Below are 114170 nucleotides of genomic sequence, written 5' to 3'. Positions count from 1 at the left end.
TTGAAAATGTGTAGCCTCTTTAAGGGTCTGAAATTTCCCATAATTAAAACTGTAAGATTTATGTATTATTTTTATTATTATATATGCATTATGACTTATTTTATTGACATTTCTAAATTGTACCGCGTTCTTGACAAAAAAGTTTTCTTCTTCGTTAGCCGCTTTAAGCGTTTGAAGTTTGTCCTAAAAAGATCTAAAAATTGATGCATTATTGTAATTATTATTTATGCATTATGTGTAATTTTGTTAACACATATGTTTTCTGAATTCTGCCGCGTTTTTGACAGTAACGTTTTCTTCATCGTTAGCCGCTTTAAGCGTTTGAAATATCCCGCAAAAAATTCTAAAAATTGATGCATTATTGTTATTATTATTTATGCATTATGTCTTATTTCATTGACACATATGTTTTCTGAATTCTACCGCATTCTTGACGATAATGTTTTCTTGAAAATGTGTAGCCTCCTCAAGGGTCTGAAATTTCCCGCAATTAAAACTGTTTTCAGTCAGAACCAATATTTTAAAAGAGGAGATTGCCCTAGGTTGAGAAGGAGCCATTTTGAAGATGCTAACACGCTTTAAGTTGACTGATGGGACTTTCGTCGCCAGATAACCTTTTATGTTATCCACCGATGTTTCAGGTGCCAGTCTTGACACAAATATTGCTTTTCTGGGAGGAACTGCCGTCAAGCAAATGTCATTATTTGGAACAGGAGGGGGGTTCACAGTAGGAGAGTTTCGAGTTGGGGAAAATATAGATGGGGTTATCGCCCTTGTACCGGCAGCTTTTGAGACTTGCCCAGTCTGGTGACCAGCATTCACACGCGAACAGCCAGCAGGAGAGGATGACTTATGCGGACTACATTGCAAAAAGCTGCACTAAGAAGCCTCCTTGCATGTTCTGCCGGGAGACGCCGAATGTGGCCGCAGAGTACGTGGCGGGAAGTGGCAAATATCCGCTGCTTAAGCGGACACCGGCCGTCAGAGCGCGGAAATGAGAATAATGCAGATTAATGTCAACCACGGTGAAGCAGCTCATGATCTACTTCGGCGAACAGTCGCTAAGAACGAGGTAAAGCTGATACTATTGGGCGAACCATATCGAAGGGCAGGGCAGGGTACCTGGATAACCGATACGTCCAAAAAAGCAGTAGTTTGGGCGCCTGCACCTATAGCACTTTTGGACGTGGACTGCCAGCACAGGAGATTCGGTAGAGCGACAGTTAAAAATTTATGCTGCTACAGTTGCTACGCTCCTCCAAGCTGGGCACAAGGAGAATTCTAGCGCATGCTAGATGTACTCGTAGAAGACGCCCCAGAGAAACCGGCAGTAATAATTGCGGGGGTTTCATTGCTTGGGCCTTTGAGTGGGGCAGTAAGGCCTGCAATGCGAGAGGACGCAGCTTATTGGAGGCATTCGCCGTACTGAAAGTGACTCTTGTGAATGATGGGCGGAGCGATATGTTTCGTAAGGCATGAAGGCAGACCTCACTTTTGTCAGCGACGGCCAAATGACGAGATGCAAGTGGCCGTTGAGCGAAGAGTATACAAACAGCGATCACTAGGCCATCTTCCTCGACGTAGAAACCAGAGAAAACGAAGGAAATAGGTGGGCCAAAACTACCCTGCCGAAGTGGAGAGACTCACTCTTCGACGAGGACGTCTCTAACATCATTATGAACTCCTACGAGAGGGGTAACGGCGCGGCTGGCTTACTCCAGAGAAACGTGACAAGGCTGCTTATAGAAGCATGCGACGCGGCCATGCCTCAAAAAGAAATACAGGCAGAAGATGATGTCCGTGCTACTGGTGGACCGATGAGATAGCATCCCTGAGAGCGAACTGCTTGAAAGCCAGACGAAAGGTGAAGCGATTGGGGGAAGGGAAAACTTCAATGAACTACTTACACTCTGCAGGGACTTGCGCAGTGACTTAAAGAAATCCATAAGGGCTAGCAAAAGAGAGGTTTTGATGGAAAATGCCAGTACGCCAATATTGCTCCGTGGAAAATGGATGTCCTGAAAAAGGTCAAAAGACAGAGAACGCCGCAAGTCATGTATCCTCTCACGCTCCGGCGAATAGTAGCAACAGTCTCCCCGCAGAGGCCGCCGTACGTGTTGGTAGACTTCCACGGCAGAGAAGATAAAGCAATACCAGCAATTACTGACGACGAGCTTTTGAGCGCCTGCAAACGGATTGGGGGCAAAAAAACTCCTGGCCCAGACGGGTTCAGAAAAACGGCCTTCAAGGCAACGATACGAAGGAGGACAGACATCTTCATGACGATGCTGCGAAGGTGTCTGGAAGAAGGTATATTGCCAGATGAATGGAAGGTAGCAAGGTTGGTCCTCATTCCGAAGGCTAATAAGTCAGCGAACGAGTCATCGTCTTTCTGACCGATCTGCCTGTTAGATAGAATGGGCAATTGGAGAGGATTGTATACGGGCGACTGCTAGTCATGATCGGAGAAAGACGTGCCCTATCGGATAAACAGTACGGATTTAGAAGAGCACGGTCTGCGATAGATGCCATAACCCATTTTGCAGCGCTTGCCTCAGACGCTATAGCCGGAGACTGATGGAGAAGCGGTGATAAAAAGTACTGCGCCGTCATTATGCTGGACGTGAAAAACGCCTTTAATTCGGCGGACTGGGGGATTATTCGTAAAGCCTTCATAAGAATGCAGGTTCTAAATTATATACTTGAGATAATAACCAGCTACTTTTCGAAACGCACGTTAGTGTATGATAACACTTCTTGATCCTATCTTGTGGAACATAATGTACAAAGGTGTTTTTGAGATTAACCTTCCTGCCGGAGTAACGATTATTTATAGCAATCGTATTGGTTGCATAGGACGTTACCCAGGTAGAAACGAGTTTTAACGAGGTTATCGTTAAAATGAAGGCGTAGCTAGAAGATATGGGGCTAGAGCTAGCAGAGCATAAAACTGAGACGGTACTAATAAGCAGCCGGAAGCGCGTGGAAACATGCTGCACACGAGTGGGGCAACACACGGCGCAGTCATCTCCTCCCTGAAATACCTTGGAGTTATGCTCGACCATCGGCTGAATTTTAAGCACCACGTTGAGTACGCGGCTGAGAAAGCTGCCGGCATCTAGGTGTCGTTAGCAAGGATTGTGCCAAATATCGGAGGCCCGAAATTTACCAATCGAAAAGTAATAGCCTCGGTGATAACTTCGCTTATAATGTACGAAAGCCGGTGCACTTACAGTGAACGCAGTGTACCAAAAGTTGGCAGCAATATATCGTCTTAGTGCGCTAAGGCAGATATGCGGATTTCGAACAGTGTCGGAGAATGCTGTCCTCGTGATTGCTGGCGCCATGCCAGTCGACATTCAGACGGACGAAATGAGGCGCATCCACGAAAGGCGCCGCACCAACGCCTCCGCCCAAGAGGTTATCAAAACAGAAGACCGGCTAGCGGCGATGAGAACTTGGCAATCGCGTTGGGAAAGAACAACAAAAAGAAGATAGACGTTCGTTCTTATCCCAAATATAACGCAATGGATTGAAAAGCCACACGGTGAGATAAATTACTACCTCACCCAGTTCCTGACTGGCTATGGCTGCTCCCGAAAGTACCTGTTCAGGTTCGGGCACGACAAATCGCCCGGCATGCCCGGAAACGATTGAAGACGCAGAACATAGCATCTTGTGCTGCAGAAGGTTCGACAATGGCAGACCCCAAATAGAGCCGAGTGAAATATTAGAGCGGTTAACTGGCAGCAAAGAGGTCTGTTGCACCGTAAACTACTTTGTAGACAGAGTGCTGAAAGAACTACGGTAGCTTGAAAGACAGCGGGTGGAGAGCAGAGAGAGTGGAAGCCAATAGTGTATTCCACTGAGATCCCACCATCTTAAAAAATGTCCAGAAAACTTTTGACACATGATTTTCCTAAAGTTCAAAAAAAATTTTATATTATCTTTTTATTTACGTTAAAAACTGAACATTTACATTGTTTTCCTTAATTTTAGTTAGCTCAATACTAATAAATCAGTTTAAAAATTGTAAGAAAACGCTTAGACCTTTATATTACATCTTTCAGCTTTTTATTCTGAGCGCGCCACTTTCCCTTCTTTTTAACGCTGCAATCTTTAGATTTTTTTAAATATTGTCTTTTTTATTTAAAGAAATTATGCCTTCCAATTATATCCTTCTTTAAACAGTCGCAAAAGATGCTTCACCCTGTATCAAGATCGTCAGATTTGAAATGTAAAATTTTTTTTATTTTTGTTTTATGAAATTTCGATTTTATTTTCTCAGGTTTTATTTCTTAACTCACGAAATACAATATTTGCTTAAACACAAAAACTATCTATGTTGGCTATTGCTACAATTATAATTTAGAAAGGGTGTTGTTTATACAGTATGGTAATAATATAACAATAATAATAATAATAATAATAATGATTATAGGGTAATAATGTAATAATGTAAGGGATGAGGTGTAAGTCGTGTTATGTTTGATTCCCTATTCTGCTCGGCTTATAAGTGCCAAGTCTCTCCGTCTCATAAGATGCCAATAAATCTCGGCAAGAGACGGTCCCTAAGATTTAAGCTTGGGCGAATTGAACGCCTTGTATTTTAGTTTAGCGAGTTAAACGCTTTTGAATTGCTTATAAGATAACAATCAAAATTCTTTGTTCAAATTTACACTATTTATACTTAATTCGACCAAGTGACATTATGCTAACGTAATCACTAATTAATTGGGACGTCTGGCATCGCATTGCATTTCATAATGCAATACTCAGCCCGTTGAAGTGCGACGAAATTTTTGTTTTTCTTTTTTTTCTTTGCAAATTCAGCATATTTCTGTCGCACTTCAAAGTGAATGCATATGGCGGTATGCGATCACACCACAATAATAATAACTATAATAATGAAAATACCTTACAAAGTGTAATACTTTTAGTAGGACGATGTAAAGGCTGTATTTTAATTCGAAATATAGGTCAGATAAATTTTTAAACAAGATTGAACAAATGAAAAGATTCTACTACACGGTATTCTACAGATTATCGTCGCACACAGAATATCAATGCAAACCCTCCGCTACCTTTCTAATCTTAAAGTAATTTTATTTGAGTGCTTTAATAGAATAATTTAGCTGTTTATTTAACATAAAACGTCGGGCTGAAAATCTACGTAAGATAAATTTTCACGTAGACTTTAACAACTGTAAAGATTCTACAGTCAACTAATTTTGGATGTAATTTGAATTCAAACTCTCATCTTATTTAACAGTCAAATCCAATTGACTCTTAGGAGTAAATCACATATTAATTAATGTTAAAAACTAATACAAGGTATAAAAGAAGAAGTAAAGAAAATAAAAGCAAAAAATAACATTTCGTTTTTATATAAATAAAAAAGAAAAAAACATATACACGATTAGTACATGTGCACACCCACAACCAGTACACGTCCAAGCAGCAAGTGAACCCCTAAACCATTGCAAACTTACAAAGCCTTGGCATTGCAAGTTAGTTTAAATACGACATAGGCAAATTGCGTGTGTTAACCATAGATTTTAAAGGAGGCAGAGAGACAAACTTTTAAACGGATTCACGTGAATCTATAGTATTAGGAAGGAGATCAGACAACAGAGGCAAACTCAAATATTGCTCTAACTAAGCACATGCGTAGCCGTTTGTAAGGATCCTTCCGCTCTTTGGACCACGTCTTAGTGAAACTAAGTCCGCATCTAGCTTTACTTAAAGAGACCTCAATATAACATTTAAATCGACGAACGAATCAACATTTTCCAACTTGTGTGATTCAATGAATTCAGTAGCCCAATTTTTTTAAGTGAATTGGAAGCTGATACGATTGCAATCCCAAGCAGAAGAAAGAAAACTGTTGAACATTGTCAGCGTACATTAAGATCTGGCTGGACGTCATCACCGAGGGGAGATCATTAATATACAAATTAAAGAAGAGAGGTCTTAAGTGGCTCCCTTGAGGGACACCAGACATCACGGGCAATTTGTCCGAGAACTCTGAATGATCTGTCATGCACATAAGAGCTTATCCATTTCACGAAGTAGAAAGGTAGACCAGAAGCATAGAATTTAAAGATCAATAAGTTACGATTAAGTAAGTCACACGCTTTCCTGAAATCATTATACATAACATAGGTGCGAGAGCCACCAGAAAAAGCCTTGAAAACATGGCAAGTAAATTCTAAGAGATTCGTGACAGCACATCTTCCTTTTCGAAAACCATTCTGAAATGAAGAAATGTAAGATTTGATACCAAGAGCTAAATGCTGGGGAATAATTCGCTGAAACGATTTAGGTAAGACACTCATTTTCGCGATGCCTCTATAGTTCTCAACGCGGTGTCTTTTTTCACATTTGTCAATTAAAAATAAGGAAACTACCCTTCCAACACAAGGGAAAATGCTTGATTTCAAGTACTGTTTAAATATCATTGAAGTACGACCACGTAGCTCGGAGGAGCATCTGGTATAGGCGCGAAACTGTATTTTAGAGAACGCAAGCCATGTCATTTTCTGAAGTGTTCAAGTTAAGAGTCACAACCGAGTAATTTATCGGATACGGATGGTTTACAGTTAAATCGGAATTAGCAGTTGAAATATTCCGTCGGAAATATTCAGCAAATAGATTTGAGGTTTCAATATCATCAGAAGAGTCGTAAATATATGAAGGGAAAAGCGTGTTTTCTGTGTGCTGACGCCAATATTTAGTTACTCTGTAACAACATTAACATAGCAATCCGATGTAAGATATATGCCGGATATATTTTTTTTAATGGGCATATTCGGTCTTCTGCATATTGTGGCCGCGTTAGTAGGCAAAAGTACACAGAAAATCAATGCAAATGCTCCGGTATCTTCGTATCTCTGAAGTAATTTTATTTGAGCGATTTAATAGAACACCTTAACTGTTTATTTTGTAAGGAGCACAATCGCTAGACTTGTTTTAGTCCTTCAAGTGGGTTTAAGGGTGTCATTTTCGTATATTTTTGTCTTATCTTCTCCTTTCCTTTGGTGAACCATCGTGTCATTAAAATTTCTCCCTTTGAAATAAAATCCGTGATCATTCGCAAGTAACGCATTCGTAGAGGAGCCGAATGGTATTAATTCGCAAAATTGGCCGTCCGAACTCATTGACTCATAAAGGCGATAGGCTAAAATCAATATAAAGTTGAATTTGTTTACTTTAACTCGTAGAAATAATTTTACAGGCTGGAAGAGAAAATTCTATTATAGCGTTTAAACCAAAAATAGGACTATTTTGTTCTTGCGTGGAATATCGTTTTCAAAGGTACGACCGCCTGGAGTAGCCCTTGCGGCTTATCCCGGCAACAGAGTTTTATTTTAAGGATTAAGCCGATAGCCTTAGATGCTAGTGCTTTTAAGAGTTTAGTCTTAGAATTTATTTCTCTGGCGAAATTAATAATAATAATATTTTAAGGATTAATCTTTCCATTTAGGAAAATTTATGAATTTCTTTTGGCGCCTAAGCAGATAGATATGTGGAATAAATAGGTGGAAAATGGAAATACAGACAGGCAAGCGACAAGACAAACGTAAATTTATATAACATAAATTCCTCTATAACTTTAAAACCGTAAGTGTTAAAAAAGTAAAAGATGCTACAGAGACATAAAACGAAATTAAGTAAGGAACATTTTTTTTAAGAAAAGATAATCTGCGTGCGGTCAAGGTATTCAGACCATGGACAAATCATCCGTTCAGATGCGAAAATACGCGAAGGCGTTTTTCTTTTAAAAGAAAAGAAACTTGGTCGAAGAGACAGTACAATGGACACCACATAGTAACAACAAATTTCAGAGAAGATTTTCAACAGAAAATGGAAAAACCCGCTTGAAAGACAATAAAATATTAATTAAATTGATATTAATAAAACAATCATAAATATATATAAACGACCAATATTACAAAATTACAACCAATGACGCAATATTTAAACAAACAAAAAAAAACAACAAGGAAAAGTGCTTACCATATAAAACGCATTGAAACGGAGGAACTACGATGTTTTAACTCTTCGGGAAATATTTTCGGTAATGTGTATAACACACAGATACCAATCATGTAAAAAGAAAGACAATGACAGCGACTTAGTTATAAAAAGGGGGGAGGGAATTTGTTGGCATTGATAAATATACAATCACGATGAAATTGCAAAGCGGTGGTAAAGAAAAAAAAAGATTTTAAAAAACAGAAAATAAGACAATTTTTTTTAAGGAGAAAAGTATTTAAGTGAATTAAAGCTCCGTGTGGATTAGTTGTGATCAATTAAAAGAAAAAAGACGTACTAAAAATCCCTTTTTCGGAAATTTCCGTTTGGAAAAAGAAAAAAAATAGTGAAAGATCGGAAGAAATGCTTAGAAGAAAACGGCCAGCCACACAACAACGGAATTGGCTATGCAGATCGGTGAGGAATCCCCTTTTCAAAGAAGAGCTACGTGAAATAATAAAGTGCTTACAGCCAAAAAAAACATATATATTTTAAATTTTTATAATCGTGTATGGAGAGAAGCTTTTCAATTTTAATATACCCTCATTAACAAAACATCCAGTCGTTTCGTTTTCAAAGCGTTTAAAGATGAAAGCAATTAATAATTAAAATGATTTCTCTCCAAGATAAAAATTTAACAAATACTAATAAATAAACAATTTTTCTTGTGTGTTCAGTTAATCCATTAATTTTTTGTGTTTTATTTTTGCGTGAAATAGTAAACGTAAAGTGTAGGATGGGGGCTTACATTGAAACAACAGAATACAATGCCATTGTAGTGAGTGCAGTTTAAACAGTGGACACAAAATATCTGGCAAGGCCATAATAATCTTGGATTAGATTAACAGCTTGATTAAAGGCAATAACGGCGTCATAACTAAAGTTAAGATAACCATCAGAAGTTTTGCGAGTTTGACGAACACAAGAAAAAAAATTAAAAATTTTTTTCGTGGGGAAAAGTTCTATTGAATTCGTACAACACTAAGGCGCAGTAAAATACTAAATATTATATCAAAAATCAGGAAAACAACCGACTTTCATTTTATCTATCGCAGAAAAATATCGGCATGCGATTAATTTTCGTAAATTGTTTTCCACCGGATTTTAGTGGCTTGAAAGTCAACTTACCGCCATGTCGCATCAATTTCGGAGATTATCATTATTATATCAATTTAGTTATACATTCAGCATCGCGTTAAATTCATTTTTATAATTTTGCGTCAGGGTTTAGTTTATTTATTGTACATATTTATCACCGGGAAACTAATAGAAACATTTTGCTGACAAAATATTCCTTTTAATTTTTTTAATCTACCTGAGTTGATTTTGATGCACCGCCATAATACTAATATTCCAAAAAAAAAGAAATGATGGTATTTAAAAAATTTGTATTACTTGCGTGAAATAAATTTATTACAAAATCGATTAGTACACCAGATTAACAATTGATTAACCGCCGCAATATTTATCAATAATTTCCAATACATCGCCGTGTTAAACCGAATTGATCACAAAATTGTACCGCCGTGACATTTTGTTATATAAATTCCGTCGTATTTTAATAAGATAAAGGGAAAAGTTTTATCAACTTTAGAGAATCTAACCGTCGCGTTATGTTACACTTACAGAGAGTTTTGAGAATTAATACAATTATCCTCAAAATGTATTTACTATCGTATGGGTTTAATTGATATTAAAAATTTAGTTCCGCTTATCGAGAAGCCGGCCGGCTGGGAAATTGGTTAAACTATCGGATCACAATTGATTTACAGTCATTTTGCTCCTAAGGACTGAAAATTGATTTGCCACCGCTTCACTTATTTTCAAAACAACTTATTACTGTTTAATATTGAAGCATGTTGATTATCTATTATGCACATTTGTTTCTTAAAGTCTGGATATTGGAGTAGAGCAGGGTTCATAACGGCATTTCTTTGAAATGCTATTACACAATCGCTTGTCCATTTAAACTTTAGTCCGTTGCTAGACAGTCTTATAAGATGTCTTGAATACTCAGAGAAATTTTTAAAAAACCGTTGGTAATTGTTGCAGTATGTTACGGATCTTTTTGCGCTGTTTGAATCACTAGATCTTAGATAATTTTTAATTACCCAAAATTTGGTGTCGTCTCGACGAATTCCCCCGTCAATACATTAATGTCCTAGGTATGTTACTTATTGCATAAAAATTAAAAATTTTCAGGAAGCAATTTTAGGTTTTGTTTACGACATAATTCGAAAACATCTACCAGGTTTGAAAGCATATGTTTTTCGGAACAGCCCAAAACCAGTAGATCGTCCGCACAAAGGAAGGCTATTCCAGTTTTAATCCACTAACAGCAATTGTCATAATTGTTTGAAAGGAACTTAAGGCTATTTGTACACCGTACGGTAATCTAGTAAGTCTATATGAACCATTATTCGTTAAAAATGAAGTCTCTTTGTGTTCTTTCTATGAACGTGAAAGATATTTTGCTCTACCAAGATGATCTAACGTGTCATTTATCCCTAGAAGGGAGATTTTCCAACCACCAATTTCTTATTTATCTGTTTATAATCTATAACTAGTCCCTACTTTTCCTCTTTAGAATTTGGGAGGCACTTTTTCGGAACCAACTCATACCCTCGCATACGAATTGCGAGGGTATGAGTTTTATTAGACTTGACTTCGTTGTTATCAAAATTTTCGCTTAGAATCTTACGTTGTTCTATTGTGACTGTATTACCGTCAGTATTAAATATCCGTACAGATGCTCGAACAGATTTTGCCAATGTACTTGCTTTTGAGACACCAGGTCGAAATTCTTGTTGGAAATTAATACTTTGTTTGCAAAAGTTTAAAGCTTTACTTGTCGTCACACTTCTGGCCTTGCTGGTAAAGCTACATCGTCATGGCATGCATTTGTTATAGGTATTTTTATTTTCTGTGTAATGTTTCGGGCCCATTTGATTTCATCACATGATTTTGGGAAGTCGTTCAAGAACACGCTAAAGGTCGCTGGCATCAGAAATTTGTTGAGTGAGTGGCTTTTATAAGCAAAGTATGTGCACTTGTATGTACTATTATTGTTATTAGTGCGCTTGTATATTCTGAGATTGAGGTTAAACCTTTGTTTTCAAACAACTTGATCCTAAGGGAGCGTTGGAGTTTAGTTGGAGTCATTAGCATCATTATTATAACCATTTCTGCTATTATTTGCATGTCGTCCTTTATGATTGTTACTTTAATTTTTAATGCCGAACTAATTGTTGCTACGTTTATTATTGATGTGTTCATTTTTATTACGGAACTTATTTCCTTTGCGACGGTAGTTCTCTTCGTAAAGTTTGTTTTTATAACAGGCGACTGCGTTTTGCTGTCCGGTGGTATCGATGCAGCTATTCACAAATTTAATAATGACTTCATTCGTGTTTGTAAGTTGGTCTGCTTCCATGATAAGTCTTAGTTTATCACCGGTCCAAATTTTTATCATAACTTCATTGCAGTATGTACTTGCAGATTTGTTATTTTTTCAAATATTTAACAACTTCGCAAACAGAGCCTCAACCGATTCTCTTTTCATTGATGCGTTTAATTTACATATTTTACCTAGGATAGTGGATTCGTTACTAATGATGTTTCTGGCAACGGCGGTGTTCTCATTTGTGCCATTCAGGCTATCTGTTAATGTTAGTGCATCGATAAATTTGCGTAAATTCTCATACTTGCCATCAAATTGTGGTATTAGCTTTGAAGCTATCACTAAAAATTTTATTGATGGTTGGGCCATGTCTTGTTCGTTGTTTTCGTCTTCCGAAGCCTCTTCCCTTATGGAGTTTATTTCGCTGGCTTTTGCGGGAGGGATTATTATGTTTATGTCAACATGTAATGGCTCGCAAATAGAATAAGGTACGGCTTGGTGAATTCTGTATTTTGGTAATATACTTACTACTTGATCACTTAGTGACCAGAACATTCCTAAAGAGTAGTCCCTGTGTTCGCCAGTAAATTTCTTTGAGTGGTTGTTTATCAGCTTCTAATGATTTAATTAAGATTCCTAAATGCTTCCTGTCTCTGGACATATGTGCGCTTTTTTATTGTAATCATTTCTTAAAGGTTTCTTCTTCAGAAACTGTTTTATTGTTTATTGCCCCCCCTCCCCCTTATTCATTTCATTCTAAATTTTATATATATTAGCGGCTATACTTTGATATTTCTTTTTAACCTTCCTGTTACGCATTGTGTACAATTTGAGCATCAAATTTAGCGAGATTAATATTGTTCATATAATAAGTAGGGCCTCTATAGCGAAAAGATCTAGGCTGCCATTTATTACTTTAACCTCGGTTTTGACATATACTAAAGCGTCTATAATTTTGGATTCCTTTAAACGTGTTATATAAAATAGAATTGGGTTTACAAATTGATCATACGCTACGGAGATGTTACAAAATGTTTAAAGTTAATCTTCGAAGTAACCTTTGAACAAAATTGTGTAGACACTTGTAAAGAAAAATTTTAAATTATTCACAATTTGAAGATATCCTTGTTGTGCAAATATATAAAACGTTTCCTTTGTGGGTTTCTGCTGAGATAGCAGTAAAACGCCTGCGGCACTATATGTGCGACTTAATGCACATTTATTGTTGGTTTGATATACTTCGTTCTTTCTATTAAAAAGTTTAATTGGTTGATTGTATTCCAGAGGGCTGTTGCCCTGTCTTTACTGGGATCAGTGTTGGCTTCTTTTGTCAATATGGCTTAAGCAGATTCGTTGTAGATAAGGTAAGTCACTTGAATATGTTTGATGATGCGCTTGTCACTTGTGGCCCATTGGTATCTTTGAATAAACTAACCAAATAGGCTTAAAAGTTTTCCTGTAGAATTTCAATAGCCACCAACTGAATTCATTCTTACATCATGTGATGTCGTGCGAGTACACATCCAAAATGTTACATGAGTAAGTTTGTTTGGTTCAAGTTATTAGCACAACAGTAGTAAGATCTTAAAAGTAACTTAGTTGCATAAGTTGTCTGAATCGTAATATCATTGGCAATAGTGATTTTGGATTAATACTACAATTCTAATAAAGCACTCAAATAATTTTACTTCAAGGATGGAAAGATATTTGAGCATTAGCATTGATGTTCTGAGTATATTGGCCCACTAACACGGTCACAATTTGCAGTAGACTGATTGCGAAATACAAAGAAGGTTCGAGCGCATATATTTTATTGTATTGCTATATTACTGTTATTACAGAGCAATTAAATATTGGAGTCAGTTAAGGAAACATGCAACTTTCTTAATAGACATTTACTAATATGAGCGCGACTACCTGACGAAGCTCCAGCTAAATTTAAAAAAAATGAAAAGATTTTAATTTAAATAATCTTATCCATCCAAAATTAACTGCTGGTGGAATCTTTACAACTGTTAAATAGGAAAAGATATTACACAGAATATCACTGCAAAAGCTTTGGTATCCTTCAGTCTTTCAAATAATTTTATATAAATGCTTTAATAGAATACTATACTTTTTTAGTCAACATGAAGCATCGGGTTGAAAACTCAACAAAATAAATTTTCGAGTAGCATTTAACTACTGCAAAGATTCTACAATCAAGTTATTTTGGATAGAGAATACTTATTATTTATATTGAAGCTCCCGACTTTTTGGAAAATATTAGCAGATTCGTCAGGTAGTTGCGCTCATTCTAGTAAACATGTGTTAAGAGAAATATGTTTTTCCTTTGCTCATGCCAATCTATAATTGCTCTATAATAACAATAATATAGCAACAGAACTATAAAGGTCAGGAAGCGATTATACTTTAGCTATTCGTATAACATTTAGGTTTGTGGGAGAACAGTCGTACTATTAAAAGCACACTACTTTAACAAAAAACGTATAATTAAAATGTAAAAAAAGGTTTTTAAAATTTGTTCATTAAAGCCTACATCTAAATGGATACAAATTACTAAAAAAGCATTGGTAAAACGTAGACATCTAAATAAAAACATATTATTGAAATTGAAATTTAAAACTCAAATCCTATGGAAAATGGCATTATTAAAAATTATGGTCAAAACCTAAATTTAAGGAAAGTTATGTCATTGATGGTAGAAATTAAACTTAAACCTAAAAAAGAAAACACATTGCTTAAGTGAGAACTTTAAATCTAAGTAAAATAGCTATTATTATGCTATTAAAAGTGGTCTATTAAAAATATTTCGATAAAATTATGTATATACTTATACTTTTATATATATATATACTTAATAAAAATATATAATTGCTAAAACTGATTAGATTATAACACGGATACAAGTTATTAGTGTTTAGATATTTAACCAAACTGTATACTATTTAGAATTATAACTACGGACATTCTAACCAATGTATAGATTATACAAACAGAAGAACACATACGTGTAAAAATACATAAACATATTTACAAGACATGCGGTAAAAGTATCCAAAAAAGAACATTATCTCACATGTTGAAAACCAGTAAGAGAATAGAATGTATACAAAAATACGTATACATACATAGTCACATGCATCCATGGTGGTGTAAATAAGTGGATTTCTCATCCTAGACGAGGCACTCTAAACAATAAGAAGTTGCGTTGGACGAATTCAAAAAGATCTGCTTAACATTTGCAACAGGGAGTACCTTTATTAAAGTAAGAAAACCCGCAGTCGTAGAAATGAAGAGAGGGCACTGAAATACACCACATTCTTTGATCAGTTAAGAATATGACATTAAAAAAACGCAGCGATATTTTCAAAAGTATGCCTACAATATAGAAGAAACGAAAACCAACTCGGAAAATACCGACAAATTTTTCAAATTTTCGTCAATAACTTGAGAATACATTCCTGAAAACCAACTACCCAAACGTTGGGAAAATTCAAATGCATGTTTGTTGTAAAGACGTTTCCAGTCGCTCTATTAGTATCCGGATGGTTATATATATATGAATTTACCTATAAAAATGTATAAAATTTTAAATAAAATTACAAATCAATCCTAGTTTTTTATTACATTGTTACGAAATTCGCTTTTCTCGGATAGGACTCATATTGCTAGATCATGGTTTTTCTAAGAGAAACACGTTTCCACATTTTTACTTCAATATTCTTTTATTTACAATTGATCTCCTTAAGAGTAGGGTTATTAAAAATTTATTTTTGGCAATCTTCTCGACTTCTCAACCCGAATATTCTTGTTCGACTGACTCTGCCGTACGCAAATAGTCTATTTATATACATTTTTACAAGCATATTACTATTACCTAAGTTCATGGTTTAATTTCTAATCCCTTAACTTGCTTTTGCGTTAATCGTTCTCCACGGCCGGCAGCTGCATGGCGCGGCGAATTTGCACTTCAGTTTTCCCTCTGTAGGGAATTTATCTTTTGATAAAATCAATTAGATGGCATGACTGGATTTGGGATTTCCGTAACAATACAAATAAAACCAAACCTTTTAATTTTCACATAACATCTTAAAGCAGATTTATTCCTTACATCTTTTAATTCAATGGAGTTCACTTTGAGAGTGTAGGCGAAACGCCAATGCTGCCGTCGAAATCTGTTGGCTTGATCCATCAGATCGAAAGTTCACTGCCATAATTCTCATGTAGAGGGCAACCTTACGAATAAAATATCTACTTGTGTATAAGCAAAATGTATCTGTATGTAGACTAACTCACTACCTATCCATTCGAACTCTGCTTGGCTTTTTGGTTTATGAAACACTCTTCACTCTTTGCGGTCTTGTGAAAATAAATGTTGGTTCTACCTAAGCATCGAATTACTTGAATAAATATTCAGAACATTTCATTCACCGTTTATTGTCAAACAATATGTCACAACAACAAGAAAAGTACAACAAATGTTTCTGATGCCATTAATATCCCAACAAATCCGTTCCGCGTAAGGCTTTTCTTTCATTTTTTGTATCATTTTTGATCTAACAATAAAAACGATGCCCTAGGCAAAGCTTAAGTAAATATCGCTACCAACTAACCATTGGTAACCTCCAAACGCCAACAATGCCAAGGTAAGAGCTCAAGGGATCAGAGGTATGAATATTCTCCTTAGCCATCACTCGAATATTCTTTTCCTAAAATAAAAGCCGTTTTTGATTTCTGCAAAAATTTATGCGATGATGTATAAGTACATATTTTCATACACATAATCCAGAAATACACAAAATCGTTTTATCATTTTCGGGTAACGTCCCGCAGAGCTCTTCTACGTCTTACAAAATTCAGTTTTCGCCAATCTCGATATGCATCTACCGCTAAATTCGTCTTTTATGAATTTTACGTTATTTATTCAAATCATTTTTTAGAAAATTAGGAAATCTATTTACAAATTATTAAATGAACTTATATTTCCAACGCTTTAATCCTCATTCTGGCCTTCGCCTTTTAAAAACAAGTTACCATTACCTAAATTTATCGCGACATCTTTAACCCTTCTTTGCATGATTTTTTCTATTTTTTTTAAATAAACCAGGGTGATGTTATTAATGCTCTAGATTAAAGGAAAAATATTTAAAAAAATCCTAGTGTAAATAAAAATATGTATTATGTAAAAAACAATATGATGGAAATTTACATCATCATGCATTGTCACATATTTAGCTCAGTACTAAATAAATAAAAAAATATAGTTTACTCAATCTTCTTTATTCTTTATGATAATTTAAAAAACAATTATTATTCTTATTTAAGCACAAATTGACGCCACATTTATTACACGAAAATGTAGAATAGCCTTTACATTTGGGAAATTTGCACCGGAGTGACCCACCTACTTTTGGCAAATCTTCAGCACCATCTTTTCTAATGTCTTTTGGAGGTGGTGGAGCTGGAGAACCTTTTCTTTGTTTTGATTGTAATTCTTCTTCTAGTACACTGGTACTAGGACGCTCTTTTTTAGCTTCTTTGGTGGTTCCTCTGTTGCATAGCACAAAGGCCAATTCATTTCTGAATTGGCCCATTGTTAGCAGACTCTTTTTAGGTTCTCATCTTTCTTGAGCTTTTTTTTTATAAACAATCCAAGAGTTTATAATAACTAGATCAAATAGATGGAAAAAAATACGCAAATACCACTTTTTAGACCTCATTTTTATATGATTTCTGCCCAAAAAGCTATCCATAAGATCTACTCCTCCCATATGTTTATTGTACTCTTGGGCAATAAACGAGCAAGTAATATCAATTTTTCCTTTTGTTATCCTGTCAAATTGATTCATTGACACTGTGACAAACCTCTCATTGAGATGCTTGATAACAGGGCGGATTTTATAAAGCCTGTCATGTTCTGGATGACCTATGTGCTAGTAAATTTGATTACTGACATGTATAATAATATACCAAAGAACTTATACAAATCATATTCTGTAAATGTTATAGATGAACTGGGATTACTCTGTATTATATATAAATTTGTCTCCTCTACTAATGTTTTGATAAAATCTTCAGTAATAAAATGGTTAAAACATTGATATGGAGTTTCTAGGTGTGATAGACCACCTGAAGCAGTAGAACTCCACAAGAAAGTAATTTTATCTGTATCATACACCAGATTCCTTTTTTTCCAAATCAAGCTTCTTTTGTCAAATGGAAAACTTAATGAAGACTGCAAATTGGATGAAGTTGATGGGTGAGAGGGTTCTTGATCTCACTTACTAAGATAATCTTCAATATCTCTTTCATTCAAGTTTCGCTAAAAAAACAACATAAAATAAATATTTACAAAAAAATGTTTGCCATACATTACAATTGAAGTTACTGCATAGTGATGTAAATTTCCATCACATAATTTTGAGAAATTTATTCACAGTGTTTTGATATAAATTGTACATAAAATAACAAAAACATGAAAACAAACCTTTTTTCCACTCATTTTCACTTCTATTGTATTTTATATCTCCGTTTATTTCCAGAAAACAATTTAAAATCTCGCTCCTTTCTTCCAGTCACAACAAACAGCGGAATGACAAGTTCTAGGCCTAGTAATTCACAGTGACGTTTGCTATTTTTTGACAACTGCATTTTGTTGTACGCAATAGTCGCTTAAAAAGTTGCCGGCAACAACAAATTTACAGTACAAGGGTTTTGAGTACCTTTTTTTGTTGACTAAATATTATGATTGAAATTTCCATCATGATGCAAAGAAGGGTTAATCCATTTTTCCGCTATATATCTGGCATTTATTCTTAATACATTCGGCAGTCGCTAGCTACGCGACGCAGGTAACGCGCCATGAATGTGTATTTGACTTTTTCTTTCTTTAAAATTTAGTTTCTTAGAAAATCAACTAATTGTTATGAAAAGTAATTCATCACAAAAGGCATTTTTGTAACAATGATATAAGCAAAGAAATCATTCCGCATGATGTATATATATCGCTCAACATTCCTTGATTGTTTAATGACAACATCCTGCTTACCTTTTTTGGTCAGTTCTGTAAAATGAGTTAGGCCTATTGACGATAAGGCAAGCCAATATAATCGGTAGACTGAGTTTTTTATTATTGTTGTATATGTTGTTCCAGTGTGTTTTATCAAAGATAACGACAATGTATGATGATATATAGAGAGATTGATAACACAAAATTGATTACAAGGTTTGGCGAATTAACTGTAATGATTAAACAATTGGAGTAAAAAACATAAAGAAGTACTAATTTAGTTATCTTCTACAAATTTAAACCTTTTGTTTGGTTCCGCTGTTTGTTAGTAAACAATCTTCAACTTTTTTCACAATCCAATAAATCAACAACAGAAGAATTTCTGTGTTGTGTGACAAATGTGAACACGGAGTTCTTTGTTTGAACATTAATAAGATTATTAATAAGGCTTTTTAACTAATTCATTTTTGTTGAGTTATATGGTAAAGTTTTTTGTATTTGCCTCAACGACACCATAAAAACCTCTTCTATTAATTATAAAAATGTTATTTTATTGTTGTCTTTTAAAAAGAAAATTCTTTTTGTACAATTATGGGTGGATGTTATTTTATTTTCAATTTACAACTGTTTTCAACTTTAAAAACACAATGCGAATTCTTAAAAATATACAAAGACTGAGCTGTTTTGCTTACGCCATATTTGATAGACATGAGAGAGCGTTTCTCGCACCTATTGTGCATGTAACATTAATAGCAAAACTAATACCATTCGTAATCAGTTACCTGGTTCTGCGCTCCGATAAAATAAAGAAACCAAAAAACGAAAAGAAAGTGCAAAGTGCATAAACATTTGAAACTTTTAGCGATTTATAAATTTTATAAAGATTCTAATTAAGAAATAAAAATTACAATTTTTGAAGTAGTAACCACACTATCTATGAAAGCTGTGAAAAGTCGCAAACTAACATATGTATGAACACATATGTACGTGTTTGAGAAGATGCAATATAATAAATTTAAACTGCTTGTAATATTTTTGGTAATTGACAAAAGAACAAATCAAACTCATTTGATTTATTGATGCCCCATGCTGTCAGGTCTATTAGTATCATGGTGTGTTACTTTGAGGGGTGGTTAGTGGGAGTGTTGTCAGTTCCTGTAAGCTGGAACTTGCGTATAGTGTATTTATTTATACCGGACACCGATTATAGCAAAGTGCATTAAGTGTACTAAATGAAGCCGTGCCATACGTGGTGAAACTGCGCTTCCATATCAAGGAGTTTTTGGAAAAGTGTAACACTCCACACACGATTGTAAAGATGCTTGGAGTTGATTGGTTCGGTTTATATGTCATGATTGTTTGACGTATATCCATAATGTTCACTTGGCATTGAAGGATATTTATAGCGAGGTTGACTAGGTCGTCAAAAATCACAGAAGAAAATCGACAAACAATTAGCAATATGTTGGGAAAATAAAGAAATTGCTAGCAAGCTGCAGGAAATGACGGAGCGAAACGAAAAATAAATACAAAAACTTTCCGAGCTTACAAACAGAATTGATCGAAACGTTAAGACTAAAAACTCTCGTTTGCGGATGTAGTTAAGGTCAAAGTACCCCTCATGAAAGAACTTTGTATTTTATTGTCAAACCAAAAGTTAGTCAATGAAACGAGAAAACCAAGTTTGATTTAACGAAAAAAGTTGATCCCAAACCGTTAAAGATGTCAAATGTGCGGTCACGTAATAATGGCATTGTAGTGATTAATTGTGATGATGGGGATGAACGAGTGAGAACGAAGCAGTCGATTGAGAAGTCAATGCCTAAACGGAAACGATAAGTTGCGGCATCCAAACGCCATATTAAAGGATAGTGAATTAAGGTTTGTTAGAAGCTGTAAGGTTAAAAAATGATAAAACCTATAACAGTGTCATCATTGAGACGAATTCTGAAACTTTCACGTATGTACTAGCCAACGGGCGGATTTATATCGACTGGGAAAGATTTAGTGTCTACAATCGGTTGGAAATGAGAATTTGCTATAAACGTAGTAGGTTCAATCATATAGCTAAGAATGATCAGTCTTGTTGCTTGTGTCTAGATATCCACAAACCACTTGAGTGTAAAAGCGAATCTACTGGTAAATGTATGAATATTATTAAAATTAATGGAAAGTTTAAACTGGGAATTAATGCTGATCATTCAGAGTTGATTAAGATTTACCTTACATATTTAATAAATCAAACTTGTTTAAGGCAACTATTGTCATGATGATGGCAGGCCGTAACTACCGTGAACTGCAAAACTATGTCATTTAAATAGTAGAAGTCTTAATGGACCAAAAATTGATTGCATGAATTACCCATTGTCTGATGCTTCGATGGACTTTCTGTGTACAAAAGGAACGTGGTCGGGTATTGACAAGTGTTATGAGATTATGAGATATAATTTAATACGCAATCACGGAGCTCGTAACATAAAAGATAGTGGAATTACGATGTATATAAAGCAAGCTTTAAGAAGCAGAGTAGTGTTAACGTCTGATTACAGCGATACGGTTGAGCATCTCTGAGTCGAAATTTCCGGTTGCATTGCCAAATGTTTGGTAGTACGCGTCTACAATCCTAGCAGAATAAATAGCATAGAAGATTGTTTTCAGACGGTGAATGAACTGTCTACTTCTTATATAAATACAATAGTGTGTGCTGATGCAATGTTGACATACAGCTGAACGAATCGTGTGCCAAAAGTTTACTTGCTGCGATAGCCTCCTCTGGAGCAATTTTAGCCAATATCTGATCCACTAGGTTTGCACAAAATAGTCCACCAGCATTGCTATATATCGTATGTGTGTCTGACAGCCTGGTCCGATTTTACATTACAATCATTTCCCTATTGGACCATGAGATGTCTTTTGTAGCTTATAATATCGCGCGTTTATTGCAGGTGCCCGAGTTCAGATTGTAGATGTCGTCACCCATCTTACTATTTTTATTATTTTAATTTTAGACTAATGAAATAAATTCTTAGACTAAAAAAAGGACATTGAGCACTAGCAACACAGGCTATCGGCTCACCTCCTAATCACCCATCTTGTTTTTGACTTTACTCTGCATTGACAGCTAACAATCATACTAACTATACAAGTAGGAAAATACATAACATTATGAGAAAACTCTGGCTTTCTTCGTCCATTGTTCCTATTAAAACTAGATTGAGGTTGGTCAAATGTTTTGTTGTTCTACTAATATCGTACGGTGCTAACGTATACTGCAACTTGAGCTATGTCTCTAAAAATAAATTTCAAACTACGGGAAACAACTGTGCAAGATATGTTTATAAAAAGTTGGACTATGATAGCCTTTTATTGTATACTTAAACGTTAAAAATCTTATACTTATGAATAAAGTTATTAATACACATAACCCGGAATATTTCTTTGTCGACGTTCAGTCCGTCAAATCCAAGTTTTATACTGGCGGACCATAAATACCTTGCAAGACCGTTTCTTATTCACTGTGAAATTACGGAAATCCCTGCCTATGAGTATTAAGTCAATTGTCAATATTCGCAGGTTTGCTCTTGAAGTTAGACATTTTTTGACACCTTTATAAATGTGTGATTCTTTAACCCAAATGCATACTTCAATTTAAACTATCAGTAGCGCTTTAATATGCGAACCGCACGAAGCTGCTGCCGATGTAATTTTTCAAGAGAAACAGAGATATATATTTCGTTGTTTCTGATTTTACTTTACCTGCGAGGCAATTCAGCTGTTTAATTGTTGGATTTTGACAGTTAAAAATAAATATTTAGATTTGCTTTCCTTCCCTGCTTTTTCGTACAGCATGAATGTTAATAGTGAAAGCAACGGCGATGGTCATATGTGACGCAAACGAAAACCAATTTCAGCTTTCCTCTTCGTCGCAAAAAGGTTTGCTTCATTTAAAACAATTTCAACTATTATGTGATTTTCTTTTTTTTTACTTTGGTCATGGGTGTTCGGCATTTCATAGTTTTTCTAGATACATACATGGTTTTAAATAACATTTTATTTGAAATTATCTTCTTTCGTTTTGGGCTTAATACTTCAGGATGTGATAATTCGTTCACTTTACACTCGCCTTTAATCTTTTTTTGGTGCTTTATTTTTTTCTTCAAAATTTTAATATATTTTAACTAACTTTTTTTTATCTCTTCTGTGATGTTGAATACCCTTATATAAAATAAAAATATTATTGCCAAGTTGTGAGAGATAATATATCCTAGACAGTTTTTAAGTATATTAGGTAATGAACATATAAGAAAAACTACTATAAATAAGTATATAGTGAATCCAAAGAATAAGATTGATTAAGAGATTTGTCCTCTGAACGGTCCATTTATTTTTTAGTATCACATTCGTCAACACCCGTTTAGGTGTTAGAATTTCTTTTACTCATCTATAAATTTAAATAACAAGTGCATACTTTAAAAGTCATTTAATAATTTATAATGTTTGTTAAAAAAGATACTTATTCCTAAGTAGAATTGCTTAAAATTTTGAAAAGATATCTTTAAAAATGTTTCAAGTTTGATTTGTTCCCTACGCCTGAAAGACTTGTTGCTATCTTCGCGAATGGAATTCCCAAAGCTACTTAGTATTATATACTATTTTATGTCGTATTATTCCGTCAACAAATAATATATATTATATTATTTCGCTAATATTCGTATTGCTATTTCTCTGACCACTTTAGGAAAAAAAATATAAATTTCAGAAAATCAAAATTTATTAGATTATATTATCTAAAGAAGTGCCCAATTTTGTTAACTTCGTAATAATTTTGTGTGCGCAATAGAAAAATTAAGACAACCCGAATAATTATCGCAAAAGGAAGCACTAAGCAATTGATTTGTGAAATAAAAGAGAAGTAAACGAAATAGAACAAAACGTCATTTATTGCTTTGTCATCAACTTTCTAAGAATTGTTTTCGTTATCCAGTGCAAAAAAGTTATCGGTATTTTAACAAAAAGGAGCTTGAAATTTATGCTTGCAACGAAAAACCAAAATAATCTGGAAATAGTATTTAATTTTATCTCAAATTTACATCGTCTCAGTGGGCAAACAAGACATATTCTATCTTCGCTTGGTTTTTAATTAAGCGTGCTGCAGTCATTGCCTGTGTCTGCATTTTGATTGGATAACTTTATTATTATATTAAACATTGTGTTACATAGGCAATACCATCGTTATCATCATCATAATCGTCACTACCGTAAGCGCTATATTAATAGCAAAAACAACAATATTGGCATATACGTGCACATTTTCTTTCTTAGCCTTAAATTGCATTCCTTTTCATAACCAGGTAAGTCCTTTTATTACATTGCACAATTTTGTCATTTTTAAAGATGCCTTTTGCGAAGTGATTAATCCGAGTAATGCAAGTAAATTAAATTTTCCTTTCGTTCGGTAACTTTTCTACTGGCTTGTGGTTGTAACTCTCCCCCTTTTATCACGGGTCAAATAAATATACCGATATATATATACCCAAAATCTAATCCAAAAACCGGTATATTATTATTCGCATGTCAGGGTAGTAGAAAAACTGATATATTTTATGAGCATTTTTTTGTATATATCCATCGGTTTTTTTTGCTTCGATTAATTATTTCATGTTGTCAAGTGTGCGCAAAATTGTCGGGCTTTCGGATTACACTTTTCGTATTCGTTACACTAACTTTAGCCACGTTTTGTAGTGTTTTAATAGAACGGACGCATATTTGCGCTTGTTCAAAGCTGCGTGAACTTAATATTAATTGATGAATTGATTGAATTGATGATTGACCGCCAATAAAAGCTCAGCCGAAAACGAACTTAAAAAATAATTTTTTTTTTCCCTGTACGCAACATGTGTGGTTTTATTATATATTTTTATTAGCGATAATATAAAATGCCTTTTTTTAATTTTTTTCACAAAATAAATAAAAACAAGTTTTATTATAATACTGCTTGACGTTTCGGTTATATTTTTCGGGTTTATTCGCGTAAATAGTGTTAATGTTGCTAAACAGGGAATTATGAAGTAGAATTCTTATGCCTTCATCTTGTACCATAATGATAAATTTATGCCATATTTGTATCACATTTACATAACAGAAAAAACAATTTGGAGATAACAGATTTGCATTTATGAAATGCATATCAAAAATATAAGTTCTTTAATTACGGTAGTTTTGCTGTTAGAAAATTTCAATTCACTTATTGCGCATGTTTCCGATAAACTTTCGGCTGGAAAAAAAAGTGTTTAAAGTATGCGCTTATAATATCAGATATTGGGATCATGATCACAGCTTTGGTCGTCTGTTGCTGCGCCAATGAGAATCAACATTATTTCGGTCACATTTGAAAATTTTTTTACTACTAAATTTGGGTAAACTTTTTCTTATTTAGAACACGTTTTCGTACGTATGTGCATACTTTAGCGCGTACGTACATTGTGCTTGAAGAACTGAATAAAACTTCTTTTAGTACATTTTATTGTAAATAGGTAGCATGCTACACAAAAATAGCGAAGGTCTTCAGCTTACTGTCCCGTCAGCAAATTGCCACAACGTGATTAATACAATATATCTGACACACTTTAAAACGGAGCAGACGACGTTTAGATGTTACAGTTACACCTATTTGAACATGTTGTAGAAGAGTTCCCTTCGATTGCAGACCTACGCGACTCTTACAAGTAACTAGCAAAGGACTCCACAAAGAACCTTTACTTTAATAAAAATCAGTTTTGAAGACCCCAAATATATAAGCTTATCATACAAATTTGTCGGAATACGAATAATGTACAAATGACGTTGTGAATGAAAACTAAATCTCTTATATTTAAGAACGTGTTAAGAACTGCATCCAAAAATGTTTGATTAGTGCAATAATGTCCTATTTTAAGCCCAGCAAGTCTATAAATTGACGGATCATAAATAAATGAGAAATAAATTGGAATTAAAATTTTGTCGTTAATTATCGACGTATTAGTAAACCGATCGGGACAGTTTTCGTACCGGACACGCAGATGGTTCTGGTGTATATTTGAATACAGTCTCTTAAAATATATCCAAAAGCTTGAAGTTTACAGACGAAAATATTAAAAATATTCGGTATTTTCAGAAGTTACCTTAGTTTATCCTACATTGTGGGCGTCTCTGTGTGTCTCGTACTTCTAATCGATCAACGAATACTTTTGCCCTACTTTCCTCTCATAGCAGGCAATCCACAAAGATTATTCGTCAAATTTACGGGTTTTCATAGAAAAATATCATGAAGATGAAGATGCCATATTTGCATAAAAATCGCAAAAGCACGCGCATCACAGTAAAGAGGCGTACATACATGCATCTCCTGCAATATACCATTAAAAGCAAATATGTAACATCTAAAGATATCGACCTTGTTATGCTGAATTTTTAAAGTCAAATTGACCGGTGCCGTAAATCTAGAGTTGCTATACTTTCCAATTCTTGTATCCATCAAATGACAAGTTTTGTCATTTAAGTTATTTTTTGTAGTCTTATAAAACTTGCTATCAATATTTTACTTAAACCTAATTTCCGTTACCCAAGTGACATAAAATAAAATGACGGGCGGAAGGTAAATCATGTAATCAATTTTCGAAGTGTTGAAACTATAGGATCAAGTCATTTTAAGCTCTGCTGACAAATTTCAACAGTTTTCTAATGTAACATTGTTTCCATAATAGTTGTGGTTTCGCAAGATAAGTTAATTTAATTATTTACGTAGGATAATTATACACGTACTCAAAGTAGAGTGAATTTTTCTTTGGTTTTTGCACAGCTTATGCATCTACTGGTATGTTCTTGTTGGCGTTTATTCGACTTGTGTTTACCAAACACATTCGAAAGAAACGTGATTATTTCTATTATCCTTGGCTATGTGGTTGAAACCGCTGCATTTATAGAGCACATTATGACATCAATACCATAATAAATCCTGTATCTTTTCCAAGTTAAATAAGCTAGTATATTAGAAAAGGATTCTGGACCATTTTCATCTAATAGAGTTGTTTTATTCTTTTTGACTTATCATTCTTTAAAATTGGGTTATAACCCCGCAAATTACCAAGAAGTTTACCACTCCTGTATATACTAATTCCTCGCTAAGTTATGTTTAGTTTTTTCACTCTTTTGTCCATCCCAATTTTAGTCCAGTTATAGAAACCTACATCCTACCAATTTCAGAATAGGCCAAACAATATTAAATAAGTAAATGAAAAATAAATTTGAGTCGAGTTCAACTTTATTCTTTCGTTTGTTGGTCATAGACTGTAGTATACTACCAAGTATTTTATCCTATTTAAAACTAAAACTATCACGTGGGTTAATATGAATTTTATGAACTTTCGAAATTTAAAATAGTGGTTATAAAGCATGTACAGCTGCAATGTTTTCTGATGATTTTTATTTATATAAAAATACCTTTAAATATTCATGATCAGTTTTTTCTATGTGACTAGTACTCGAGATAGCGATGACGTACACCTATTGCTGCGGGTATCGTTACTTTTGGGTCATAATTTTGTAGAATCGCTATAGTCACGAAAATGAAGATAGGATGCTGAAGTTTGTTGAAAATATTCGTTGATCGATCAAAAATGTGAACCTGGAAGATGGGTATATCTTCGAAAAACGACGACATTTTTTCTTATTTTTGTCTATAACCTTCGATCTCGTGAAAATATTTCTAAAAAGGATCATTCTCACGTCTAGTCAAAAAATGATTCTGATCTCTGTTTTCACAATAAATCAGTGGCCAAATAAAATTCAAATAAATCCGTCAACAGTCTACGAACTATAACGTCATAAAGCAGGAAAAAATTTATGTGAATATGCTGTATTAATTGCAAAATATTAAATACATCTAAGAAATATTTGCACCATGATTCATATGGAGCGTGTGCACACGTCATATATTACTTACAAAAATATAATGCAACTTTTCAGGTGGTTTTAGTTTTTTTTCTATTACCCTTCCAGCGGCTGAAGGGTAATTTGATATATGATATGGATAAATTTCCGAAACTCGCATACACCGCTCGACATGTTTCTGCCGTAGCTTTTTTTTACTCCAAATATGTCACCAACAAGCGATGGGAGTTGGTTTCTATCAAATTCAAATATCGCGCTGATTAAATGGAAAAGCACGTAATTTTACGTTTTCTTTTTAAAATAAGTTCGTGCCAGTCAATTGTGATTTTTAGGATAGTATAGTTTTTATTTACTATTCTTACGAGATCTATTTACAAATAATTTACAAAACTTATATTTACAACGGTTTAATTTTCGATCCAGTCCTATCCATTCAAATATTGCAAGTCAACTCTTTTGACTCAACTCCCCGGACTTTTCGACTTTGCTTTCCGCTAATTTTCTGCTTATATACACACTTTACAAGCAGGTTACCATTACCTAAATTCACCGCAATATTTTTAATCCGTTTTTTCACTAAATTTTCTGTCAATTGTTGTTAATCTTTGCGCCAGCTGCACGACGCAGGTAATGCGCCACGAATATGTATTAAGGCTTTTCCTTTCTTTAGAAATTTGCTTTTTAGAAAATGGGATAATTTTCAAGAAAACGCCTGCCATCAATTATGCCATTTTCGCATCAACAATCAAATTTAAAAAAAAATTGTTTTTTTTTTTTTTTGGTAATGCTCGTCTTTCTTCAGTGAGGATGTTGAGATAGAATAGTAACCAAAGCAGCAAGTCTACGCTTAGCAAGCAAAATCGAATGGTTCTTTTTAAAAATAGAAAATCGAATTCGAATCGATCTACTAACAAGCAAAGGACAATTTAAATGCTTATAAAGTAAAAGTATGCAATTGTAAAAATATTTATAATTCACAGTTCGCAACGTCATGTATAAAAGTAGATACTATCAAAAAGACTTCGAGAAAACAATAAAGGAAATTGCGGGTATGTTTTCTGCGAGTGTCGATTAAGGACAATGAAAGCATAAGCTGAACTAATAGTTACTTTGACATCTTTAGAACTTCTCAAACAAATTTATTTACGACCTTTAAATTACACAGCTACACTCGTTTGACATGAAAACATTAATTATATGAATTGAATTCCTGCACAGATGACGTCAGTAATTCAACGAATCAAACAAACTTGAATAGTTGAAAATTATTTGACAAACTTAAAAACATAAAATTAATTGTAATAGTGGTTTGTGTTACGCGTTTAGTCAGATGAAAGAAAGTAATCTTTGTACTGGTGTTAATGCGAAGCGTATATCTGTTTTTGTAGAGTGGCGAACGAAGTACATGTGAACAATGGTGAGATTTGGCAAGCGTAATATATGAACGATTGTATGCACGTTTGAATTGTTCTATATAATCATAAGTATTAGTAGCGGGGTTTTCGCTAGCAATATAGAATTAGAAAGAAACGATTCGGAATTCATACAGCAGAGTCATCACATATCTGAAAATTAGCATATGAATTGGATGGTTTCGCATTGCCGACTATTGGTTGTTGGAATCACGTAGGCACAACGGCTATTATATAGACACTCCCATATATCTCAAATTACACAAAAGCAAAAGAGCTTACGTTTGGTACTAGTATTGGTTGTTTAGAGTTGCATTTATAAAAGAAAACAGCTGCAAATTAAGAACCAAATAAATTCCAAATATATTTGTTTATGTGCAAAAAGCTGAGTCAAAACGAAGAATTAACATAAAATAACTGATAAACAAAAACAAAATTTGTTGAGTAAAAAAGTTTAGGATTTTTGGAGTCATTGTTTGAGTGGCAAACTAAGTCAAATTCCGTATTAGCTCATTTTGTTTAATCTCAGCAAACCAAAAAAGATAAACTATTTATATAATATATTAATTAAGATCATGGATTTAAATTTGTGAGATTTGCAGCAAATATGTCGCGTCTATCTATAAAAAGACGACGTAAATTTTTATGATTGCAAAGTAAAATTAAGCGAAACCAGTCAACAAATCAGCTTAGAGAATCACCTAAATCCTACAATCGCAGAATGAATGGAAATATTTATTAACAGTACGGTAAGCATATGATGCATATACGTATCATAAATTATGTTTTTTAAGACGGATATTTTGAAACTAGATGAATTCTCTTTTAAATTGTGGGCTTTTAAGCTGTGGGCTTTATAACCAGTTCACTAGTGCGAACAGTAATTTGAAATGTTTATATCAAGAATTTTTAACGTTATACAATACGTAAAAGACGGGCAAGAACTGGAAGAAGAATTGCCTGAAGACGATTTAATTTCCTTAGTAATAGAAGATTAGGAAGAAAAGGACAGCTAAGATATGTTAGAAGAGCCAACACACAGTCCTTTCAAGACTACTACAAGTCTTGCTTTCATGCAATGCTTCGCCTTGATGGTAACAAAATTTTTTTCTATTATTGTTGAAAATAATGCGAAGAGCGATGAAAAAGAATCACAGTATTCCTCTCAAATTATTAACAACTGATTATAATGTTATAGAAGTAAATCAATTGAGAAACTTACAAACTCTTGAATACGATGAATCTAATACTAAAACTGATGCAATATGTAAGTGCCATTATCGTCCACAAGCGTTGCATCTATGTAGGTTTTGTATGCAAGCGTTCAATCTAAATGCCGACTTCTTCAAACACATATGGAAAGCACATAAAGAATACAAATGTGCATTATGCAACAAAAGGATTAGTTGTCACTGTTACTTGATAAGTCATTTCAAACAAGAGGAGTAACATCATCAGCCAAAATGGCTTCGATTGATTTTGTGAGAAAAATCACCAACGCGAGAGATGCATATGGTAATAAGAATTTGCCAACATCCGGTGGGGTTAATCAGGAAATAGATGGAACATCTTTAAAATAAGTTATTTTCAATAGTACAATAAATTTTCAAGAATAATCGCCTGGTTTGTTTGCTGGTTTATTTATCAGCGTGGAAACTGTTATTTTATGGATTTTGACAGCGAGAATTAAATTTAAGTAAAAAGTATTTCTCTTTTTCTTGCTGTTCATATACATACGAATGGTAGCAATAAAATTGACGCAAAAATCTTAGGCGATTTGGACAAAAACGTTAATCAATTGTCGGGCAAGTCGCGTATGAAAGCTAACTTTCAGGCGATTCTCCCCAAAATTGGCTCACTTTTATAAACCATGATTTTTTTAATTTCAAAGTAAAGGTATGTAAAAGACAACTCACATTCTCTTAATAAAAAGAAATATTAAATCCACTAAACAAGGCTAATCTAAATGATGTCTTTTGTTTATCGAAATATTTCTTTACTAATACAATTTTTTCCTGTGTTGATCCAGTTGTCCTTCCGGAAGTTTTTTCTCCTTCTATAAAAACGCACGCTTTTTGTTTACGACTGGCATGTTTTATTTTATGCATAATGTAAAAATTTGGCATTATTTGCACTGATTATCTATGACGTTAACTAGATCTCATTTTCGAGTTTTGACTTTCTTAACTATATGTATGCATAAGAACTGCAAGAAACGCTCTCTCAAATTTCTCGAAACAGAAAAATTGCTTATCATTTGGGATAGTATTGGTTGTTCTGAGTTAATATTGCTTGTTTAGGGTAGTTGTTTATAAGTTAATCTTAAACCATAAAAAATCTTGAATTCTTGATAAATAAAAGTTTTTGTTTTTTAAGAAATAGATTTTTTGCCATTCAACCCATAAATGCAGTTTTTAATATGAGATGCCTTGATTTTTAATTATGTAAACTTTCTTAATTTACTATGTATCAAAATCTTTGACCACATAATTAATTTTGCTTAGCCTGGATTACATCAATTAACATTTGCTCCCTCCGTGAAAAGTTAACATAGAAACAAGGTATTTTTCATATTTTAACGCGAAAATAAAGAACTGCATTGGCCGAAGTGGCATGTGTTACCTTAATGCTCGGCGTTGTCCGGCTACAATACTACTTTTTGTGTCAAACATATGGCAAAGAAGGTCGAAGCTTGATGATGGAACACAGTTAACGCCATACAAAATCAGTGCTCAGGATTAAACCATACCTTAATATAGAATTGATTCAATTGCATTTGTACTTAACTCTACAGAGTTTGATAGAAACACTAGTATTGTCGCCGGACAACGCCGAGCATTAAGGTAACACACGCCACTTCGGCCAATGCAGTTCTTTATTTTCGCGTTAAAATATGAAAAATACCTTGTTCCTATGTTAACTTTTTACGGAGGGGGCAAATGTTAATTGATGCAATCCAGGCTAAGCAAAATTAATTATGTGGTCAAAGATTTTGCTATACAGTAAATTAAGAAAGTTTACATTATCAAAAATCAAGGTATCTCATATTAAAAACTGCATTTATGGGATGAACGTCAAAAAATATATTTCTTGAAAAAAAGAGCCTATATTTCAGAAAAATTCAAAATTTTTTTATTGTTTAAGATAAGTTATAAACAAAACAAATATTTCAATCTCAAAACAATATCATAAAAAATGTACAAAACACAAGAAAGGTCGAAAAAAAACTTTTAATTAACGGTACTTAGTTTTCGTACATTTCAATAATAATTTATTAAGTAAAGTGAGTTTCTTCATTTCTTTTCCTTAAAATGTCACAAAATGTACAAAAACGTTAAGCAATTTCTCAAGAAATTACGAAAGCAACTTTAAAGTTAGGAAGTGGGAGAAATGGCAAAAACAATTGGAATTAGTCGCGCCTACTATTCAAACTATTATAAACAATTACAATAATACAAATCCCACAGAAAATAAGCACCGATCATGCCGACCAAATAACATTACAGAGCTGGAAAATCGAAATATTATTAGTATTGTAACAAATGAACCTAAAGCTAGTGTTGTTGATATTTCAAAAAAACTAAAAATATGTTTTTATATTTATTTTTTTTATATTCATCCCGAAACCGTGTGAAATGTTTTAACGTGTCAACGAGAGAACGAGAAAAACCATTCATAAGCGAAATTAATAAAATGACGATATAAATTTGGAAAAGCGTAATTTTTAGTAACGAATTTAGTTTATTCGGATATGATGGTAAACAAAAAATGGAAATCTAACACAGCGATGGCAATTGAAAATTTATTAATAATTGTAAAGCAGGATAGAGGGTCTGTTACGGTTTGGATGTATGTTTACTGTCGGAGTCCGAAACCTGGCATTTATTGACTAGCTAAAATGAGTGTTTTGGACAAATGGATTTTCCAGCAGAATAACGATCCGAAACATACCTCTCATTCTAAAGGAGTGGCAACTTTACAATTTTCTCCCTTCCCCAATCATCGGATTTGAATGCAATTGAAAACGTATGGCATGGATAAGAGAAATCAAAAAATGAAATTTCTAACGTGGAAGATCTTAAAAAAGCTGTTTTTGTCAGAATTGGTGCAAACGAAATAAAAAACATGGTTTCCTTAACCAGTACAAGCAGTACTACATACTAACCGTGGTCTACCAAGATATTAATCCACAAATCCATACTCCACTTATCCACAAATAGTATATGAAACCACCTGTGAAATAAACCGTACGTACACTTTTTTTCGATATCTTTTTGGGATTAAACGAAATTTTTTGTTTATAATATTATTTCAAGTCAAAATTATGTTATTTAATGTAAGTTTTTGTTGTTTAAGAAATATATTTTTAACCATAAATGCAGTTTTTAATAAGAGAGACCATCATTTTCGATAGTGTGTAGACTTTATTGGGCTACTGTATATAACTTATAGTATGAGGGATGTCACTTTAATACTCATCATCGAAGATTGAGGGGCATATTCATAATGTCAAAACATTTGCATCGCCCAGAAGAAAGCTTCGTGGATCGCACGAAGTGTATACATTCTTGATTAGCATCAAAATCCGCATCAATTTACGCGTATCCCCTTCCCGTCTGTGTAATAACTGTTGTAAACATTTTCCTGGCCGCAAAAATAAAGCTATTGATTTCAAATTTGGCATTGCAAGTTCTTGCACGCAGGTTGGTTTTCAAAATGGTCCAAATCGGTCGAAGGACACGCCTATAGTACTGCGTAAACTGAGAACGGCGCTGTTTTTCTAAAAGAATATAAGATCGGTTTTATTCATAAGCTTTAGCAAATAAATTACAAAATTTTAAACTTGTATTGCATAGGCGATTCTATAGTATCTGTATAAAAATGAAAACACTTACCACGGCTGCTCAATATTAAAGTGTACAAAATTTTAATTTACTTTTTCAGAACGCTTATAACGCTCAGAAGCAAGCTTGGAAAACCCAATAAAGTATATAAATTCTTGGCTAGTTTAAAAATTTTGGATGCATCTAAGCTTGTTCTTCTGTTCGTTTGCCTATCTGCCCGTCAAACCAACTGTGTAGTGTCTAATAAGTCTTATCCAGTTCGCAGATATGAAGATGTAGCCTACAAATGGCTAAAGAATTTGGAAATGACCTTAACTTTTCAAAGGATCATCCTATGCAAGAAAAAGTGAGCACCGTGTTTTTTGCTACTTACTCATAAAATGCAGCGCATACATCTTATAAGCTTCCATTTTTATTCTGAAAATGGCAAACATCGGCCGCGGTCACGCAATATTATAGATTATGAAAACTTAGTTGTTTTCCTTTTTTTCAATCGGTGATGAGTATAGAGGATTCGGTCAAGACCGATTTTCGTTTTTTTTACTTGTTACAATATCATTCTAACATAACTCCTCGAAAAGATTCCGTTTCTTCAGGGTTCCTGACACTATTTCTAAATATTCGTTTTATTATAACCGTAGCGCTTCTACGTTAATAAGAGCAAACTTGATCAATTTCACGAGTCTTGGAACCGACTGACTTATTCCTCTACATTCGCTTATTGTGGCCATTATTATTATAATCGCGCTCAATTTTGTAATAGTCATAACAGAGGGCAACTTCATAAAACTATTTGTTTTTTGAGCTATAGTTCATTTCTTACGTTATGGTGAGAAGGCTTGAATGGCTGTTCGTCTGACGGTTTAATTTCTTTCTGGAAGGACCGACTTTGGCGTACCTTGATGAAAACTTGTAAAAGCAAACTGCTAATGGAACAAGAAATGACTACGAACGCGAAGGTTACGAGTATGTTAATATTTTCTGATTTAATGAACGATGACCGACTGTGAGTGCGTGTTGACGAGTCGAAAGACAACTTAAGACTAAAAACGTATGTATATAACTAAGGGAGAAAAACTACTTATGCCACCACTATCTTGCCTCTAGTGAAAGCTTAACGCTGACATTATGTTTGCATAGGTAAACACAACCGATATTTCTCTTTGGCGAATGAGCCAAGAAAGGCTTTCCTTCCCCGTTGGAAGGCTTTGGCTTTTAACCAGTGTTATCATCAATCGACGATACGAAAAATTTCGTGTGCGAATTACAGCGAGAAAGTACTGCATCTCTGCATCCCAAAACCTCTGATGATAATGCATGACCAGCGCCTTAGTAAATAAAAAAAGTTTTTGTAGTATGAGGAGACATCGCGCACCTAATTTCCACGATTGACTTTTTAAATCTACCGATAACATGAATTGGGTTAGTTGAATCGATAAATGTTCCTAATTAGTAAATCTTGATTGTAGATGAAATGTTTCTGTTTATCCATGAGGCTATTCACATTATTGCTAATTGTAAGCGAGTCAATAAGTTTCCACCCACTTTTATATCAATTAGCGTACGACCAGCTCTAATGTGCTGATTGTTATCCAAAACGATTATGGTCCTCCGTGCAAATTATATAGCCTTTCTGCCAGACAAATCAGTCAGGAAATTTTAATTTTTACTGATTTAAAAAATCAGTACTATTTTTTCAAAGATATGAACGTAGAAGTTCTTCTGGGGATGTGCTTCTCGATTAAATATTGTCATTACTTGAATGCAAGCAGCAATGAGTTGCATGTACGTTGGCGCTGTTTACAAGCTCGGACAGTACTAAAGCTAGAGAGAGTTTTCAAAGGTCCTACACTAGACTTCGAGTATTATAGGCAAGTATCATCATTTGTTTCATACTGTGCGTAGATACACGCAACAAACGTTATCAATCTAGCATCAGAAAAAGCGTTCAACATATGTTGTTGCCTTTGGCACCGATATGAAGCGGGAAAACACCAATTTGTGTACGATAAAAAATTTTGAAATTAAGTCCGTTAACGCTGATTGTAATGATTAGGATAAGTTTTCGCTCCGCTGCAGGTTGCTTTTCGACAAGAGCTGCTTTTGTTTGGCTTTCTAGTTGTTGATTAGACCCTGGGGATCATAAAGACGAGCTGGACACCGTAGACTATATAGTGCGCTTCGTTGCGTATTTACTGTAGCTGAAAACGAAAAAATCAAATTTTCGGCCTTAACCATAAGTTCTTGTTACATTAGCTTCTTCATGAAATTTAAGTAACTGATGGTGAAACGTCACGTAAAACGGCTTGGTCATTCGAACACAAATCTCGAGTTTCTACAGTAAAGTATTCTAGAGAATGTACCTGGTTTAACAATGGAACTACTGCCAGAGATTAAGTTGCTCTTTCTTTTGTGTAATAAACCCTATAGTATGTATGTCAAAAGATTAAAGGTTGCCAACAGATAGATGCAGGTGCCGTTGAAAAGCTAGCAAGTTCGGCAGTAATTTGGGCTTTCCATCTTTATCCCGCACTCTACAGACGGTTACACTAAAGAAATATTCGCGCTAAAGCCCGTATGAAGGCAGACGAACAGACGAAACTTACTTATCGGACTGACTGTTCTTATGGCCTCTATAGAAACGCTATGAAAATTTATTAAATGAAAAAAAAGCTTTTTCTTTTTTTTAATAAATTCAAAAAAAATAAGTAAGAAAAATGGAGAGCCTACTGAACGTTCAGAAATATAATACTAATGACATGTAATAAAGCTATCAAAGGTTTATGTAGGTAGATATAAAAAAAGCATGAACCCACAGATTTACTACTTTGCGATTAACTTCTTTTTCATTCTTCTTATTTCTCATCTTATACTCAGATATGCCAATATTTTAGGAATACCAACTTTCTTTCATACCTTCACTAAAGGTCGGCATATAATTAAACAACCCGCTGTAGGGTTGCATTTGTGACAAATGTTACAAACCAAAAACCAAATGTTACAATAATCAACCATTCAGGGAATGCCTCCTATACATGCGAGCATAGCGGCGATCAGGAAGAGTTATAGAAAGAGAAAGTTGGGCATTGGTAATGTGAGCGATCGATTTCATCATGGAAACATTAGGTGTGCCCACCAGAACCCACTGCTGATCGCTTATTCCAAAGTTGGGTTGTAGCATGTAAGAAAGCCGAGTCGCGGTAATGTGTCGTGCGGTATGTAGGCAAATGCCAGGCGAGTGGATAAAGCCGTATAATCCCTTTAAAGGACTTAATTGGTGGACAAATCTCTTTTACCTCTGTAAACTATTTGGCCTGGATGCAGCTCCAAACATTACACCCAGCTTACATCCCAAATCCCACATAATACCATTGCTGAAGAATAATGAAAGTCTTGGACACATTTTAGTCATCCATGAGATGGCTGCGAAAATGTTACGTATATCGGCTGCAGTGAATTATTTTTTGCACCGCTTTCAAAGACAAAGGCCCTTATCTGCGTCTTTCCATAGAACACATGTATTGTCGAAACAATAATGTTTCGAATTCTCATCACCAGAACATCAACGGTTGCGGATTCTGCCAGATTAATGGAACCAAAGGAGAGATTTACCACTTTCTTGTGCGTTGAGGGACAACAAAGACTTCTGGTGGCTTTTAAGTGTACCCTATTTGCTTGACTGCATTCAGGGGTGTGTGTTGAGAGTGTCTCGCTTCATGCTGCGTTTCTTCTATATCTTGTTGCTGTTGTGAATTAAAAATCAGGGACAAAAGCTCCTGCTGTTTGCAAATGAGTTTTCTGTTATGCCCAGCACGTTTGTAATGGAAACTAGGAAGTCAGAAAGAGAAAAAACTGTTAAGTTAAATGCTGTCGTCATAAAACGTGATCAGGTTGTAAACAAGAGTATCATGCCGTATTCTGTCGAAGGCCTTGAAAATATGTGGCGAAACGCCTTTGCTTTCGACAAAATGATGAAAAGTTTGGTGAAATAGTACGTTAGGTCGTACGCTAGGTGGACCGATATATACGAAGCGATATTGTCTATCGCTAATTAGATCGTTGTGCTCTAGTGGGTCACGGTAGTTTATGTCAATGATTTTCACTATAGCCAAACAGATTGATATTAGACGATAGCCTGCAAGAGTGGTAGGATTATAGAGAATGTGCCGGGCATGGTAGCAATTGCTGAAGAGATTGAGCATAGGCCTAGGAAGTTTGTCACTACACTTTCTTTGAAGTAAGACTAAAATGACGTAGTTTAACGGGAGTTGACTTTTTTAACGGTTTCGCTCAAAAGAATAATGAAGGGATCGAATATCTTACTCCGTTTAAACGGTGGCAGTGGTTAATTACTAAATGTTAGTTGATACAACTAAACGCAACTGTGATCTCCTGATTTTTGTCTGGCGTTGTGTCGGGTCTAAATTTCCGAACCGAGAATAATTGGTAATGTATTGTTCTTGCGCTACACAAAACATGCGAAAGCATGATAGCATAGCGGCCTCAAAAGCGTTTTGATCATGTGAAGAAACGTTTTTGCCGAGTAAATAGTTTGGCATTGTATCTATTCGATAACATATATTCCACCAAGCGACACATATTAAAGAAAGGTCTTTCCATTTAGATCGGGATTGCGCATCAAACTTTGAAGTAACAAGAATTCATCAGCAACTTACTCGTGGGTGCTTATAGATAGTAGTGTCTGCATATGAGCATTGTCACTATGAGTTTGTTACTAAGTTGACGAAAGCTTACATCACTAACTTTCCCTACAATTTTCAACCCAAAAATCTTCTTGATTTGCCTTTGAAAGTTATTATTATTATTATTGTTATAATTTTAGACTAATGAAATAAATTCTTAGACTAAAAAAAAAAAACATTGAGCACTGGCAGCACAGGCTATCGGCTCTAATATAAATAAATTAGATAATGAGCTTACTAATATTAATAAACTAATATGTTGAATTTATATTCGGTTCTGAAGCTGATTTTAGAATGTCCAAAGGGTTAGTCGCTCCAAATGCAATACTTCTAGCCAAGGAAAACTTAAGGCAGTCGCAGAGAATGTGCTTTATAGTTAGAGTTTGTCCACAACTGAAGATTGGGGAGGGAGATTTTTTCAAGATCCATTGGTGAGTTGCGATAGTATGACCAAGGCGAATTCTCGAAAATGTTTGGATCTTGGTTTTCTCAACATTAGTTGGATATAAAGGTGGAATTAATTGAGGGTTAATGCAAGAGTAGTGTTGATGATGGTATTGTAAAGTTCCTTCTGCAATTTTCACTTTAACTTTTCTCTCAATGTATCTTTGAAGATCCAACTTTTCCATGACATCATCCATAATTAGAGGAGCAGAAGCAGCATACTTTGCCGCTCGATCAGCCTGCTCATTTCCCAATAAACCAATGTAACTTGGTGCCCATAACATTTTAATTTTTCCTTCGGGTGTAGTAATTATATTTCTTAATTTGTTGATGGTGCTCCATCTCGAAGTTGAAGGGTTCCGAATAGCTTGTAATACAGACAAACTGCCGGTAACAATAACGGTTTTGAGTTTGCTTTTATGGGCAAGGTTCGCAGCGTGAAGGATAGCTCTGGCTTCGGTTGTGAAAGTTGAACTACTTTCGTGAAATATGTGGTTGAGAAGAACTCGTCCTGTAGCATCAACCACGGCACAAGCAGGAGGCAGACCAGAAGATTTTGAGCCATCTGTGTATAAAAGATTCCAAACAGTACTCTCCAATACTTGGGTTTTTTCAGCTATTAGATTCCTTAAGACATAATTTGGAGTATCTTCTTTCTTGTGCATAGATAGCGAAATGTCAAAAAAGCAGTCTTTCAAAATTCATAGAGGTTTAGGACCAAAACAGCGGAAAATTTTTAAGGAAATGTTCAATTCCTTTGCGACGTACAAACAATGGTTAATTGCAGATGGTGACTTTGGAATTTTCTTGGCAATAATAATCTTTTTCACGTCATCACCGAGAATAGATTTGTTTGAATTACGAAGCTTCGGGACTATTTTGGCTTTTAACTCATACAGCCTATTTTCTAAAGTTGGGAGACCAGTTTCAATTATAATATTATTTATGGGCGTCGTCCGAAAAGCATAACAACTTGCTCTGACGGCTTAGTGATAGAGCGGTTTAAGGATGTTGATATTAGATTTGCAGCTATTGCAGTAAATTATCAAAACATAGTCAATCTTGCTTAACACAAACATTTTAGTAAGATAAGCAATAGTGTTAATATGCCCATAGCTTCTCCAAGCAACGTACTGTATGAAATTCCACCTTGTTAGAAGAGAGTTTTTTAACCGAAGACACTGTGTTTTCCAACGATAGTTGTTGCAAAACGTGAGCCCGAGAACATGCAGCGTCTGCACGTTTAGTACGGCTAAGCCATTAATATGAATCAGTAGATTTCCTGCATCGCAAATCTGCTTTCGACAAATATGCATTTTTTTAGATTTTTGTATGGAAATTTTAGCCCCTGACGAGTTTGCCAATGCGGAGATCTCTCGTCCAATAGATTCGGGGATGTTGATTGCTTTCGTATTGTCTTCTTCTTTTGTAAAAATGTATACATCGTCCGCGTAGAGACAATGTTTCACTCTTGGTACACGGCAAAGAATTTTGCTAATTTCGTTGAAGGCGATCTGGAAAAGCATGATAGAGATAGGAGATGCCATTCATTAGCGGAAAGGAATCAGAAAGATGATTGTTGATTCTAACTTTGAACCGCCGATGCGACATGAATGATTTGATGTAGTTGAAGAATTTGGGTCCAAGATTCCATGGTTTCAATAGTCTTAAAATAACATGGAGACCAACTCTGTCAAATGCTTTTTCGAAATCAATTGAGAGAATTGTTACGTGATTTCGTTCGGAAATTGCTTTGCTTGTTAAATAATCAATATGTAACAGAGCGTCGATGCACCCTCTACCCCGCTTGAAACCAACTTTTTGCTTTGTTATCAGGTTCTTGGACTCAAGAAACCAAGATAATCTAGATACCATAATCTTTTCCAATACCTCCTTGGAAAGTTAAAAAGTATGATTTTGCTTATTTAGAAATTGGCGTTTTCATTTTTCGCTCGTTTACTAAAAGCCAACTTTTCATTAAATTTGCTTATTATCGTTATTTAAAGCAAAAAGAAAGATGGCGAATACTTGCTTAATGTATGTACTCGATTATTTAAACAGAAAAAGCAAAGGAAATAAAATTTGACATTACGCATATATAGCAAACTTTTTAAAAGCGAAAATTCATTTAAATTTTGTTTGTGTGCAAACGTATGCGTTTTGACATATTGCTTATTACGCATGCTGAATATTTACTTGCATTTTTAAATAAGGAATTGGTCGATGTTGATTTTTACACTATATATGACCAATGGTTCATACAAAAAAAGCATATTGTAAAAATTTACTCCTACTCACTCACCTAATGAATTCCATTTTTTTGGACAAATGTTATTTGTTCGGTATTTTATTGGATAAGTATATTGCATGTTGTTTGCATTGTGATAGAAAGAGCAAACAAACCAAGTTATTTTCCAAATGTCTTACCAGTGACTTGAACAAAGAGGAATTAGATTTAGTTTGTGTATACGAACGAACGAAATCAACCACCAAATGTAATAATCCTTTTTTTTTAATCTATCTCCTCAACACAATTATACAATAATACATGTTACTTCAATGTAAACCCATATAACTCCCAAATTTATGGTTTTACTTCCCTTAAATTCTTAGTTAAGATATCCGCATTCGGTACCTTTTCGTGCAAATTTGTTTTTTATTACTTTGAAAGGACCCATGAAGCTTGTAGCCGCTCCATATTTCAAATGGCGTTTTATCCCGGAGTATGGTTGTCGTTGGACGATTTCTTCTACGCCGATGTGCTTATCGCTTCGGATAAACCAGAATGAATTAAAATTGTCTTGGCTAACGTATCGTTCGCCCTTTCAGCGATACCGTTTTGTTGCGACGTATACGGAACCGTTAACTGTCTTAATGACTGTCTATTCGTTTGTTTTTCGACTTCAGCTTTATAATCTTTGAACACTCCAAATACTTCGTCTTTTGATTTCTGAAAATATATAGTAACATATCTCGAATATTCATGTATGAAAGTCGCGAAATAATAATGAGCCACTATACAATACTGTGTATAATTTGTAAAAGATCTTTGAAACGATTATCTGACATTTGCGACAACGGTTTCACACATATTTTCCCTTTTGCGCATATTACATATTCACATAAATTTCGCATAATTTTTATTTTAATACCACACATCTTATTTTTATTTATCATTGTTTTCAGACAATCGTAAGCTAAATGTCCCAATATATTGTGTTATTTTACTGTTTCTTCGTTCGATTTTGGCAAGCTGCAATATTTGTTATTATCTCTATTTTCTTTACTCGCATAAATGAACAAACTGTTTCCCTTAAGTGGTCTCAACACATACTTGCTCTTCGAAAATTATGCTTATGCTAATGTCCGTTGCTTTACTCACAAAAATAAAATGATGAGGAATTGAGATTACATGCAAAAGGTTCTCCAATGTTACATTTATATTACCAATATCAACGCAGCCGCTACCTACACATACATATTATTCGCAGCATTACCCCTTTCCTCAGGTCCTTCATACAGTGTAAAGAACTCAAGCAGACTGCCAAAATGGGTGGTAACGCCGTTGTCAACACACCACTCCGTTTCCTACCCACCACTACCGTAGTTGTTGTCATTGTTGAATATCAGTAGCTGTGCCATAACACAGGAGTTTTTTTCTGTTCTCTTTGTTTGTTTGCATTTCCCTGCAAAATTTCCCGGCTGGCCGCAATTATAACGTGTTATGCTCATTGTTTTTGTTCTTTTCAACGCGATAATCATTTTGCCTTTTATGGTGTTTTCAATCTGTTTTCGTTTGCATTAGAGTCTGTGCTGTGCAAATGCTGCTTGTTGCGTTTTCATGTTCGCTTTATCTTGCATCTTCTTTTAGCAGCTTTATTTTTAACACACTCAACGAAGTCATATTGTCTCTGGCTTTAGTTACTACCGTAAAATTATCGTAACATTTTGGCAGACTTGATAGCAAAATAATAATTGATATATCATGCGACAATTGAACGTCCACTTCAGTCAGACTCTCTAATGTGTTCACAAATTCATTTACGTGATCTGCAATTTTACCACTTTCTGCAAGTTTCATGTACAACAATCTTTTAAATGACATAACCTTCCTGGGGCTTTACGTTGGTGTATATGTTTTAATTTATTCCAGGCCTGCGCTGCTGTTATACACGATTTTACGTGGTTAGGCCGCATAGGCTTAATGCACACCAGAATTGACACTAGCCCCTTTTCTTATTTCATTACAAACGTGGTCAATACTGCACCTTCGCGCTTGTCTCTCTTCCACACGTTATACCCCATAAGTCTGCATGCACCAAAACGCTGTTCATCTGGATAAGCGTAATAATTGCTGTCATCAAGCTTATCTATCAGCATTTCATTCATCGTATTTCTTTTATAATCTTCACACAGAACTTTTTTTCTTTGTTTGTTTAATTATTATCTTTTAATTTAATCGTACACAGAATCAATTAAAAAACGCAGCACTGGTGACTGCCTGGACCAATAACCTATTCAACTAAAAAGCTTTTGCTTTTGTTTTTATTTAATGAATGCTATAGAACTAATGATACAAAGGAATAATGGAAAAAGATAAAGAGACTGCATTGTTATGAGAAGACTTGCTATATATTATCATTTCTTATCAACAAAATATTTATGATATATGATGATTTCTTTTCAACAATTATAATACCATACATGCTTTGAGCACCAATATATATATATATATATGTACATATAGTTACATACAAAGGTGGCCAGAAAAATAGGTGTGAGCTTCATTTTTTAATTTTATGCCAAAAAAAAAAATGGAAAACCTAATGTCAACAAAGCTTGCCCATTGTTTCTATATATCAAGCACCCTTCAAAATAAAATCTAGTGAAAGACTGAAATAAGTGCGTCCTCTCTAAAGTTGTGAAAACTAAAGTGTTCTGTAACAAGTTGCTATCAAAGTGGATTGTTAAGGTAAATGCTATTTCTTGAAATGGAAATGCAATACGAATTAATTTTTATAATATTATTAGCTGGGTCGAGCACATCATTATAGCGAAGAAAAAAGCCCGCTAGTTGACTAGCTGTGAAATCAGGAGAAAATGTACATATTTATTGCCACATCACTAGTTTAAACCTCACAAAAAAAGTACTGACAGATGCGAGGCAATTAAAAAAAATTGTCTTTCCGATAATTGTAACAAAACGAGATTTCTGCGAGTCGTCTGAAGCAATTTCCAATGAGATAAGAATTGTTTTATTATCCCGGACGGTTCGTCGGTGATCATTAGGTTCCAATTTTCCTGGAAGTATAGCTCAGAAAGTTCCTTTGCTCAGAAAAGTTAAGTTGGAGAAGACGAAAGACTTTGCTTTAACCCATAAAAACCCGTGTGAAACTGAAGCCGAAAAAAAGTGGAGCGACGACACAAGAATAAATTTTTTTGGGTATGACGCGGGAAGAAATCTACGTTGACCAAAAAAAAAAAATTCCACTATAGATTCACAAAAAAAAAAAAAAATTTAAGAGTGGCGGAAGAAGTATTATGGTATAGGGCTGCTTTTCCCGGGAGCGTGTCGATCTGATACATTCTATAGAAAACGCTATAGATGGATTTGTATATAAAAACTTTTTGGGAACTAATGCCAAAGAAAATATGGCACTGGTATGGAAATGTCTGCAGAGTAATGACCCGAAGAAGTCAATCCAACCGAAGGAAAGCGTGGTTCCGAAAGCATAACTAGGATGTCATTAAATCACCAAGTCTATCTCCCGAACTAAATGCTATTGAGAACGTTTGGGGAGAACTAAAACGTCAACTTTCCTGTAGCAAAAGAAAGGATTTTGGAGAAATATTTGTAGAATATGGTATAATATACAAGTGAAGACCTGTCGTAAATTAATTTCATCCGTACCTAAAAGAATCGAAGCTGTCTTTAACAACAATTGTCACGATTGTTGACTGTGTGAAGTGATTTCTACAAAAATGGTTACTTTTTAGTACAAAATGTTGCGTTATTTTAAAATTTTTGCAGACACGTCTTTTCTGTCCACTTGGAAACATATGATATTTTTGAATTGAACTTTTTTAAGTTTTTGCTTATATTTAACATAATCCTAAACCCATTTCTAGATATGGAAATATTTCTGCTTTAAACAAATAAATACCAACATAAAACGTCGTACACTTATTTTTCTATTCACCCGTGTAATGTATCAATAGCAGGCAAACTTTTAAAGCAGGTGATTTTCAAACCTTGTGCGGAGGATCTAATATTTTATAGTTTAGAAGAAAGGGAGAAGTGTTATTGTTTATTTGATAATTGTAGAACTGTGGCGGGAGTGATAAAAAAGAATTTGACATTAGAAGTGTTTTCCGAGACAACGTTTTTAACATCAAACACGAGTTCAAGAGACAAAAGAGAGACAGCTGTCTTTATTCACCTATTAGTGTGTCTCAAGAGTGTATTCTTAATGTCCGCGTATACACGTTTCTGTCGGTTGCTTTTGTCATTGCTCTTTGCGAAAAAACAATATATTCTGAAATAATGGAGCACCGCTAATATGATCTCCTTTTTATAATTTCTTAGTGCAATAATTAAAATAAAAGGCAGGAATTATAAAAAGAGTCGAAACGCCTTCGTAAGAGGGGATTTTCCATAATGCAACTGGTTTCCTTTACGATAATCCATGCTCGCCAAAACATTTACAAACTTAGACATAAAGAGATAGCTCAAGGCAAACGCAGATGAAGAGAAAAAAAAGCATTCAGTCTCAAACAAGTACTTGCTTAGCGCAATAGGCGTGGGCGAATAAAATTTGTTTCTTCTTTTATTTATTTATTCTTTTTTTTTTTTTTTTTGAGTTAAAAAAAGTTGATATCAGCTATGCTATTTGTGATATTTAAGTGAAATAAAAAAAATAAATAAAAACTTATTTAAAAACTTTTATAAAGTTTGGTATATAACTATAAAGTCAAACAAGAAATTTTTGGTATCTACAAAGGCATGCATTGATGGGTGTATCATTATGTATTGTCTCTTTTCTTAAAATTTTTTCAAAGTGAAAGTGCTTGTAAATGCAAAATAATCGAATACATAGATATATATAAAAATAGTTGAAAACTGTTTTTAAAATCTGTTACCTAAAAAAAAAAACATATACATATATATATTCGTAACGAATGGACAAAAAGAGGCATAGAGATTGTAACGGGGAATCTATAGCCGGAATTTGGCTGTTTAGTTGTGCAGCGGTTCATTGCAAGTAATTTATTGTGTAAATTAAAGTGAGCTTCGTGGTTTTGTATAAAGTTTTATATATTTTGGCAGAATTTAAGAAGAATATACAACTATAGACAGGCGTTATTTGCGAAGTACTTAGTACTAAAAGAAAAAGCAACAGGTATTGGGCAGCTTCGATATAACCGGAGAAATGTGAACCGCGCGTAGGCGAACATGATTTTTCCGGGAATTATGAGAATGAAATAGTCGTGTAAGATTTGTAAGCTAGTTTTTTAGTGGTTCAGCAGGAAGTTAAGCTGATCCCCAGAGGGGGGTGGGGGGGGTCCACAAGGTAATGATGCAGAAGCACGTTTGTTAGCGTACAGACTCTGTTCCGGACCGACAATACCTAATTGTTAACCATTGCTTAGTGTTAGAGCTAGGGAGTCTTGAAGATCATGGTGCAAGAGCGCACTTGTCACCTTAAGGACCTCGGAGTGTTCTTGACTTATCTGTTGGCTTTACTACTGCTGAACAACTGAACGAATGATCGTTGCTTGTGCACTGCTTTTATACTTGTTGACTGTCGCACCAACACGTTGATACCGAGAGCTTTCACCACGAGGGGTGCTTACTCAATGACTACGAATAATATACCATTTACATGTCAATGCTCACAGAGTAACTTAGTTGAGAGAGTAGCTTCATAGTATGGTGAAAAGCTTCATGAAGCTTCTTGTATACTTTAGAAATAAACCTGCTAGTGCTTAAAGATTAACTGAGAATTTAAAGAAAGTTAACTTAGTATTTGTGAGTAAAAGCTCTATAAATGCAGAATGAAATTAGGCAGGTTTGTGTTAAAATTTCAATCAGGGGAATGCACCGGGTGGAGATAACAATACTGTGATCAGGATGTTCGTGTTCAGCTTTAAGATTTTTCTCAAATCTTCAGTTTAATAAAATAAAGAGAAGTTATCTACGGATAAAGAAATGTAAGCAGCAATGTCTTTATTGTTGGTAAGGAAGAGCTGTTTCCTTGCAACATAAGATCACATTTACTCATTCGTTTACTTTCCCTTTTTTCTCTTTTGTTGTAATGTGTTAGCTGAGCGTATGTCTTGCCTTCGTTGATAAGCGAAGACGCAAAGCTATGAAGCAGATTTTCTTTTTTTTAAACCGTTGGGACAATCAAACATTAGAACATGACTTTTTTGTCATAAAACAAGTAAAATCGCTGTAGAGGGGCATAGCCCATCATTAAATACACCCCACTACTGTCATTATATATGTCTCGATTTTTCAAAATAATGTGCTTTGTGGGATCTGTAGACTGTGGCCGAAAAAGTGGTCCGATCTGAAACATTTGTAATGGCGTTCGTCCTTGGGGCCATATAGTAGTAGTAGTAAGAGTAGTTGATTGCCCCTCAAGAAGAACATTCGGTTTTTCGCTTTTTGGTGGGCTCATATACATGGCAAGAAATAAACTGTTGAAACTGGTGCCCTATAATAAAACAAGCTTAATAATAAGCCAATTCCGCAACAAGTTCACAACAACTTCAACTCCGAAACCTGATACTTTACAATAACTTTTTCAAGCATTTCAATTCGAGTCTATGCTACACAAAACATCATCAAACAGGGAATGCGAACATAAGCTGTACTCAAAAATACTTGGACTAAGCCTAAAGATCAGGCAGGTCCAGAGAGAAAACATTTAAAGTTTGGCGTTTTAACGCGAACGGACAAAACAATCTGCTTCACCTCTTTACAGTAGCAGCCGCTGAGTACCAAAGTTCGCGCCGTTTCAAAAAGCGCATCGAGAGCTTCTTGTCTTTCGTGGTCATCGATTCCGATTTTTCTCAATAACGGCCAAACACTACCTATTTATAAAGCTAATATGCTGGCTGAAATGTTTGCTCAAACTTCAGGTTACCACACAGCAATCAACGGCCGCCATTGCCCGAAAGTAATATTATAATATTCGATATCTGTATTATATGTTCCAACGTGGGCCAGTAAAAAAGTCCTTGCCAATTTCGATACGCGTGAAATGCCGGAGCTCGACAGCATATCAGCCACCTTGCTAAAAAGGTGTGCTGACATACTTTCCAACTCATTCCGTAATCTTTTCAGCAACTGGTACCATGCCAGCGTGTTTCCAAGATGCTGCAAGACTTCCAATGTCCAACTAATACCCAAGAAGGATGATCCCATTAATCATGCAAACTATCGCCGAGTATAGTCTGTTCCGTTATATCCAAGAACCTGGAGAGCATGATCGAGATATTTAAAGTCCAACAGTCTAATTAGCGGTATATAATATGACTTATACAAAAAAGTGTCTCCTGCTCTCTAATATCCTTCCTCGTCGAAAAGTGAAACCAAGCTGTTCGCCACTTTGGCGAAAGTAAAGTCGTTGCTCCAAGCAAACTGCATTTGGTGTCGACAGCATTCTTGCTCGACTCATATCGAGCTTCTTGAGCGAAAAGGGTATTCCTCAAACAATAGATAATAAGAGTAACTTTCACTTATTCAATTGCTTAGTTACTTCGACGGTGAAGCTTTATTCCTCTGGGTTAATGTTTATCGTAACTAACGTATGTACAAATGTTTACTAACATGGGACTGTTTGCTGGCCAATTTGGACCATTTGCAAATTAATTTTCAAATCAATTTATTTAAAATAATACTAATTATATACATATCAAGAGTAATTTATATTAACTTTGTCATATTTATTTTGCATTGGTGTGAAACTCTAATCCGAGGTGTGAACACTTTTCCATACTATTCAAATTCATATTTGCAAGTGTTAGGTTGGAGGTTTCAAGCTGTGTTTTAATAATCCCGGCCGATTTCTATGAATCCAATTTGTAGATGGGCTTCATGGATCACAATATAAGGCAGGAAGAAATTTCGAATTAAAATCGAAAATTTAAAAGTTTCGTGAAAATATAGCAGTCTGACGATTCGAAATTTCTGGAAAATATTGTTTATATTCATACCATTTCCGTAGACTAAACAAATATTAAGCACGAAATTAGATGGTAAGTAAAAGCGCTTCTCAAATAGTAGAGTTTTGTTTTTAGCTTATCTCTACGTGCTTTATAAAGTTGTGAATAGTAGTCTACTTAAGCTAAGTATTTCACTAGTCCAAGTAAGTCAGTTGATGTTTATGTGATATACGATATGAATGATATACAAATAAATAAGTGAATTAAGAAAGTCATTTAAATATTAGATGTTTGTCCCACGTTTATCCATTGTAATTAAGTTAGTAAGAAAACTGTGTTTGCTGTGCCGCAGATCGGTCATAATCATCATTACAAATACTAAAACCACAACGATTTTTGTTACGCTTTGAATATCCGATTTTTGTATATAGATACTGTACGTACTCTAAATATACTACACTATACATATTCCATATTATAGATATTATGTGGGGCCACTAATTTCATAGTAAGGAATGACAAAAATCGCCTACCCACATTCTTCAATGATGTGCAGAAAGCAAATACGCTTCTCAAATTTAGATGAATTATAATATTCCTAGATATGCAAGATTTGGCGTAAAAACAAAAATGTTTGTATATCCACCACCGAAAGTTGCAAGCAACCATAAGAGACCCCGTAGAGCATATTCGTAATACGTTTAATTCGATTTAGTCATTCCCTTTTGTATGAAGTATTTTGGTTTAACTTCTTACTTTGTGTTTACTTGGTCGAAATCCCAAATTTGACAATCGCCGTAATCTCTCCCAAAACCACGCACACAATAGGCAAAATATTGTAACTTATATTCCATAACAGTTTAGAACTTGACATAAATATTTCCTAGGACAGTCTAAAGCTTTGCGCAAATATTATAAACAGCAATTTAAAAAGTAACTATAGCCATTTCCAAAGTGCTTTGCAATTTTTATTTATTAGTGGTTTTCTCGCAAAGGTAGGGTGGCTTTTATAGGTATGTCAATTTTTTGGCAGTTAAACTTTATATACCTCTGCTAAAACTTGGAATGAATTTACCTCGAAATGTATTGACTTTTATGTTGTGAACAGATGAACACAAATAAAAATTTTTTCTATTGAGGTTATTGAACGTTATTTTTTAATGTCGTAAAGAAAATTAATATAAACTCATTCTGCTTTTTTCCGGTTTTGTAAACGTCCTATCTTAGAACATGATTGCTCAATCTGGAACCAAATAATATATTTACATAAGCACTAACATAGCATATTTAAAGGTTTGTAGAATACATTTTTTTTTTTTTTTTTTGCCATGTATATATCATATGCTGTAAGTTTTAAAGTAATACCCTGTAGGTCTGTTATATTTTCATGACATGTATTGTATGGATGTGCTCAATAGTACATGTATTGATTATAATGCCTGTTTGTGTTTGTTGGTTTTGCGGACACATTTTTAAGGTTTCAAAATTTTTGTAGTTGTTTATTTTGTAACAAATTTAATTATTATTTTTCTTCCATTTTCTAAAACTACAAATGCATTTCATTTCCTTTTCAGTTTATTTGTAGATTTTCGTGGATAGTAGACTCGTGCTATTTCGGACATAAGGCGTGTTTTTCTTGGTTTATCTAGCTATTGCATTAATATTATATATAATTAATATGCTATGTGATTAAAATAAAAAATTAAAACAAATCATTTAATCAACACCCATAATGTTGTAAATGTGAAAACTTACTTTTTGTAACAGGAAATTCCGCCTAAACAAAATTGTAGCGCGTTTACAAGGACTTTTGCTATAGAAAAATTACAGAACAGATTTGGTAAAGCAAACTGCAGAAATTTATTCTTTTAAAATAAATTTGCCAAAGAACTTTTTTGTAAAAGCTACATAATCCTAAAATGTTAGACGATAAGAAACGTTGCAATCTACTCATTGACGTTCCTACTGTTTAAAAAACAAGTAAGAGAACTACGTTACCTTTTGATAACCCATCATCACTGGAATTTTAATATGTTTTTCAAACCGTTCTTGTCAATCAGTTCATTGATTGAGATTTTGCTGGTCATAAGGTGTTAAACCATTGTAAATTTTTCAAAAAATTAATTTTTCTTTACCTAATAGATGCTTTGAATCTTCTAGAACACGTGAAAAAAATCCATTACCTGCAAAAATGTTTGCTTGAAAATTTTGAGCTACTTTTAATGTACTAACGGACATCTTTGGGAAGTGTTCTTTCAACCTCAATGCCAAAAAAAACACGTTAATATAGCTTCATTAATATAACTTTCAAGTAGATATGAGGCTGCGTGTGATTCCGAACCTTCCATTGCTTTTTCCCGACAAATTAAAAACTTTAACCGCAGTTTTTAGAGTTTGCCATGAATTCAGCTATACTTCCACCATCACGCAACATATCACGTATAATTCGTGCCATGCCTTCTTTGACGGATATAGCAAAACAGACATTTTCGAAAAAAATCGTCTCAGAACGAGATCGAAAAAGAATATTTGAACTTGAAATGGCAGTTTTATGGACCTAAAATATAAAAAATAACAAAGAATATATTCAAATACCAATCAATATTTCTTTTTCTCGTCCAAATTTTTTACTGTATGTGTTTAAAATTACATTATCTACAGAAATAGGAGCGATTTTTTTTTTAGAAATTTAAACATTTTTTATTAATAAAAGAAATCCTTTTTTTGTCAAGAATTGAACTGGTACTTGATTATTACAGTAGATATGCACCAGATACGAGGCCGTTAGCGTTTCCCAGCTGATTAATTTAATGAAAGGGTGATGAAGTTTTCATCTGTCCTATATTACAGAGACAACGATTCTTCAGAAATGATCTGTTTTTTAACGAAATTTCACAAATAATTATCACTTATTACTTCTAATGACTAAAAGTTATAAAGTATACTTTCATATCGTATTTAGAGACTTTATAGCTCGAAATCCCTTCAATGTTTATTTGCGCTGGGTGGAATTTCGCATCCCTCCCTGTACATTGACAATCTTTACTAATAATCCATATATACTGTGGCGTCTTCCCATTTTTATGGAGAAATAATTACATTATCTTTCCTTAAAAACTGATAGTAAATACATCACAAAAAATTGAGTAGGCATAACAATGCCCGACTTAAGTTATTGGAATAAGTCGTTGGTCTGTGAACAATTTGTCGCCCGACGTGCCCGGCATTGATTTATGCTGACGAATCTCCTAGAATTCTTCGAAAATAATTACTCAAATGTTATTTATGTAAATTGAAGTAAAATCTTTATTAACGTTAATTATAATTTCTCAAACTTGTATCAATTGGATCTCTTTCATACTTGATGGTGTGGATAGCATGCCGTTTAATAAACAGAGCGCAAACCGCTCTATTCAAATTTTATTTCATTAACCATGTCTTTGTCAGCGCAAATGTTGTCATTATATATCTCCCTTGATTCTTCTTATAACGCAACTGGCTCCCGGTATACGCAAATGAAGTTGTAGACTTTCTATATATTACTTTCTTAGAATGGTCACAGTTGCTTCAGTCTGACTTAAACCTACTTCTTTTTTATTTTGTGATAAAAATCGACCTTTAATAGTCTTTTGAGATAAATCTTAACTGTACCAACTATGGATCTGACAGGTTCATTTCTTAGAAATCATCACATAAAAGGATTGTCATGCCAAACATGTCTACTTGTAAATATTTTATAATGAAAATTTGTCCACATTATTAATTTGACATAAAAATAAGCTGAATAAAAGTTGGACCACATGAACCTATTCTTTGGACGCCTTACCATATTAGAGTTCTCCTGAATAACAAGCTCTTTAATAAAAAGGTTTAATTTGTGATGAAAAATGGTGTAGCATAGCAGCAATGCAGCGTAAAACTTAGTTGTGGGAAATTTGGATCACGATAATATATTCAGTTGTTTTGTATTTTTATGAAATTTATTTTCGTGAGTCAATTAAACCAAATTTTCAATATGTTTAATTACATATTAATCATCTTGTCTACTGTTCTTTTCTCTGTTTCGTTTATATTCAGCACTTTAATAATAATAAGATTGTACTAATAATAATTTTAGCACATCAACAAGGCAATGAATTCCAGTAAAATGGAACGCACAATTTTATTTCGGATGCTGTTGTTTTATTATGAAATCCGTTCCATAATTTCATAGGGTTCATTTAGAAGCAACGTATTACCCACGATTACAATTAAAATACTTAACGATAAACAACGAATGTAATTAATACATTAAAATTCTTCTTTCTTACGTCTCACTTATTACTTTTTATTTAGGCAGCGAATGACGTCATTCATGTATTTCAAGGCGCAACCAGGTGCCGCCAACATAAGAAGATGATGGCTTAACATTAACGTGGTGGCATTAGCCATGTTGAAAAGTGATCGATGTATTTACTGTAAGGTTTTGTCAGTGGCAATATTCCCATCACAATACGGCTAGAGGGGTCTCCGCTGGCACGCTTCTTTTGGTAAGCGACGTCCAAAATCGCTAGTTTTGCTGCAAGCCTTTCTGAAGTTCGGTATATAGTAATCAGCTTAACGCTTTTCACCGGCCCATTTTCTGTATTCTCGTTTCAGGTATTGTACCTCACGGCCAAACATTACGTGGTAAAGAAGAGTCAACTAAATCTTCCTCACAAAAGCCCCTTATTTATTTTTTTATTTTTTTCTTTCAAACCACCTTGATCTGCACGTTATTTAAAGCAGGTATTATGAAACCTAATTATTCCTCTTTTTGTACACTTTTTGTTTGGCTGCTTTTTATAAAGTGAAATACACAAGTAGTGGCTCGTAGCGTGCGGGCCCAATTCTCAGAGATTTAATTTCGAATGTTGAACACATCTTGCACACCTTCTTCTGCTTCTGGAGCGTCAACCGAATCCAAAAGGCCGCTCACATGACGCATGTTTAATTACTCTGATCGCCGCAACAAGAGCATCTGCAAATCGGGTTGTACTTAAATTTTTAATATATTATGAGATAATACGAGCATATAAAGCCCCATAAATTATTACGTCCATTACTAAAACTTAGTTTTGTTTATTTGTTTTTATCGGAACCAGTCCATTAAAGACGTTGGCAATGTTAATCTTCTGATCGAATAAATTATTGGTGAAACCCGTCTTCAATGTCTCCGCAGGCAGCAACCGATTTTTAAGCAAATGATAACAAAAGGGCAGGTCACCATGCTAGTACAGCAGATCCCTTTAATAAAAATTTGTACCTTCTTTTGCTACCACACTTGATTTCGTTCAGTAGCAACTTACGAAAACAACCTTTAGTGGTAAACTTATTAATTAAATTTACATTACTTTTTGCTGAATGCATTTTAGATGTTTTACAGCCGCTTTGAAGCTGTCAGGCAAATTTAACAAGTCAGACTTCCAAAGTAAGGGAGTTTCAAAATGCCCATCTTTTCTTTAGGTTGCAAGCGGTTGTAATAAACTGAGTACACGCATTATCTTTAGTCGATCTTTAATGGGGGCTTCTAAACTATCAGTCGATCAGCTCTAAGTTTTGTGAACCCATTGCAATTGGTATGCTGAAAGCAATTGCTGCAGCAATTGTTGGAGAAAGAGAAAGCTGTTAATATCATCAGTTAAGTTAGATGCTTCGATTGTTACTATGAAAGTTTTCGCCTGAATTGCAAAAGTGTTAAATGAAGGTAAATAGTTTTCATCAGTAGAAGGTATTGTGGTTCAAGTTTAAATTATTTTAATTATTAAATTTATTTTTAAAATTTATTTTTTTATATATTGATAACCGGTGTTTTACAATTCAAAATCCAAAATTTTTTCAAACATTGATAATGAAAGTATACATTTAAATCAATAGCATAATCAACAATATTGTATAAGAGTAACTGTTATACAACTTAGCTAGGTGGAAAACTACTACAATACTACCCCTTCCAGAAATTTTATAATAAACTAAAGGTAATACTTTTTTTGAGATTAGTTGGAGTGTTTTGAAAGTCAGTGCAGTCTTGAAAATTATCGTTGTTTTCTACAATTGCATCCTCTATCCCTAGTAATAGGTATTGACTGAACAGTTCCGCTGATATCGACTTTAAATATTTTGATGTCAGGGCAAAGTACTTTATAGGCTCCGTCGCGAGGTGGTTCTTTATTGATAACTTTAAGACGTATTTGCAAATTTTTAAATCTCATGGAATATAAATACTATCATCGATACTGTCATAATATGAACTTATGTTTTGAAAAAAATTGTTTAATTTCTGTTAAGGTGACATTTCAGCGAGGATTGGGATTTAAAACGACTAAATCATTTCGTAAGCGGATATTTTAAGCAACTGCTAATTGGCTATATGTTGGTACTAATTGGCTAATTGGCTATATCTTAGGTCCTCTTTGAATGTATACACCTAAAAGGACTATTGGTTGTTCATCGTACCAATCGTTGATATTGTGTTGAACAATGGGTTGCTTTCGATTGTTAGTCTACCGAAGCATTAATTTTATGTGAACCACAAAATTTGGCCAATTCTGAATACATTTGAGATGTGAATTGTCGACCTTGATCTGTATAGCTGTAGTAGCTAGTGTATAGGAATGTCTTTTAGATTGGAGAAGCGGGCCAACTACGTCTAAGTGTATGTGTTCCAAACGAACTTTGGAAATGCGGATTTTGCTAATTGGAAGCTTGGTGTGTTCAAGTGTAGCTTTTTGGCATGTATTAGGTTGAGATGACTAAAGATGAATGTCTTTGTTCATCTTTTGCCAAATATAACGTTCTGTAATTAATCTACGTGCAACTCTTGTTCCTGGTTGAGAAATGTTACGTAATTTCTCGAACACTAATTATCCCATAGTGCATGAAACAATTGGATTGGATTGATTTTTTTCGCATTAAATTTCCAAGTTAAGAAATGATATTTTTATTAGTTCTAAATTTAATGAGTTATGTACAGGTTGACTTAAATGCCATTTAATCCCGAGATCTTCTTGTTCATGAGTGCTTTAAGGTTTAAATCAATTTCGCTGATAGCGCTAGTTTCGTAAGCGCGTGATAAACTACTATTTTGGCTTTGCCTCAGATATATTACACATTTGATATGAATTGAGCAATATTTTGTACATGTCTAATCTGTCTAGGGCTTCCTTGTGTTTTAGATTTGAGAAATGTTGTTGTTAGTAGTTTTTGGTCGGTGTAAACTGTAACTTCTGGTCCTTCTAAGAAGTGTTGAAAATATCAGCAGAAATTACTCTCTGTCGAATGCACTATATTTTGTGTCAATTGATAACTTTTTAGAAAAGAAAAATAAGAACTCTGTTTTCCCATTATATAGTTGATTAAGAGCAATCTGGTCTTAAATATTCAATATAGAACTTGCAATGAAAACATCATCTATATGGGCGAGCCATATAATACTTCATTTATAAAACGCTCAAAAGTTTGTCTAGAATTTCGAGGGCCGAAAGGCACCAGAAGGAATTTGTCCATACCGAAAGCGGTTGTAACATCGGTTTTGTGAATCTGCCATCGTAACCATATTAAATTTCCTCAAGTATCCACATGGTAGCCAAACGTTGGCTTCCATTTTAGGAAGTCGCGAACCACAAGGAGAGTTTGGAGACTACGAGACGTAATAACAAATCCAAATCCACCTTCTGCGATTTTCGTATTTAATGGATCTAGTCTTGTAGGCCTAGAGAAAGGTAGTAATCCTTCTATTGTAACTCTAAAGGCAGTTGAATGTTTAATGGGTTTGTTGTAGGCTGGTTCCTAAAATAAAGAAGGGAATTCTTTAAGGAGGATACAATATGTCCACGGAAAATTGTTTCGGTAATGATTAAGTAGTAGTAAAAGAGGCGGCTTTAACTAGTAAGTCAGCGAGTGGCTCGACCAAACATCGATTAAGAAACTATATTTATATAAGAAGTCTGCACCAATTATCGATTTGGGTAAATCGACTAGTGTAAAAGCAAAAGGAAACTCCCGACGCCGATCGAGATGAAAAAGAAAGAGATGGTTGAACTGTTAGCTGCTATTGGAAGAGCTTCAGACGAATGTTTATATCTTTTAAATCTGCTAAGTGCTAGCACAGAAATTTCTTTACCATTATCCACTAAAGAATTTAGTTTGTTTGCTTTATCGAATATAAAGAGGCGACTATTCGAATGATGTAAAAATTCGCTATGTGTCCCCCTAATAACGGTGCTCTTTAGTTTGACGTTTCATCTTTTTTGAAATTGCAGAGCTGCACACATGGTCTAGCTTTGCTACCAAAACGAGAATGAAATTTGCAAACTCAATTCCGTAGTTGAGACCCGTTTTGATAAGATGCTCTTAATTTTGCTTTTTAATTTCGCCGATATTTACCGAAAGTTTATTAAAACTCTCGCAAGTTTTGGTTGTTACTTGAATTAGATTTTCTGACATTCCTTCTTATCTAATTATACCAGAATCATTTATAGTAAATTGTTGTGTTCGGTGAGTCGTGTCGTTCATAGTGGCAACTTCGTAACCCCGAATGGCTTCCGAGAATTTGTCAGCTATTTTGAGCACCTCTAAGATCTCGTCTATAATCGACGCCGTTAAGCCTATGTTTTTGATAATATATAAAGCCATTTCTGTTTTAATAAAAAAAATATGTAAAAAAAATTGGAACCGGCCAAAATAATTAGACTACGCTACAATTCTGACAGTTTACGATCGCCAATTGCCGACTCTCAAGTTTGGTTTTTGCATTTAAAGAAAACTTTCCAACGGGTTGATGTTTTTTTATTTATTTATTCATTTTTATTTATTTCCACATGAAAATTATCTCGGCTAAATAAATTAACAGCCGAATTCAATTGACTTCTAGAAGTAAACCTTATACTCCTTATTATTAAAAGCTAGTATAAAGTATATAAGGAGAAGAAAAGGAAGGAAATAAAAATAATTAAATAATAATTCGTGTACAAATAAATAAAAAAGAAAAAAGCTTGTACACAACTAGCACAGACCACAATCAAGTTAGAAGTGATCCCATAAGCCATTGCAGACAAGCAAAAGCTTGGCAGCCGATGACAGGCAACAACACGAATCATAATGGAGTGTTAAGATTGCAAGTTAATTTACATACGACGTAGGCAAACCGCGTGTATTAAGCATAGTTGTTTTGATAAACTTTAAGAACCCGATATTGAGATTAAGTGACAAACATCACTTCTATTTCTGCAAACAACTCTGAACGTATCAAACAACTCATAATTACACTTACATTGAGTAAGCTTAATAAAAATAAAGTGCGTAGAGAAACGATTAGGGCCATTGAAACTTACCTTACCAAGTAAAGCGGGCAAATCGATAGTACCATTAATTGACTTAATAAAGAACGAAACACCAAACAGAAGCAACCTGTTTTCATAAGGTGGCAGAGAGACAGGCAGGTCCCAACCCAAATTCATAAAGGAAAACAGCAAATTTTTTTTTTGAATGGATTCTGTTGAATCGAGATAACACCTGTAGGAAAGAGGTCACACAGCAGAGGCAAACTTAAGTAGGGGCTTAACTAATCACGTGCATAACCTTTGTGTAATATAAGGATTCTTCAGCTCCTTGGGCCACCTCTTAACGAAACCAAGCACGGACTTGGCTTCGCTTAAAGAGAGCGCAACGTGAAGATTAAAACGTAGTCTTTGGTCGAATAGAACCTCTTAAGCGATGAACGAATCAACATTTTCTAACTTGTGTGAATCAATGAAATACTTAGTATTGAATGACGTCCTTCTTAAGGAAGAAAGCCTCTTGCATATCTTTAAATTTAATGTCATAAGACTTAAAGAGCGCCATGTAACGAAATTATTTAAGTAACTTTCAAGCTGATACGATTACGATCCCAACGAGAAGGAAGAAAACAGTTTAGCATCGTCAGCGTACATTAAGATCCGGCTGGGTTTAATCACCGAGAGGAGGTACTTAATGTATAAATTAAATAAAGGGCGTCCTGCGTTAAGGGACGCCAGACATCACGGAAAATTCATTCGAACTGAAGTTAAATAGAACCCTGAACGATCTGTTATGAAGATAAGACCTTATTCATATCACTAAGTAGAAAGGGAAGCTAGGGGCGTGGAGTTTGAAGATCAATAAGTTATGGTTAACTAAGCCGAACGCTTTACTAAAATCACTATACACCACATTCGTGCGCGAGCCATCAGGAAAAGTTCTGAAAACATGGCAAGTAAATTGTAAGCCATGGAATGGAGAAATATAAGATTTAATAGGAAAAGCTAAGTAGTAACAATTTGTTTAAACAATTTAGGTAATGTTTGTTTTTATTTATAACAAGAAAGTAATCATAATCAATTAATGAAATTCATCCGGTGATGGCCTCATCGACAATTCTCTGTTTGCAAATTTCAAGTGGTTCTTCCACGAAAAAAATTTGGATCAACTGATCAGATCATTGCGAAAACCGAAGCGAATTTTGCTTTCTACTTTCCATAAGAAACTATTGACTTTTTTCCTCTTGACAGAGTACTCTCTTACATTGATGCATTCCATTCTCACAATTTATCTAATCTTACTTCATTTATTTAGTGTCCTGTATCAATTTGTTTTCTTTGTTTACAGGCTAACGTATTGCTAACAAATTTAATGTCGTGCCAAAGGGATGTGTACCAATTTCTGGCATTAAATCGGTTTCACTTTGATTTACTTTTTATTTTCTTTCCCTCAAGAACAAAATAAAATAAGCCCTCCTTTTCAAATTGTGCCAATTGATTTTTTTTAATTAATATAAGATTTAGATAATGCCAGAGCCCTCTTCGTGTCAACTATGCAGAGATGGCAAGCATAGCGATGCCATTCAATCTAATCAGTCTACATCTCCAACAAATATTAACAAAAACAAAAAAAAAAAAATTCTCCTCTTCTCCCAGTTGTTCAAGTGTATCCGCTGGTCGCCGTGCTAGACAAGCCGCACAAGCATGTGCACTCCCTCTATTTTCTTGATTTTGATGTGACTTCTCACTATATCAAATGTTTACAAAGCATACACAAAGCCATATACAATTCTGTGTTTGTCATTATATACACATATGTGAACAAAAAAAGCAAGATTTTAGCAAGTCTCCAGAAAACGTTCAACCTAACTTCAATCCTTAGATATTGCACCTTGTAGACTTCAAGACTTAACGTCAGCGCCATTCTGATATTGTAGCATATCGGTTAATAATTTCCCATATACGTTACCTGTAAAAAAATATCCATACTATTTTTGGAAAGTGCCAATCCTCAAGCGACGCCTGTCATGTTATTTGCGTTTCTTGTTATTAAAAACATGAAAAAATCCAAATTTCATGTGCTAATTAAAAATTGCTTTTTTTCGGATGTTGGTACCACGATTGCCTTCACTATCAGTGCATTTGCCTTATACACACCTAACGGATTTTAATTTAAGTTAGCTATAAATTGCCTCTTTTTCGCATGTATGCATATATATGCATTCTACCGAAAATCGTACATATGTATCAATTTTTAGCAGTCGCTACTCTTTCGTTTTTCAAACACTAAAAGTCATTTCAGAAAAATTCGCACACAAGTATGAAAACTTGGTATTTTTGTTAAAATAAATTCAACCAAATTTTCCGTAAAAAAACTGTCTTGACTTGCGCAAATTATCTGCGCAACAGCAACATAATAAAAGAAATGTCTGCATTTGATTGCAAAATTGACAGTAGCTGATAAAAACATTCAGCTGTTTTCCCAAAAACTCCAGTTTGCTTATGCATACACTTCTTAAAACTAATTTCGGTTATGCATTTATACAAAATTTGCAAACAATATATAAATGCGGTCTCAAAAGTGAATTGCGAATCAGGTTTACGGTTTCAAAATATTTAAACAAAATTCAAGAAAATTTTTGATAATAAACATTTCTTGCACATACACATAAACGCAGATTCCCCCACCTTAATTCTTGGTTTAAGTCATAATAAGTACACCTAACGCAAAACCAGTCTATAGCGGGCAAGATAAAAAATAAAAATACGACGTCACACAAAAAAAAACTCACAGCGATTTTGAACAAATTAACTGCCTGAAACACAGTGGACATCTTTGGGCAGCTAACAAAAAACGATGAAGCAAAGAATCTGATACATGTCGACTTCCTAGAGCCCTAAAGAAAAGCTTTCGCGAAGCGCAATTACTCTGAAATATCACTTCGTGGTACTGTGAATTAAAAGGCTCATCTCTCAATTCGGTGTCGTTAGAAAGCTCATTGAACGTCAATTGTTTATCAATTTGCGTTGGAAGAAAATACGTTTACAATGGCCATCGACAACGACCATGAGTTAGCAACATTAGAAAACTGTAATATTTTCTAATGCTAGCTTAAAGGATGGTGGTTCCGATACTATTTCGATACCTATTGAAACTAATCATGCTAAGGTAACTGACTTATTGAAAACACGATTTGTTAGAGAACTTCTTAACTTTGAGGCACACATTAAGCAGATTTTTAGATTGAAAGGTTTCGAGAAGGATAGTGCTGAAAGCTTGCGTTAGTTGAGTGAGAAAAAAAGCAAATTGCGGATGAACACTCGCTGCACTTGATTACGTCAAAAGTTGATGCACGCGAAGTGAATCGTGAGTGAAATGGGAGGAGTCTTTGTATATGGACAAGTTTCGGTCATGGTCTTTCATGGAATCGGTTATAGATAACAGGGGACGCATGCAAGAAAATATGGAAAGTTAAAGATAAAATGATAAATATCTAGTCAGCAGAACGGCTTCTTCACGTGATCGAACATGTTCTTGCACATTTTGTGCAATCATCGCCAACGATAGACTTTCTGGTTTCGTCTTCAGCGAACATAGCAAAGGTGTACAATCTGGTTATGGCCTCGAGTGCTCCATCCTCCTCTTCAAAAAAGTAATAACGTTTCCTTTACCTTAAACTTAGCTGATAATATTAATACGCCGAGCAGCCCTCCTCAGGTCAGCTATGCTAATGCGGCAAGGGTATCTACTCTTATTGGTGCTATTCGGTCTAAATCCCGAAAAATGATTATTGGAAGCTATAAATCCTCCTCTCTCCCTAGCTATTTTGTCAAGTCATCAAGTTACAGAATTTGCACAAGGAAATATGGTCACTCCCTCTTTTTTTTCGTCAACTCAAAATTCTCTAATCGTGATGTCCAATGTTCTTCTGATACCTCTGAGGTGAACATAAAAAGCCAGCTTTCCGCAAAAGCCCCATCCGTCGATTTAAACCGTATCAGCATTTTCAAATTAGCTCCATCTCAACCAAGACCTATCTCGTCTTTTAAGGTGTTAGTTCCGACTGAAGACTTGGAAATTTTGTTATGAAAACCGTTATGTCCTCTCGGATCTTTAACAGGGAAACTTATTTCGCGTGATGGACTCCGAAATAGTAATTTGGTAGCTCTTCCACCCACGAAAATCTTAGTGTTTCCTGAGATCCAGTGGCTATTATTTGCGAATATGGTAGGGGTTTTAACGAAAAAATTCGTTCTAATTACCCACATTCAGAGAGTTCGGAATTTTTCTGTTTCACTTTTATTGAAAACAGGTTAAAACTTAACCTGCATTCGTCAAAACTTTTTCACAATTCCTTCCAGGTTTTCAGAATAGATCGATTACATAGATCCTGTGGTGCTGTTTTAATAGCCATATTAACTGCGCTTCCGTCCTAATCATTTGGATTTCCTACTTCGCCCGACGTTGAATTTATTATCATTCGTGCAAAAATTGGTAGTAACCAATTATATGTAACTTGTACTACACCAAACGCGAATATTCCCACTTACAAGAAATATGCTGCCCTTGTTTGTGACGTGAACGGAACGTTAAAACCTACTGATAAACTTATAGTGTTCGAAGTTGTAATCTAAGTCACTTAGCGTTACGGTAATAATTCAATCTGTACGGTGCTCACTTCAACATTTGGTAGAGGTATTGTCCTATTCCAGTGAATCATTTGATCGAAATCTACTTCAATACAACCGAAGTCCCAATTCTAATGGCAGAGTGCGAAATCTTTGCTCAGCCAATTTCCCAGAGATAGTTACAAATCGTGGTCCACCTCTTTGGTTACATGGATATCCGTATCATTCAGCAAAATTGCATGTTCTTCCATTACAGGCAGGATGGCCCACTGAATTACTCTGTCACACATGTCAAATCTCACTTGCTCAAATATGCAGTGTGTTATTAATAAATCAAATATTTTACTACTTAAATCTTATCTTTCACACATTATGCTCGATATATCTGCTGGGAATATGAGAAACATAATATGACCGTTTTATAATATTGTAAATTTGGCCTCGAGTTTGTTTGCTGATTACTTCTGACGAAGTTTTTCAACCATTGACTTCGATTTAACTGATAATTACCCGTAGTAAATCACAAATTCGATTTCGAACTTGATTATTTCAGAAAACGATGTATTACAAGGTTTAAGGTCATTAAAATATAGTTGTTCGCTTTGCCCTAACTGTGTTTCGTCATGTATACTCAAATCATACTCTGACGATCTATTTAGTGTTATCTTAAACGTTTTTAATCAATCTTTGAAATCAGGGGTTTTTTCTTCGTGTTGGAAGAGTAGCTCCCTTATTCTCCTTCACAAAGGTGGAACCAGACATCTCGTCGAGAACTGTAGAGGTATTGCTAAGTTGAGAATCTTAGCTAAATTATTTGACCGAATTGCTACTCAGAAATTAGCGTCCGTTATGAAATCTCATACTTCGTCATTTTCAAGTTTTCCAGTTTTCTCTAGTGTCTCTCGAACGAATGTCGTTTACATTGATTTTAATAAAACGTTTGACTTAGTTGACTACAAACTATTGATCTTCAAATTCTAGACCCTTTGGTTTCCCTTTATATTTATCGCTATGGATACCTCTTAACTTCATCATCTCTAATAAATTTCTCGTGAAGTTAGATCCTCTTCAAAGCCTTAGGGCCTCTTTTATTCATTCTATACATCAATGATCTCCCTTCAGTGATTAAATGCAGACACATTTTAATATACGCCGACGGTGTTCAACTTTATTAAATCTAAAATGCAAGAAACTTTTTTTTCTCAAGGAGGCATACTTACAATCACTAGAGAGTATTTCATCGATTCACAATAATTGGAAAACTTAAATTCGTTCATGAAGAGGTTGTAGGTCGTGTAGGTGTTCTGTACAATTAAAGATTACACTTCAATCTGGACACTGAGCTCCCTTTAAATAAACATAGGTTAGCGCTAATGTTTTATTAAATGATGGTCCAAAGGCCTCAATGATCCTTACACGCTAAGGCTATGCACGTGCTTAGTTAGATCCATACTTGAGTTAACCTCTGTTGCGTGATCTCTTTGATTGAATCCGTTCAAAAGCAATTCCTGCTCTTTGACCTTAGGGATTTGGGTTGGGACCCGCTTGTCTTTTTATTGCCTTCTTATGAAAATGGACTGTTTTTGTAAACTTTACAGTTATTTGAAAAACGTAGATTTATGCTTGGTGTTGCCTTCGTAGTTAAGTTAATAACTGGTACAATGCATTGGATAACTCTAGTCGGTGAGAAACTTTAATATACCGGATTATCTACTCTCCGAGATATCTACTACTTAATCTCCATATACGATTCTTTAAATTCTATTAAATTAACGCTACTTAATACACGCGATTTTCTTATGCTGTATTTGAATTCATCTTGCGATCTTAAGATGATTCGAAAAACTGAGTAAAGTCGTTTAATGTTATCGGTTCCCAAGCCTTTGAATGTTTGCAACGACCTAGGGATTCCACCAATCACATCTTCACCAAAAGTCAACATCGGTTACCTACCACATCACTGAGCGCATAAACAAAGTAACACAACAACAAAATTGAGAGTTGTTTTCGATAGTTCAACTAAAACCTCATCATGGTTTTCACTAGATGACATACCTTTTCCGATCTCCAATTGAATCTATTAGGTGATATTGAAAATTCTCCGCGGTTTTTTCCGTGAGATAGCGCTGATTCCTATACATTTTTTGTGAAGATAGTTTTCTAATTCTTTGCTCCTGTAAAAAATTGTATTGATTTGAAATTTCAGAAAAAATACGCTACGTGTGCCCAGGGGTGGTTTAGTCGATTCCGTTCCGGAAGTTTAGATGTCAACGATGCACCTTACAGTCATTAAAAAGTCGATGAAATTTTGCAACTGGTGAAGCATGACCAACACACAAGCTATCAGGAAATAGCGGAGACATTAAACATCAACTACATGAGATTTTTGCATCGCCTGAAAAGAGCAGGCTACAAGAAAAAGCTCGAAGCCGCGGAAAAAACCGCGGGGACTTTTCAATAAGACCCTTTATTTAATGCACCTTTACGTTTTCGTTTCTTAAAGGTAGCTTTGAGCGGTGATATTTGCAAGATGTATCAGTGTGTATAGATTTCTCTTGCAGATGATTATGAGAAACGCCTTCCTTTTGGTTTCTAAAATTGTAATAGGAAATTGTTACTTTGATGAATTTTTTATAACAGTTCCAGTGATCAAGCAATTAAAATACGATAAAAAGTTACTTCTTTATTACAGATATATCGTTTCATAATTCGACAATGGTGACCGATTGTGAACAATTTCTCAAATTTTATGATTGAACTAATGTAACTAAGAGTTTGTGTCTCGTTTAGGTTCCTAGAACCGATAATTCCAGTTTTTGTTTTCGGTTTAACATAATAATCATAAGGGCCAAATATTCATGCAGACATTGTGGAAAAACAATCTACAGTGAGATGAAAGCTTACTTCAATCATGACATTGGGGGTGATTGCAAATTTTTCTGTCGGATAGAAAGTTTCATTTTCCAATTTTATTAGCCACGTTACCACTCATTCTTCGAATAAGTGCAAGCACCACAATTGATTTGGAAAGAAGCAGCGTATTATTGGAGATGTTTTTAAATTCATAATTTTGGAATTTGCTGTAAAGTAGGAGACAAATGTTGGCCGTTTTACGTCACTTGATCTGAAAATGGATAGGAATTTATTGATTCGCAACATGTACCAAATTCTTTTCGCAGAATAGAAAGCCTTAAGAGCAAGCGAAGCCATCGCATCTATAAACAACCTGCATTAACTAACAACGTTCATCGATCCAACAAATCTAATTCGTCTTGGTCAGAAACCTGAAAGCTGAACTCTGCACTTTATACTCAACACCCAATTATTCCCCAATAATTATCAAACGTTCGTTTTTTTACTAAAGCGTCAGTCATGATTTCTCATCAAAGGTTTTGCCATGCACTACTTTGTCTCTGCAGCTGGGTAGCAGGGCTAGGACAAGAAACATCTATACAAGCACCAGAAATATGAAGTGATCGTGCTTTCAAGAGAGGAGGATGTTAATAGCACGTTTTTTTATGCATATTTGCACTTGCATTTGTTTATGCGCGACGTAGAGTGTGACAAGATAAACCTTCACGCAAGATTACGTAGAAAAAACCCCAAAAAAGGCTGCAGAAAAGTCAAGACAGGACTGATACAACTTTCGTCGAACTTTTGAAGAATTTTGGAGGAGTGGTCTAAACAGACTTAGATCGCCCCGTTACCTACAGTTGTATTCTATGTTTAGGTAAAACTGTAAACCTAAATCAGAAAAGCAGCACGCTTTTCGGGCAAACCTTACTTTCAAACTTCTCAAATATGTTCAAAAATTATCTTTACCTCAAGAAATTTTCTCCTTGAACCGTTATATTTTTCCCTAAGTGGTCCGAAAGGTATGCTCGTATGAGATGAGTTCCTGATGAGAAGTTCTGTGTAATGGGTCTCAAAATGTAATTTTCCTAATTCCCTAATCCCTAGCAAGTTTTCAGGATTTATGTAAACCCCATTTCCAAAAAAAAAAAATAATAATTCGTTAGAGTAATTTTGGCGAGATGACCATTGAATGGATAAGGGGTCGAGACAGATTCGAAAAGAGCCAGTGCTTCTGTCAAAAAATTAAAAATTGTGAAATTGGTTATGAAATTATACATTTTTATTGATATTTTTGTTGTTTTTTGCAAGCCGAAAAGTGAAAAGTGTTGAATTTAGTCTTTGACATATGCGGCAAAAGCAAAGGGACTATAGGATAAAATCATCGAGAAAAGTTGTGAAGAAGGTTTGAACATAGCAGCATATTTCGTTTATGGTCCTTGGATAGCAGATTAATGGTAAAAATTAATTAAAAATGTATTATGACAAGACCTGTCTTCTTCAAACACCTTTTTCTCGAAACTAAGGCTTGCAACATAACTGAAGCAATTTCCATTTTTTCATTCAAATTTTTTACAATAACTTCAGAAAGATGCATGTAGGGAATTTTCGATAAGTTTATTAAAATGATATCTATTAACAAACTGCTGTTTTCGTTTGGTCGAAAATTGATAAAAATTCAAATCGTTCATGCGTTCACCAATCAAACAAAAATTATTTGAAATCCCACAGCCACTTTACTAATAATGTGACTTTTACTAAAAAGTGATTTTTTTTTTAATTTAAATTTTCACTTAGTCACTTATGGGTCGCTAAGCAGCTTAACTTAAACGCTCTTTTTAAATAAAATATATGCTTAATAATTTCGTTGAACCTTGTTATTTTCTTACTCCTGCTCTCTTACGACTTACTTTCTGGAATGTACGAAATTTCAAATGCAAGATTGGTTTCGGCTGCGTATAATTTCGACAATAGCTGTACACTTTCATGCTTTGTGTGTTTGCATTGAAACTATGACAACAATTTGCTACTGCCCGTCGGTCAGTCCTAAATTTATCTGCTTCATTCCATACAGGTAAATTAAAAATTGATAAAGTGTAGAATCTACTTGTTTAGCAATATTCCAAGCTTTTTTCCAAATGTCAATTATTATAAGACTACAAAAAATCGCATCGTATTAATAATTGCGTTCATGTGTGTTACTAAACAGCGGTAGCAAGAAAAAAGGATTTTAATTTTTTAATCTATTGATGCCATTGCAGTATTTTTTGTTTCTCTTCGTACTGCAACTCGTCGATGAATATTCCCTGTAAATGAACAAGAAGAGAACATCCTTTTACGCCGAATACATTAACTTAATCTCCTCAAAAAGTTGCACAATATCAAAAGGGTAAAGTTTACTAATGTTTACTCCTGCCAGCTTAGCTGACACTACAAAATTAAAATGATTGTCGAATTAAAGAAATATACGTTCAACTTAAACGCCGGATGTCCGTTTGCTGGTCGTCACCTGTGATAGGTCATCACCATTTACATGCGTACGCTAATTGTAAGGTTTTAGAAAACAAAAAGGAAATTAAGAATTTTTAAAAACTCATATTAAAAAGCACACATAAAAAAGCATTCAAGTACAACCATCAGAATCTCAAAATTTTACGTCAAACTCACGCCTATGTACTGAAAAATTAACCATTACAGAACTGTTCCGGGTAGATGATGTTTTAGCCAAAAATGTTCATAGCAACGTCCAAGATGATCACATTTTGTTTTTATGTTTTGAAAGCAAGTTTTAAAGCAATTGTAAATAAATTGAGTTACCGCCATCATTCATTACAACGAAAATATTTATAAACTCATTTTGTTAAAAGTTTCACCACATCCAGAAGGTAGCTTGAAAGATTCCTTAAAGTATATTTATTCATGATCAGCAACAAATTCTGAATGGGGTTAATCCGTTCCGTTCTTTTGTTTCTCTGTTCGTCTGTGTGGTAACCACTTTCTTCATCAAAAGTGAAGCTATTCTCTTCAAATTTGCCAGAAATCTTGTAAATACTTGCACGCACTTTTTTATCGGGAATCTCAATCTCTGTTTTCACATCCAGCGAAATTATCGTTATTTATAGATTACAATATATACACAGAATAAAAGTTTTTATGCATATTCTGTGGATAACCTTACATTCTCTAAAAAAACAAAAAATTGAAAAACCAACACACGCCCAACTGATAATGATAAAGGATATCGAAATTTCTTCTTTTTTCAAGATAAACGTAATGCAAATGAAAGCTTCGGTTACGGCCGAATAATTTCTTTATTTCTTTTTTAATCGAGTATGCGTGATTTTCAAGTAGTTCAACGATTTTTGAAGAAACCTTTGGAATGCGCTTAAATTTCTGCAAAGACCTTGTCATTTGATCCATATCTTTTTGCCTGAAGCACCCTTTTGAGATTTGCGAACACACAATAATAGCCGGTACTCACGGTCGTTAAGCCAATTCGAAGTTCAAATCATACAACTTTGTCATTGTAGCCGTTGAAGTGGTTCAATGGTTGTTTATTAGGGTACCAACTTTCTCTTGCACCTTCAATTTTCGATTGGCGAGAATAATTTTGAAGATTATTTTAATGATTCTTGATATAACCATCGGATCAACTGTGTTGAATTATTGGTGTCCGCGTGACCTCATTTCAAATCAGCCCACCACCGACAAATTTTTGTTTTCGACGGAGAAGAGTTGACTCAGCAATTTTCCAAAAAACGCTGAACGATTTTTTCCATGAGAAAGCAGTCAAACGTGAAATTCGGGCTTCCCTATTGTTTAAGAATAAATAAATGAAAAGCGCAATCATTAAATCCTCTGTAAGTCGTAAATAAATGACCTAAATTCCATAAACAGGAATCATTTGAGTCTTGCCACATTTACGTGCATGACCTACGTATTATCAGTTTAAGTACTGTTCTCATGGCTTCATCTGCATATTTTGGCGATACGAACAATCATTAAAAACGACGCCATTTCACCCATGCTTCCAGAGTTTGCTGATTATTTAGTATGCAAAACCGCAGTAATAAAATAAATTTTATTTTTACTTTAGCTGCACCCATGAATTAAATCTAGTTAATTAGTTAAATATGAAAACTCTTCTCATCTATCATTTTCTTAACTAATACGATTACAATACATAATAAAACCAATTTTCAGTTAAAAAGGCAAAGTGAGCAGACTACATTCTATTACAATTTCATTAGGACATTTGCTTCATATATCTCTTCATTAATTTTTTTCAATTCTTTAAGCGCGAAAACACAAGAACGATATGCAAGTTAATGTAGCAGGATTACGCCGCAATATAAAAAACTTGGCTCACAATTATTCTGATGCTCAGGTAATTATATGGCATGACCTATCATTTTTAATTCTCTTGTCATACATAATTCGTATTTGAAATCAGGTCAAAGTACGCGAAGCGACTTCTAATGATCCATGGGGTCCATCAGCCACCATAATGGCAGAAATCGCTGATCTGACCTACAACGTTGTGGCTTTTTCCGAAATTATGCAAATGATATGGAAACGTTTGAATGATCATGGCAAAAACTGGCGCCATGTTTATAAAGCTTTGATTCTCTTGGAATACTTGATAAAGACCGGGACTGAAAAGGTGGCAGTGCAATGCAAGGAGAATATATTTGCAATACAAACTCTCCGCGAATTCGTACACTTTGAGGAGGGGAAGGATCAGGGAACTCACGTACGTGAGAAAGCTAAACAACTGGTTATTTTGCTAAAGGATGACGAGCGTCTAAAAAATGAACGTATTAAAGCACTGAAAGCTAAAGAACGTTTCGCTCAACATCCCAGTGGCTTTGGAAGCGATGGCTACATAGACGGTCCCACGCACAGAGATATGCCACCCGGCTGGCAAGATGAGCCTAATAAATCAGTATCAGATCTTGAACTAGTGCGGCCACAAACTGCTGGTGAAGAAGAGCTACAGCTCCAACTAGCTATGGCTATGTCTCGCGAAGAAGCTGAACAAGAAGAAGCTAAACGTCGCAGTGATGATGTGCGTTTGCAGTTGGCTTTAAGCCAAAGTGAACAGGATTTCAAGTAAGGACTCAGTTTGCAGGTGTAAAGCATTTGCACTTGTTTTTTTCCTTTCTTTTAGGCAGCAGAAGCAACAAAAAGAAGAACCGCAAAGTCATTTGTTAGACTTGTTGGATATTTCTTTGGGCGCAACGAGTCTTTCGAACTCATCTCTTGGGCCGACCGGAAGTAACGTAACGAATATTGATCTTTGGCCAACAGGAATTGCAAGTCAACTCTCCGATCCCTGGACCAGCACCGTCTCACCTCCTATTGACCCATGGTTACCATCCGGATCGTCACGTAACATATCTGTAACTAACACTGAGATAGGTGCATTAGATGGAATAGCAGTGACCATAGCAGCTACCAATGGGGTTTCTCATACTTGGGGTATACGTACACAATCACCGTCTGTTACTTCAGGCTCTTCAGCGGAAGGCTGGTTGCAATCCAATGGGCTTGACGACAATACTCAACAACCCATCCCTGCTGCGGACAATTCAGATCCGTGGTTAGCAAAATGTACTGCTCGATCTCCAATAGCCGTAACTGTAAACCAAAGTGTCTTAATGGATCCTTGGTTAACGTCAGGGACTACAAAAGCAACAGCGAGCCCTGCTGCCACAATAAAAAGTTTATCTTTAGATGATCCTTGGACACCCAAACCTGCATTAGCTAGTTCTCTAGCTCTTGCAGATTCTTGGGGGCATAATGATAATACTCCAATTAAGGTACAATTAAATGAAAACCAATTTAAGCTTTTTAAAATAATTATGCTCCCTTTGCAGAAACCATCACCTGACTTGGACGAATTCGACATTATAACAAATCGTAATAAGACTGCAAATTTATTATCAGTTGAAAAACCTACTAATAACGCGACTAATAATAATGGTGAGGGAACGGGATTTTTGTAATTGAAACTAAATTTACAAACGCTTATAAAATATAGTCCCTCTAATAGATAAATTGGACTTTTTGCCGTCCGCAAATGTCCCATCAATAAGTACATCTGGACTAGAAGCAAATACAAGGAAACCTCTAAAAACTCCTCAGGCATTTTTGGGTGAGAATTCAGCTTTAGTCAATTTAGATAATCTAATTAAACCTGCTGCGCCGCAACCGGCTGGAAATACATCAGCCTACAATCCATTCAGTGATACTATTATTCCATCAAAATCAAACCTTTTCCAACAACAACAACCTTCCGTAAGTAAAAAAAAATTTTAGACACTGTGCACAAATTCATGATAGCTTGTTGGTTGTAGGGACCATCCATAAATCAACTAAAACAACAACCTTTTGCTGTAAACATGAGCCAAGATCCGTGGGCACCTATCGTTAATTCAAATTTAGAAACAACACAGGTGAATAATTTCTAGATATAATTTCAGAAGTCTGAAATGATTCTTGAAAGGTATTTTTTTCATACATTATCCATGAAACTAATTATATAGTAATTCTTATTCATGGTTCTATCGATTCTCGGAAATTTGCTTAATTTAATTGTGGGTTTTTCACTAATATCTTATTTCTATTTTTATTCTGACCATAAACATCCTCTCTTATTATCTCTTAACCTATTCCTGTTCACATTTATTAAATTTTTTCTTTTAATTACTGATCATGTAACATCATTTTTTCTTTATTATGATTACATTCACTATTATCATAAATATGCATGATATCGCTACATATTACCTTACATATATGCACTGTTACCATTATTCACTTATTGGCCGTAACAAGCTATCAGCGGTTCACCAAACGCCAAACGTTTTACATTTACACAGCACCGCAGAGGGTACTCAAGAGCTAAGAAAGTCAAGACTAAATCAATTCGAATTAATCCAAATTTTGAAAATTTCACTTCCCCGAATATTATTGACACTACCGTCGTTTATATCACCAATGACATCAACAATTATCGAATTATTCAAGATTCACTAAAATTACTAGGGCTAGTAACGTTTTAAAAACTGGTTACAATGCAGATGTTTCACTTCACACTATTCCCATTTTCTGTATTCTCCAGTGAATATTACTGACAATAACAGCAAAGTGGAGAATTCTGATCTGTGTCAATTTGATATATTAAGCTCTTTTTCGGTTACCATCAAATCAACGTCCTCTTCGTCTGCTCTATTACCTAAACTTTTTTTATCGCCACAAAACGTTACTGATTGCAATAAATAATCGATAGGCCGTTCCAAAATATCCTTATCAAAAGCAGCACTAAAGCAACGAACACTAACAACAGCGGCAACAATGTCCGTTGTAAGCAATTGCAATGTCTTTTCGATATAACAGGAATCACTATAAGACGTTTGAATACCGATACAATGTTAATTATTTATACAAATCAATTTAGCTGCGATTCGATCTAAATGGTACTGTGCGGTACAGTAATGTAAATTTGAAGTTCAAGCTTACTGCTGTGTTTATTTAAATTATTCTGTTCTCGTTTTGTCTTTAAGATTAATTTGCTGGTAGTTATGTTTTAGTTCAGCTACGTATAATCGAAATGAATGAACGATCAATTTTTTTTTAAATTACGTACCGTAATACCAACTTGAAAAATAAAAACTCTAATTTAATTTGCCAAAAACGAGTTTCACAAATTTGATGTTGCATACAAATCATTATCGTAATTTTAAAAGTTTAAAAAAACGGTTACATCTGAATCGATATTTACTTTAAGAAAAATGTACATATCATATGTACATAAAATAATACTAGTATTAATAATAGTATTTCAGCAGTGAATTTTTGCAGATATTATCCAAATTTTTTATTGAGTAGGAATTCGTTATGGTTCTATTTTTGTAGGGCTTAAAGCTGCTTGGTTAAGTCTTTAAGAGCATATTAATGAAATTGTTAAAAATTGACGATAATGCGTCTTCAATATAAAAAAAAAAAAAATAAATATTCTCTATAATAGATGTGCAGCTTTCTTTGAGACGTCTTGTAATAAATGGGTTTAACGGTGTATGACAATGCAGATATACGGAACACACAATAAATTTGAGCATTTTTCAACACGACCTAATGCTGTTTCTTTCTTATGAAGAAAGCAAAAATCAGGTCGCCTTAAGAGATAAATAGATTTTTCGAGATGGGATCCGTACGCTACCCGGAAGATGGGAGAAAGTGGCCAGTGATGGATCACATTTTAAAGAGTAAATGTATCGCCAATTTTTACAGTAAATCGAAAAAAAACGCCGAGAGTAAAGCTGTACATCTAATCATGAGAGCAATTAAACATGAAAAGCTTACTTAGCGGACTTTTTCTAAAAGCGGCACATTTTTTTCTCCAACACTGGAATCACTGATGTTAACATATGACTACACTAGTTAGAACTTTGTAAACGGATTTTTGAATCGGCTTAGAAGATTTTCTTAAAAACCGCGCTTGCTCAATTAACAAGAATTTGCAAATTTAAAATTTGAAGGGAAACTAAAGATTTTTCGAATTTTAGTTAATAAATTACTACTGTTGGAAATATTCGCAAAAGAGTTTGCATGCACGGTTGGCGTGAATATTTTCCCATGTACGCCTTAGTTTGTATTTTGATACGTATTTATGAATATTTTCCGTCAAACACCTTCTCTAGAGAAACAAAGATACATGCCAGGTTTTCTCTTCCTAGTGAAGTTAATAAATAGTTTTATTGACGTGTCGGCTTTACTAAGCATGATAAACTTCAACGGTTCCAAACGTGCTTCCAAAAGTTTCCTTACCATAAAATTTAATCAATTTAAACATATATAACCCATTTAGAATAACTATTCAGCAAAATACCTTCGTATCACCTTACCGCTGAATACCTTCTATTACCGCACTTGCCGTCGAAGCACATCTTCGATAGAATCTACGGTGGAAACCAAATTGCAGGTCAGATCGACGTCTCGGCTGGTTTATAGGCACCGGTAGCCGTTCTAAAATTTTTCCTGCCGTATTCAAGAGGCAGATCGAACGGTTCATCGATTCATTTCAGGATTTACTTGGTTTAGATATCAAAATTAGTTGTGGACGTTTCCATACCCTTGGTAATAAAGTTTAGCGAGCACTTCCATTTGGTAGTCAGTTGATTAAATAGCACAATTCAGAGTGTCGTCTGGTTCTGGCACTTTATTTAGTTTCTGATTATCGATATAATTTCTTTTTTTGATGTCAAGCTTATACCTGTAAGTGAAGTCTCCTTTCCAGTGTTATCGAGCGATGGTCTACGGAATAGCGTTTCCTCAACAAATCTTACAACTGTAGGGCTTGTAGGTGCTGAGGAATGTTTTAATCTGGTGCTAACTATTTTGTCGGCTAAACTCTACCCTAACTCTTCTATTTAATTGATGAGCCTATTGAAGTTGCTATGCTTGCTTGTGATTGTTTATTTCAGCTCTCGTCACTTGTTCTCGTATTGTAGTTGCCGAGTCAACTACTCCGCGCTATTTCTCGATCTTTAACAAAACGTACCTGCTGGTTTACAGGCCGATCGTAACATAGCTGAATCTTCATTCCGCCAATAAAAGGGCTTACAAAATGGTAGTTTGGTTGGCCTCCTTATCGATTCTTTGGATTACGGGTGTCGTCAACTCTTTTACTGACCCCGCACGAAAAATATGTGCTACGATTGCTTTAAAGATATTTTTAGCGAAGTTCTTGGCCTCCTATCATCGTCCGCCAAACGTCTACGTTCATACGGTGACGTTGCAGAACAAAGAAACAATATTTCTTGAAAAGCCAAAACAGTTTGATTTATAACTCAGGAGATTGTGAGGAACTCTGTTAAGCGCTTTTAAAACATCAGTATAAATCATATCGGTTCGATCATGCTCCGAGTCGGTTTGATATAGGTACAACTTAACTCTAAAAGGTTAGTAAACCCGGATTTTCCCTTCAAAAACGAATGGCGAAGTAATCGGGCTTATTGCCGATATAATTTTTTTGACATTAGAGTTTCTAATAAGTTAAGTAGTACACTTAAATTTGCAATGCGCCAATAATAAACAAAAGAGTTTCTGGGACCATTTTTAGAAAAAGGCATGATAAAGCTATTTCTCCAAATTTGTGGAACAACAATTATTTGCAATATGTGGTATATATTAAAATAATAATTTATTAAATAATTGTGAAATATACATAGTTTGGGGAAAAAGAAATCCATTATTTTTATATGAACTTCAGGACTTTATTTAACATGCTTCGGATTGTCCGATTTGGGTCAAATATGCACCGTTTTGTTGTATGATTTGTTGCCATTTTAAAGGTAACTTCAAAATGCCTCTCTCATAGAAGTCCTGGTCTCTATTTGCAAAAAACTCTAGTAGTCGATTTTCACAATCCTCCCTAGATTCCAATTTTTTATCATTAAAGAAATTTTGCAATGCAAGAAAAAGATGATAATCGCTTGGTGCCAAGTCCGGACTGTATGGCGGATGCATTAAAACGTCCCAACCAAGCTCCCGAAGTTTCTGGCGAGTCACTGTAGATGTGTGTGGCCTAGCGTTGTCCTGGTGGAACACGACAACTCTCCTGTTGGCCAATTCTGGCCGTTTCTGGTCAATCGCTATCATCAAACGGCCCAGTTGTTGACAGTAGAGATCAGAATCTAGCGTTTGGCCATATGGAAGCAACTCATAATAAATAATCCGCTTCCAGTCCCACCAAATGCATAGCAAAACCTTCCTGGCCGTTTGAGGTGCTTCACCGCTCTTTGACCGCGATCGTTTTCGCACAGGGTTATCGTATGTGATCCATTTCTCATCTCCAGTCACCATCCGTTTAAGAAATGGGTCTTTCTCATTTCCTTTGGCCAAGGCTACGCAGATGGAAATTCGATCCATCATGTTTTTTTCTGTTAATTGGTGTGGCACCCAAACATCGAGCTTCTTTTTGAATCCAGCTTTGTGTAAATGGTTTAAAACTGTTTTATGGTTGATTTTTAGCTCCTGGGCGATGTTACGACTGCTAACATGCCGGTCAACTTCGATCATTTCTCCGATTTTATCGACATTTTCGACGACCGGCCTACCTGTGCGAGGTGCATCTTTAACATCAAAAATTCCTGAACGGAATCTACGAAACCAAAATTGCACATAATTGGCTGTTACAGTATCGGAACCAAAAACACCGTTCACAATTTTAGCCGCCTGGCTTGCATTTTCGCCTTTGTCAAAGAAAAACTGTAAAATGTACCGAATTTTCTCTTTGTTCACTTCCATTTTTAACACGCTGTAACTCACAACTGAATGCACCAAACAAAAAACAGCAAAAGAATTTTTTTTACTGCGAAATGTACAGTATGTAAATGTACAGTATCGGAAATTGTTTGATCGATACTTTACGAGAAATCTATCAGTGCAGCCATCTACCGAAAAAATAATGGATTTCTTTTTCCCCAAACTAATATTTTGTAAGGCAAGTTATCAATTATCATGGACAAAGCAGAATAGGGTTTTTGAGAGTAATCAACAAAAGAACATCTCTTTCGTGTTCGAAGATTCAATATTTTTGTATTGCATAACTTTTTCCGTTTATAGTTTCTTTCTTTTCTTCTTGTATAATCAAGAAAGTCTTGCTTTTAAGGAATGGAACTCACATCTTACTTCCTAGCACTTGATAGTAGAAATCATTTATTAGGCATAATTTGAAGGTAAATAAATTCAACATCCGTCGACAGGAGAACACACTCTTTGATGCTGTCAGAGAATTATTAACTGCTATCAATAATTTTCCGGCTTTGTTTACACTGTTCTTTCCCAATACTTAGAAAGGATTTCCATGTCATTAATACTCGGATTTAACCACCCTTCCTTAATATAATAATTGCAAGGTAAACAATACCTGACGTTTCTTAAACCGTGGACATTTTGTAAAAGGAGAATTAATGTGTCAAACAAAATCGGGCTTACACGCAACCACTTTTTCCCAACCACTTGATTAATGTTCTTTCAGGAATTTCACACTTAATATTTCAGAATACAACTCGGTAGGTAGTGACATTTTCAACGAAGCTTTATTCCTTCGTTGAGTAACGTTGATTTTAAAATGGTTATTTTTGTTACGCCATCCTCGGGTATCTCAGCGCTCATACGTTTACTCAATATATCAACAGTGGTGCTGACAGTAAAACGTAACAGAAGTACTACCTTCTTTACTGAAATGACCACTGGATCATTCACAGATTGCATGTCACAAATTCCGTCAGGAACTTCGGTACTACTGCGTCAGAACTAGCACCCTTTTGCTAAATAGGAGCTTTTGGAACATGTTCAGACTTTTTGCAAATTTTTAACAAGTTATCTTCAATATCTGAAAAATGGCCAGCTTCAGTAACAATAGTATTTAAAATCTTTTGACCCAAATAGTCACGATTTTCATTACTTTTTATAAGTTCTCTGCTCGACGAGGCAGACGAGACAGGCGAATTCAAATCTAGCAGCTGGGAGGATAACTGCAAACACAAAGCCCGTTATGCTATAGTTCTCATCAACAGTATTTTTTTTGGTTGAAGAAATAAAAATAAAAGGTATTGCCATCAAAGAACTCTTGATACTTTGACAGGTTTTGGGACAAAATGTTTACATCGTTAGAAAGTTCCACAACCCTGCGCTAGGTTCGTTTCAATAACTTATAAAAATCGAAATCACTCGGCCTACATTTTGGACGTTTCCAAAGAAGATCTTTCGACTTATTAATAGTACAGTGAAATTGACTACCCACGCAACCTATGTTTCACCCGGTAAGTACGCGGAGGCTACCACCGCTGTGAGATTTGGAACGGGGGATGGCATCACACATCAAACCGCCACTATATACCCCAGTATAAGTTGTGAAAGCGGAAAGAAGATTATATTTAGTTTAGGAGCATGGCGGCTTCTCCTTTTAGCTAACTTTCCAAGCACTTTCTGCCTGGAGATCAGCTTTCCAGTAAACTAAGTTCACTTATTTCTGCGTCCTGGCTAGTGTACCGGAGGAGGGATGCGGACAGTTCGATCTCTAGCTGGTCTTCTCTGACGTTCTCCTTGTCAATCTAGTTGTTTGGAAGGTAGCTCTTTTCTCTACCTTTTTCTCAATATTTCTGAATATTGTCAGGTTTTTTAGCATTGAATTCGTTACTTGTCCTTTCTTTCTATCTTTCTGAATCTGTTTGTGGTCGGTGTGTGTCTCACTTGTTGCTGTTATTAGTTTCATAGTATGTATGGATATATATTTATATGTGCGTAATGTGTGTAATTTTCCCCTACGGATTTTGAAATTGCGCCGCGCGTCTTTGAGTCTATAATAACCGGGTTTTGGGCATTCTCCCTTTTTTTAACGCAAAAACTATTTGCTAACAGTTTTTTTCTTTATAAATTCGGTACGAAATCGCACATTGATACGCTACGAATTCAATTCGACTTGCGCGGCGTTCTTGCGTACTAAATTTTTTATACATCGCTTTAGAACTGCGATTTCATTCAAAAGTATTCTATCTTTGCCTGAACATTTAATTTACTCAACGAAAGAGGATGTCACAATGCGTAAGCCAATCGCAAGATATTTACTTACGGCATCTACTCTTAATTAAACTTGTTTTGTTGTGTCAGTTAAACGCGACGAATTTTGAAACGAGTTCTTAGGTGGCTCTGACAAATATTTCACGCAGCTGTCGTCAACGAATCGTAAATTGTTAATACAAATAATACCCACAGTTTCGATTTGTTGGGAGTGGCTTCTTAGCCACTTTTAAAGCTTTTAAGCTTTAAGCTTTTAAGCTTTTAAGCTTCTAACTCTATTTAAAAATGTACATGCCTAATTTAAACTTTTTATCTCAATTATTGGCAAAAATGGATATAGGCCATCCGCATTTTGAATAATAAAAAATGTAGAAGACAAAGAAATTTGTTTAAAAAAAGTAAGAAAATATAATAGGATTTGGATTTGACAGTGTGAAAATACAAGTCTTAGAATATATAAAATTTTTTTCACTTTTTTTAAAAACCATGTGATGACGTGCAGCACTCTAAAAATAACGTTTCTTTCTTGACTTTTCTGATCGTATCTCTCCAGTTCGCAATTTTTCACTTACTAGAAAATTTCAAAAACTAGAATTTCTACAAATATTACTCAATATGCAGCGAATACATGCGAAGGCAATATAAGTTGAATATATTTTTAAACACTAGAGTCGCCGCGTGGGTTTTTGACCCTTGAAGTTAACAAAAATGTTTATAAAGCATGTAGAGTTTCAATATTTTTTGATGATTATTATTTGTACGAAAAATTTTTAAATACCCATAATCAGTTATTATCTACGAGTTTTTCTCACGAAAAAGAACATGTGAAGCTGAAATTTCGCATGCCTTGTTCGATTAAGAATGTAAAGCTAAAAAATGGGTGTGATCGGTTAATGTGTACTTTCGCAATAAGAAAGCAACCGAAACAAGCTCCAAAAAACGCCGATATTTTTCACATTTTTGTCTATACCTTTCGCTATCGATTAATCGATTCATATGGCCATCATTGCCGAAGAAATTTTAATGCCAATTGATTTCTAATCTTGTTCACATTTATTTCAATAGACATTAGTATTTTCTCCAGCCAATTGTAAATAATTTGGAAATAAATTCGCAATGTTATTATTATTATTATAATTTTAGACTAATGAAATAAATTCTTAGACTAAAAAAAAGACATTGAGCACTAGCAACACAGGCTATCGGCTCTAATTTAAATAAATGGATATTGGATAATGAGCTTAGTAGTATTCAAATAGTAATATACTGAATTGACATTCTGTTCTGAAGCTGATTGTAGAATGTCCAAAGGGTTAATCGTTCCAAATGCAATACTTCTAACCAAACAAAAGTTAAGGCAGTCACAGAGAATGTGCTTTATGGTGAGAGGTAGTCCACAACTGCAGATTGGGGAGGAAGACTTCTTCAAGATCCATTGGTGAGTTGCAATTGTATGACCAAGGCGAATTCTCGAAAATGTTTGGAACTTCATTTTCTCAACATTAGTTGGATATAAAGGTGTAGTTAATTGAGGGTTAATGGAAGAGTAGTGTTGATGATGGTATTTTAAATTTTCTTCTGCAATTTTCTCTTTAACTTTTCTTCCAATGTATCTTTGAAGATCCAACTTTTCCATGACATCATCCATAATTAGAGGAGCAGAAGCAGAATTCTTTGCGGCTCGATCAGCCTGATTATTTCCCAATAAACCGATATGACTAAGTGTCCATAGCAATTTAATTTTTCCGTCGGGTGTTGTAATTATATTTCTTAATTTGTTGATGGTACTCCATCTCGAAGTCGAAGGATTCCGAATAGCTTGTAATACAGACAAACTGTCAGTAACAATAACGGTTTTGAGTTTGCTTTTATGGGCAAGGTTCGCAGCGTGAAGGATAGCTCTGGCTTCGGTTGTGAAAGTTGAAGTACTTTCGTGAAATATGTGATTGAGAAGATCCCGCCCTATAGCATCAACCACGGCACAAGCAGGAGGCAGACCAGAAGATTTTGAGCCGTCTGTGTATAAAAGATTCCAAACAGTACTCTCCAATACTTGGGTTTTTTCAGCTATTAGATTCCTGAAAACGTAATTTGAGGTATCTTCCTTCTTGTGCATAGACAGCAAAATGTCAAAAAAGCAGTCTTTCAAAATCCATGGAGGTTTAACACCAAAAGAGCGGAGAATTTTTAAGGGAATGTTCAATTCCTTTACGACGTACAAACAATAGTCAATTGCAGATGGTCACTTTGGAATTTTCTTTGCAATAATAATCTTTCTTACGTCATCACCGAGAATGGATTTGTTTGAATTAAGAAGCTTCGGGACTACTTTGGCTTTTAACTCATAAAGTCTACTTTCTAAAGTTGGGAGACCAGTTTCCATTTTAATATTATTTATGGGCGTCGTCCTAAAAGCATAACAACTTGCTCTGACGGCTTGGTGATAGACCGGTTTAAGGATGTTGATATTATATTTGCAGCTATTGCCATAAATTATCAAAGCGATTTCAATCTTGCTTAACACAAGCATTTTGGTAAGATAAGGGATAGTGTTAATATGCGCATGGCTTCTCCAAGCAACGTACTGTATGAAATTTACCCTTGTTAAAAGGGAGTTTTTTAACCGAAGGCAGTGTGCTTTCCAACGATAATTGTTTGAAAACGTGAGCCCGAGAACATGGAACGTCTGCACATTTAGTACTGGTAAGTCATTAATATGCATCAGTAGGTTTCCTGCATTGCACATTTGTTTTCGACAAATGTGCATTTTTTTTGATTTTTGTGTAGAAATTTTAGCTTCTGACGAGTTTGCCCATGTGGAGATCTCCCATGCAAAAGATTCGAGGATGTTCATTGCTTTCGTGTTGTGTTTTTCTTTTGTAAAAGTGTATACATCGTCCGCGTAGAGACAATGTTCCACTCTTGGTACACGATAAAGAATTTTGCTAATTTCGTTGAAAGCTATCTGGAAAAGCGTGACAGAGAGAGGAGATCCTTGCGGAATGCCATTCATTAGCGGAAAGGAATCAGAAAGATGATTGTTGATTCTAACTTTGAACCGCCGATGCGACATGAATGATTTGATGTAGTTGAAGAATTTGGGTCCAACATTCCATGATTTCAAGAGTTTTAAAATAACATGAACACCAACTCTGTCAAATGCTTTTTCGAAATCAATTGAGAGAATTGTTACTGTTGAATTGTTGTTGTTGATTTCGTTCGGAAATTGCTTTGCTTGTGAAATAATCAATATGTAACAGAGTGTCGATGCACCCTCTACCCCGCTTGAAACCAACTTGTTGCTTTGTTATCAGGTTCTTGGATTCAAGAAACCAAGATAATCTAGATGCCATAATCTTCTCTAATACCTTAGAGAGGCAAGGTAAAAGAGAAATTGGGCGATAATCTGATGCGATGGAGACATTTTTTGACTTTGGAATTGGAACAACTGTTGCCAGTTTCCACATGTAGGGTATATGGTCAGTCAAAAATACCGTATTATATAGGTCCAGTAATTTCTTTTTACTAGACTTAGACATAGCGCTGATTATTTGGTATGAGATGCGGTCTAGACCAGGTGTCTTCCCCTTCAAATTGGAGAGACAACTTCCAAGTTCTGAGGTAGATACGCAATTTTCCAGGAACATGGCACATCTATCGATATTATTTGAAAGAGATATTTATTTTCGATGAAAGCCCTGGAGAAGTTGCTGTCAGAGGAGTATTCGCACCACACTTTTCCCAAGTAATTAGAAATCTCATCTACGTCAGTTAAAGTTCCATTGGGAGTGCAGATGGCAGAAATTTCGTTCAGGTTTGAAGTCCCATTAAGTCTGTTGATTATGTTCCAGACAACTTTCATTGATGTATTTCTGTGAATTCGTCTCGAGAAAAGTTCGAAACTAAGTGCCTTTGATTTTCGCAGTTCCTTCCTGAATAGAGCATTGGCCTTTTTGTATAATAACAAATGATCCTTATCAGGACATCTCTTAAAGCGGTGCAATAGATCCATTTTATTTTTCCTCAGAAACGAAAGCGTGTTGTTCCACCAAGGAACCCTAGCTCGTTTAAAAGAGGTATTGGATTAAGGAATAGAAAGATGAGCCGCCGTGCGAATGGCTTTAAACATAATAGCAGCATCATGGTTGCAGTTCCCGTTAAATGGCTTTGAATTCAAAAATGACTCCACCTGTTTGGAGTAGTTGATCCAATCCGCTTTATCTAGGAGGAATTTGGCCTGTTTTGCTGGAGTAACAGAGGACGATCAAAGTTTAAGATCGATTATGATTGGAAAGTGATCGCTATTATCTAGATCATTAGAAATAGATAAGGAAACCAAAGGAAGAAGTGAGGGAAAGCAACAAGTTAAATCAATCTGTGAAAATGTATGATGAGTTGAAAAGTGCGTTGGTTTTCCATCATTTAAAATGCAGAGATGGTTTTGAATGACGGCCTTTTCTAAAACAGTACCGCGAGTATTGTTCATTGTTGAGCCCCAGATGGTATTCCAACTATTAAAATCGCCGCATATAATTAATGGGGTGGAGAATACGGAGAATAAATTGTAGAGTTCTTGCTGAAAAAATGATTGCGAAGGTGGGATATAAAGCGAAAGCACTGTAAATTTTATGTTTAACATTATTTGTATCGCTACGGCTTGTGTGTTTGAGCTAAAATTTATGCGTTTGTGAGGTATATTTGATTTTATAAAAACACCAACTCCTTGTTTGGAATATGAATTTTGATCAGCATTCGTGAAGTATCCAGTATATGATTTGGGTGGAATAGGATTAAAAGAGCTTCTACAATGGGTTTCTTGAAGTGATAAAAAGGTTGGATTAAAATCACTTATGAGTGTACGGAGTTCATCAAAATTATTAATAAGTCCCTTAATGTTCCATTGTAGAATTTCAAAAACTTTATTTAATTGTAATGACATGGAAGCAGAGTGGAATTAAGGTTAAGTTAACGTGTCTGCGTCTCCGTCGAGAAGGTCGCTATAGGAATTTTTCGTGAATGATTTATTCTTACCAGCTGAATAATCTGCACTTAGGTGGTTTGGTATATTTGAAGCGCAACGAGTGGGCGCACGTGAATAATTTGAAGTTGAAGGTTGATTAATGGATGAAAGAATGGATTCATTACCACTTGTAAGTTGTTGAGTAAAGTTGATAGCTGGAGATTCTGGAGAATTTAGTATATTAGATTTTAACATATATGTTGTTGTTTTAATTTTTTCAATATTTGGTGTTGCTTTGGTTTTTTCAATATTATCTTTGGCGGGTGGTGTAACTGGTTTCCCAATATAATATTTGGTTAATGGTGGAACACGTTTTTCATTAGAAAGAGTTTGAGTTAAAGGCTTACTATGCACGATTTGCGAGGCAACAGCAGCGTAGGTATTACTTTTTCCAATTCCTTGGGCTACAGATGGATTTCTTTCGCGGTATTTGCGTCGCGCTTCACCCACGCTACAGTAATTTTCTGTTTTGATTTTTAGAATTTCACGCATTTGTATAAAACGTGGGCATTGTTTGTCTAACGCAGAGTGTTGATCATTGCAATTTAAGCAGAAGCTACGCGTATAGTTTTCAGGATGTGGAGGAAGACCACAGTTAGCACAGGATGGAGGACTGGTGCATCTTTTTGCCGTATGGCCCAGGCGTTGGCAATTTTTACACCTCATGGGATTTGGAATGTAGAGTTCTACTTTACATATGTACCAAGCTACATCAACCGTTGCCGGTAGCCGATAGCGATCAAAAGACAAAATAATTCTTCCTGTAGGAGAGCGGGTTTTTCCATCGTCATTTAATTTGGTGAATTTGTAGACTTCAGTCACACCTTGACTGTCCGTTACGCGCACAATTTCATCTTCCGGCACATGCTTTAAGCATGGGGCATAAACTACGCCTTTAACCGAGTTCAGTTTATCATGCAGCTTAGCGGATATAGCGCACAAATTGGCTAATGATTTAGACTTTATGAGCTTTTCGGTTGCGCTCGGATTCCCAGCCAGGGCAAGTAAATTTCCGTCGCGTAAAATCGATATAGAGTCTATATGCGTTGTAATGCAATCTAGTGCTCTTTTAATAGCGAAAGGGCTGAATTGCGAAATTGTTATGGAGGGATCAGTTGGAGATATCACAACATATTTTTTGTCGATAGGAACGATGCTACTGGTTGGCAACACCGGAAATTCGGAATTTTTAATTTTTTTTTCTTTGAGGGGATACGTCTGCTAATAGATGAAATCTATTTGAGTTTATATCAGGCGAACCCGGGGCCATTATGCCTAATGGTTGTCTCTTATTTAATAAATTTGGAAATAACCACTCACTTGAAAAGGTTTGGGAAACTACTGAGGATAATGTGAAATGTTTTCAACTTTTTTTTTTTGGATTTAATGAAACGGTATCCGCGATGATCAGTTTTAGCAATAAACACACAAAAAGTTCAATATATTTTAGTAAATATGAACACTTTTAAAAACGTATAGAGCAATAAAGAAGAAATTGCAAAATTTTTTTGCACAAAGAGAAAAATATGACCACAGCGCTTGTACAGAGTTGCCGTTGTACTGAAAAAATTCGAAATAAAATTTTATCGTTAATTGTGAACGTATTGTTAAACCGATGGGGACTATTTATGGAGATGGTTTATATTACGTGGTTTATATGGGTTGTACATGCGGGTGGTTTTGGCAAACATATTAGGTAACTGATGTTCGGATATACCTTCACGGGACCGTAAATAATAAATGAAAATATGAAAAAAGCGCTTTTCTAGGCTGTCTCATTTTCTAATCTAACGGTCGTATAAGTGACAACAATCATTTTTTAACTTTGGGTTCTGCATCGACCAAGGAATGCTTATGCCAAATTTCAACTTTTTACATTCCTTTTTCCAATGGCACAAAATTTTGCGTCAAAATGACTGTCAACGATAGGGATGAAGGTATGTAAAACGTCAGCACTTATTGTGTTCAGGATATTTATCAACAACAACAACAAAGTTCGCAGACTCCTGAAAGCAAGACAAAAAAATTAACTACGGTATTACAATCAGACAAAGTTTTAATGGGAGCAACAACTACAACCATTACTTAGGATCTAAGGGCATAGTTGTTGGTTTTCCAACTTCTCCAACTTTAATAACAGTCTAGTGTCAATACAAATATGCTTATTTTTGCATTTGTTCTTTCCATACGTTTTCTTTTTTCCTTCCTTTTACGGTACGTTATAATTTTTCATGCTTCTATCCCACACACTTCTTCTTTGTCATGTCAACTTGAGCTTCTCTTTCTCTTACATTATTAACGTTGTTTTATTTTTTTTTACTCTGATCTTACAGTTTTATTTACTTGCACTACTTATTTTTGTTTTTACACAACGTTATTTTTTGGACACTCCCCTTTATGGATTGTTCATGTCCATATTATTTTCAGTTTTTTGTTTTATTCTTAGTCTATCATATTTTTGCCCTTCCCGTTGTAAGTCTGGGCAAAAATAGTTGTTATTTCGATCAGCAACCTAAATAAAATGATTTATATGCAAGCGTCGCGGTAGCGACATGAAAAGTAGCAGAAACGTTTCCAACAAAACCAAAATCGGCAACGAAAATAATGAATGTGGAGGGGGCGGGTTTATTATTTTTTTATTGCTTGTACAGACGATGAGCTAGCGATGGTATACGTAGATTCTTATACATAAAATAGAAAAGTCGGATGTGTATTGATCATTTTGTAAACAGTCATGGCAGAGTTGCCATACTTTTAATATAATCTACGCATCGGCACGGCTGTCAATCTTATCGGAACACCCAGCTTGATTTTATCCAAACTGCGGAAGCCATGATGTTAGCTTCTACAAATTATTTATTCAAAACACAAACGTGTGTCTGGAAGTTGGGTGAAGGCGCTGATTATCTACATGTGCAAAAGTTCAAAGTTTGGGCTAGTATTAAAACGTATGCTTAAGAAAATTTGGAAGGCTTTGACTACAGAATTGCTCTATAGTTACATTTCTGACTCCGGCACAATTTACTATCCCAGACGAAAAATGGACTCAAAATAGAACGTTTGGATTTGTTTACACTGTTTATAATAAAGTTGTTATAGTAAGTGAGTCTGATTATCGTTTTTTCATTCATCCCATTCTTCCCATCACGATTGGCTTAATTACTGCAATGACTTCATCTACAGGCATAACCTCTTACCAACTCGCTTCAATCTTCAATTTAAATCTGCATGCCTTATGGAATACTATTCAATTCTTCCCTTGCGTACTTTTAATGCTGCAAATATTCAACTCAATTTCTTAAATAGGCTTTCCATGATCTAAATTTATTTCGAAATCAGTTACTAGTGCCTACTATATCACGATTTATGGGTTCACTCCCGGGGCAGAGTGGGCTTGCGCTGGCTTAAAGGTGTATCCTATCAACACTTTACTTGGCATAAAAATAATGTGTGTTAACAGATATATATAACCTGGTTAAATCTTCTGTGTGTTAAGGAAAACGTTGCTAGTCTAAAGTCCTGTTTGTGACGTGATTCCAAAAAATATATGGGAGATTCTACGATAAAAAAAAGGACTACTGCCCTTGATGCATGACTACGAAACCAATAACTATCTTGTAAAAAGGCGTTGTAGACGTCGATGAAATTTTTGTTAAATTATTTGAACTTTATTTCCACTGATCTCACATTACTGGACCAATATTGACACTAAAATATTACTTAGCGTTGAACAACTTTTGTCATCCTTTTCCAAAATTGTAGAGTATATTATTAAACAGCATATGGAGTTTCCTTTGTACAACCGACGCCCATTTGCATACCGCGTTCGTAGAAAGTCTTAATTGGTAATAAAATATGTGCCCTTGTCTGCCTGAATTTGAAAGCCTTTCACGAAATAAAATTTTAGCTTCTTAGAAGTGCATGTAATCTTACCCACTCAACCGCAAGCTGTTCGTATCTATTAATAATACTTTCGTCAATTCTGAATTTCCTCAACCATCCTCTCTCTATAAACGCTAACACATCCAGAACTGTTCTTTTTTTTAATAATGTCGTGAATGTTAATACGAAATTATATAAAATGTATTGAACCCATGTTGGATGCGTTGAATCTATACAACGTCTTGGCATAATATTTGATAATAATTTAAGCTTTAGAACATACAAAGAAAGAATATGTCTAGCGTTGCGAAAGCCGCAATATATATGTTTACATGCCAATTAACGCTCACATATTTCTAATGTCACATATAAACTGCTGCATTGACTTAATCGCCGTACTCAAATCAGTTATCAATAACTGACTTGAATCATTTATAAGTGTTTATTGGCAATGATCGATGTTTTCTTCCTTTGTTCACGAGGTTTTTTGTAACCGTTGACTTAGTGATCTAATTTTATTTCTCCAATGTTACATTCATTTTGAAACACACATGAACATTATAAAACACTTAAAGTATGTAACTATGCGCGGATATGATTTTTATAATTACAAAATTAAATAAGTTAATAAAAAATTACAAGGCGCTCATTGTTAATTTTAAGTGGCAATTTTTCAGTTTGGCTCCTATTTAAAAAAAAAAAGATATGACTTTCAATCCCACTACGTTTGCACCGTTTATTGTGTTAGAATAATCATCTTTTTAGAAAATGTAAGAGATTAGGTTCTCCGCTGCCAATATTTAATATTCTTCTACATTTAGATAATGTTGCACCTCCAATAGAAGAGTGGATGAGCTCTCAAAGACCTTGTGTTTTGATAGTATTCAGTATCTTCTTCTTTCTACTACCTCCAATGATGAGTGGATTTGTAGCAATAACACACCCGTAAGGCTTAACTATCCATATGCAGCTGATAATCAAAATAATTTTGGTCATATTGTAAAAATTTCTTTCTTTTCTTTATTATGAAAACGGATGCCGAAAAACTTTAGATTGTTCTTTAATTTATATAAATACATTTATTAAGTATGGATTTAAAGACTGTCCGATAACTTTGATTATATATTCGCATACACTGAAAAGTTTAGCGCACTTGAAATTTGAACCCGCGACCATTGAGTTGTTAGTCGTGAACCTTTGCCTACTCGGCTGCTCAAGCGGATGAAGATTGTTTTTAATCATAAATAAATACAATTACTGCATTTGAAATAATGAAAATCCACATTCTTCCTTATAGAACAAATCGTGGATACAAGGCCAAATGGTTGCTAGTTGAGAAGGAAGGCAAACTACTCTCCGAATGGTTATGAAGTGTTAAAAGCATCTTTCATTTAGACATGATTTGCAATTAATCTAGACTTATTACATAAATACTTTTCCAGCAGTTATAATTATTTAATCTAATGTGCCGGTAATCTTATCTGTATCAATTTCTAATTTCAGGCAACTCAAATTCATTAGCTTTCCGAAAAAGGTGTTATCCTAATATGTAACGAGCTTATCAACTAATAAAAAAAACGGCTGTGTAGCTTCGTTACAAATATCTACTGGTAGCCATTTTTTCTGATTAGTGAATTCATCGATTAATTCTTTAATAATGTATTTCGGATGACTCAGTTAAACGCTACATTAATATTTTTTGAAATTCTTAACTAAGCATATGACTGAATTATTTTGTTTGATATCTTATAGCCATCAGCGGAAGCTTGGACTCTTAAATAAAATGGTAAACAATAAATGCTTTTAAACTTCATTTGATAAGTCAATTATTAAAGAAGCACTAAACAATTTAGCAAAAAATCCTGTTTAGCGAAAAATTTATTTGCATGCTAAGATAATATTTCCCTAACTGTTTGCATTTTCAAATTATTTTATGGCGATAATTAAATAAAATATAAAATGTTTAGGTGATAAATAAAGAGTGCATGCTCTTAATAAATTAATATCAACAGTAAAAAATGTTATTATTTCCCGTTATGCTTTCCATTTATTTACAGAATAATAATAATATGTCGTGGGTAAAGATGGAGACAGTGGCATCGAATCCATTCTTGTCATAAATATATAAATGGTAAACTAAATTTAAGAACTTAGCTTCGAATATCCACTGAAACTTTTTTAAAATTTTCATTTTTACAAAGCGATCATAAACCAATGTATAAATATAATAATTCCTAATTGATTATTTTCACACATTTTCTCAAAGCCATAATCGGTGTTTAAATCGTTGAAAACACAAAATTAAGCGAACGAGGAGAGTAAGGAAAAGTCTAGGCAAAAATGAAAAGAAATTTTTAGAAAATAAATAATGTAACTAGTTAAAACGACAAAAAGGATAAAAATTAAAAAAATTAAAAGTGAAAACAAACAAAAATATAACAAATTATAATTTAAATAATGTGAAGATGAAAACAATTTTTATTTAAATATCACATTTGGAATGAACATAGAACGTTATGAAAAACTCTAACGTATTTGAAACTAAAAAAGAGCTTAAAAGATCTTAACACTAGAACTACCGACTCTGGTCCTGAGTTTGATCATTTTTAATTTCCGATCTTTAAAAAGTTTATAATTCCGCAGGTAATATTCCAAGATTTTTTGCTGACTTGTAAGAAAAAAACCTACACATACTTATAAATAATATTTTTCTGCCTAGCGTTGTTTTCGAGATACCTATTTCTATCATCAAGGATCATTTTGATCACTTATCTTTGTCGATTTGCCACAGTCGTAGAAATGAAGGTAGGCAGCTAAAATTTAGCAAACAAGATTAGAAATCGATTAAAAATGCAAAGTTAAATACAATTCCAATCGGGTTATTGATACGTCTGCAATCAAGGATAAAATATTAATTGCAACTTATTTCTAATTTATTCGTAATTGAATGAAGAGCACGCTGATATATGTTAAAGTAAATTGGAAAAAAATTCGACATTAAATCTTAGCACATGTTAGTAAACTAACTGGAACCACTTTTGAACTGAATGTTAAAATTATCTTGCATGTAGATCACAAGTTTTTGGAGATATCTTCATGGGATGCAAAGTTGTATTAAAGTATTTATACGTATAAAAAAAGTTTAAAAAGACATCATTAATAGAAATATAAAATGGTAGAGTCTAAACGTTGTCTAACTTGTTTCTCGGTCCACACTCCCTAACAATGTGAACCACTACCATGTTTTCCTGTATCCTCTAATTTTTATACTTCCTAGAGCACATAGCTTATATTATTATATAATTATTCTTACTTATATAAGCCCTTAGTTGGTTTTTCTAATTGAAAATACATGCATTCTTTTTTTATTTAAGGCAGAAATCCTGATTTCATTATAACAAGTATGATGGTTAGATTCCGTTTGAAGCAAATCATAACACCCGTAAAAAAAATTGTAGATATAAAATGCCATGGTCTTTTGTTATTTCTGGGACTATTTCTGAATCAAACTGTTGCTTAACGATACAAGCATTTATACTAAATCTTAGACCCAAATTAATGGCAGTAACACCTTCGAATTTTCAACGTTGTATTTCATTGGCTTTTAATTGTTCTGAAGAGACTACTTTCCTCGTGAAGCTTAAAATATGTATATTAACCGAAAATTGTTTCCATATTTTCTCCGAAATCGAAGCTACACTGGCTTAGGGACCATTGTCTATTCCATTATATATAATTCCAGGCGTGACATGCAGAAAGGAAAAATTAGTAAATATATATTTTTCGTGGTGGGCATAAAGTGTTAATTTCACTTTGTAAGCACCTGTTATGTAATTCCCTTAATTATATTAAAGTAAAATTTATAAAAATGCTTATAAAAACCAGTAAATAATATCCTCTAAACACTGACTTTTTATATTCTCTGTTACTTATGGTATACTATGTGAAGTTGTATACAACATCCGCGAGGAGTTAACGTAGACCTATTTTTCACTTTACTGATGGATTTATCAATTTAAATTTACCCTGCTTTGCGGTGTCTGTTCTCGCGTGTTGCGCTCCATCGGAGTTTTTGAGATGGTTGGACAAAATTTGGTACATTGATCGTTTAATCCATTTTGGAAATGGATTGAATCAGACCACTTTTGCCGGCACTTCTTTACTATAATAATGCGAAATATTTGGATGGGTTGCGCTCCCACATAATCTTTCCTACAAAAACTTAACCTTGATGTAACAAAAAGGTTTTGTTTTTAATATTTCGTCCTAAAAATTGGTTTTGGAATTGGTACTAACTCAAAAAAGTGTATTTGTACCACATAAATTCATTTTGTAGGCCCCACCTTATATAAGCTTTCTTATGAAAAGTAAGGGTTTATATGGTTACAAAGTCTAATTTGGGATTTTTTGTGACGAAAATAGATGAAGAAAAATAAAGTTTTAACATAAAACTTAAATTTACTTAATTTGAACAAAATTAAATGTACATCTTTACATGAAAACAAGATGTAATTTTAGTGCATTGTCGCGAAAATGAATGGACGATTGTATTAGGTAATGTCGTGTAGGGCAGTTAATGGTGGGCCTTTCCCGATTACAGTTTTATTACTTGTTTATGTTTAGAATAGAAGAGTCGATATTAAGTGGCAGAGTTGATAGAATGAACATAGGGCTTTATAGGTTTTAATTGCAAAATACACAGATTTTTTTTTTTTTGGTTATGTTGAAAAAAAACTGCGTACTCTTATGCAACACATTATATGCAGCTTCATTTAATGACGAGATGTGCGTTTATATTAAGATTATGATAACTATGTTTAAAAATATTCATTATCAAATAAGAGTATTACTTATTACATTAAAATTAATTAAATTCGGTGGCTTAAGAAATAAAATACTAATATTTAACGCAAACCATAAGTAAAATTAATCTATAAGACATAATTTTTAGACTTAAGGTTAACAGCATATATACAGAAGCTTTTAATAAGATTAAAACCGTAATGGTCTGTGCTGCTTAATGAATTCGTTAACTAACCAAGCTAGCAACTAAGCAACTAATCATACAATAAAATATTGATGGAAAATAACAGTATAATAAAAACTTCAATTTGTTTTAATCAAAGTATTTTGTCTTTCTTGCTTTTGCACCGAAAAAATTTAAGCGACGGTCGAAATAAACATAAAATCCCGAAAATTGATCTCTTTATCTGTTTATGAACTTATTGTTTAAAATTTTCATTCGCGTCAATCCCGAAAATCAAGCATATCGGATCAATGTGTCATTCGTATTAGCTGAAAAACCTTGGATAGGTTCACGATTGTCGTTATTAACCTATCATACGAAACGATTTGGGTTGATAGTACCAGATTGCTTCGTGTCGGGTTTCATATCAACCGTTTTTGTGAATGTTTGGTGCGGTCGGGTAGATATAACCAAATAATGCAGCGAAGAGGCAGACGAGTAAATAAATAAACAAACCAAATGTAGAATTTGAAAACATATTGGTCATAAAATTGAAATTTGATATATAGAAATATAGAACAAAATTTAATAAGTTGAATTCATTATATCACTCTGTGTTTAAATTGAGTAATTCTTCTTTTCTTAATAGCTAGCTTGATATTTATGACTTCCATATTATATTAATTTCTTTAAAGGATCCGATAATGAGAATAAGTGATAGACATCATTTAGATTTCTGCAAACAACTGTGAGCGGGTTAAAGAGCTCATAATAATATTTACATTGACTAAGCTTAATCAAGATAAAGTGCCTAGAGAAGCGGTTAGGGATATTAAAACTTATCTCACCAAGTAATGCGGGCTAGTCAATAGCCATTTATTACTTTGACTAAGAAGGAAACCCCAAGAACAAATCTACGTTTCTCAAGGGGCGGTAAGGATAATAGAAGCAACCTATTTTCATAGGATAGAAGAGAGGCAATCGGGTTCCAACCCAAATTCCTAAAGGCAAACAGCAAGAATAGCTTTTGAATAGATTTAATTGAATCTACATAACGTCTATGTGAAGGAGACCAGACAACAGAGGCATGCTCAAGTAGGGGTAGACCCCTAAACATGTACAGCCTTTTCGTAATATAAGGATCATCAAGCTCTTTGGGCCACTTCTTTATAAAACCAAGCGCGGATCTAGCTTTGCTTAACGAGAGCTCAATATGCAAGTTAAAACGTAACCTATGGTCAAATAGCACGCCTAAATCTGCCAACGAAACGATGTCCTCCAATTTGTGCGAAGCAATGAAATACTGAGTAATGAATGACTTCCTTCTTAAGAAAGAAAGCTTCTTACATTTATTTAGATTTAGATTCAGAAGATTTAAAGAGCACGATGCATCCAAATTATTCACATCACCTTGAAGCTGATGTGATTGCGATTCAACAGAGAAGGAAGAAAACAGTTTCACATCATAAGCATACATTAAGATCTGGCTGGAATTAACCACCGATGGCAGATCGTTAATGTATTAACTAAATAAAATAGGACCTAAGTGACTTCCTTGAGGTACGCCAGTCGTAACGGGGAATTCATCCGAGGTGATGGAGTTAAACAAAACCCTGAAGGATCTATTGTGCAGATAAGAGCTTATCCATTTCACTAAGTAGGGTGGGAAACCAGAGGCTTGGAGTTTAAAGATAAGTAGTCTATGGTTAACCATATCAAATGCTTTGCTTAAATCAGTGTAAATAACATCTGTGCGAGAGCCGCTAGAAAAAGCCTTGAAAACATGACAGGTAAACTCTAACAAGTTGGTGACTGTAGATCGCCCTTTACGAAAGCCGTGCTGGTGCGGAGAAATATACGAATTAATGGCAAAGACCAAATGCTGAGTCACTATACGCTCGAACAACTTGGGCAAGACACTCAACTTGGCTATGCCTCTGTAGTTCTCAACAAGTTGTCTATTTTCCACTTTTGTGAATAGGAATAAGGAAACAACTCTTCCAACAAAAAGGGAAAGAACCTAAACTCAAGGACTTGTTAAAATCTTTGAGATAACACTGCATAGCTCGGCAAGCACAAGACATAAGGTCACGTGATGAAATTCCATCAGGTCCAGGCACACAATTATATTTTAGAGAGCTCAGCCCTTCGAAAACGTCATTTTCGGAAATAACCAAATTAGGAATTGAAGCCAAATTGGTAATTCGATATGGATAGTTTGCTGATAAATCGAAATTAGCAGTCAAAAAGTTTTGTCGGAAGCATTTCTCAAAAAAATATCATCCGAAGGCTCAAAGCCATTAAAAGAAACAAGCGAGGGATTTATGGAGATTTTTCTTTTAAAATTAACAAACTTAAAAAAGTATTTAGGATTAGCAAACAGAGAGGATTTAATAAACTGAAGGTATCTGCAATAATATTGGTGGTTGAGAGAATTAAATCTGTACCTTGCCACTGAGTAAGCTAAATAGTCGAAAGAAGGAGCACTCTTCGAAAGTTTTTTGAAAAGTTTGTTTTTCCTATTCTTGTAACAGTTAGCTGTCTTATTAAACCGCGGAGGACACTTGCTTCGAGGATGGGACTGCTTGATCGGAGCGGATGCAGAAATAGTTTGATTTAATACTTTGTAGAATGGCGATAGTAAGCTATCAATTTTTCTAACTGAGAAAGTAATCATAATATAGGAAATGTGTGATTTTAGCATTGAAACATTGAAAGGAAATACCCAATGCTGGATGATAAGCATTCTCAGGTAAACTAAAAGGAAGACAACGATTACCACAAACCTCAGGAAAATTTGCGAAGCAAAGATCAAGCCAATCTAATTAGGGATACCGTTGTATTGAACTAAATTATGATCGAATAATTTGTTAAATAACACAACAGCTCTATCAAATGTTGAAGTAGGAATCAAACAGCCAGAACTATCACTGTAACACCAAGTGACTTGAGGCAAATTGAACTCACCCAACGCAATCACTAGGTCGGTAGGTTTAGATTGCTTGGCCATTTCGCAAATGAGATAGGCCTGTTTCTTATGTATGGAGATGTCCGAATTTGCGGCAATATAGGAGCAGGTCACATATACGTGTTTATTAGGAAATTTCGCTCGAATCGCGATAAATTTAACGTCGGGAATAATGGGAAATTCAATTGAATAACAGGGGCCTGCCGCAGATATGGCAATTAGAACACCACGACCACTGCGTTACAATCGATCAACTCTGAAAACTTGAAACGAATTATGGAAAAGTTCCGACGAATGTAGACCAGGTTTAACCAAGTTTCATGAAAACTCCGTGCTTACAGAATTTAGGCAGGTAAAGCGAGTTTTTGAATTTAGGCCCCTAACATTTTAATAAATGAGAGATAATGAGTCTAAAGAAATATTTAGTTTTTTGAAAGGGACAGGGCTACTGCATTAGTATTACGGTATCGATTATAAGAGATAAATTCCTTAATTAAGGATCCAAACGGCCACAATGGTTTATCCATGTTTTCTGTCGGAACTAAAATTTTAAAAGACGAGATTGCCTTGGTTAAGAAGCAGCCAATTTGAAAACGCTAACACGCTTTAAATTGACTGGTGGGACTCTCTAACGCCAGATAACCTTTTATGTTGTCCACGGATGTATCAGGCGCCAGTCTTGACACAAATATTGCCTCTCTGGGAGGAACTGCCTTCAAGCAAATGTCATCTGTACTAGGAGTAGTACGGTTCACGGATGGGGAAAATACAGAAGTGGTAACCACAATTGCCCGAGCAGTTTGGCGACCAGCGTTCACAGTCGAACAGCCAGCGGGAGAGGACGACTTACTATTCTCATTATTAGTTTTAGAAGATGACGCCTGGGTAGATTGAGTGACGCTTGGGTAGACTGAGTGACGCCAATGGGTGGAGATACCCTTGCCACTTCAACAAAGCTCAAAGAAGAACTTCCCGGCTTATTTGTAACTTATTTGTTACAAACCGACTCAACAATAGCACAACGCTAACATTTTTTGTAGGCTTTGAGGAATCGCTAGCTTACGGAATCGAATCGTACTTAGGAGAACTCAGAGGTGACGAATCACGCGCTACGCCACGAGTTGTAACTTTGCTATCTGAGGAAGAAGATGAATGCGCAATATAACGACACTCATCAAACCTGGTCTTAATTAATTCAAATTTCTCCCACAAGGAGCCGAGAGTTTTGCTCAAATCTGAGAAACAATTTCTCGTCTCCGTGAAGAGTTCGTGGAAATCTACGTCCCGCTTTCTGCAGTCGGGGTATGACCATTGTAAGCCTTTTGAAGGATCAAGGACTGCATTAGCAGCACGGCCGATAATATTAGCAGACTTTGCATGGCAAAAACGGTCACACAGCCAACACGAGATAAATCATTCTGATTCACGGCCTGTTTTGGCACGACATGGTGTAAATAAACAATCCATGTCCAGTGAAAACAACAAAATGAGGTAAAAAAAGAACAAAAAACTAAAAGATTCCACGACATAAATTTTCAGGAAATTAAAGCAAACTTCTTACTCGCGTTCCCACTGTGAATATATTGCGAAAGGAAAAGAAACTGTAAACAAAGATTAACTGAAAAAGAGACATAGTTTTACCAAGAGCTGTAATTGTAGATTGCATAAAATTAAAATGAATTTTTCACATAGAAGATTAATATAATTCATATAAGTTAAATTCACATTTTATTCGTTTAAAGGTTTTTATAATTCATACACGAAAAAAGCCATAAAGCTAAGAATTACACTAAGAAATTTAAATATTTCTTGCACAGAATTAAAACGCGACTACAACATCCACGTAGAGTTCTCCCAGGACAAGGGCGTACCCTGCAATTACACTCATTCTTAGACTCATCTGTAAGCCTACGACGGTGCAAAATATTTAAAATCCTTCACTACAAATGGAAGAATAATCGTACGGTTGCTGTGGGCTAAACCGCGTATCGCACTCTTCAAGGTACAAACAATTCCACACTTGGAATTTTGTCAACCCACAAACAATTGCACGCTTGGAATTTTGTCAAGGCACAAACAATTCCACGCTTGGAATTTTTTGCAGCACTCTTGGGTTCCACACTAATAAGCCGCGTGAAAGAGGATCGCATTTCCCTCGACAAGTCCACTTTTTAACTAAGTCCTCCTTTTGTGAGTGGCCCGTTTGTCCCCCAGGGCAGCTGCTAAGGCTTCATTTTCTTTCCCATCGTTGATCTCATCATCCTGATATCCTGCGATCTTACTATAGTTCTCTATTATGTATTCTAGATGAGCTTATATATTTGGATGCTTTCTCTTCACCTTAGGAGCCTTGTAGTTACGTCTTCTCCACCAACCACTTGTGTGGATGGCTATGTGGTTGCCTATAAAAGTCGAATTCCTTATCGAAGATATGTAGGCGGAAATAATGAACTGGCCAGACAATGACTACTATGTCTGCCTCAATGGTCGAGCAGTTCGTTGCGTGATTATCCAGAAGTTTCCCGAATAGGGATGTTAGAGACACAGCTAAATTGCTGAGAACATTGTCCTCAATGTTTTGGTGCGTCAATTATGCAAAAATATACTATTAGTTGTTATGCACATAAATCCTAATAGGTTTAAAAAAAGAAATAAACGCGCTCTGAAAACTGAGAATAAGATGATTTTTATACATCAAAATAAATTTAATCAAAATAAGCCATGTTCATCAAGTCAACTTGGTTACTGTTGCAAAGAGAAATTTTTATGGATTACGTGTATTAGAACCAAATTGTTAGTGTTCGATTTTCATATTCACACAATTGCACACATTCCTAAACTCATCCAAAAAAAAAAGAAAACAACCAAACAAAGTAAATGATAAATGTAAGGCATGACTCCCGTAACAAAAGGATTAATAACCGCATTAAAAAATCTAGAAAAGTAAACATATACGAAAAAGTTGCCAAATTTCTAAGTCTTTCTAGAAAAGAAGGGAGATGGAGGCAATAGCCGAAACAAAGAGGCTTAATTAAAACAGAGACGATAATAACAACCAGAAAAATAATTAAAGAAGAATGGATACAAGAGTAAGTTAAACATACAAAAGAATCACAAAAGCAATTACCACAACCAATGAACAAAGAAAGAGAAACAAGGACATCATCTATACTTCATGACCTATACTACAATACCATTACCATGACCTGCTCCTTACCGATATCAGCAATATTCCCGCACCGTAAAATCATAACATTATATTCATTTTAATGTAGAATTAGTTGTAGTATTTAACTATGTGCACTATTTATTCTTTTTTTTTAACTTTTTTTACTCTGTCAACGTGTGTTTATTATGAACTTTTCCAGCCTGTTCATAGGCGACCTAAAAAGTGTTTAGCTTCATTTGAAAGAATTTCCAAACAACGGTACATATCTTGGAATGAATGACTGTTGTGCTAAAGGGCATCTTTAATAACTATATTTTTGTGGTAAGAGAGCAAATACGTCCGATGGCTCACTACCCGTGCTAGGGAAAATAGTTTTCTCGTCGTGAGTATACTAAGAAGAAAGATATTCAAAACATATATTCGGTTAGAGACCGAAAACAATTATTCGACAACTGTTAAGATTCTCGAAAGACTCGACAAGACTTATTACACGTACTTTTTAAGAAAGATAGAACCTTTTAGTTCTGTATCTCTAGTGTAGTAAAACTTGTTGAAAGTAGCGCACTAAAAGAAGCACTACAAGCTAAAAAGTTTGAAATAAAACCCATATAAAATATACACAACAGATCGTTTTGTCGCATTGAACTTGCTTTTGAAATAAGCGAGTTAAAGAAAGGGCAAGTTATTTAAATATATAACAGCTAAAATACTCATTAAAGCAAATAAGGCTTGCTCATGGGGAATTTGAGTGGATCAATAAACGGGTCTATAGAATTTTCATTGAAGGAGTAAGGAAATAGCGCATAAAATAGCATATGAGGAAACAATTAATTTATTTATAAGAATTAATAGATATTAGGCATTAATATTAGTTATTGATATTAGAAAAAGAAATAATTAAAAATTTGAATCTTTGTTCCCTTGGAATAAGCAATGTAATAGGATCATAGATTATATTTCAAAAGAAAAATTAAAGTATTTCTTATAACTCTTATTATTGTCAGTAAGAGAATCAATCTTTAACTAAAAAGAGTGTTAAAGAATATTTTGCAATAAGACTCCCTCGAAAATGACCCACCTTAAATGCGCAATCATTCATGTTCGCGTCTGGTCACAATAATACGATCAATTAGAAGTTAACTAAATAAAAACATTGAAGAAACAAAGTAATCTGGTTATCTAAAAGAACTCCTTCTTGTTCTTATTTGCTGTATGATGTTTCTTTCTTGCTGCTGAGCGCAATGAATTAAACTGAGTTACTGATCGCTAATATTTTTTGTCGGATTCCTTTTCCCTTTAAAATTTGGCGCTTTTTCCAAATGATCTTTTTTTCAAATTGTTTACGAAATTTCTATTCTCTTTTTGATTTTCAATTATAAATTTATGATAATCATCGTTATTTTTTTCTCAGCATATGTTCGAATTAAAAAAAAAAAAATTATTTATACTGTTATGAAATTCGGTTTTGCTACGATACAGTCCGTATCATTAGATCGTGGATATTTTGATCAAGAGAAATACACTTCAAAGTTCTTTGATTTGCAATTATATTCCTTAACAGTAGGATCATTTATTTACAATTTATTTTGGCCGTACTCTCAACTTCTACGTTCTTGCCACACTAACCCTACTTTTCACAAATACTCTATTTATATACAATTTTGCAAGCATCTTACTATACCTAAATGTCAGTGCAATACCCGAGACCTATATATCTCGAAGAAAAGTAGTTCATGGTGTTGGCAACCAAGGAAGTATGGTGAATCCGAAGCAAGTACGGTTGTTTTTAACAACCGCCCAAAGTATGCCAAAGGCTTTGCAAAATAAACTGGGAGCCACGGGGGTCAGGAGGCTCGCCTCACAAAGCCACGTATGCCTGCGGGTGTATGATGGACTTTGTTCATAAAGTCGTTGGAATTAAAATTTTTTTAAGAGAGAGTTAATTATGCAAAAAGGAATTGACGGATGGCCTTCCCTTTGGCCTATTAATTAAAAACTCTCTTGAACATTAATACATGCAAAAATTAAAAAAGGGATTTGACGGAAAGGCTTTTTCCCCTTTTGCCTATTTACTTTTGAACATATGTCACGGATGCCTGCGGGTCATGGTGGTAATTGATCAACGGCGCCGTGGAAGCCTTATGGCGGAAGCGAGCACAATTTTTCCCTTTTTGAACGCATATCGTTGATCAATTTGTGAGTCCTGACTGATTGAGTGCGGCCCTTCGGGGAGTACTCGTGGTGGTTGTGGTTGACAAGTTCCTAGCCAAAGTGGAACAGTCGAGTGCAGCTAGGCCTCACCACTGACCAGAGTGGGGTTTATTGTTCCATACACAATAAACCATTCTGGACTCTGGTGTTGTTTAGGCCCCGTAGTACGCTTAAAGTGGCTTGGGCCACCGTGGGGTTAAGCCTTTCAGGCAGGAACCCACGTTAAACCCTTGCTACAAATTCTATACCTAAATTTATGGTTTTATTTCTAATCTCAGCCAGGTTTCTCCTCTAATCGTTTCCATCGGCCTGCACCTGCATGACGCGCCTGCGAATGTGCACTTAGCTTTTACCTGTCTGCTTGTCCGCTACTCGTTTTCATCGGCCTGCAGCTGCATGAGGCGCCTGCGAATGCTCATTTGGTTTTTCCTTCTTTAGGGAATTTATCATTACGAAAATTTCTTAGCTGACATTTACTGAATTTGGGATTTTCGTAATAATATGAACTTATTTACTTTTTTTTTATTAAGAGCTTTTAAATAAAATGTGCCTTCAACTAAGTCAAAATTTCAGTCAGTTTTTTATTAAATTTTTATAATGTAATTTCTAAACTGTTTTATATATTATGAGGAGCTAAAGTCGTCTCTCGTTTTGGCCTCAGAGGTTCTTCGTCTCTGAGGGGGGAGTGCTATGCTAAGTTAGGCTAAGAATAGGATTAAGTAAAGGACTAGATGGACTACCAACCTTGTAAACTTTGATGAGGCTCTAGAAAGAAAATAACAAAATCTCGCGATGGCATCGATGCAGTTACTCGCATTGCATTGCTTGCTACTGCTAAACAAAAACAATGCAGTGCATTTGTTAGCTCACAAGGGATGTTGTAAATGCGAGTACAGCAAGGAATGCGGTCAAAAACCGCTGCACTAGCGAACGAAAGCGAAAACAAGAGAAAAAAATCATGATGAATTGATAGAAACAGTTACGGCAATGCAGATCATAAATATATCAGCGACATATCAGTAGTGCATGAGTGGCCAACAAGTGAAGAGTAGAAAAGTCAAAGCGTGAAAGTTGAAAATAAATTTAAAGAACTACTAAAATTTTCTTACAACAAAAGCGTAGAATTTCAGCGAAGTTGAAAATAAATTGAATAGAATCGCTAAAATTTTTTACAATAAAAGGTAATATTATATGTAAAAAAAAATAAATAAATAAACAAATGAGAAAAAAAAGGAAAACAGAATATTTTTGAAAATAAATCATTAATTTGGAAAAAATAAATCTAGAAGGAAAATAAGGTGGAGAGATTGTTTGTATAACTCAAGAAAACCAAATAGATTATTAAAGAAGTGAAATGCGAAGATTTGGTAAAATTTTATCCACCGCACGCTCTAGTAAGCTCCTCTTACAATGACACATAAACATGTAATGTATGCGACATTTCTTCAATCTTTTTATGAAACTTCACTCTCCATATATTTCAATAAAACCACTTAAAATTTGGGAAATTAAATAATAAAACACATAGCAACTAGCGTACAACTTCATTGAAAAATAAAATTAAAAAAAAAACCAAATAGATTATAAAAAAAGTGAAATGCGAAGGTTTTGTAAAATGTTTATTTACTATATCCTCGAGTAAGCTTCTTTTACAATTACACATAAACATGTAACACCTGCAACATTTCTTTAACATTTTTATGAAACTTACATCTCCATATAATTCAATAAAACCATTTAAAATTTGGGAAATTATATAACAAAACACACAGCAGCTAGCGTAGAAGTTCATTGAAAAGTCAGAAAAATGAAAAATAAATCATAAAATTTAAGAAAAAAAAAACAAAACGTACACTAAGAGAAATTACCAAATTTGAAAGGAAAGGCGACTTCATTAAAACCGACGCCGGTGCCTACTTGTGTTGTTACCAATTATAGTGTTAAAGCGTGGTAGGAAGACAGAATAAAATATATTCATGGATAACCGAGACACGAATACCTTTGTTTAGGGCGAGGGGGCCATAGCACCAGCACAAATTTATACTCTATGTTTAGTCGATGCACACAACAGGAAAAGTAAAAAAAAATCCGAATGTTTATTAATTTAAAAATGAACATAAAAATCGATCGTAATGTGCTAAATTAAATGAAAAGGGAAAAAATTAATTAATGAAATATAATGAAAAATTGAAGCTTTCATGTAAAAGAAGCCACATGAAACATTATTAAATTTTTAATTAATTTCTTAAGCTACTGAAACTGAATAAGTAAAACCGTTTTTATTCTTACAGTAAACGAGAAGAAAAAGAAAATAAAAAACTTTTATATCATTTTGATTATGTCATGAATGCATTCTTTCCAGAAAATCTTTTTCCCTGCAAAATTGGTCGAACCTAGCTTATAGTTGTGTCATATTTTATTTTATATACTATTCCAACAAAAGATAAATCATATAATAATAGTAGTTAAAGTGAAAAGAAATTCGAACTTTTGATACTTTCTTTTCTTAACTCTTTTTCTCTCTTTTACTTGTTTACTTGTTCTCCTTTATATAACACTCATATATTAGCTCGATGGGGTGCTAAGTCTTCCAAGTTTGGATTTTTTTCGTTAAATCTTCCAAAAACTTATTTTCTAAAAGGTTTGAAGATTTGCACTTAACCGCAGTTAAACTATTTACATTTATATACAATTATTAAAATTGGTCACTTTGGAATTCTGCTACGTAATGTAAAATCTCTGCTTTAATATAAATTAAATTTAAATAATGGCTACTAACCTTCCTAGAAATTTTTACGGGCGAGAGAAACGAAATAAAAGATTAAATACTAAAAGCGCCCATAGGGAAACTAACCGTATTTCAATCCACTGGTCCTATTAAAATCCGTCTGGGAGCCTTGTCGGTTGCTACCACGACTTCAACGTTACGTGTAAACTTGGTTAATTCTTTACGCCGAGACGAGCTCTAAGCCTTCTCAGGGGAGTTCGACTTAGAGACTACAGGTACCGTGCAAGAGATGAAGAGGCGCTGGGCCCAATTTATCAATCAGGATCGTAAGCCCAAGGTTGTTGCACGCCTACTGGAGCTACAGAGGGACCTTGAGATGCCCACCAGACAGCGATCGCCCGCTTCAGCCTCTCACGCGAGAAATACCTCTAACGAGCTGCCGACGAAACAAAAGAGATTTTTACAGCCACCGAAGAGCGCCGAAACGCTGCATGTACAAGCGACGATACCGGGGCTGCACAAAATTACGATGCAACTGGCACTCTACCCCAATATTAAAGCACCAGTCAAGAACACCAGCAAAATCCTCCAGCTTGCCGCCGTGATTGAAAACTGAAGATGGGGCTCAACTTTACCGGCAATAGAGAGTCGCTTACCTTCATCGAGCAGGTCGAAGAGCTAGCAGAAGCGTACGACGCTGACAAGGAAGTTTTGTCAGCCACCGCCCGACCGGGCCTTAACGTGATAGAGCAACAACAAGCAACGCTGGATGACTCTGGGAGAAGTTCAAAGCCGACTTTCTGAAGTTCTTCTTACCATCACGATACTTTACCCGACTTGAAGATGACATCCACAAAATGTGCTGTCCTTACAAGAACTGATGCGCCATACCGCGACGACGAAAGAACAGATATTAGAATGCATCTACACGAATGCGCAGCTCGGCGTCGAGACTTTACCCATTTAGTCGAACTCACGGAGCTCGCCAGTGATTTGGAGGCTATTTCGGCGGGCAACACGGCACGCGAAGCTCCCAGAGAAGCGTAGCGAGAACTTCAGCCAGGCGCTCGGTGCCGCGATCCGCCGAACAGCAGGGCGTGTGCACCGGATATAATGCCGCAGGGTAGGGGAATAAATACGGCGATGCCGTGCCGACGATGTGCCCAGAGCGGACACCACCAGTATAATTGCGCTAACCCCTTGCACTGCTGGATCTGCGGCCGACGGTGTGTGAATCATTAGCTGCTGCCAACGGGCAAGCTACTGGTGAACCAACCACCAGCGACGGGAGAGAGGTACCGAAACAAACCTACCTCGCGAACAGAAGTATCCCCCAGTCTAACGAATGCACCGCAACGCGCAACGCTAAAAGACAGGTTCACTGTGAAACAAAGCCCAAGTCGCACCCATTTCCTAGCGAAGCCGTCTTAGAAACCCCACTACGCCAAAATACGAAGTAGAGCCCTTAAACCCAGTGAAATCTACATCTGCCACGCAACGAAGCTCGCAGGGATATGAATACATCATCCGAGCGTACCACCAGTCGTCCTCAGCAAAGTGAAGGGACGCCTCTCTCTCCCGGCAGATCGAGGAGTCGCACAGGAGGGACTCGTACCAAGTGAATGTCCACCTAGCCGATGGAAGCGGATTAGAGAACAACAGCGTGTTTATGTGTCCTGTTCAATTTGGAGATCAGACAATATACGTTTGCCTTGTTGTCTTGCCTGGGGCTAATGAAGCGATGCTATTGAGGTATAACTTCTTCAAGGCATTCGGAACCAGGCTTCAATGTGCAAACAAATCACTATCGTGCCGAGCTAGCGGACCTCCAAGCCAATAAACCACGGTTGAACCAACAGCCGAGACAATACGAACCCCAGCGCGTAGAAAGAACAATGCGTTCACCGACACCCCGGAAGCCACAACAAACAAAGAGGAGAAGGCTGCTAGATCTCGAGTTAGCGCCGAGAACGAGCAACGATGCATCGGACGTTTCTTGCAGCAAGAATTGCCCAAGTTTGTAAGCTTACAGGGACCCCCCACCATCGCCGAACACGAAATTGTCATGAAGAATGATCGATCAAATTGCGATATGCCACCCGAAACCAGGTCATGCAAGCAGTGATTAACGCCGAGGTAAACAAGCTGATCGCCAATGACCAAATCGAACCCGCCAGGAGTTCCTATAGCTCACCGATGACCCTGGCACGCAAAAAGAATGAAAATTTGCTCATGTGTATGGATTTTCGCCATTTAAACAGCAAATCTGTATCCGACCCATACTCGCTGCCAAAAATCCAAACGATTCTAGGTCGTCTGCGCGAAGCCCGATAAATCAGTAGCCCAGATTTCAAAGATGGCTATTTCCCTCAAGAGCACAAGCAAGGCTTACACTGCATTTACTGTGCCAGGACGATGACTTTTCCAGTGGAACGCCATACCATTCGGCCTGCATTCTGCGCCTGCTGATTTCAACGAGCCCTGGACGGCGTGATTGACCCTGACATGGACCCACACGCGCTCGCGTACTTAGACGACATTAGTGTCATTGGAAAGGCTCTGGGCGAGCACGTGGCCAAGCTACGAGAGTTATTTTGTCGCCTGTGGGCCGTCAATTTATGGATCAACGCGGAAAACTGCGAGTTCATGAAGAAGGAGTTCAAATAACTTAGCCACGTGATTTCTGCGCAGGCGAGATGGCAACACCCGCGAGCGCCCGCGAAAAGAACGCATGGTTACTTATGCCAGCCGGCATCTGAGTAGTGCCGAGAGAAATTAGACGGCTACCGAAAAGGAGCGCCTAGCGGTAATCTTTGGTATGTGGACAACGAGGCCTTATCTAGAGGGTTACCACTTCAACAACCCAATGAACCACTGAACCATCCTGAAACGGCTGAACTCCATGGATAATCCTACTGGCCGATTAGCGAGGTGGGCCTTGAATTTACAGTGGTACGTCTTCAAAGTCCAGCACAGGCGCGGAACGAGAAACGTCGTCGTAGATACGCTGTCCCGGCAGCCATGCGAAAAGCTCAACCGTGTGGTGACATGCACCGAGCCATATGTAGCGTGCCAATGATTAAATAACTAGATTCGAAAGATACAGGTCGAAGCGCAGAAGTTCCACAACTTTGCCGTCATAGATGGACGACTATAACGTCATTTTCCGCAGTGTAGTATGGAAGAGGAAGAAGCGGACACGAAACGGTGTGTGCCCACACGCAGGATGGGCGAGATTCTATAGGAACATCATGATGACCTGCTAGCGGGGCATCTCGGCGTACGAAACTCTGTACAACGGCTCTGCAACCGATATTACTGGCCCAAGATGCACCGAGATATTGCCCGTTAGATGCGAAGCTTCTTGTGCTGCGGACAACACAAGCTGGTCCAGCAAACGCCGGAGAAATGTAAACGGCCCTGCAGGAAGAATCTTGGTCAACAATATGCTCAGACTTTGTTGAATCACTACCGCAGGAGAAGGCGGCTGGTGTCCGTAGAGCCGCTCTTTAAATGATTGGAATTAGTCCCGCTCAAGGGAGCCACTACTGCTGAGTCAAAAGCCCATATTCTTAAGGAAGTAATCCTTAGCGTGCGCAGCATCCTCGAGCTCTCATTCGCCGACCAGAGGAGATAAATCAAATCCCACCGTCGCCGTTGGCAAACCCAGGTCGGAGATTTAGTGTTAATGCGCCATCGCCGCGTTTCAAAGGCGTTTGCCGCCAATTTTCGGTTTAAATCCCCGAACATTATCAAGGTCGAGGACACCATCACACGAACCCTAAAGCGCGTACACCTGCAGGCCAACAAACTTGTCACGCAACACAGACGACGCCATAGAAATGCGCGTCGTGAGCAGCACGGTTATCGCCTCGGACGAGGCAACCCCTTGCCGCGCGTACCACGTGCAACAATTCCACAACCAACATTGTCTTACCATGCTTTACTTATTTTGCGTTCGTATATCATAAACCAAACGAAACTAAGCAAATCTCACCAACAGATTTCGGGCGAAAAAACCCAGCGATAGTGTCAAATGTCCTCCTCAACCCAGTAGAGACTCCGAGAAGGATAATTCCTCACGGTCAGCTCGGCATCGGCCCCATCCTTAGACAGTAGTGAGAGCCACGACGCCATCGAGCCCAAGGACCGCGGGGAACAGGCACCGCTGATCCGCACCATATCGGTCCTGTCGCTCATCGAGCCGATTATTCACCAGTTCCGCCGAAGGGCCGTGAATGACAGGGACTGAAGCGGCCACGTCTCCGCCGCTGAATCACGGTCGGGCTACTAACACGAAACGAGCAGTGACATCGCTTACAGCTTCAGCGTCGACGCCTTCAATCCCAAGCCAGAGGGCTTTTCCGAAGGCCACGTCGTCGTCTATACTGAAAAGGGGCCGTTTGCTATGGCACTATTGCCAAACCCGACATGCTACCGCAAGAACCCACGTGCCAAGCCTAACGGCGTCGTCAGCAGTGTGATGTCCCGCGACCGAAAACAAGCCCAGGGGGGCCATGGCGTCTGCCAACCAGTGATTTCCTTACCGCGAGCACCCCACCACTGCAAAGTCAATGGCGGAAAAGATTCCGCTGACGTCTGCGCCGCGTTGCGGAGGTTTTCTTTGAGGGACAACGGCGTTAGTGGCTTATCCTCAACTATCGCCAACAATGGAACGTCACAGAGCTGACCTGGCTTCCCCCATGCGAGGCGCGGCCAGCCGAGGCACCGCAAGCCCTCCCGTTCGGTGCCGGCCTACGAGATAATCGACCCCTCTATGACACGGCCAAATCTGCGAGTTTGTCCCGAGGCCGACCTAGTGCAATCGCCGCGCGTACACCGGATCTCTGACTGTAATTCGGATCCACGCAACCGGACCCATGACTGAGATGCTCTGGAAATTCCAACGGACCAGGGCAGCAGACCGGCAAACTGTGATAATAGACGGGGAGCTGTAAGTGATCATCGTTAGCAACCGGGGAGAGCCGGCACTTGAACGGTCAGAAACAATGTTCCTGATTGGGATATAGTAAGGTTGCCAAAAGCCAACCTTGAGGGGAGCCGTAAAATAGATGAGTCCAAATGGTCCGTATCGGCGGACAGACTGGTTCGGTGGGGTAGGGGAGTCAGAAACAGGGGAGGGCCGAAACCGACAACGCGAATAAGGCAGAAGAGCAAAACTTATTATTAAAAGATAATAACGGGAGAACGCTCTAAACTGGCAACGAGAATAGATCGACGAATTGTAAGCGAAATAAGAAAAATTAAACAACAAGGCGAATAGATTTTATTGATGAATTATAAGCAAGGTAAGAAAAATGAATAAACACGGTGAATAATTCTGAAAAATCAAACTATTCTTTAAACATATAAACAAAACATAAAATGATGCCGTTGAGCATACCCGATCACCAGGAAATGGGCAAAAGCTCTGACAATACGTATGTATCTTTTTCTAAACGTAAAATTTTTAATTCATATACTTTTTAAACTGACTGTCTTGTATAAATGTATGTACGTGTTTTTAATATAGTTTTTTTAACTACACAATTTTTAATCTATTCTTGTATATACATATGTGTGTGCGTGTTTTTAAATAACAAATTTTAAGTGTACAGTTTTACCTATTTTATATAAATTAATAAAAAACACTTTGAGTTGTTTTTATATTTATTTAGTCCGGCTTGTTCAGCCGTTGATGTTAACTCTCTAGTTTTAAATGAACCAAAGTTTAGGAATGCAATTCTAAAGCTTATTCACTATTACTACTGGTAGCTATATTGTGGTGCTGTGCTGACACTGTGCTGTTGATCATATTATAAATTAAATTGCTTGTTGATGGCAACGTGCTCACTCTGCACTATAGTCAGGTTTATGGTGATCACTCTTTCCCTTTTAAATTTAAGGCCTCCTCCTTGGGTTTAGCCATGGTATAAGTTATTACAGTGTGAATAGATTCCTTTATGAAATTAAAGTTACGTTTTTCAAGGATATGGTTCATAATAAAGACGAGGATAAAAAGGGAATGCTCAGAATCTTTAAATGTTCTGTCAGGTTGACTATAGTCGCTTGTGGTATTTCAGGAAGAAGGGCTAACATAACAATTTCATATGTGACTCAAGAAATAGGTAAGGTACCTTAGCTACTTCATCCTTCAAATTTGATTATAAGCTCAAGTTTTTCATAAGTTTCAAGTAACCATATGCTTGCCGACTGATTAAATCTCTGTTATATAATGGAATTTAGTTTGCGTTCAAATAATTTCAAATTTTAATTGTTGAAACTACCATTTATCCAAAAATAATCCTAAGCTGACATAAAGTAAAGTGAAAAGAAAACTAATTTGTAGATGCAATGTTGTTCTTATAGACCCTTCTCCCTCCTATAAGTACTATCACATCGTATTCCTGTTTCGTACATTTGATTTTGGCGACTTTCACTAGGCAATGTCAGTTCTTCCTGCTGAAGTTTATTTTCACCCTGTTGAATTCGATTGTATGGAACACATTGACATGTTTTTTTCCAGTTACTATATATGTACGTACTTGTTATACTCGATAGTCGCCAATAGTATAACTTCCTTTGTACTCTCTAAATACCTGTCAAGTTTTAGCCAGAGAGCAATTTCCATCAGTGTACTCTGAAACCTTTCAAGCTGGCCATTGAAGTACTGTGAATTAGGGGAACATTCACAATGTTAACATTCATATGATTGATACACAAATTGGTTCAATAGTTGGAGGAGTAAAGGCTTTACATCTACTGTTGCTCTAGATCTGAGTTGTTGGTCTGAGCAGTTGGACTACGGTAAAATTCGAAAACTTATCGATACATATAAGAAATTGTCTGAAGTCCGTAGAGTAGATGTAGATAAAGAATTTCGCTCCAAATCGTTGGAATGGAGGTTTGAATTATCTGTTTTTGTGGAATGCCGATTATATTTTGACTGACCAAATTCGACTATTCATCACAAATTCCTTTGACTTTTTATCGACTTTTAGGACAAAATAACCTTCCAGGATTTGTTTAACGTTCTCTTGAGAGGTGGTAGGCCTTGTTTTACTTCGCAGCAATAATTTCTTTTTGGTCATTTAGGTCAGTTATGTCAGTAGCTAGTTGTTTGGCATGCCTAAACTTTATGCCCGGAAAAACTTCAACCAGCTTATGTTGGCAACGGGCAAGTATCGGTAAGTCCCAAGGTATTGCATTAACAACATCGGCTTCTACAGATAGTTGCAACAGTGCAATTAAGTCTACATGGTTATTAAAAAAGTTGAAATGCCTCGGTTTTTTCCCGAATGATATAAAACATTTCCTGCCGGGTGGTTCACCTTGTTGTACAATAATATAGTTGCGAAAGCATTTAACTAGTCTGTCAACTGAAACTATTACATTTGTGAAAGAAACTTCGTTATGAACCATGGCCTCAGTAATAACACTATAATTATCACTCATGTTCAGAGACTGCAAACATTAACGGCTAGTGATCATTGAACACATTAATATCTTCTGTAGCACACATATAGTCTCTACGCGCTATTAGAGCCTAAACTGTTGCTAATAGCTCACATTCGTTGGCCACGTAGTTCTTTTCAGCGCTAGTGAGTGTTCGTAATGTTATTGCGATAAGTTTGAGTTCCTGGGATAAAACTGCAACACATGGATCACCGGTGCTGGGGGCATTTTTCAAGCCAAAGAAAACGCCGTTTTTCTCTGACACTTTCAGTTAATTCTATTTGGAAAATCCTCATCTGAGGTCTAGAGTAGCAAAGAATTTACTCCACTTAGATGAGAAAACATTTCTGCTATGTCAGCAATCTTATCGACTATCCATAACGGGTTATGATACTGTGACCTGATAATGTCGTTTGCTAGAAAGTGGTGAACTGCTTTATTGAGAAAGTCCGTTACTCCGGGCCAGTTTACTCTAATATGGACCCTCATCCACAGTTTGAATTGGAGCCACTACAATTTTATTATAGAAAAGTCCCTCGTCAGGATTGGCAACCTACAGTCTCAAGCTTGACTTCTATACACACCTCATACACAATAGCCTTTTCACGATTTGTCATGAAACACTTTTGATCGCAGGTATACTAGTTCATTAAGCCCTTCGAGCGTGTCAAAACCGATGATGCCGTCAGATGTCTCTAAACCTGAAAAAATCACTAAGTACACCAACAATTCTGTTGTTATCTTTTCCTCAATTCTAGTGTAACTACGAATAGACTTAACAACGAATAGTTGACTGACCTGCATTACACCCTGAAGCTACTCAAATGTTTAAAAATAATGTTTCGAGCTGCCTAGAAACCTCTTTGATCTTCCTGCAAGTACCCTTAATATGCAAGGTAGCAGGGACCCATTCCTAAGGGATCTATTCAATTTATACTTCGGTCTCTTGTGCTATGCCTTCGTAGCACTGACGTTGTATATCGCATGTTCTCTCTAGGTTCTCGTGCACCTCCCTCTCAATATGGTTTAATCTTCCTGTTCTTCCAGACTCTTGTTCTTTCCTATGCCTTTGCTTCGTCGAATCCAACCTTTCCTATCGGACCTTCGCCGTTTCAGAAAATTTCTCAGTATTCTTTACTTAACATTTTTAATTCCGATCGTCGGCTTTTACGCGTCGCTATTTATTCAACACTATATTATTATATTAATATTAATTTACAATAATGTCCGAAAGAACCGTTACTTCTTGTGTACAAGATGTTCTCTCTCTTATTCAGATAGAACAAGAATAACTTTAAAAGCCAACGTGGCATAAGTAAAACGTGCGGAATATTAAACATTATTTTGTACATCTTCTGATCCGGCCGCTGATATCTCAAAGAGATAAAGAAGTTGTACTTGTCTCTTTAAATCTTGTTGATTCCGTAGTCGATCGCAACAGTAAGTAATGCTGTAACGAACAAAGTCACACAGCTCTTTTGGCTTACAACACATAGTTTAAGATTTTCCTTCTATCTGTTTATATTAGTATAAATATTTTTTTATTCCATCTATATGTATTGCTTTATTTTTTACATTACTCTCGTATAGATATTTAGTGATGTAGGCCATTAATCTGCCAACATATTACATCCCTACAGCACTTAAATGAAGTTGTTTAGTTATTTACATCATTCGATATTTAACGTTAGTTAAAGATGGCAGGCTTAAAATCGCCTGCGCAACACTGCCCAGTATTGTACCGCTGCACGAAGTGAGGTGGGAGTACTGCATTGTCAGCTAACATGTTTCCAAAGCGGCTAAATTACCGATTGACAAAGAAGTAGATGTAAGGCGTAACGATAAAACAAAATCCATGTCCATATTCGGTAAAATTCCACAGGACAAATGCCGAATTGGCGTTAATCAGGGCAAAGACCGTCTGTATCGTCCGACGACCATCGACAATAGGTAGTTTTATGCTATGACCCAAAATATTAGTTTGGGGAAAAAGAAATCGATTATATTTATATGAACTTCAGGACTTTATTTAACATGCTTCGGATTGTCCGATTTGGGTCAAATATGCACCGTTTTGTTGTACGATTTGTTGCCATTTTAAAGGTGACTTCAAAGTGCCTCTCTCATGGAAGTCCTGGTCTCTATTTGCAAAAAACTCTAGCAGTCGATTTTCACAATCCTCCCTAGATTCCAATTTCTTATCATTAAAGAAATTTTGGAACGCAAGAAAAAGATGATAATCGCTTGGTGCCAAGTCCGGACTGTATGGCGGATGCATTAAAACTTCCTAACCAAGCTCCCGAAGTTTCTGGCGAGTCACTGTAGATGTGTGTGGCCTAGCGTTGTCCTGGTGGAACACGACACCTCTCCTGTTGGCCAATTCTGGCCGTTTCTGATCAATCGCTATCTTCAAACGGTCCAGTTGTTGACAGTAGAGATCAGAATTTAGC

At 35.5% G+C, this 114170-nt stretch overlaps 1 protein-coding gene across 7 annotated transcripts; it reads left to right on the top strand.

Annotated features, from left to right (window-relative positions):
• The first annotated feature begins 23178 nt into the window (after positions 1 to 23178).
• On the top strand, positions 23179 to 90634 carry LOC119643697 (epsin-2). Of its 7 annotated transcripts, XM_038043106.1 has the most exons (10): positions 50810 to 50933; positions 53071 to 53231; positions 53289 to 53482; positions 70030 to 70118; positions 70185 to 70843; positions 70902 to 71553; positions 71611 to 71716; positions 71775 to 72031; positions 72091 to 72189; positions 90281 to 90634. In XM_038043106.1, the coding sequence occupies exons 4-10, from the start codon at positions 70050 to 70052 to the stop codon at positions 90341 to 90343; spliced, it is 1905 nt and encodes a 634-aa protein (XP_037899034.1). In that variant the 5' UTR covers positions 50810 to 50933; positions 53071 to 53231; positions 53289 to 53482; positions 70030 to 70049; the 3' UTR covers positions 90344 to 90634. The 7 variants fall into 7 exon arrangements, 6 of the variants coding, with proteins under 6 accessions (XP_037899033.1, XP_037899034.1, XP_037899035.1 ...); XM_038043107.1 differs by lacking the exons at positions 53071 to 53231; positions 53289 to 53482 and adding an exon at positions 67673 to 67805; XR_005248381.1 differs by lacking the exons at positions 50810 to 50933; positions 53071 to 53231; positions 53289 to 53482 and adding exons at positions 67850 to 68279; positions 89727 to 90009.
• Positions 90635 to 114170: the final 23536 nt, after the last annotated feature.

Source organism: Glossina fuscipes, unplaced genomic scaffold (assembly GCF_014805625.2).
Source record: "Glossina fuscipes isolate IAEA_lab_2018 unplaced genomic scaffold, Yale_Gfus_2 61535, whole genome shotgun sequence".
NCBI lineage: Eukaryota > Metazoa > Arthropoda > Insecta > Diptera > Glossinidae > Glossina > Glossina fuscipes.
The sequence above is the reverse complement of the archived record's forward strand: the minus strand, read 5'-3'. Positions and strand labels throughout refer to the sequence as shown.

Excerpts from the sequence above, each read along its gene's own strand:
- LOC119643697 (XM_038043102.1), top strand. The coding sequence starts at position 68,219 with ATGTCCGTTTGCTGGTCGTCACCTGTGATAGGTCATCACCATTTACAT. Across the intron at positions 68,280-70,029 it reads TTTACATGCGTACGCTAATT|CGCGAAAACACAAGAACGAT; the intron begins GTAAGGTTTTAG and ends CAATTCTTTAAG. Across the intron at positions 70,119-70,184 it reads ACAATTATTCTGATGCTCAG|GTCAAAGTACGCGAAGCGAC; the intron begins GTAATTATATGG and ends ATTTGAAATCAG.